The sequence below is a fragment of the Oncorhynchus mykiss genome, chromosome 19, assembly GCF_013265735.2.
Source record: "Oncorhynchus mykiss isolate Arlee chromosome 19, USDA_OmykA_1.1, whole genome shotgun sequence".
Taxonomy (NCBI): domain Eukaryota; kingdom Metazoa; phylum Chordata; class Actinopteri; order Salmoniformes; family Salmonidae; genus Oncorhynchus; species Oncorhynchus mykiss.
Genome location: NC_048583.1, coordinates 35,609,238 through 35,753,416, shown reverse-complemented (window position 1 = coordinate 35,753,416; position 144,179 = coordinate 35,609,238). Strand labels below are relative to the sequence as shown.

The 144,179-nt window shown below is 43.2% G+C and overlaps 3 protein-coding genes and 1 pseudogene across 6 annotated transcripts; 2 read left to right on the top strand and 2 right to left on the bottom strand.

Annotated features, from left to right (window-relative positions):
* Positions 1 to 49,698: 49,698 nt before the first annotated feature.
* LOC110497733 (26S proteasome regulatory subunit 4) lies at positions 49,699 to 63,948 on the top strand. The gene is made up of 11 exons (XM_021574056.2): positions 49,699 to 49,804; positions 50,088 to 50,141; positions 50,346 to 50,442; positions 50,630 to 50,754; positions 50,989 to 51,174; positions 51,310 to 51,438; positions 51,692 to 51,788; positions 52,366 to 52,555; positions 62,073 to 62,224; positions 63,237 to 63,391; positions 63,524 to 63,948. The coding sequence occupies exons 1-11, from the start codon at positions 49,802 to 49,804 to the stop codon at positions 63,656 to 63,658; spliced, it is 1,323 nt and encodes a 440-aa protein (XP_021429731.1). The 5' UTR covers positions 49,699 to 49,801; the 3' UTR covers positions 63,659 to 63,948.
* LOC110497736 lies at positions 52,555 to 56,329 on the bottom strand (annotated as a pseudogene).
* Positions 63,949 to 64,076: 128 nt separating the features above from the next.
* Positions 64,077 to 90,317, bottom strand: LOC110497734 (epithelial cell adhesion molecule). Of its 4 annotated transcripts, XM_021574057.2 has the most exons (12): positions 89,667 to 90,317; positions 87,941 to 88,084; positions 78,296 to 78,425; positions 67,328 to 67,470; positions 67,144 to 67,202; positions 65,878 to 67,027; positions 65,411 to 65,651; positions 65,228 to 65,299; positions 65,063 to 65,126; positions 64,848 to 64,961; positions 64,308 to 64,642; positions 64,163 to 64,224 (listed from the first exon to the last, which is right to left on the bottom strand). In XM_021574057.2, exons 6-12 carry the CDS (start codon positions 66,074 to 66,076, stop codon positions 64,179 to 64,181), a joined length of 1,071 nt encoding a protein of 356 aa, XP_021429732.1. In that variant the 5' UTR covers positions 66,077 to 67,027; positions 67,144 to 67,202; positions 67,328 to 67,470; positions 78,296 to 78,425; positions 87,941 to 88,084; positions 89,667 to 90,317; the 3' UTR covers positions 64,163 to 64,178. The 4 variants fall into 4 exon arrangements, with proteins under 4 accessions (XP_021429734.1, XP_021429735.1, XP_021429732.1 ...); XM_021574059.2 differs by lacking the exons at positions 78,296 to 78,425; positions 87,941 to 88,084; positions 89,667 to 90,317 and having other exon boundaries at positions 64,077 to 64,224; positions 64,308 to 64,364; positions 64,460 to 64,642; positions 67,328 to 68,338; XM_021574060.2 differs by lacking the exons at positions 78,296 to 78,425; positions 87,941 to 88,084; positions 89,667 to 90,317 and having other exon boundaries at positions 64,077 to 64,224; positions 64,308 to 64,364; positions 64,460 to 64,642; positions 64,860 to 64,961; positions 67,328 to 68,338.
* Positions 90,318 to 91,571: 1,254 nt separating this feature from the next.
* Positions 91,572 to 105,713, top strand: LOC110497737 (calmodulin-1). Its single transcript, XM_021574062.2, has 6 exons — positions 91,572 to 91,798; positions 96,141 to 96,171; positions 96,652 to 96,795; positions 99,238 to 99,344; positions 103,897 to 104,032; positions 104,701 to 105,713. The coding sequence occupies exons 1-6, from the start codon at positions 91,796 to 91,798 to the stop codon at positions 104,727 to 104,729; spliced, it is 450 nt and encodes a 149-aa protein (XP_021429737.1). The 5' UTR covers positions 91,572 to 91,795; the 3' UTR covers positions 104,730 to 105,713.
* The last annotated feature ends 38,466 nt before the right edge of the window (positions 105,714 to 144,179 follow it).

Below are 144,179 nucleotides of genomic sequence, written 5' to 3'. Positions count from 1 at the left end.
TACTTTTCCTTCCAATAAATCTTAAGTATAAGCTGAGTCAACAACATTATTTGGGTATGAGTTAACAGAATATTAACTTCGATTTTCAAAGAACAGTTACTTTTAACACTGAAAGGGAGGAGGAGTGCGGTCAGAAACAAAGGAGAGAAAGGAGAGAGAAACATAAAAGAGAGCGAGAGAGAGAGTGAGAGAGAGTATGAAAGACTGAATAAACAGGCTTCAGGGAAGAGCACTTGTCTCCTATGACAATCGCTAGCCAGCAGAGTGGAAGGGCATGTCAGGTCGATCAACCTCTCAGGCTGTCTGTCTGTCTATCCAGCAAGACGAGCTGTGCGACGTGTGAAAACAGATCAGAAGGGTCATAACGGTTGTTAGCCATTAGTGCAGCCTCAGCCTCTCCTCCAGTCTGGGTCTAGGAGGGGGTCTAGGAGACAGGGACGGATCAAAGGTGTCTGTCCGATGTGACAGGGAGAGGGGAGTGTGTTGTCGCTTGTGAAATCATCCGGACAGAGGCTGAGGCGCATTGTTGAACCTTGGAAGAGTAGCCCTACTCCTCTCAGAGTGGAGACAGACGCATGGTCAAGAGAAGGTTGAGTTTTCTATTTCTTAATATATCAAGTAGTGCCCAGTGAATTTATTTGCTTTTCTGTAGGTGTATGCAATTCATTCAGAAATGTTTATAATTTTCCCATGGGAAATTTGAGATTGGATGCTAAGCTCTGATAGCCTACAGTGGATCCTCTCTTGATGTGTCACTCATTCTGGGTTTGACTGGGGAGGTGGTGTGCACAGGCAAAGCTCTCTATCCAATCCATTTGTTAGGGCGGGTTGGATGGAGTTCCAGTTAAGAGTGAAAGCTCTCCTATCCAATCCACTTATCTCCTTTTAGGCTCCACTCCCAGCTTGTTACCTGCACCTATCTGGAGTTGCCAAGAGGAATCAACACACTGACTCCCCTCCCTGAGGACTGTGCGTGTGTGTGTGTGTGTGCGCGCGCGTGTGTGTGTGTGTGTGTGTCCGTCCTCCTCACTTTATTTCGACAGACACATTAACCTGGTATTGAGAGAGGACAAAGTCACCCCCTGGCTGGTTGTGTGTGCTTGCGTGCATCCGGAAAGGTCCCAGCCAGACAGGACAGGACAGGGCTCAGCACCAGCTCCGCCACGCACCCAGCGGAGCAGAGGCAAAAAACACCCTGTTTGTTGGGGGGGGAGACAGGCTCTGATGAATCTATTCATTATCTCACTTATCTGAAGGTGCTCTTGTGTTAATTGACCACAGTAAATCTCAATGCAGCCGACAAGCAAACTGGGTCAATTTATTTATATGGTGACTAGGGGCTGGCTGGCTGTCTGGTGGTGAAAGAAAAGGAAAATGGCAGATTTTTTTTTCTGTCTGGTTACATGGCTATTGAGAATAAAGTGGAGGCTCTCTTAACTGACCAAGTTAGTATTCTCCCTTCAAACAAATTGATAAGCATAAAACAGCAGATAACAGCTAAATCAGGAATAATAGATTACGAACCTACAGAAGCAAATTGCTTGGGAAGATTTTGACAGTTTTCCGCTCATGAGCAATGAGTGCATACCTATGGTTGTGTCACGTTCTGACCTCAGGTCCTTTATTTTGTCTTTGTGTTAGTTTGGTCAGGGCGTGAGTTGGGGTGGGTAGTCTGTGCTAATTCAGGTAGGAGACCTGAGCCAACTCCCCGTGCTTACCGTGGAGAGAGGTGGACCGGGCAGGCACCATGTTATACTGTGAGGCGCACGGTGTCCCCAGTGCGCAGGCATAGCCCGGTGCGCTACATCGCAGCGCCTCGTATCGGCCGGGCTAGAGTGGTCATCGAGCCAGGTGCTATGAAGCCGGCTCAGCGCATCTGGTCTCCAGTCCGTCTCTTCGGTTCGGGGTATATCCGGGGTATATGGCACTACGCACAGTGTCCCCGGTTCGCCAGCACAGCCCAGTGCGGTCTGTTCCACCCCGCCGCACTGGCCGGGCTACTGGCACTGGCCGGGCTACTGGGAGTATCCAGCCAGGACAGGTTGTGCAGGCTCGGTGCTCGAGACCTCCAGTGCACCTCCACGGTCCGGTCCATCCGGTGCCGCCTCCACGCACCAGGCCTCCGGTGGCAGCCCCACGCACAAGGCTGTCTCCGTCTCCTCCCTCCGTCTCCTCCCTCCTGTCCGGCGCCGCCAGAGCCTCCCTCCTGTCCGGCGCCGCCAGAGCCTCCCTCCTGTCCGGCGCCGCCAGAGCCTCCCTCCTGTCTGGCGCCGCCAGAGCCTCCCTCCTGTCCGGCGCCGCCAGAGCCGGCCTCCTGTCCTGAGCCGCCAGAGCCGCCCTCCTGTCCTGAGCCGCCAGAGCCGCCCTCCTGTTCTGAGCCGCCAGAGCCGCCCTCCTGTCCTGAGCCGCCAGAGCCGCCCTCCTGTCCTGAGCCGCCAGAGCAGTCTTTCATTCCGGCGCTGCCGGAGTCTCCCATCTATTCGGGACCCGCCACTCTAAAAGGCGCCACTGAAGCGGGCAAAGAAGCGGGCAAAGACTATGGTGGAGTGGGGTCCATGTCCCGTGCCAGTGCCACCACCGTGGACAGATGCCCCCCCCCCCCCCCCCCCCAATAGGTTCAGGTTTTGCCGCCTCTTTGGGGGGGGGGGGGGGGGTACTGTTACGTTCTGACCTTAGTTTCTTTATTTTGTCTTTGTTAGTTTGGTCAGGGCGTGAGTTGGGGTGGGTAGTCTGTTCTTTTTTTCTATGTAGTAGTTCTGTGTTTGGCCTGGTATGGTTCTCAATCAGAGGCAGCTGTCGATCGTTGTCTCTGATTCTCAATCATACTTAGGTAGCCTGTTTTCCCCCATTTTAGTTGTGGGTGATTATTTTCTGTTTAGTGTTTTTCGTCACCTTACAGGACTGTTTGTTTGTCGTTTTTGTTGTTTTGTTCAGTATTCAGTTGTTTTATTAAAAATAATGGACACTTACCACGCTGCCCATTGGTCCTCCTCTCTTTCTCCAGACGACAACCGTTACAGGTTGGTTTGATAAATTAGTTCCTCTGAGAGTTGGCCAAAGAAGACACTGAACAGGAAAGAGCTCATTAAATCCATAAATTCTGAACAAAAACATTATTGTCATGGTTGGTAGGACTGTGGAGAGGTTTGTGGCCTGCAACATTGTAGGTTAGACTCAATTGATGAACTGCCATACAGTTAAACCAGACAAAATCAAATCTGGATCTTGAAGCCAATTCCACTGCTTATTTCCGTTCTGAAAGGAAAGGTTGCACAATATATTTTCCGCAAATCTAACAACGTAGATTGGTTATATTCCATCTAAACTGTCTTCATGCAAAAATGTATAAAAGTAAAATAAATTATACACTTCTATTGTTGCACTTTTCACATTTATCAAATACCCGTATACCAACAATACATTGCAGACGTGAAATCAAAAAAGGAACAGCCTTCTAGTGGCATCAGTGATGGAGGTGAATCGGGTATGTAGGTACTAAAGTCCCCAAAGAGTTTTGTCATGTGATGCTGCTAGCAATGATAATAAACAAAGGTAGCCAGCAATGTACAGTAAGTGCACCGAACTGGCTCACTCAGATCTTGCATGGTGTTTGGGTATGGAATGAGAAAGCAATCAAGCTAGAAAGCAAGCGACAACTCCATCAACACTACATGTTTTGCAGAAATTAATGGTCAAATACCAATTGGATTCATTTCATTGTTTATTTCAAGGTATGTCTTTAGATTTTCTGAAATGCCTGATCTTTATTGACCAATATAACTTGCAGAATATTATGGTAGCCAATGTTTGTGTTAGCCATTATACCCAAATGTACTGTTACTGCTGCTAGCTATTAACGTAAGTAACGTTAGCACTCAGGTTAGCATGTGGTTGGCTTTAACTACCATTGGCCAACAACAGATTTTTTGCCAGTTTGGTTATAGGCGTTCAATGTTTACTATGGTGGTAAAGGTTTATCTTGATTTTGTGTATCAGTACGAGAAATGCTGATGTGCTGAACTGTTATAAGTGATGTGTTTTTCAAGGCTGTTAGTGGTTAGCTAGTAGGGGTAAGCTAACAGGAGTGTAAAGGGGCTATGCTAAAAGTCTGTGCGCTGAATAAGTGATAAAAAATGTTTTTAGCTGATACAGAATAAAGACTTCACAGGTATATGGTCAGATGATAAGTTGGCTTTATTCAGAATGCCAAAATAAAACAAATTAAACAATGAGGACTCATTGGTATGATGTGGGTCTTTACTATCTTACGTGGGTAGTATATTATCTCCTGCTGTTTATTCAATCTTGTGTTCTTCTCTTGGCGTCACATTCCCGAACTCTTCTATTTTACTATTTTACTACTATTTTCTACATTATAGAATAATAGTGAAGACATCACAACTATGAAATAACACATATGGAATCATGTAGTAACCAAAAAAGTGTTAAACAAATCAAAATATATTTTATATTTCAGCACTTCTTGGCTGCTTTTCCTTCACTCTGCGGTCCAACTCATCCCAAACCATCTCAATTGGGTTGAGGTTGAGGGATTGTGGAGGCCAGGTCATCTGATGCAGCACTCCATTACTCTCCATCTTGGTCAAATAGCCCTTATAATATAGCCCTTGTATTGGGTCATTGTCCAGAATGCTGTGGTAGCCATGCTGGTTAAGTGTGTCTTAAATTCTAAATAAATCCCTGACAGTATCACCAGCAAAGCACCCCCACACCATCACACCACCTCCTCCATGCTTCACGGTGGGAACCACACATGCGGAGATCATCTGTTTACCACTCTGCATCTCACAAAGACACAGCAGTTGGAATCAAAAATCGCAAATTTGTACTCATCAGACCAAAGGACAGATTTCCACTGGTCTAATGTCCATTGCTAGTGTTTCTTGGCTCAAGCAAGTGTCTTCTTGTTATTGATGTCCTCTAGTAGGGGTTTCTTTGCAGAAATTCGGCCATGAAGGCCTGATTCATGCAGTCTCCTCTGAACAGCTGATGTTGAGATGTGTCTGTTACTTGAAATCTGTCAAGCATTTACTTGGGCTGCAATTTTCGAGGCTGATAACTCTAATGAACTTATCCTCTGCAGCAGAGGTAACTCTGGGTCTTCCTTTCCTGTGGCGTTACTCATGAGAGCCAGTTTCATCATAGCGCTTGATGGTTTTTGCGACTAATTGAAGAAACATTGAACATTTTCCAGATTGACTGACCTTCATGTCATAAAGTAATGGACTGATGTTTCTCTTTGCTTATTTGAGCTGTTCTTACCATAGTATGGACTTGGTCTTTTACCAAATAGGGCTATCTTCTGTATACCACCCCTACCTTGTCACAACACAACTGACAACTGAACGCATAAAGACGGAAAAAAAATCCACAAATTACCTTTTAACAAGGCACACGTTAATTTAAATGTGTTCCAGGTGCCTACCTCATGTAGCTGGCTGAGAGAATGCCAAGAGAGTGCAAAGCTGTCATCAAGGCAAAGGTTGGCTACATTGAAGAATCGCAAATATAAAATATTTTGAGATTTGTTTAACACTTTTTTTGGTTACTACATGATTCCATACGTGTCATTTCATAGTTTTGATTCTACAATGTAGAAAATAGTGAAAATAAAGAAAAACCCTTGAATGAGTAGGTGTGTCCAAACTTTTGACTGGTACTGTATTTTTTCCCAAAATATAAATGTAAAATGATATGTCGTATTGGGACTTTTAGTTGGAAGGATGGAACCAAATTCTGCAATCTTCCCTTTAAGGACTGAGATCGAAAACCAGCAGTACTCCAGATCCTCCAGGCTTAAGAGTATGGAGTATCAGAATGATATCAACATAAGATATGTCAGATTCTGCTCCTCCATCTCCAAATCATTTAAACTCATTTCCCCAGTGGTCCTGTATCTGCCAAATTGCAAGTCTGCAAATTCAAACTGTGAAATTTTGACTGAAGTGCCACATTGTGGATGTGTTTGGTGGGAAATCATCTTAAATAGCTACTAAACAAAAAACACTCAAGATAAATTAGCTTTCTTCACCTGAGCACATAATGCAAATCACTCTGTAACCCAATGTAATCATACAAGGGTCATTCCACAAAATGAGTGCTCTTGCTATTTTAAGTAGAAATTGTGAAGTTGCGCGAGCAAAACTTGTGCGACCAACTGACGCGATGTTATCTTTCTGGCTAATTTTTCAAAATAAAAGCCGGAAACTATGTCTGAAGACTGACACCTTGAGGAAGCGATAGGAAAAGAATCTGGTTGATATCCCTTTAAAGGGAGGCTATGGAACATGGAGTTTTCAAAATAGAAGCCACTTCCTGGTTTGATTTTCCTCGGGTTTTGCCTGCAATATCAGTTCTGTTATACTCACAGACAATATTTTGACAGTTTTGGAAACTTTAGAGTGTTTTCTATCCAATACTAATAATACTATGCATATATTATCAACTGAGACTAAGGAGCTGGCCGTTTACAATGGGCACCTTTTTCATCCAAGCTACTCAATACTGCCCCTGCAGCCATAAGAAGTTAACTTGGCTTTCAAAGATTTTAGAAAAGCAGGGCAGGATAGATATACAGTTGAAGTCGGAAGTCACTTAACCTCTAGCGATGAGCAATCCCGTATCCGGGAGCGTAATCATAGCCTCATGCACATTACCATAACGCAACGTGTCCTATGGGGCGGCAGGGTAGCCTAGTGGTTAGAGTGTTGGACTAGTAACCGGAAGGTTGCGAGTTCAAACCCCCGAGCTGACAAGGTACAAATCTGTCGTTCTGCCCCTGAACAGGCAGTTAACCCACTGTTCCCAGGCCGTCATTGAAAATAAGAATTTGTTCTTAACTGACTTGCCTGGTTAAATAAAGGTAAAATAAATAAAAAAAATTCATGAAAATCGCAAATTAAATGAAATAAATATATTCAAACACAAGCTTAGCCTTTTGTTAACAACACTGTCATCTCAGATTTTCAAAATATGCGTTACAGCCAACGCTAGACAAGCATTTGTGTAAATTTAGCATGGCATAATGCTATGCTAGGCTGTGCTGGCAGCAGGCAACATTTTCACAAAAATAAGAAAAGCAACCAAATTAAATAATTTACCTTTGAAGAACTTCAAATGCTTTCACTCAGGAGACTCCCAGTTAGATAGCAAATGTTCCTTTTTTCCAAAAAATAATATTTCTCTGCTTAGCTAAGAAATCGTCCGAAAATACTATAACGGCAAACTTTTTTCAGAATTTGCTCCATAATATCGACAGAAACACGGCAAACGTTGTTTAGGATCCATCCTCAAGGTGTTTTTAACATATGTATTCGATAATATATCTGTGGAGGCAGTTGGTTTCTCATAAGAAACGATTGGAAAAATGGCTACCTCAGTATTTTACGCAAGGTTTTCTCCCGGAGACACCATGCGTCCACTCGCCCTATATGGTCTCTTACAGCCATTCTCCAATGGAAATGCCTAAAAAGACGTCACAATGCTGCAGACACCTTGGGGAAAACGTGGAAAACGTAAGCTGACTCCTAGTTCCTCCACAGCCATATAAGGAGTCATTGCCATGAGGCGGTTTCAAAAAATGCGGCACTTCCTGATTGGATTTTTATCTGGGTTTCGCCTGTAACATCAGTTCTGTGGCACTCACAGACAATATCTTTGCAGTTTTGGAAACTTCAGAGTGTTTTCTTTCCAAGCTGTCAATTATATGCATAGTCGAGCATCTTTTCGTGACAAAATATCTTGTTTAAAACGGGAACGTTTTTCATCCAAAAATTAAAATAGAGCCCCCTATATCCAAGAAGTTAAACTCGTTTTTCAACCACTCCACAAATTTATTTTTAACAAAATATAGTTTTGGTAAGTCGGTTAGGAAATCTACTTTGTGCATGACACAAGTCATTTTTCCAACAATTGTTTACAGACAGATTATTTCACTCATAATTCACTGTATCACAATTCCAGTGGGTCAGAAGTTTACATATACTAAGTTAACTGTGCCATTAAACAGCTTGGAAAATTCCAGAAAATGTTATGGCTTTAGAAGCTTCTGATTGCTAATTGGCATAATTTGAGTCAATTGGAGGTGTACCTGTGGATGTATTTGAAGGCCTACCTTCAAACTCAGTGCCTCTTTGCTTGACATTATTGAAAAATCTAAAGAAATTAGCCAAGACCTCAGAAAAACAATTGTAGACCTCCACAAATCTGGTTCATCCCTGGAAGCAATTTCCAAACTCCTGAAGGTACCACGTTAATCTGTACAAACAGTAGTACGCAAGTATAAATACCATGGGACCACGCAGCTGTCATACCACTCAGGAAGTAGATGCGTTCTGTCTCCTAGAATGAACATCCTCTGGTGCGGAAAGTGAAAATCAATCCCATAACAACAGCAAAGGATATTGTGAAGATGCTGGAGGAAACAGGTACAAAAGTATCTATGTCCACAGTAAAACGAGTCCTATATCGACAACCTGAAAGGCCGCTCGGCAAGGAAGAAGCCACTGCTCCAAAACCGCCATAAAAAAGCCAGACTGCGGTTTGCAACTGCACATGGAGAAATGTCCTCTCGTCTGATGAAACAAATATAGAACTGTTTGACCATAATTATCATCGTTATGTTTCTAGGAAAAAGGGGAACGCTTGCAAGACGAAGAACACCATCCCAACCGTGAAGCAAGGTGGTGGCAGCATGCTGTGGCGGTGCTTTGCTGCAGGAGGGACTGGTGCACTTCATAAAATAGATGGCTGCATGAGGAGGAAAAATTATGTGGATATATTGAAGCAACATCTCAAGACATCAGTCAGGAAGTTAAAGCTTGGTCGCAAATGGACAATGACCCCAAGCATACTGTAAGACATGATATTCTATAAAATAATTTATCTGTAATTAATATCACCTGATTGAGCTAATCATGTAAATGTAATTAACTAGAGAGTCGGGCACCACAAAATAATATTTATAGAGCTGTTATCTTGCGAGTAAACTCTTAAAGACCTAGTAATATTTTACATCAATAGCAGTCAATATCAATCGTCATCTTACTTCAGTCTCATAATCTGAAAGTTGTACATTCTTGGTTATCTGCAAGAACCCTGGCTAACAATTTGAATCAGCAATCCAAAATTGGGTTGAATTATTTATTTACTAAATACCTAACTAATCACACAGAATTCACATACACAGAATTAATCATAACTGGATTAAAAATGACGTCATAAAGGAAAACGTCCCTAGCGGGCGGAACAGATATGACAGCTTGTTACACAAAGGAAAAGGGGCTGGGTTGGAGTGAAAGAGTGGGGAGACTGAGGAACAAAGGAAAAAAGCTGTGCTATCGTAAATACAGTATCTTATGCATTCTAAATTACCGCCCATTTGGAAAAGGAAAATGCAATAAATATTTACTCTGAGCTGCGCTTCAGTAGTTTGGTGGTAGATGGAAGGCCATGTTGCCAAACCGAGTCCTCTGTCCTTTGAAGAATGTCTCTGGTTATCAATTGGATACGTTATAGTAACGTCGTTGTGTGATAGACGGGATACTCTGTCTGTTCCTTCCTAACCTGCATTTGCAGCTGCAGTCACTAACTCAACAGCTAGGAGGTATCCCTTCTGTAGTGAATAAGAGTTCAAAAGTTCATACCATTTGCAACCAAAGCTCATGCTGATGTTGGCTTCGTTCTGTAGTTATTATCTGAACCATTCTGACATAGGACCGTCAGTCACCCTCATATCCTCAGAACAGGAAGTTATGTTGTCGTCAAGGGCTTATATTGGAAGGGGAAAAAGGGGTGTGTTTCATAGTTTACAACCTCTGTCTCTTCACATGGGCGGGCCACTGAGTGAGCAGCCCTAACTTATGAAAACCCACATCCCTCATTTTAGAAGCTAAAATCACATTTCATCCCATCACAAATAATTTAATGTACAAACATTTAAATTGAACAACAATTCCATGTGAATCCGATAACTCTGATGTGTAGACTTTCCACTGTAGAGTTCATGTCATCTTATCATTGATGAGAATGTCTCAGATGACAACCAGACTGACATATTCATTAAGTACCACAGCATATGTTCAATTGTTCGGATTACCCAAATATAGTTCATCCCCCCCCCCCCCCCCCCCCCCACCTACTGATGTTCCCAGAATCTCTATGTTAACCAAGGGTTGTTTAAATGTAACCTCAGTAGGTTAGAGAGGAAAAAGGGGGGAAGAGGTATTTATGACTGTCATAAACCTATCTCCCCAGGCCAACGTCATGACATACCACATACTAATTGAGTGTATGTAAACTTCTGACCTACTGGGAATGTGATGAAAGAAATCAAATCTGAAATAAATCATTCTCTATACTAATATTCTGACATATCACATTCTTAAAAGAAAGTGGGGATCCTAACTGACCTAAGACAGGTGATTTTACAAGGATTAAATGTCTGGCATTGTGAAATATTGAGTTTAAATGTATTTGGCTAAGGTGTATGTAAACTTCCGACTTCAACTGTATATATACATGGGATGGGACGGGACAAGACAAACAGACGTCCGACTGTTACGCCCTCTTGGATGTTTCTAATAGCCAAATCATAATGTAACAGTAGGGGAGCTGATTCTACTCTTTTTGGCCATTTTGTGGAGGAAAACTGAGCGCGTCAAGCATAACACGTCAACCCTGTTACTCATAGATAGGCTAGAAATGTTTAACAATTTTAATTGTACTTTTTCTTTTAAGTTACACAACCCAAAAGGTACTCAATTGGCAGAACGACCCACACAACAAGCAAAATTCCTAAACATGCATGCATACGAATGTGTGTGTTTCTGTGTGATCCCTGTGCATTCTAATGATGGCAGCCTTATTTGGTTTGTGTGCAGCTACTGTATGTTCTCTAAGCCCCAGAATCCACCGCAGGCTGGGTGTGTGTTAGCCTCTTTTAGAATCCAAGAGTAAAATACTTACACACTCGTCTCTAACATGTAGGCTCAGCATTCCCGAACAGTAAAAATACATGTTGAATGTTGAACAAACTTAATTCCAATTTTCTTTACCTGTTGTCTGTCAACTTTGTCCCTCTGTCTGAGATAATCTGTTACAAAATATCCACAGGGAAGTTTAATCAACCCGACCTTCAGTACACTGGTCTGTTTTTCGGTTTGGATTTCCGTTTTTTATTTTCAATACTGATTCAATTCGCTAGTGACAAACACTTCCACAATATGAACAACCCAAACCACAGACCGAACGGCAAACACTTCCACAATATGAACGACTCTAACCAAACCACAGACCGAACGGCAAACACTTCCACAGTATGAACGACCCTAACCAAACCACAGACTGAACGGCAATCACTTCCACAATATGAACTACCCTAACCAAACCACAGACCGAACGGCAAACACTTCCACAGTATGAACGACCCTAACCAAACCACGGACCGAACGGCAAACACTTCCACAATATGAACGACTCTAACCAAACCACAGACTGAACGGCAAACACTTCCACAGTATGAACAACCCTAACCAAACCACAGACCGAACGGCAAACACTTCCACAGTATGAACGACCCTAACCAAACCACAGACCGAACGGCAATCACTTCCACAATATGAACTACCCTAACCAAACCACAGACCAAACGGCAAACATTTCCAGCTGATTGCTAGGAAACATGCTTCAGTCGTCGATTCGGCTGTTGTTTACATATTGTGCATCAACTGCAATGAGTCAAGAGATTGAAAATACAAGCGACAGAACCTACCGTTGCCACAAATATGTGGATACGATATCTCCACCTCCTACCACCAAACAGCAAGGACCAACAGCATGTACAACCGGTAAAGTGTAAATACCATTTTATTCAACATTCTGGCTTGTAAAGACTATTTCGTCTTTTTTATGGCGACATTGGTCAGACTGAAAATATATGGAGTAACCATAGTAACAGTGTGATGTTTAGGCAGTGTGTGTGTGTGTGTGTGTGCATGTGTGCGTGCGTGCGCGCGAGTATGTTGGCGATTAAATGCCAGGTGAGACAGATCAATGGAGGTTTCTGATCAATACCATTGACACCCTGCCTCCCTCTATCCCACAGTATAATTGCATACTGTATAGAGTTGAGCTGAAGGATAACGCTTACTGACAGAATCTTGTGTTGTTGTGGGCCACACGCTCACGAAGCAAATATATGCGCTTCAATACGCCATTAACATCAAAACGCAACAGACACTAGTGTTAATCAAAGCTAATACAAGTCAACAATTATCATGTTCTCTTAGGTAATTTGTTCCACTCAGCGTGCATTGATGGCTGTTTTTAGAGCCATGGTGTGCTTGAATGACAATTGTATGAGTTTATTATTAGTTAGCTTTCAGTCATACCAATACAAATCCTTTAGTGAGAAGACTGACAGTTATTTGGTTGCCTCAAATGATCTGAATTGAACGGATGATGTCTCCCAAAGTGGAGCTGAGTAATGAATAGAGAGCAGCCTGATGAGACCAAACATTGCATGTCTTATCTAATACCTTGCTCACAGTTGAGATGTTGGCTAGGCCAACACTAAGAAGGCTAAAGTGCAGTCAAAAACATGGTTTTCCTGTGTTTTATATACATTGAGCATACAAAACATTAGGAACACCGTCCTAATATTGAGTTGCACCCCTTTTGCCCTCAGAACAGCCTCAAATTGTGTGGGGATGGACTCCACAAGGTATCTAAAGCGTTCCCAAGGGATGCTGGCCCATGTTGACTCCAATGCTTCCCACAGTTGTGTCAAGTTAGCTGGATGACCTTTGAGTGGTGGACCATTCTTGATACACACAGTAAATTGTTGAGCATGAAAGACCCAGCAGCGTTGCAATTCTTGACACACTCAAACTGCCACACCCCATTCAAAGGCACTTAAATATTGTGTCTTGCCCATTCCCCCTCTGAATGGCACACATACGCAATCCATTTCTCAATTGTCTGAAGGCGTAAAAATCCTTCTTTAACCTGCCTTCTTCCCTTCATCTCCACTGACTAAAGTGGATTCAACAGGTGACATCAATGAGGGATCCTAGCTTTCACCCGTATTCACATCAGTCTATCTCATGTTCCTAATGTTTTGCACTCTCAATGTATATTTCCACATATTTCAAATACTAATCTGCACTATGCTGCATTTGCACTATGTACACGTCCACACAACACTGTATATCCACTGGATATATTTGCCATGGCAGCATCCCTCCCTCTGCTTATATAGATACATCCCCTCTGTAAATGGTATATTCCCCCTGCAATCAGCCTATACTCTAGAGTTATGTTGAATGTTTACTGTACAGATATTGCATAGTCTGTTTGACATCTATGTGGACTTGTCTGTATTCTGCTTGTATATTGTCTACTGCTAGCAGCACCTACAGTACAGTACAGTACACACTAAAGCAAATTCTGGGTATTTGTAAATGTGACCGACCACCTGTATTCGGTCTTATGTTGCAACATTTTAAATGGTGTTTTTATTTACATTTGAAAAAAGTAAAGGATTAGAACTACGAAATGGTATGTCATACATTGCAGTTGAGGTACAATGGGAAAGTAATCCTTCTTTGAAAGTTGATAAACTTGTAACCCCACTTTTGAAAACGGCCTCGAATATTTTGGTACACCGACTGGAGAGGTCCTCTTTGTCTACACGTAATTCAGCATTGTTCACACCCTATTATGCCGTAGCGCCACCCATCTCTTTTTAAGGATTCACATGTGAGACCATACGCTAAACAGAGTGAGTAAGGTAAAGTAGTGAACAACCAAAGATTTAAAGACTAAAAGTAGTAATCTAGGAAAAAGTTCAGGTGAAAATACACTCTTGTCCTTGGCCTATATCATATTATATCAAATGTTATTTGTTACATGTGCCGAATACAATGAATACCGTGAAATGCTCACTTACAAACCCTTAACCAGCAATTCAGTTCAAGAAATAGAGTTAAGAAAATATTTGATAAATAAACTAAAGTAAATAATAAAATAAAAAGTAACACAAGAAAATGACATAACAATAACGAGGCTATATACAGGGGGTACCAAGTCAATGTGCGGGGGGTACAGGTTGGTCGAGGTAATTTGTACATGTAGGCAGGGGTAATGTCACGGCTGTTTGAAGGAGAGGACCAAGGTGCAGCGTAGTGAGAGTACATTTTCTTTAATTCATCAAAATGACTCCGACAAAACAATAAACAATACAAAACAAACCGTGAATCTTAAGGCTATGTGCCATCAAACAAAGTTAACTTCTCACAAACACAGATGGGAAAAAGGGTACCCTAAGTTTGGTTCCCAATCAGAGACCACGATAGACAGCTGTCCCTGATTGAGAACCATACCCGGCCAAAACCTAGAAATAGAAAATCATAGAAACACAAACAGAATGCCCATCCCAAATCACACCCTGACCTAACCAAAATAGAGACATAAAACGCTCTAAGGTCAGGGCGTGACAGTTAGTGACTATGCATAGATAATAAACAGCAAGTAGCAGCAGTGTAAAAACAAAGGGGGGGTGTCAATGTAAATAGTCCGGGTGGCCATTTGATTAATTGTTTACCAGTAATATGGCTTGGTGGTAAAAGCCTTTTGGACCTAGACTTGGCGCTCCGGTACTGCTTGCCGTGCGATAGTAGAGAGAACCGTCTATGACTTCCTCTGACACCGCCTAGTAAGTTCTGGATGGCAGGAAGCTTGGCCACAGTGATGTACTGGGCCGTACGCATTACCCTCTGTAGCGTCTTGCGGTCAGATGCCGAGCAGTTGCCATACCAGGCGCTGATGCAACCGGTCAAGAGGCTCTCGATGGGGCAGTCATAGAACTTTTTGAGGATCTTGAGACCCATACCAAATAATTTCAGTCTCCTGAGGGGGGAAGAGGTATTGTCGTGCCCTCTTCACAACTGTCTTGGTGTGTTTGGACCATGATAGTTTGTTGGTGATGTGGACACCAAGGAACATGAAACTCTTGCTTGTTTAGCCCTCCGTTTACTATCGTCCACAATCAGCTCCTTTGTCTTGCTCGCATTGAGGGAGAAGGTGTTGTTCTGGCACCAAACTGCCAGGTCTCTGACCTCCTCCAAATAGGCTGTCTCATCATTGTCGGTGATCAGGATTACCACTGTTGTGTCGTCAGCAAATGTAATGATGGTTTTGGAGTCGTGCTTGGCCACGCAGTCGTTAGTGAACAGGGAGTACAGGAGGGGACTAAACACACACCCTCGGACACAGTCGTCCGGAACAGCTTGTATTCTCATGCTTGCTTCAGCGATGCTTGCCTCAAAGCGAGCATAAAAGGCATTTAGCTTGACTGGTAGTCTTGCATCACTGGGCAGCTCATGGCTGGGTTTCCTTTTGTAGTCCGTAATAGTTTGCAAGCCCTGCCACATCTGATGAGCGTCAGAGCAGGTGTAGTAGGATTCAATCTTAGTCCTGTATTGACGCTTTGCCTGTTTGATGGTTCATCTGAGAGCATAGCAGGATTTCTTGTAAGCGTCCGGATTAGTGTCCCGCTCCTTGAAAGCGGCAGCTCTAGCCTTTAGCTCGGTCCGGATGTTGCCTGTAATCCATGGCTTCTGGTTGGGATATGTCACTGTGGGGACGACCTCGTTGATGCACTTATTGATGAAGCCAGTGACTGATGTGGTATACTCCTCAATGCCTTTGGCTGAATCCCAGAACATATTCCAATCTATGCTAGCAAAACAGTCCTGTATTGAACAAGTCACTTGTACTTCCTGCTTTAGTTTTTGCTAGCAAGCAGGAATCAGGAGGATAGAATTATGGTCAGATTTGCCAAATGGAGAGCGAGGGAGAGCTTTGTATGCCTCTCTGTTTATGGAGTAAAGGTGGTCTATAGTTTCTTTCCTCTGGTTGCACATGTGTCATGCTGGTAGAAATGAGGTAAAATAGATTTAAGTTTGCCTGCATTAAAGTCCCCAGCCGCTAGGAGCACCATGTCTGGATGAGCATTTTCTTGTTTGCTTATGGCCTTATACAGCTTGTTGAGTGCGGTCTAAGTGCCAGCATCGGTTTGTGGTGGAAAATGGAGGCTACGAATAATATAGATAGTGTTATCTACAGCTTGTCATGAGGTACACCACCTCAGGTGAGCAATACCTCAAGACTACTTTAATATAGACGCACACACCCCGCCCCACGTCTTACCAGACAGAGCTGCTCTGTCCTGCTAATGCCCGGGAAAACCCAGCCAGCTCTATGTTATCCATGTCATCATTCAGTCACGAATCAGTGAAACATAACATATTCGTTTTTAAAGATACATTGGTAGGATAGTCTTAATCGTAGATCGTCCAGTTTATTTTCCAGTGATTGCACGTTGGCCAATAGTACGGAAGGTAGTGGTGGTTTACCTAATTCTTACAAGGAACACCGCCCTCCTTCCCATTTTTCTCCATCTTTTCTTCACGCAAATGACAGGGATTTAAGCCTGGTCTCCAGAAAGCAGTATATCCTTTACGTCAGACTCATTACATAAATAATCTTCTTCCAGTTCAAGGTGAGTAATCGCTGTTCTGATGTCCAGAAGCTCTTTTCGGTCATAAGAGATGGTAGCAGAAACACTATGTACAAACAATGTGAAAAAACTAACTGAAGAGCAGAGTTTGTTAGGAGCCCAGTTACGGGGAGTCAAACATTTAATCGGAACAGACATGGAACAAGACCGGAACAGCGTCAGCACACGGGTATACAAGAACATATGACAATCAATGCTGAAGTGGGGAACAGACAGATATAGGGGACATAATGATAGCGGTGATTGAGTCCAGGTGAGTCTAATAATCACTGATGCACGTGACGGGGGAAGGCATATGTGCGTAATGATGGTGGCAGGAGTGCGTAATGCTGGGGAACCTGACACCCTCGAGCGCCAGGGGGGACGATCGGGAGCAGGCGTGACACTGACTTTGGTGCAGGTCATGTCATTCTTCACATTACCATCTCTGGTAAACACACACTATATCAAATCAAATCTAAGTGTATTTGTCACATGCACAGGATACAGAAGGTGGTAGTGGCACAGTGAAATGGTTTCTTGCATATTTGCATAGTAGCAATATCAAAAAGTATTGTATAAATATTTTAGAATGATTAGATGATGCTTAACCAGACAGACTTGTCTAAATTGATGGGTAGTAATGTGAAAGAAATGCTATAACCACCCCCCAGCCACATCTAGCTAAATGGATGGTTCACTATTTTCGAGACATATACACATGTTTCGTGAAATACAATAGATGGCCGTAATCACCCCCAAACACACCTGTCTAACTTGATGGGTCATGTAATCAACTGGCGAAGTGGAGTCTTTTGTTTAGATACGTAGCTAGCTAGCTAAACAATGAACCATAATCCCAACCCATACAGTACTAGCTGGCAATACAAACAGATTTTCATAGCTAGCCTCCATGCATGAAATGCTGTAGTATGAATCTGCAGGTAGCTAAAGCTAACCAACTAGCTTTAATGCTAGCTAACATTAGGCTATAACTGGCAATGGAAATCGCTTTCCGTTATTCAAATAATATTACTAGACAGATCATACACGTAACGTTAGCTAGAGAGCTATATACCCGTATACTTAGAAGAACACTTCACGGCAGACTAGAAGTAAGACGTCCTGTGTCATTTCTGTGTTTGTAGCTACAGCTTGTTTGTTCCGATCTGTCAAGTCAGTCTGGTTCACACTGAACGTGTGCAGAAAGTAGTCATTCACAACTTTTTCACACTGATCTTTGTCGATAGCACCTGATAAATTCAGGGCAGCAACGTTGGGGACAGCAGCAACGCGTTTGCAGTTCTCCATGGCTAACGTTATCTTTTTTTTAAAGCAGCGGTAGCAAGGATTACCTACACATACTGAGCAGCTAATGTTATAAACAGAAGCATGCTACATGGCAAACCAATGCAATCTCATCTCTCGGAATGTCTAGCCCATCCATTATCTCAGCCAATCATGGCTGGCAGTTCCTGTCTTTTTCCATGGCTAGACCAACTAGGCTTGTAATTTTACAATTTTATTCGTATTTACAGATGACATACAAGTTTGTTATTAGGCATACTGTATGAAAGGTCACATGTTCCAGAAGGCATTTCTGCCACACATAAAAACCAGTTCTTGATAAATAAATAAAAAATGATGTAGTGACGTGTGACAACTGCCTGGCTTCTTGAAACGGGTCACCAATGTACTTGGCGAAAAAAGTGATTCTGATAGTTGTAACACTTGAAAATATCTCCAATCAAGCTAGAATCATGTGACTCACTGCGCAAATGCTCAGTTTAGTCCGTAACCCTTGAAAAAGCAAGATCCTTTGATAGATACTGCAAATTTTATATTTGTTATATTTGATGTAAGTTAACTTTAGTATTGCTAACATGTTGTAACGGTTTTGACTTGAGATTATTTATAGGGGTGCCAGGTAGGTTGTGCCTACCAGAGAAAACATTGGTTTCTTCTTTTGGTTTGGGAGGGAATGAGTCCCATCTGGTCCGTCAAGTCTACACCAATACAAAGGACTCATGTTAAAGTCAGGAAGGAAATAAACTTTTCATAAACCCTTAAAACATTGGAAAGAACTTCAAAAATGATTATTTTGCGTGGGTTGTATTACCAACATAAATGATTACACACACACATACAATAATATAACACAATGAGTTCTGGTTCCTCCAGAAATGTCCTGTACCTCGGGCCTAAAAAGAGTCCAGCTCGGTAAAGGAGTTCAGGGAACTCAAGTGACCTTAGTCACTCAATGTTTGTCCATTCATACAAGTGTAGCGTACACCCAGTATTAATCATACAATTATTTTACCACACAACTTTAAAGCTTATCAACTCTTACTAAGTCCTCAACTACAACTAACTACATAAATCATCACAGTATACATCACATCAAAACAAATTAAATACCGTATACAAAAAGGTTGTAGTCAGTCAGTCAGACAATCCAATCCGCTAACAGATCACCAGCAGAGAAAAGTCATGAAGAACAGAGAGGTGTAGTCCACGACTGACTGACTGACGCAAAGAGTGGACCAGATCCTAGCACTGAGATGGTTCAGAAAAATTCAGGGCCGTCACAATGTAGCTAAAACTGAAGTTAGCTAATGGCTGAAAGGGTCATGGTTAGTTAGTTGTAACAAGCCTAATGAGGCCTGGGTGCAATGTTGGGAAATGATGGGTCCACCAAGTCTGTAACCCGGGGCCTTCATACCACAGTCACAACTGTGACTCTGATTGAGTGAACATGTCCAACAACATTCCCTCATACATACACACCTCTCTCTCACACACACACCGCTCACACACCACACACAGACACACACACTGCTCTCTCGCTCTTAAACTCTCTGTTAAACACACAGACCACAAACGTTCCGTTTTTTAGTTCAGATGTTGAGTTGAAATGGGACAGTTAATGGAGTGTAAAAATAATAAACATTTTATGATTTGTATTAATATTTTATTATTTCTGCCACACAAAATGTTAATCATGGCAATGTTGTTATCATGTTCTCAATAAAGGCTTTCAATATTTTGTTGCATTTTATGATTTATGACCAGGGAGGTGGGATAAATTGTAGCATTTGACTCCTTGTATTTGAGACAAAGTCACACCTTGTCTGATTTAGAGATAATACCTTTACCAATTTGTAGCAGACAGGTGGAAGTTGTTCCTATCACATTTTCAATGTAGTAGCTAAATAAATCTCTGAGAAAATGACAAAAAATAAATTGAGAAAATGATGATAATGCCCTTTTAGTGTAAGAGCTGTAGACTGCCTGCAATGTCAGCCTGTTTTGGTGGGGTGGAGTTTTGGCCTGCCTAAGTTAATAGACCAATAAGAAAGAGAGTTAAGAAAGAGAGTTCCAAACCTCTCAATAACCATTTGTTTTCAGTTTCCCCTCCCAATTCAGACCACTCCCAGACAGTCCTAGCAAAAGTATTTCTTTTTGACCATTTTAATTGAAAACAATCACAGTAAGGTACTTAATTGTTAACCAAAACACTTTATTTGGATAGTCCAGATATATGCTCTACAGATGGTCATACTATCAACAAACTCTGTTGATGAACAACTGTTTGTAAGGTTAGGGTTAGGTTTAGAATAAGGGTTAGGGTTAGGATAAGGGTTAGGGGTTAGGGTAAGGGTTAGGGTACAGGTTAAGTTTAAGGTTAGGATAAGGGTTAGGGTTAGGGTACAGGTTAAATTTACGGTAAGGGTTAGGGTTAAGTTTAGGGTTAGGGTTAGGGTTAGGGGTACAGGTTAAGTTTAAAGTTAGGGTACAGGTTAAGTTTAGGGTTAGAATAAGGGTTGGGGTTAGGGTACAGGTTAAGTTTAGGGTTAGGATAAGGGTTGGGGTTAGGGTACAGGTTAAGTTTAGGGTTAGGATAAGGGTTGGGGTTAGGGTTAGGGTACAGGTTAAGGTTAAGGTTAGGATAAGGGTTAGAAGATAGTTAGTTGAAATGTAAGTGATAGTCTGCAGTAAAGCTCCATAACCAACAACAACGGGGTGCATATTCACAGAGAAATGATCCTCCATTTATAACTATCTCGCCCAGATAAACAAAGCAGTAGCAATAGAAGCATTAGATTGGGCATGAAGTGTGTTTTGTTTGGCAGAGAGACTGTAATTAAGGCTTGATAAAATACTTCAAATAAAGGGTGTAATTACTAACAATTTTTTGAAGTGTGAGTACTGCTTTCATTGGGTGGTTTTATGCAGTGAAATTAAGCGTGGGAAAGATGAATGGCAGTTTCCTGCCGTCAAACTGCATTTACTCTGATGCGTAAGTGTGTGTGTATCTGTGTGTTAGGGAGCAAGGGACTGCGGCGGGGAGTGGGATTGGGGGGATTGTCCCGCTGTCTCTCACTGGGCTTCAGTTCTTTATTACACTTTGTGTTTTACTACAAAATGAAGGCACAACAAAAATTATAATAACCCCTCCTCTGTCTGTGTCTCTGTCTCTGTCTCTGTCTCTCTCTCTCTCTCTCTCTCTCTCTCTCTCTCTCTCTCTCTCTCTTTCTCTCTCTCTGTGTAGTTTGGAAACATCTTCAAGCAAACAGAGAGAGGGGGGGGGGGGGGGGGGGGTTATAATAATTTTGTGCCTTCATGGCAAGACATTCAAAAGAGGGCATCCTCTGAGAGGGAAAATACATGGAGGAGAGAGGACAAAATACAGAGGAGAGAATACAAGGAGGTGAGAAAAAATAATACAAGGAGGTGAGAAGAAAGAATGCAAGGAGGAGAGGGGAGAGAATAGAGGGATGAGGGAGGGAGAATACAGAGATGAGAGAGGGAGAATACAGGGAGGAGGGAGAATACCGGGAGGAGAGAGGAGAATACAAGGAGGAGAGAGCAGAGATTACACGGAAGAGAGAGGAGAAAATTCCAGGAGGAGAGAGGAGAGAATACAGGGAGTGGCGAGGAGAGAATACAGGGGAGGAGAGAATACAAGGAAGAGAGAAGAGAGAATTCAATGAGGAAAGAGGAGAGAATACAAGGCAGAGAGAAGAGAGAATATAGGGAGTTTAGAGGAGAGAATACATGGAGGAGAGAGGAAAATACAGGGGAGAGAGAGGAAAATACAGGGAGGAGAGAGGAAAATACAGGGAGGAGAGAGGGAAATACAGGGAGGAGAGAGTTAAATACAGGGAGGAGAGAGGAAAGAATACAGAATTCAGGGAGGAGAGAGGAGACAATAGAAGGAGGAGAGAGGGAGTATACAGGGAGGAAAAAGGGAGAATACCAGGAGGAGGAGGAGAGAATACCGGGAGGAGAGGAAGTATACAGGGAGGAGGGAGGGAGAATACAGGGAGGAGAGAATACAGGGAGGAGAGAGGAGAGAATACAGGGAGGAGGGAGGAGAGAATGCAGGGAGGAGAGAGGAGAGAATGCAGGGAGGCAGGAGGAGAGAATACAGGGAGGAAAAAGGGAGAATACCGGGAGGAGGAGGAGAGAATACCGGGAAGAGGAGGAGAGAATACCGGGAGGAGAGAGGAAGTATACAGGGAGGAGGGAGGGAGAATACAGGGAGGAGAGAATACAGGGAGGAGCGAATACAGGGAGGAGGGAGGAGAGAATGCAGGGAGGCAGGAGAAGAGAATACAGGGAGGAGGGAGGAGAGAATACAGGGAGGAGTGAGGAGAGAATACAGGGAGGAGAGAGGAGAGAATACAGGGAGGAGATTTGAGAGAGAATACAGGGAGGAGAGAGGGGAGAATACAGAGAGGGGAGAATACAGAGAGGTGAGAATTCAGAGAGGGAGGAGAGAATACAGTGAGGAGGGAGGAGAGAATACAGGGAGGAAAGGAGAGAATACAGGGAGGGATGAGAGAATAGAGGGAGGAGATTTGAGGGAGAATACATTGAGGAGAGAGGAGAGAATACAGGGAGGAGAGAATACAATGTGGAGAGAAGAGAGAATAGAGGGAGGAGAAGAGAGAATACAGGGAGGAGAGAAGAGAGAATACAGGGAGGAGAGAGGAGAGAATACAAAGTGGAGAGAAGAGAGAATACAGGGAGGAGAGAAGAGAATACAAAGTGGAGAGAAGAGATAATACATGGAAGAGAGAGGAGGGGATACAGTGTGGAGAGAAGAGCGAATACAGGGAGTAGAAGAGAGAAAACAGGGAGGAGAGAGGAGGGAATACAGTGTGGAGGGAGGGAGCATATAGGGAGGAGGGAGGGAGAGTACAGGGAGGAGGGTGGGAGATGGAGCCTTGTAATGGTGCACGGAGGAGATGGACGCCAGAGAGAATACAAGGAGAAGAGGAGAGAGAATACAAGGATGAGAGGAGAGAGAATACAGGGAGGAGAGGAGAGAGAATACAATGAGGAGAGGGGAGAGAATACAGGGAGGAGAGGAGAGCGAATACAGGGAGGAGTGGAGCGATTACAGGGAGCTGTCAAGCGAGGCAGCAGTCCCAGCCAGAGAGACAGCGGATGAGTTGATCCTTCATGCTTGGTTGACCCTTTACAATACATAAAATACAATTCAAACCTGACACCCAGCCCTGCACCATCACCTGCTGTTCTACCTAGTGTCCCCCACCACCACCTCCTCTGTAGCGCTGCATGCTATCCCACCTAGTGGGGCCTTGGCCCCTGTTAACTGTGCCATCTATTGGGGTCTTGCCCCCCCGTTTGCTGTTCCACCTTTAGCGATTCTCCCCCCATCTGCCTCCCATCACTCTCCCTGCACCCGCAGTACATCACATAGCACACTGCAACCAGCCATCTCTTGCCAGGGGTCAGTGCACTGTACTGATTCACACAAACCAACTCACACACACCTACACACACACTTATGTACAGACACACACTCAAACATACACCTTCTCTCCCACACGCCTACTCACACCCCCATGTATTATCTCCCCTCTCCTGCTCCTGACCTTCCACAGCAGGAGGGGAAAGAAGAAGATCAAAAGGAGGAGGCGAGCAGGTACATGTAAACTCATCATGTCACTCAGTGACATCTCAGTCAGGGGTGCTTTTACCTCTCTCTCTCGCTTTCTCTCTCTCTCTCTCCTTCCCTCTTTCTCTCTCTCTCTCTCCTTCCCTCTTTCTCTCTCTCTCTCGCCTTCCCTCTTTCTCTCTCTCTCTCTCCTTCCCTCTTTCTCTCTCTCCTTCCCTCTCGCTCTCAATTCTTTCTCTGCCCTCCTCTTTCTCTCCCTTTCTCTCTTTCATTCACAGGTGCCTGCTGCACTGAGTTGGCACTCTCAAACGGTGGAAGTCTGACTTGTCATGCCGATGCTGTGTCTCCAAGCTGAGAAAGTCCTGACTTGATAGAGAGCATATAAGATCAAGCATTCTGTGGTGTCTCGTTTTGCTCTTGGGGGTACAGTAGCTCTAACTCAGTGTGGGGAAAGAGAGAGAGAGACATAGAGAGACACAGCGAGAGATACAGAGAGAGACATAACCAAGTCATGAGACAACAAAAAGATAATTACTTGACACATTGGAAAGAATTATACAAAAAAAACTGAGCAAACTACAGTAGAATGCTATTTGGCCCTTAACAGAATACATACTGGCAGAATACCTGTACAGACTCAGCGAGCATAGCCTTGCTGTTGAGAAAGGCCGCCGTAGGCAGACCTGCCTCTCAAGAGAAGACAGGCTATGTGCACACTGCCCACAAAATGAGGTGGAAACTGAACTGCACTTCCTAACCTCCTGCCAAATATATGAACATATTAGAGACACATATTTCCCTCAGATTTCACAGACCCACAAAGAATCCGAAAATAAATCACATTTTGATCAATTCCAATATCTACTGGGTGAAATACCACTGTGTGCCATCACAGCTGCAAGACTTGTGACCTGTTGTCACAAGAAAAGTGCAACCAGTGAAGAACAAACACCATTGTAAATACAACCCATATTTGTGTTTATTTTTTTCTCCCTTTTGTACTTTAACTAATTGCACATAATTATAACACTGCATATAGCCATAATATAACATTTGAAATGTCTATATTCTATAATGTTTATTATTGTTTATTTCACTTTTGTTTATTATCTATTTCACTTGATTTGGTAATGTAAAAATATGTTTCCAATGCCAATAAAGCCTGTTGAGAGCAAGGGAGAGATCAAGTATTCACACCCCATGTGAAAACATGTAGTTAGAAATTTTAGCAAATGTATTGAAAATGAAATACAGAAATATCTAATTTACATAAGCATTCACACCCATGTTAAAATCACATTTGGCGATTTACAGGATTTAACAATATTTAAATTCCAGTGTAGATTTGGCCTTGTGTTTATTGTCCTTCTGAAAGGTGAATTCATCTCCCAGTGTCAAAGCAGACTGAACCAGGCTTTCCTCTATTTTGCCCATGCTTAGCGCCATTCCATTTATTTTTATCCTGAAAAATATCCTTAATGATTACAAGCATACCCATAACATGATGCAGCTACCACTATGCTTGAAAATATGGAGAGTGGTCCTCGTTAATATTGGATTTACTGCAGACTTAACACTTTGTATTCAGCACAAAAAGTGAATTGCTTCGCCACATTCAAAGCACATAGTGGATGCAGGATGTACATACAGGATGTATGTTAAGGAATATATTCTGTACAAGCTTTCTTCTTTTCACTCTATCAATTAGGTTAGTATTGTGGAGTAACTATGCTGTTGATCCATCATCAGTTTTCTCCTGTCACATCCATTTACTCTGTAACTGTTTTAAAGTCACTATTTACCTCATTGTGAAATACCTGAGCGGTTTCCTTCCTCTCCGGCAACTGAGTTAGGAAGGACACCTGTATCTTTGTAGTGACTGGGTGTTCCATCCAAAGTGTAATTAATAACCTCACCATGCTCAAAGGGATATTCAATGTCTGCTTTTTTTACCCATCAACCAATAGGTGTCGTTCTTTGCAAGGCATTGGGAAACCTCCCTGGTCTTTGTGGTTGAATCTGTGTTTGAAATTCACTGCTTGACGTAGGGATCTTACAGATAATGTCACACCCTGACCATAGTTTACTTTGTATATTTCTATGTTGTGGTTGGTCAGGGTGTGATCTGAGTGGGCATTCTATGTTACATGTCTAGTTTGTCTAGTTCTATGTTCGGCCTGATATGGTTCTCAATCAGAGGCAGGTGTTCGTCATTGTCTCTGATTGGGAACCATATTTAGGTAGCCTGGGTTTCACTGTCTGTTTGTGGGTGATTGTTCCTGTCTATGTGTTTTCACCAGATAGGCTGTTTAGGTTTTCGTTACGTTCATTACGTCCTTTATTTTTGTAGTGTTTTATTGATTCGTGTTTTACGTTTGTTCATTAAAACATGGATCGAAATCTACACGCTGCATTTTGGTCCGACTCTCCTTCTCACCAAGAAAACCGTTACAGAATCACCCACCACCAACGGACCAAGCAGCGTGTCAACAGGCAGCAACAGCAGCGAAAAGAGGAGATACATAGTAAGGATTTCTGGACGTGGGAGGAAATCCTCGACGGGAGAGGACCCTGGGCTAAACCAGGGGAGTGTAGCCGCACCAAGGTGCAGCAGGAGAAGGAACAGAGGCAGCAGGAGCAGCTGCAGTGGGAGAGGCTGCACCACCTGGAGAAATGGACATGGGAGGAAGAACTGGACGGTAAAGGACCCTGGGCTCAGCCTGGAGAATATCGCCGCCCCAAGGAAGAACTGGAGGCGGCGAAAGCTGAGAGGCACAGATATGAGGAGGCAGCACGACGTAGCGGATGGAAGCCTGAGAGGCAGCCCCAAAAATGTATTGGGGGGGGCTGACAGGGAGTATGGCTACGCCAGGTAGGAGACCTGGGCAGACTCCCTGTGCTTACCGGGGGGCTAGAGAGACCGGACAGGCACCGTGTTATGCAGTGGTGCGCACGGTGTCTCCAGTGCGGGTGCATAGCCCGGTGCGGTATATTCCAGCTCCGCGTGTCGGCCGGGCTAGATTGAGCGTCGAGCCTAATGCCATGAAGCCGGCTCTACGCAGCTGGTCCCCAGTGCGTCTCCTTGGGCCGGCTTACATGGCACCAGCCTTGCGCTCGGTGTCTCCGGTTCGCCTGCATAGCCCAGTGCGGGCTATTCCACCTCGCAGCACTGGCAGGGCGACCGTGTGCATTCAACCAGGTAAGGTTGGGCAGGCTCGGTGCTCAAGAGCTCCAGTGCGCCTGCACGGTCCGGTTTTTCCAGTACCACCTCCACACCCCAGCCCTCCGGTAGCAGCTACCCGCACCAGGCTTCCTGTGCGTGTCCTCGGCCCAGTACCACCAGTGCCAGCACCACGCATCAGGCCTACAGTGCGTCTCGCCTGTCCAGCGCTGCCAGAGCCTTCCTCCTTTTCAGCGCTGTCGGAGTCTCCCGCCTGTTTAGCGCTGTCAGCCTCTACAGCGCTACCGTAGTCTCCCGCCTGTTCGGAACTGCCAGTCTGCGAGGAGCTGCCAGTCTGCGAGGAGCTGCCAGTCTGCGAGGAGCTGCCAGTCTGCAAGGAGCTGCCAGTCTGCAAGGAGCTGCCAGTCTGCAAGGAGCTGCCAGTCTGCGAGGAGCTGCCAGTCTGCAAGGAGCTGCCAGTCTGCAAGGAGCTGCCAGTCTGCAGGATGCCGCCAAAGCTGCCAGTCTGCAAGGAGCCGCCAGAGCTGCCAGTCTGCAAGGAGCCGCCAGAGCTGCCAGTCTGCAAGGAGCCGCCAGAGCTGCCAATTAGCATGGAGCAGCCAGAGCCGCCAGTCAGCATGGAGCAGCCAGGGCCGACAGTCAGCATGGAGCAGCCAGGGCCGACAGTCAGCATGGAGCAGCCAGGGCCGTCAGTCAGCATGGAGCAGCCAGGGCTGCCAGTCAGCATGGAGCAGCCAGAGCAGCCAGTCAGCATGGAGCAGCCAGTCAGCATGGAGCAGCCAGAGCTGCCAGTCAGCATGGAGCAGCCAGAGCTGCCAGTCAGCATGGAGCAGCCAGTCAGCATGGAGCAGCCAGTCAGCATGGAGCAGCCAGAGCTGCCAGTCAGCATGGGGCAGCCAGTCAGCATGGAGCAGCCAGAGCTGCCAGTCGACCAGACTCTTCCAGATCTGCCAGTCGACCAGACTCTTCCAGATCTGCCAGTCGACCAGACTCTTCCAGATCTGCCAGTCGACCAGACTCTTCCAAATCTGCCAGTCGACCAGACTCTTCCAGATTCTCCAGTCAGCCAGGATCTGCTAGATCCAACTACCTGCCTGGGCTTCCTCTCAGTGCTGAGCTTCCTCTCAGTGCTGAGCTTCCTCTCAGTGCTGAGCTTCCTCTCAGTGCTGAGCTACCCATCAGTCCCGAGCTACCTCTGTCCCGAGCTGTCCCTCTGTCCCGAGCGGTCATTAAGGAGGGTAACCTATCTAGGGACGCTAAGGAGGTGGACTAAAACGATTATGGAGTGGGGTCCACGTCCAGCGCCAGAGCCGCCACCACGGACAGATGCCCACCCAGACCCTCCCCTATAGGTTCAGGTTTTGCGGCCGGAGTCCGCACCTTTGGGGGGGGGGGGTACTGTCACACCCTGACCATAGTTTACTTTGTATATTTCTATGTTGTGGTTGGTCAGGGTGTGATCTGAGTGGGCATTCTATGTTACATGTCTAGTTTGTCTAGTTCTATGTTCGGCCTGATATGGTTCTCAATCAGAGGCAGGTGTTCGTCATTGTCTCTGATTGGGAACCATATTTAGGTAGCCTGGGTTTCACTGTGTGTTTGTGGGTGATTGTTCCTGTCTATGTGTTTTCACCAGATAGGCTGTTTAGGTTTTCGTTACGTTCATTACGTCCTTTATTTTTGTAGTGTTTGTATTGATTCGTGTTTTACGTTTGTTCATTAAAACATGGATCGAAATCTACACGCTGCATTTTGGTCCGACTCTCCTTCTCACCAAGAAAACCGTTACAGATAATTGTATATGTCAGGTACAGAGACGAGGTAGTCATTCAAAAAGCATGTTAAACACAATTATTGCACACAGAGTGAGTCCATGCAACTTATTACAGTGGGGCAAAAAGTATTTAGTCAGCCACCAATTGTGCAAGTTCTCCCACTTAAAAAGATGTGAGAGGCCTGTAATTTTCATCATAGGTACAATTCAACTATGACATACAAAATGAGAAAAAAAATCCAGAAAATCACATTGTATGATTTTTAATGAATTCATTTGCAAATTATGGTGGGAAATAAGCATTTGGTCACCTACAAACATGCAATATTTCTGGCTCTCACAGACCAGTAACTTCTATAAGAGGCTCCTCTGTCCCCCACTCATTACCTGTATTAATGGCACCTGTTTGAACTTGTTATCAGTATAAAAGACACCTGTCTTTTGGTAAAAATTCAACTCGTCGTGTTTGGAGGACAATTAATTCTGAGTTGCATCTAAAGAACACCATACCTACTGTGAAGCATGGGGGTGGAAACATCATGCTTTTGGGCTGTTTTTCTGCAAAGGGACCAGGACGACTGATCTGTGTAAAGGAAAGAATGAATGGGGCCATGTATCGTGAGATTTTGAGTGAAAACCTCCTTCCATCAGCAAGGGCATTGAAGATGAAACATGGCTGGGTCTTTCAGCATAACCATGATCCCAAACACACCGCCCGGGCAATGAAGGAGTGGCTTCGTAAGAAGCATTTCAAGGTCCTGGAGTGGCCTAGCCAGTCTCCAGATCTCAACCCCATAGAAAATCTTTGAAGGGAGTTGAAAGTCCAGCCTCAAAACATCACTGCTCTAGAGGAGATCTGCATGGAGGAATGGGCCAAAATACCAGCAACAGTGTGTGAAAACCTTGTGAAGACTTACAGAAAACGTTTGACCTCTGTCATTGCCAACAAAGGGTATATCACAAAGTATTGAGATAAACTTTTGTTATTGACCAAATACTTATTTTCCACCATAATTTGCAAATAAATTCATTAAAAATCCTACAATGTGATTTTCTGGATTTTTTTCTCATTTTGTCTGTCATAGTTGAAGTGTACCTATGATGAAAATAAATTACAGGCCTCTCATCTTTTTAAGTGGGAGAACTTGCACAATTGGTGGCTGACTAAATACTTTTTTTGCCCCACTGTATGTGACTTGTTAAAACTTCAGGATTGGTGGGTCCCCTTCGGGACGGTTGAGCTAACGTGGGCTAATGCGATTAGCATAAGGTTGTAAGTAACAAGCAAATTTCCCAGGACATAGACATATCTGATATTGGCATAAAGCTTAAATTCTTGTTAATCTAACTGAACTGTCCAATTTACAGTAGCTATTACAGTGAAAGAAAACCATGTTATTGTTTGAGAAGAGTGCACAGTTATGTACTTGAAGTTATTCATAAAAAAAATTGCGACATTAGGGCAGTCTTGATACAAAATGTTCAACAGATATGCAAAACAATGTTGTTTGATGAAGTCATTGTCGTATAGTTTTTTTGCCTTTTCCCCCAGCATTGTCCCAACCATATCCGAGACATCAGGAATAATTAAGTCCTCCACAATAGTACGGGGCTTGTCTGTCCTAGTCACTCGGTAGCTCACCATATAAGACGCTTCTAGCCCCTTCTTATTAATGGTTTCTATTGCTTTTATATACTGTATATGTCATACTACTTGAAAGTCATCTTAATTCTCGCTCAAAACACTCCCGTGGCTTATTTTTCAAATTGGCATGTTTTGTTTCTAAATGTCTGCGCAAGAGTGAAGGTTTCATCGAGTTGTGAGGTAGTACTTTTGCACATATAACACACTGTGGCTGAGGAAAGGCACTACTCCCAATATAAGTGAACAACAAATGTAGAATTACTGATAATAGCATTGGATGTGCTCGTGTAAGCAGAACAACTTGTGTTGTCGACAGGTCCAGTACTGCTGGTAGTAGCAGTACTACCAGTAGAGCTGGTATCTGTCTATGGACGCAGGACTTATTTATTTATTTTTTGACCGTTAGTGGAATTCCTGCGAGAGAGTAATGGTTAATGTGATTGGATGTTAATTATTTGACTAGGCTACCTGTATTTGACACTGTGTTGTTATTTCGCTGAACACTAGATGGTTTAATTTTTTGGGGGGAAGTAAAATGAGGCTACTCAGGTGAGAAAATAACCAAATGAATAGCCCCGTTGGGGAAAATATAAATGGACATAAATGTGAATCACATTTTTATTTGGCGTACCCCCGACGGCATTGCACCCCAGTTTGGGAATACCTGCTCTACAGGATTGGTGTTTACAGTATCTGTTACAGTGAAAGAAAACCATGATATTGTTTGAGAGTGCACAGTTTTGAACATGAAGTTATTAATAAACAAATTAGGCACATTTGGGCAGTCTTGATACAACATTTTGAACAGAAATGCAATGGTGCATTGAATCAGTCTAAAACTTTGCACATACACTGCTGCCATCTAGTGGACAACATCAACGGCACCTGGGCTGGAATAATACATTATGGCCTTTCTCTTGCATTTCAAAGTTGATGGTACAAAAGGATTGTTGTTTTCTTTCTTTGTATAATCTTTGACCAGATCTAATGTGTTATATTCTCCTACATTGCTTTCACATTTCCACAAACTTAAGTGTTTCCTTTCAAATGTTACCAAGAATATGCATATCCTTGCTTCAGCTACAGCTACAGCTACAGGCTGTTATATTTGGGTATCAGCCATTAAGAAGATAAAGAAGACTCTGACAACTGCATGGAGCTCTATGGTGGCACACTGAGTTTCTTCATGACCTTTACCTGCAGTGTGTGAATATAGAGAGGTGAATCACGATGCTCAGAGAAGTTATGAGAAAAGAAATAGAGAGGCAGTGAGCAGAACAATATACAGTAGAGAGGCAGAGAGCAGAAAGAAAGAGAGAGGCAGAGAGCAGTGGAGAGAGAAAGACAGGTGGGGAGAGAGAGGTGGAGAGCCAGGGAAAGTGAAGGAGAGAGAGATAAAGAGAGAGAGACTATGTGTGTTGTGGGTGGTTGTGTGATTGAGTGCATCCTGGTGCAGCTAACTCCCCGAGGTACCATGGGCTGGATCCATTCCTAATAGGATGATGTCACAGTGGACTCTCCAAAGCAGCTCTCAAAAACAACGTCCCCGGACAGCTCTTTAATCATCTCCAGCTCGGCCACCGAACAGACCACCAGCTCTCACAGTCTCACATCAGAATTAGAAGTTCATCCATGTTTCTCAAATTTCGAAGTTGTTCCAAACGTCCAATTTCGAGGTGTTTTGAGGTTAGATTTAGTTATTAACTCCGAATCATTTTTAAGGTTAGGGTTAAGTTCAGGCATTAACTCCAAATGTTAAGGTAAGGGTTAAGTTTTGGGATAGGCTTAAAACAAAAATATGAAAAACAACTTTCTATCACTGGATTTGATCTTACAACCTTTGGAATCAGAAGCAGAGGCAGATGCTTATACCCATCTGCCATCCGCATCCTAGCAAAACCAAAGCCTACCTGAAGCTAATCACACTCACTGTTGCCCCTGTGGCCGGTTTCCACAGCATCTCCTGACATCCTCGGACATGGATGGACGTCAAATACTGACTTGTATAATGGGTGACCTCATTGGAATAGACAGCAGAATCCATTTACTGACTCTGTATGAATAGAAGACTCTACACACACGCTGGCATACACACACAAAAATACATATACACACATGTACGAACACATACACTTTCAGTCATTCTGTACATACGTGCATGAACATTCACTTGCTATTCATTCAACAGGTATATAACCACAATGACCTGCGAAATATAAATACGTTCTGTTCCCTATACTTATGCACGCTCACTGTACGTAGCTCCAGAACTACTCAAATACATTCTTTATTGTTTATCCATAATCCAGTGCAGTATTATCTCCAGTCAGAAATCTCCTCGTCATGGCTCTGTAATTGATTAAGCTGTCTTCATATCTTTATCGGGAGCAAAAGGTTGCACTTAAACACATTACATGTGATTAAAGCAGTCGCTCAATCAAATGGAAGTCAAAAATCCCCCTTGATGAAAATCGTATTAAGGGAAACAATGGACTGAATATAGCACTTCTTTCGTCTTTTTCTGGCATGATGAAGGGATGAAGAAAAGAAGCACTAGTCTCCCCCGAAAGGCAATCAGTCTGCCTGTCTACCACCACAGCTGGGTGAATCAGACCCTGAGGACACACTCTGGAGAAGAAAGACAGCTCCTCCTCCTCTAAGTAGGCAGCATGAACACAAGAGATTAAAATGGAAGGCAAGAAGAAGGAAGTTTAAAGCATTACTGCAGAAGAATAACAACAACAAATAATCCAGGTGGCTAAACTAAACTTGAGGTGGTGCAATGCATGCTGGGATTGGGTGGGGAAACCTGTGGGTTAGAAATAGATTGAAGGTTGAAAGGAAGAATGGCAGGAAATATTCAAGCTGCCGTGTTGAGAGGTGGATGGAGGGGTTCTCTCTGCATGACGAAGGTAATCTCTCTCCTCCACATTTAAATAAAACAGCAGTAAATGACTGCCAGGCTTGTCAGTTATTAAATCTCTCCTTCACGCTCTCTCAGTGTGCGCTGTAGGCTTATATTTGTTTGAAGGATTGGTCAGACTTAAGGCAGTGGCACCACTAGACGCTAACTAATTTCCTTCCTTGGCTCTAACTCAACACAGTGTGAGGTGCTGTTCCCCCACTAAACCATTCGGTGTCAAGATAAACGTGAGTTGGTAATGATATAACAACCTCTGTAACTGCCAGATCTTTTGTGTATTGTAGCCAGCAGCATCAAAGACACAACAACACTATCCCCTTCCTATCCCCTCCCCATCCCATCCCCTCCCCATCCCCATCCCCATCCCCATCCCCTCCCCATCCCCTCCCCTCCCCTCCCCATCCCCTCCCTATCCCCTCCCCTTCCCATCCCCTTCCTATCCCCTCCCCATCCCCTCCCCATCCCATCCCCTCCTTATCCCCTCCCCTTCCCCTCCCTTATCCCCTCCCCATCCCCTCCCCATCCCCTGCATCCTAACCTTATTTTCCTCCTGTAGATGGGGGCTTTAGATAGTCTCTTATTCCCAGCCTGTTTGTTATTAGGAGCCCCAATATCCCTGCAGGCACGCAGCCAGAGAGATCCCCCACTGTGGAGTAGTTGCTTGATATCCTTGGCATGTACATATGTACATGGGCTCTCTGAAACATCCAGAAAGATTATCCTGTCGCTCAAGGAAAAACAGATTGTTATTGAGCACCCATGGTCTGTTGTGGTCTGTATGTCTGGGTGTTTGGTTTGATTGATAAATGTAAAGCTGGCATTTCTCTCCAGTGGGATTGAGGTGTTCCCTGTGGATTTATGCGAGAAAGGTACAGTATGTGTGTATATGAGGGAGGGGTGCGGTTTGATAATTGCAACGTTTATCATTATTCGGCTGTGAAAATACATGTTTTGCTTTGTTTATTTATTTATTTATTTATTTATAGGGGACAATGCACATTAATCAACATCAATATTACAATAATGCAACAGCCATGTAAATGTGCCGGGGTTAGCCAAAAGCTCATTTGCACCCGTAGTCCCCGGACAGGTAAGGGCCTTTACACAGCCACTACACAAATACTCACTAAAACAATACAAAATACAAATACATTACACCCAATAGTGTATCATTCTAACAACAACAACACTATCATCAACTGTCGTCTTACATGTGAGAAACCACAGATAAGTCATGTGTAGTCATGGATAGATCTGATACCTGTTTTCAATAAATAAATACAAATACAATAATCAGTGCAGCTTCTCAAGTCCATGGGCTTCGCCTTCCAGTATATTGTAGCTCTAACAGAGAAGGCCGATTGGCCGATTTTACTGTGTCGAAAGGGACAACAATCCCCTCTAGTTACTGCCCTGTTATCCTGGAGGTGCTTTCCTCGAGCATGATATGCCGGCATAGGGGTGGAGGGGCAAGACCATGCAGCATCTTAAAGACAAGGCTTGCATCTACATTCTGTTTAAAGCTATCAATACTATATAAATTATGTTTGCACATTATATGACAATGGTGGTAACAGTTTAGTTTGTTATCAAAAATCTTAAGTGTTTGTTTTTAGAGTGAATCAATTGGTTTCAAAATAGTAGCTCCTAATTGTGACCAGCCTGTGAGGCAATATCTCAGATGTGAGAAGATCATAGCATGCATATATAGTTTGGCGTCCTCCAAAGGAAGGAAAGGTCTTATAAACCTAAAGTTTGATAATCCAAACATAACCGTCTTAACCACCTTCTTCACATGTTTCTTAAATGTCAAGTTGGAGTCCGAAATGACACCGAGATATCTGAAGTTAGACCCAACTTTCAGATTCTCCCCATTAACAAGAACAGCTCGTTGGGAAGAATCAATGGAGAAGTACATACAAACAGTCTTGTCGATATTTAAATGCAGGCAAGAATTAGTCATTCATTTAGAAACATGTACCATAGCTTCGGTTAACTTGTTAACAACTAGATGTCTATTTTTTGAGTGTACATAGAGAGCTGTATCGTCTGCATACATCTGCATGTTAACTTGTGGGCAAGCAAGTGGGAGATCATTTATTTAGATGGTAAACAGAAGGGGGCCTAATATTGACCCTTGTGGGACCCCAATGTTATAGTAAAGAGAGTCCTAATGAGTGTCCCCCAAACAAACCATTTGACTTCTGTTTGTTAGGTAGGAATACATCCAACTAATAGCTTCAGTGGATACATTAAGGGAGGATAGTTTGAATAGGAGGCTGCACTTCAGCCAACTGCTCTGTGAGAGTTCCTTGAAGTGTGCGAGTCTAATGTGGCTATCTCTCTATCATTTTTATTGACATTAACAAAGGTACAACAGTAAGACACGCTCAATAAGGATGGAATCATAAATTCAGTCAGAATAGCTAGCAGTTTGCCAGTGTTGCCAAGCTGTACAAACATCAAGGACACTTTGCCTCTCTCTCTCATACACTCTTCCTCTCACTCTTCCTCTCTGTCTTTTTCTCATCCTTTTTCATCTGCCATTTTCATCTTGTAAAATAGATCAATGCATGCAGAAGAAATCACCTTGGCTATTGTAATATGTGGCTCTCGGGCTCATCTCACACAGAAGGACTGGATTGTCAGCTGTCTATAATGATAATTGCATTCTGGCCTCAAAACTCTACCTTGTAACTCCCCATTCCCTCCACATGAAAACAATAAACCACGATTGCGTATTCAACAGTCTAAGAACACAGGGATGAAATAGTCATTGGTATTAATAAGGGAAGTACAGGCCTAACACACTAATCAATGCAACAGTACTGTAAATAATATCGATAGAGATGACATGGAGGAAAGAGAGGACAGAGAGGAAAATGAAGACCATAAAAACTGATTTAAAGTCTCCTCTTGAAATCACCTGTGGACCGTTTCTACAGCAATGCACATGTCTAACACGGTGTTGGCGTTACCATTGGAAGATTTAATACTAAGATGTTCTTGCTTTATGGTATCATGTCAATAAACAATAATACTGGATAAGGGTTGACCGCCAGGGATCCACTCAATATTGACCTTTACCGTGAAATTCAGACTGTAAATCACTCTGGATAAGAGTGTCTGCTAAAATACTCAAATGTAAATATACAATGCAAGTAAGTACCAGAAATCTCCTTTCAACAACCACCTTCTAATTTCACCAATTCTCATTCCAACGACCACCGTTCCAAACTATCCAAACGAATAAATACCCATGTATTTGTTCTGCATCATCAGCCCACGGTCTTACAACCAATCATTTTTTCCCTTTCATATTTGGATATTAATGGATTCAGCAGGTTGTGTTCTGACGGAGCCCCCTGTTCCCAATGTACAGCTGGAATTAGACTATTAGAGCCTCCTGCTTTTGACAAGGTAACGCTTCAACTGGAATGAATCCAGTACTAACGGCCGCACTGCAGCCCCAATCCCCTGAACACCAGGCTGCCACGTACAAGACAGGGAAACAGTGTTACTAGTCACGAGGATGATTAATGCAACCTGACAGTGTGGCTCAGAAAGGAAGAGCGGCACTGGCAGAGCCAAGGTCATGGGTTCAAGTCCCGCAGGGATCACATACACATACTGAATATGCATGCACTCACTGTTCTGTAAGGATACAAGTGGCATATCTCATTATATTAGATATAGTAGCAGTGGTTGTGGGGGTGGTAAAAGTAGTAAGTGGGTTCCAGTAGAAGACATACAAATTCCTATTGATTAACTGAGAAGATCATGCGGTTTGTTGTTGCACACAGGTGTTCATGCCAAAGCTGTGGCCATTTCCAAAGATTACTGTTCTCTCCCTTGTGTCAGATTGCCCTCTGCTCACTTGTCATTCCTTCCTGGCTGGGTGATCCACTTTCCCCTCATCACAACCCTCCCACGGTAGCGTGATCTACTGACGCGTGGGATGAGGAGAAAAAAACACCTGGGTAGAGTGCAGACAGGTGGCACAGTCAGCTCCTTGGCAGTGACCTGACACAGCCAACTTTACTGATCTGAAACCAGAGGAAAAGAGAGTTCTGGGGGTGTTCTCTCCTCTGTAAAGGGTAATGCCTAATGGACTTCAATGCCTGTCAGACATACCATACAGGTGACACTTGATTTACTGTACTGAAATGACCAGGTATTTACAAAGAAATTATATTGTAAAATGCTAATTATTTAGTAATAACTTCAGTAGGTTTTCAAACATAAAAGAGTTGAAAGAATATATGCCTATTAAGTTATCAGAAAATGTAGGCTTATATTTGCATAGCTCTATACCAAATCTTAGATTGACAATTGAAAAAGATTATCCGGGCGTACATTAGGCTCTGTTCTTATGCCCTTTTAGTTTTCCTTTAATGAAGAGAAAGCAGATCAAGCGAAATAAGATGCAATAAATTAGGCTGCCGCTGTCATTGATGAATATGAGGCAATGGAGTAAGTAATGTCTATCATGTGCGATGACTTCGTACCCCACATAGAATTAGCAGAGAAAACGTATGTGTCAACCCATCGGCTGGTTAATGGGGGTGAGAGGAAGGCAGGCAGCTCAACACATAGCCGTTTAGAGATACTGTTTTGATTTACTATGAATTATGTATAAAAGCTTTTGTCTCTAAATCTCTAAAGTATTTTCAGTGTGGAAAAAATGTGTTGATTATATTTTGTGGCAAAGTGACAAACTGTAACTGAATTTCACAATGTTTTTTTACTGTAAGTATATTTAATTCCGCCTCTGTGGATTTTCATTTATGAAAAATGTGCTGAAATGTTGAAAAACATCACAATATAACCTCAAGGTTATGTTTTTAGTTTCCAGCGCCCTTTTTAGCCGAAAACTATTGTATGTTTCTGTTTGTGAAAGTGAATGATAAATACTGAGCATCCATGATCCACTATTTAATCTGTCTCTGAGAATGTAAATATGAAAAACTGCATTTCCAGTATACAATTTAAACAATGTTCTACAAATAGGCAATCTAACTGTACTATTTTACAGCATATGAGGACTTGATGAAGAAGGAGAGTGGCTCCATTTCCCCTGACCCCCAGGGCAGTGGTATTACCCATAACCCATCTCTTTTGATGACTCTAATAAACTGCCAGGGTCCAGCTTCCTCCCATCAAAGATAGATCTCAGCTCGTCCAGCTGTCATTGGCAAAGGCTGTTCAAATCCATGAAACTCTCCAGCTCCTGACTGTACATAGTGGACATCCAAGGACATCCCACATTTTAAAAAAATACTACAGTTAACTATGATGTAAGTGCTATAGTATTCACTGTAGTGTTTTTGCGGACTTTACTGTATTATTTACGGCAGCGTACTGTAGTATACTGTAGTAGGTACGTTAAGTATAGTATAAATACTGTAGTAAAAGAAAACTATTGTAAATGCTATAGCGATTAATGTAGTTATTTTGCAGACTGTAGTATTTACTGTAGTGTTTACTATAGTGTTTTTATTGGATTATTTTTGACATACTGGAGAAATATTAAAAGAGCAGATTTTCTAAAACATGTAGGTAGATAGTACTGGGGTCTGAACGGATAGTTCAGAGCTTCTGCTCTTATGTATGACCTTTAGGGAACACAATATATGGTCTATACTTGGCGTGTAGGTTTCTCTCTTATTGGTGCACAAATTATGATATGGGGGAAGGGAATGGCAGGGTATATGACAATGAAATACTGTAGTATTTACTGTCGTTAAAAAAAGTGTATTTACTATGGTATTCTACAGTATACTACAACATTCAATAGTAAGTACTAAACAGGATCGAGGGATACTACAGTGTGCAGTATACTATTCTACAGTATACTACATTTTGCTATACAATTTAAGTTTACTATATAATTCTACAGTAAACTGTAGTATTTTTTCATGTGGGATAGTTATGTTAAGAGGACAATGGTGTTGCCCATGCTAAAACAGGCATTGTGGTAGGTGTGCCCTCCGTCGCATTTATACAGAGTGAGAGTAACTAGATTCATGTAAATAATTGAGCTGTTGGGAATTTCTAAAAGGTTATTAACCCATATCAGGTGCAGTAGTTTTAATAGGATAAGTCAGGTCCTCTCTGCCCTCTATTTGAGGAGTTTGGGTATGGGATCCTTAGTAATTGCAGAGTAGGGTGGCATAGGTGAAGAGTTAATGCCAGTGACAAGCACAGTGTCAGTAGGATTCAAGCCTCATACATCTTACATGATCTCTCCAGGTTTCTCCCCCAAAGTCTGTGGTTTAGAATGTAAGTACTGTAGTCTGGAGTACTAGGTCGCTGATTCGCTGCATTAATAGAATCGTAGGAGTAAGACACATAATGACAGGCAGGAGACCAACTGTGAAAGATTGGGAAAGCTGCTAGATAACTGCTACAGTATGTGTCTACTGTCTAGCTACTTCATTGATGATGCATGTATTAAAGATACCCATGCAAATGGATAACTAACACAATCCAAAGAAGAGTATATATGCATGTAAAACTAAAGCGCTATTCCAGTGACAGCCAACCACATGAACTGCGCTCCTTCTCATTCTTGGCACGCTTAGTAAATAGGTGAAACCTTGAGAGAGGAAAAAAAACAAAAATTTCAATGCAGAGAAAGACTCTATTCTGAAGGGAACAGCACCGTCCAAGTAGTCTACATTTCTGGAGGCTGACTTGGCAAAGGCTAGTGAAATCCCCATAGCTGCAGGTAATAGGGCTGAGGCTGAGGATGCCAACATGGGGCTGAGGAAGGTATGCTGTGTCAAAAGCGGTGGTGTAAGTAAGTAAAAAATACTTTAATGCACTACTGAAGTAGTTTTTGGGGATATCTGTACTTTACTTTAATATTTATTTTCTTGACAACTTTTACTTTTACTTCCTAAAGAAAATTGTTTTTTTTACTCCATACATTTTCCATGACACTCAAAAGTACTCGTTACATTTTGAATGTTTAGCAGGACAGAAAACGGTCCAATTCGCACACTTTTCAAGAGATCATCCCTGGTCATCCCTGCTACCTCTGATCTGGCGGACTCACTAAACGCAAATGCTTCGTTTTTAAATGATGTCTGAGTGTTGGAGTGTGCCCCTGGCTATCCGTAAATAAACAAAAAACAAGAAAATTGTGCCGTCTGGTTAGCTTAATATGAGTTTTTTTTTGTTATTATTCGTACTTTTACATTTACTTTTGACACTTAAGTATATTGAAAACCAAATACTTTTAGACTTTTAATCAAGTAGTATTTTACTTGGTGAATTTCACTTTTACTTGAGTCATTTTCTATTAAGGTATCTTTACTTTTACTCAAGTATGACGATTGAGTACTTTTTTTCCATCACTGATGAAAGTGCTCCAAATAGGCTGCCTTGTCCTCTGCCCTCCGCCCCTGTTGGCATCCGGACCACCAGACAGAAAAGGACTGTAAGAAAAACCAAAAGATCCTCTCACGGTCATGAAAAAGTCATTTTCTTTCAAAGATATGAAACAGTGAGACTCTATGCCCGATCAAAGGCGCCGATCAAATGAATTTCATTTTACTAGGTGATTCTGCAATACTGTGTTACTATGTTTGACACTGAAGTGTTGAACTACCGATACAATGAAATAAGAGGCCTCAGCACAATGTGATCGGGAATGGAGTGACAATGAAAGGTGTAGGACATCCTTTCCCAATTGTAATTCTTCTGTCTGCTAACCGACTACGCTAACCTTCCCACAAAAGTTATTGTCATTTCACAGGTCTTGCTATGGCTTGCTAAATTCCCCAGTCAGAGGAGGATATCAGGCATAAGGGAGTTGTTAGGTATTTCCAGGTAGCAGTGTTGTCTTCTATTAACATTTTATTAGTCACACACACACAGTTTACAGCAGGTATAAAAGTTGCCGCGAAGTGGTCATGCGCCAACTCTCACAACATTGCAGTACAATAATCAATATCAATAATAAGAAGTCAAATAAAAAATAACTAGTAATAGAATGCATAGTATGCATAGTAATAGTCTGATATGTACACAATAGGATACACAGTCTAGGTAATCAATGTGCTAAGTCAAGTAGGACTGTATTAACAAATATAAAGTGGGTAGTGTCTTGATCGCGCGAGTAGTAGATGTGCCTTTATGGGGTGAGTGTTCAAGGAGCTGACTGACCTTCAGAATGTTGTCTGGCCTTGGAATGCCACTGCAGGATACTTTAAATAGCTGTGTTCTAGAATGGAAAAATACCAACCAGTGAGTCGTGTACAGATGGGAATTGCTATCTGGGATCATTGGGACGTCCATACCCTAAACACTAACCCTAACCTTAACTCCTGCCCTTACCCTTACCCTAACCCTAACCTTAACCCTTACCGTAACCATTTAAAATGTCCCTTACCTAACCCTAACCGTAACATTAACCCTTACAATTACCATTTATATTGTCAACTCCAAAGGGGTAGGGACGTCCCAAGGACCCAAGATAACACATACTGTGTATAGACGGGCTATTTGTCCACAGTAACACATCCCCATCTACTGGAGAAATGATTGAGCACAATGTGTTAGTTCCTCATGTCTAATCTGTGTATGACAATGGAGAGGAATATATAAACCAAACCATGACATTTATAGATATCTGTCCCCCGTTGCTGACTTGACCTAAATTCTCAGATGAGTACATGTTGACAAGAAGCTCTCTGCCCGACATACTGTATTTCCTCATTCCGTACTTTGCTCCAAGCTGCAGGACAAGACAGCAGAAAGACAGGTGTGCGAATGTCTTCCAGTTAATTAGTTACTCCCCGATGAGAATATGACAAAGTGCATCTGTCCAGACCAATTCTTTCCCTAGCAGGAGATGGATGACAAGACAATTATGGTGCTAAGATTGATATACACTGATCTCATTCATTACAACTGTCAATTACAGATCTGACATGTAATTATGGAACGACTTGTACTCTATAATGTGCCCTTAAAGAGAGTCTGCTAAGGCAGTGAAGTCTTTGTAAACAAATAACTAATCATTAGAGTCATTTTCAAAGAAACAACTACTTGATGGTCCATAGTCCATTGAAATAATGTGTCTGGAACAAATGCTGTTCGTCAACGAGTTTCACCTCAAGTTGTGGTGGTTCAGCTATCGAATGTTCTGCTGAAAGACTCAATTAGTAAACAATCATTCTTTTTGCATCTGCATCTTAATGTAATCAAATATAATGTGTTATAATGTTATATGTTATAATGTTATAATGTGTGGGTGGATTACATATACGGTGCATTCGGAAAGTATTATGCCCGCTGACTTTTTCCACATTTTGCTACGTTACAGCCTAATTCTAACATGGATTACATTGTCCCCCCCTATCAATCTACACATGATACCCCATAATGACAAAGCAAAACAGGTTAAGACATGTTTGCACATTTATTCAAAATAAAAACCTAAAATATCACATTTACCTAAGTATTCAGGCCCTTTACTCAGTACTTTGTTGAAGCACCTTTGGCAGCGATCACAGCCTTGAGTCTTCTTGGGTATGACGCTACAAGCTTGGCACACCTGTATTTGGGGGAGTTTCTCCCATTCTTCTCTGCAGGTCCTCTCAAGCTTGGTCAAGTAGGATGGGGAGCATCGCTGCACAGCTATTTTCAGGTCTCTCCAGAGATGTTAGATCGGGTTCAAGTCCAAGCTCTGGCTGGGCCACTCAAGGACATTCAGAGACTAGTCCCGAAGCCACACCTGCGTTGTCTTGGCTGTGTGCTTAGGGTTGTTGTCTTGCTTTCATTAAGGATCTCTCTATACTTTGCCTTTTGGCAAACTCCTAGCAGACTGTCATGTGCCTTTTACTGAGGAGTGGTTTCCATCTGGCCACTCTACCATAAAGGCCTAATTGGTAGAGTGCTGCAGAGACAGATGTCCTTCTGGAAGTTTCTCCCATCTCCACAGAGGAACTCTGAGGAGCTCTGTCTGAGTGACCATCGGGTTCTTGGTCACCTCCCTGACCAAGGCCCTTCTCCCCCGATTTCTCAGTTTGTCTGTGCGGCCAGCTCTAGGAAGAGTCTTGCTTGTTCCAAAATTATTCTATTTAATAATGATGGAGGCCACTGTGTTCCTGGGGACCTTCATTTTGTGGTACCCTTCCCCAGATCTGTGCTTCTACTCAATCCTGTCTCTGAGTTTTACGGACAATTCCTTCGACCTCATGGTTTGGTTTTTGCTCTGACATGCACTGTCAACGGTGGGACCTTATATAGACAGGTGTGTGCCTTTCCAAATCAATTGAATTTACCACAGGGGGACTCGATCAAGTTGCAGAAACATCTCAAGGATGATCAATGTAAACATGATGCACCTGAACTCAATTTCGAGTCACATAGCAAAGGGTCTGAATACTTATGTTTTATATTGTTAATACATTTGCAACAATTTCTGGTTTTGTCATTATGGGGTACTGTGTGTAGATTGGTGAGGAATTTTTTTTATTTAGTCCATTTTAGAATAAGGCTGGAACGTAACAAAATGTAGAAAAAGTCAAGGGGTCTGAATACTTTCTGAATGCACTGTACAGAGTTCAGCATCTGCATGTCCTCATTCAAGCATAAGAGTGGGTTGCATAAAAGTTATATGACACACAGGAAGCTTATTTCTGTTCCACAGTAGTTTTCATTTGAAATGTCCCTCAAATTAATAGGCTTACCGTGGCTTTATGTTTGGAAATGTCAGCAGCAAATGCAGACCTCACTGAACAAACAAGAGTCATTTCCATGTTTCATCAGTCTGGAGGTGTACTTACTTCCCGTATCATAGAGCATTATTAGGTTATATCTCTCTCTGGCTTTTGAAAAGATAAATGTGATGCTGTCGCGTCTCACTGCCAGACTCTCATTATGAACAATGCTAATGCTTTCAAATGATCTCCCAGGTCTCACAAGGTGGAGAGGCACTTGTATTAAGATATTTTTTTATAAGTGCATCTGCCATGGGTATTAAAATACGAAGCTGCGGGAAGTAGGGCTGCTGAGGCTGCTGAGGGCTGCCGAGGGATCCTGAGGGCTCCTGAGGGTGTTGAGAGCTGCTGAGGATGCTGAGGGTGCCAATGGGTGCTGAGAGCTGCTGAGGCTGCTTAGGGCTGCTGAGGGCTGCTGAGGGTGTTGAGAGCTGCTGAGGATGCTGAGGGTGCTGAGCGCTCCTGAGGCTACATAGGGCTGCTGAGGGCTGCTGGAGGCTGCTAGCAGTGCTGAGGGGTGCTGAGTGCCTCTGAGGGTGCTGAGAGCTGCTGATGGCTGCTAAGGTCGCTGAGGGTTGCTGATGGCTGCTGAGGAATGCTTATGGGTGCTGAAGGCTGCTTATGGGTGCTGAAGGCTGCTGAGGCCTGCTGATGGGTGCTGAGGGCTGCTGAGGCCTCCTGAGGGTGCCGATGACTGATGAGGGCTGCTAAGACATGCTGAGAGATGCTGAGGGCTGCTGAGGGATGCTGAGGGTGCTGAGGCTGCTGAGGGATGCTGTGGCTGCTTTAACCTGCTGAGGGTGCTGAGGGCTGCTGGATGCTGCCGAGGGCGCTGATGGCTGCTGAGGGCTGCTGAGGGATGCTCAGGGTGCTGAGGAGGGTGCCAACGGCTGCTGAGGGCTGCTGGAGGCTGCTAGGGGTGCTGAGGGGTCCTTAGGGCTCCTGAGGGTGCTGAGAGCTGCTCATGGCGCTGAGGGTTGCTGATGGGTGCTGAGGGTTGCTGATGGGTGCTGAGGGCTGCTGAGGCCTGCTGATGGGTGCTGAGGGATCCTGAGGGCGTTGAGAGCTGCTGAGGATGCCAAGGGGTGCTGAGAGCTGCTCAGGGTGCTGAGGGCTGCTGAGGGCTGCTGTGTGTTGCTGATGGGTTTCTGATGGGTGCTGAGGCCATCTGATGGCTGCTGAGGGTGCTGAGGGCTGCTTAGAGCACTGAGGGCTGCTGAGGGCTTCAATGGCTGCTGAGGTTTGCTGAAGACTCCTGTGGGTGCTGAGGGTTGCTGAGGGCAGCTGAGGTTGCTCAGGGTGCTGAGGCCTGCTGAGGGCTGCTGGAGGTTGCTGAGGGTGCTGAGGAATAATGAGGGCTAATGAGGCCAGTGAGGGCTGCTTAGGGTGTTGATGGCTGCTGAGGTTTGCTGATGGCTCCTGTGGGTGCTGAAGGGTGCTGAGGGTGCTGAAGCTACTATGGGTGCTGAGAATGCTGATGGCTGCCAAAGATGCTGACGGCTGTTGAGGCTGTTGACGGCTGCTGAGTGTGCTGAGGGCTGCTGAGGGCTGTTGAGGCTGCTGGCGGCTGCTGAGGGCTGCTGAGGGTGCTGCAGCACCCCCTGATAAAATCGAAATTGACAAAAAATAATAATAATAATAAGTGAACTACACCTTTATTACTCCTTTAGGAGAGGAGAAAAATAAATCTAGGCTGCGTTTACACAGGAAGCCCAGTTGTGATCTTTTGTCCAGTTATTGGCAAAATATCTGATCTGATTGGTCAAAATATAAATAATGGAGTAAGTTCAAATTACATTTTATTCAACATTAGTAATAGACAGGGGACGTACAGTATATATGTATATATATTTATATACACATACATATAGTGCATTCGGAAAATATTCAGACCCGTTTCCTTTTTCCACATTTATTTATGTTACAGCCTTATTCTTAAATAGATTACATCTACACACGGTACCCCATAATGAAAGTGAAAACAGGTTTTTAGAAATGTTTGCAAATGTATTCAAAATTAAAAACAGAATAACCTTATTTACATAAGTATTCAGACCCTTTGCTATGAGACTTGAAATTGAGCTCAGGTGAATCCTGTTTCCATCCTAGAGATGTTTATTCAACATGATTGGAGTCCATCTGGGGTAAATTCAATTGATTGGACATTATTTGGAAAGGCACACCTGTCTGTATAAGGTCCCACAGTTCAGATTGCATGTCAGAGAAAAAAACAAGCCATGCGGTTGAAGGAATTGTCCGAAGAGCTCAGAGACAGGATTGTGTTGAGGTACAGACATTGTTTTGCCAAAAATGTCTGCAGCATTGATGGTCCACGAAAACACAGTATTCTCCTTCATTCTTAAATGGAAGAGGTTTGGAACCACCAAGACTAGTACAAGGTCCCTAGTACAAGGTCACAGGGCTTGACCCAGATGCAGACACGGGAGGCAGATGGTTCAAGTCTCTGATATCTTTCATAATCCAAGGGGCAGGCAAGAGAATGGTCGTGGACAGGCAAAAGATCCTAAAGTCAGAGTCCAGGAGGTACTAGGTGGCAGGCAGGTTCGAGGTTAGGGCAGGCAGTATGGTCAAGCAGGTGGTTTCAGAGTCAAGGCAGGCAAGGGTCAAAACCGGGAGGACTAGCAAAAACAGAGAAAAGGAACAAACAGGAGCACGGAAATAACACGCTGGTTGACTTGACAAAACGAACTGGCAACAGACAAACAGGGAACACTTGAATAAGTACCCAGGGACTAATGAGGGAAACAGGTGACACCTGGAAGTGGGTGGAGACAATCACAAAGACAGGTGTAACAGATCAGGGCATGACACCTAAGAGCTGGCAGCCCAGCCAAACTGAGCAATTGGGGGAGAAGGGCCACTCCACCGTAAAAGGCACATTACAGCCTGCTTGGAGTTTGCCAAAAGGCACCTAAAGGATTCTCAGATCATGAGAAACAAGATTCTCTGGTCTGATGAAACCAAAATTGAACTCTTTGTCCTGAATGCCAAGCGCCACGTCTGGAGGAAACCTGGCACCATCCCTACGGTGAAGCATGGTGGTGGTAGCATCATGCTGTGGGAAGGTTTTCAGCGGCAGGGACTGGAGACTAGTCAGGATCGAGGGAATGATGAACGGAGCAAAGTACAGAGAGTTCCTTGATGAAAACCTGCTCCAGAGTGCTCAGGATCTTAGACTGGGGTGAAGGTTCACGTTCCAACATGACAACAACCCTAAGCACACAGCCAAGACAACACAGGAGTGGCATTGGGACAAGTCTCTGAATGTCCTTAAGTGTCCCAGCCAGAGCCTGGACTTGATCCCGATCTAACATCTCTGGAGAAACCTAAAAACCAACCTGACCGAGCTTGAGAGGATCTGCAGAGAAGAATGGGAGAAACTCCCCAAATACAAGTGTGCCACGCTTGTAGCGTCATACCCAAGATGACTTGAAGCTGTAATCGCTACCAAAGGTGCTTACGCAAAGTACTGAGTAGAGGGTCTGAATACTTATGTAAATGTGATATTTAAGTTATATTTTGTTTAATGCATTTTTTCAAGAAGACATTTTTATTATCCATTTTTTTCATCATTTTTAGAATAAGGCTGTAATGTCACAATGTGGAAAAAAATTATATATATATATATATATATATATATATATATATCATTGTAACCAGCAGACTTAAGGAATACTTACCTCTTACCTAACTAGAGTGTAAAAGGTAACTTTTTATGTAATACACCACTTTGAAAGTGAGAATATACAAATCTGACTGTGATTTCTGATGGCTTTTCATCATTGTTTCAATCATCAAGGTAAAAGCAAGGACCATATGGTTTTGGTTGTTGATTCAATGTGTTCCCCAAACCAATATAAACATTTAACGCTATTTTGGGGCCATGTTGACACAACACAAGGGAAGCCATGATCCAAAACGTAAAAAATCAGGCAAATGCATTTTCACCATTGAACTATAGGGTGCGCTACAGGCCGACCCGAGACTTCGCTGAAATAGCACAATATCAGGTTTTGTTGAAAGCAAAAAATTATACAAGTGTGCCAATTTTCACGCTTCTATACCAAATTCAACAATATGGTCATTTTGGGGATCTCTCCTGGACTATTTTGGCAACCAGATTTTATACTGCAATCTTCAGTTCACTCCATTATTCAATTTGAATTTGAATACAATTTTTTGAATGTGATATAATGCTTTCTTCATTGACATGTAGATATAAGTGAATGTATACTGTTGAAATTTGGCCATAGAAACAATGACCAAAAAATGACATATTTTCAACATCCGTAAAAGACCTCTTCTGTAGAAGATTTTTTATTTTATTTTTATTTCACTTTTATTTAACCAGGAAGGCCAGTTGAGAACAAGTTCTCATTTACAACTGTCACCTGGCCAAGATAAAGCAAAGCAGTGCGACAAAAACAACAACACAGAGCTACACATGGGATAAACAAACGTACAGTCAATAACACAATAGAAAAATATACGGTGTGTGCAAATGTAGTAAAATTAGGGAGGTAAGGCAATAAATAGGCAATAGTGGCGAAATAATTACAATTTAGAAATTTGATAGATGTGCAGATGCTGATGTGCAAGAAGAGATACAAAAGAGCAAAAATAAATAACAATATTGGTATGAGGTAGTTGGGTGGGCTATTTACAGATGGGCTATGTACAGGTGCAGTGATCGGTAAGCTGCTCTGACAGCTGATGCTTAAAGTTAGTGAGGGAGATATAAGTCTCCAGCTTCAGTGATTTTTGCAATTCGTTCCAGTCATTGGCAGCAGAGAACTGGAAGGAAAGGCGGCCAAAGCAGGAGTTGGCTTTGGGGATGATGAGTGAAATATACCTGCTGGAGCGTGCGCTACGGGTGGGTGTTGATATGGTGACCAGTGAGCTGAAATAAGGCAGGGCTTTACCTAGCAAAGACTTGTAGATGACCTGGAGCCAGTGGGTCTGGACGAGAGCATACAGGTTGCAGTGGTGGGAAGTATATGGGGCTTTGGTGACAAAACGGATGGCACTGTGATAGACTACATCTACTTTGCTGAGTAGAGTGTTGGAGGCTATTTTGGAAAGGACATCGCTGAAGTCAAGGATCGGTAAGATAGTCAGTTTTACGAGGGCATGTTTAGCAGCATGAGTGAAGGAGGCTTTGTTGTGAAATAGGAAGCCGATTCTAGATTTAATTTTGGATTGGAGATCCTTAATGTGAGTCTGGAAGGAGAGTTTACAGTCTAACCAGACACCTAGGTATTTGTAGTTGTCCACATATTCTAAGTCAGAACTGTCCAGAGTAGTGATGCTAGTCGGGCAGGCGGGTGCGGGTGCGGGCAGCGATCGGTTGAAGAGCATGCATTTAGAAATGCAAGATGTCTTCACAATGTCTGGAAAATACATTTTTCAACGTCTGGAAAAAAATATTTTAAACATCTGGAAAATATGTATTTTCAACTTTAATTCAGAACCGTTTCCCTAATTTCAACATCTGGATGAGATTTTCATGGGTTTGACTAGATGGGACACAGATTATGTCAGATTTGACTTTTCGTAGCAGGTTAGGAGAATGTACCCAGCAGGTAAGGAGAGTTAACATATCAGGTTAGGATAATTAAGTTAAGTTTAGGAAAAGGGTTGGGTTAGTGTTAGCCAAAATACTAAACAAAATCTACTTTTGATCTCAATTTGACCAAAGCTACACTCCTTCTAGCCAGGACCCATTTGCAGAGCATGATAGGCTTCATGTGCCGATTGAATGTACTTAAATGCTTAAAGGCCTGGTTGGATTGTTGGGAATTGGTTCAAAATGCAAATTACTCACCATGAATATTAATTTATTGATAACTATGTATGTCCTGGCGACAGCGTCTTCGCCATTGATTTGGTTCTCACAAAACAGCCATCATTTTCCATCAGTTTTCATCATGTCGATTTTTCTTCATTTTGATATGCTTCGCTTGCCATACTTTGACGTATTACGTAAACGACGCTGACAGACCGGATAGCAAGCTATGGTGAGCCAGCAGTTTCTCCAAATCAATATTTATAGTGTTTTAAAGGATTTCATCACTTTTTAACTTAATTTATGATCACATTCTAAACTATCATTTTGTTGAACGTGTTTGCTGCATTTTAATTCCAATCTGCTATTTGCAGCCAGTGGAAACATGTTAGCTAGGTAGATTATGGCTAGCAACTTGTTATAGTTTTGAAGTAACGTTACAGCTAACTTACTGTTACTAGCTAAGTGCTTTTGACTATCTTCACTGTGTGTCCGATATGTGATTTATTTGACAGGGTCAAAGTCAGAGTGGAGGACATGGACCCGGGGGAGGAAAAAAAGACGACAAGGTAAATAATCCATACTAGTAGCTAGCTAGCTAGCTAACGTTACTCTGTCTCAAAATGTAGTAACGTTAGCGATCTAATGTTGCTAATAACACTAAAGCCAATCTTGTGAAAACTTAAATATTCATATAACCAGTTTGCTACACATCGACTCTTTATGTCTGATAACTGGTCACACTCTTCTGTAACTTTTGCTGGACTGTTCAGGATAAGAAAAAGAAATATGAACCACCAATCCCCACCAGGGTTGGGAAGAGGAAGAAAAAGAGCAAGGGACCTGATGCTGCCAGCAAGCTACCTCTTGGTAAGTTAGTTGGGCTACATTTAACTTTAACTTTATACTTTTCATTGTCACGGCAGAGATCCTTTCTACTTACTGATTGTGAATTGTAAACTGCAACAGACTGCTGTTTACAATGTTACAACGGCTGTTTTTCCAGACAATTTTACCCGTTCCATACAGCTGAATGATCTCTCTCTCTCTCTCTCAGTAACTCCACATACACACTGCAGGCTGAAGCTGCTGAAGCAGGAGCGGATCAAAGACTACCTGCTGATGGAGGAGGAGTTCATCAGGAACCAGGAACAGATGAAGCCCCTTGAGGAGAAACAAGAGGTAGTGTTCTAGAAAATCTATTAAAAAGTCTTGATCTTTATTGTTCCCGACGGACATTTAATGTGCAGGCCGCATATAAAACGCAGGCTACATACTGTTCATATGGTCCTATCAGTAAAATATGTATCAGTCGATCTCTTTGCATCCCTATAAAACATAACACTATAAAGCCTTCACACTGCACCTTTTTTATCTAAATATTAATGAATTCATCCATCCTCTGTTGTCCTGCAGGAGGAGAGGTCTAAGGTAGATGATCTGAGAGGAACCCCCATGTCAGTGGGGAACCTGGAAGAGATCATCGATGACAACCACGCCATCGTTTCTACGTCTGTGGGCTCTGAGCACTATGTCAGCATCCTCTCCTTTGTAGACAAGGACCTGCTGGAGCCGGGCTGTTCCGTCCTTCTCAACCACAAGGTACTGACTGAGTCTGCCATTACTGACGGAGTCTGCCACTAAGGTGTGTTTGGCTGTTGCCCTGACTCAGGCAAAGCATTCATTGAAAGCTGATATTTACTGTACACTGCCATTGAGTGACGTGTGTGTTCACAGGTCCATGCCGTCATTGGGGTCCTAATGGATGACACTGATCCTCTTGTGACAGTGATGAAGGTGGAGAAGGCCCCACAGGAGACGTACGCTGACATTGGTGGACTGGATAACCAGATCCAGGAAATTAAGGTAGAGCAGTAGAGTACAATACAACAGTTCATGTTAATGCTCTACTCAGTCATAGCGTTTCAATGCATAAAACTCCCAAGATTTTTCCAAACAAACTATTCTGTATGCTTAATGTAAATGGTTACAGCTGAGTCCTTGGAGGCTAGTGTCACTTTAAATTGGAGGTACAGGGTCATTGTAATGACTTATATGGAACGATATCAAACACATGGTAACCATTTTTCCTCCTTGTGGTTCCCTGTGTTCCTTTCAGGAGTCTGTGGAGCTCCCTCTGACCCATCCGGAGTACTATGAAGAGATGGGCATCAAACCTCCTAAAGGAGTCATTTTGTATGGCGCACCAGGGACCGGTAAAACAATTAACACAATTGACTAAAATTTAAGACAGAACAGCATTTGGATAGGTCTTTTCTCTGGTAATACTTAAAGGGGTGTTTTCCTGTGCACAGATTTAAAGGGCAATCTGCAGTTGCTACATTTGATTTCAGAGTTATTCATTAATTATATTTTCCCATTGATTCTTCAAGAATATAACTTATAAATGTCTCATGGACTTAGTTCAACTGTCATATCCCATCAGAACCCAAAATATGAGCTTTTTCTACTCCAATGTTTGTAAACAAATAAATGTAAACAAACACAGGTATAGCCTCAACATGGTTAAAGCTATAATTTTGAAATCATGGATGGTTAGTCCATCGCTCAGTCTATGAATTTAAGATGGGTTACATCTTGCTCCATCCTTCAGCTTTTTACTGAAACACTTTGTTATAGTTTTAACTGCTGATTGCACCTTTAAGCCTAATCCTGGACTAAAAAGCATTTAAAGGGGAGATTCTCCATTGAACTTGCTTTGTAGTCCAAACCTACATCTAGAAACCGCCTCTAAAAGTGGCATAGTTTGACACCGTTCTTATGATGCGTTAGGGAAAACCCTACTGGCCAAGGCGGTGGCTAACCAGACGTCCGCAACTTTCCTGCGTGTGGTGGGCTCTGAGCTGATCCAGAAGTACCTGGGGGATGGGCCTAAGCTGGTCCGAGAGCTGTTCAGGGTGGCCGAGGAACACGCACCCTCCATTGTCTTCATCGATGAGATCGATGCCATCGGGACTAAAAGGCAAGGCTAGCGGGGTTTTCAGACCGTGGTCATTGAGGTTCTGTGCAGAGTATGTATAGGCTCATTTCATGTTCACAAATCTATAGACTACTTTATTGTTACGTTATTGCACAGTGGGGGAAAAAGTACAAACGGGCACAAACAAACCCACTTTCCTACTGCCATCCCAGTAGTTGTCATTAAGTGTTTTACATTATCTTGGGCTGGCCTAGAGCAAATCACAATATCAGCAACTTAAAGATTATATAAGGCACACGTCTTCACATGTGATGGTACTGAATAGTTATTGTTTTATAGCAGGGGTCTCCAACAGGTCGATCGCAAGCTGCCAGTAGCTTGCAGCCCACCCATAAGTAGCTCGTCAAACAATTCCACCTGTCATAAACGATGTGATAACCATCTTGTGGGTTGAAAGAAATACTTTCCCCATAACCTTCTCAATTAAATGCTAACTGCAAAGTAGGCTTACCTGGCAGAAGTATATCATGAGTAAGTATATCATTTGTATCTCTGCCTTGAAATTATGTGTAACTTTGCCATGAAATTAGCAGCAACAGTACAGAACCATCGCTAAACTGGCACTTTAGACGGGACATTTCTGACTCGATAGATGCGCAATTAAAGGGGAACTCAAATCTAAATGTGTATTTTTTTTAAGTCTGGAAAAAGTTCTTATTTAAGCGTTAACGTGGATTCAGAACATCCCATTTTGTTGTTTCTTTATGAACAATTGTCATTTTTTTCTAAAACCAGAAAATTAATGAGCTAGAAAAACATTAGTATTGACAAGTAAAAAAAATGTATATAGCTCATTCTATAAGTAGCTCATGCTCGGAAAAGTTGGAGCCCACTGTTTTATAGTATTGCTTTAGTTTACAGTAATATAATTAACAAAATTACTGTAATAAAGTAAAATGGCCTGGCCGTCAGCGTTAGAAGAGTAACACAGCTGCCTCAAGCATGTCTTGCTTTGGACCCAGCTTTTGTGGGTCCCATAGCCATTCCAGGCAAAGGAGGTGAAGTCCCCACACTGTTTTGGGGCCGCCTCAGGGAAATGTCCACCACCACCAATACAGAATGCATCAACCTGTCCGCCTTTGGGTTTGGTCCCAGAGCAAATAGCCATGGCTGCCCGTTCCCAATTAATTGCTCTGAAACTGATGAAGCCTGGTTCAAACTCCCTTTGAGCGTAAGGGCCGTAAAATGCTTTGGTGGTCTGTTTGTCCCCATGGTGATAAACTATGGGAATCGAGGGTCCATTGTTGATCAAAGGTGCCCCAGCGTTGTACTTCACTGGGTACCTGTGGAAGAGTTCATACAGGTTTCCCCCGTATTGGCTCAGGAAGCGTGTCTCGGTGTGGTAGTGCAGGATGGCAGTGGGGTTCCAGTCTTTCATCGGTTTATTGTTGGGAATGTGCCACACCGACATGTCTTGTGCCTTGATGTCATAGTAGCCAGGATTCTTGTAATCGTCAGCAGTGGCGCCTTCAACTTTTCCCGAAAGTGTTCATGTTGACCCAGTTGCCATCCCCTTCTGGCCGAAAGGGGTTGCTGCCCTGCTGGCTTGTCCAACGGTCACCCAGCATTCACTTCCCATAGATGTTGTTCTCGTGTACGCTCGCCACCAACGTCCAGCCGCCACCGTCTGTGGTCATATCGCAGAAGGTTTGGTACACCACCCCGTTCTCTGTGGTCAGGTAATACAGCCCGTCTTCAAATTCAAAATCGTGCGCCCTTATTTCCTGGCAGCTTCTGGCAATATAAAGGCACCTATCTCTTAGTAACTTCTCTCTCTTGGGAACTTCTGGAGCCTTACCCAGAAGTGAAGGGTTTGTATATGACGTGTGTTGCGCCATCAGCAGAAGAGAACAGTACATCATGTCTGCTGAAGGCTGGACCGGACTCCGAGATGACACTAGGCAGGGCTTCAAGTAGGGAAGGTTTATATAGCCGTTCTTCGTCAACACAGCAGTTACTTTGTCAATTCCAATACTTTGTCAATAGTTCGTCAGCTTGTTTGTCAGCTTCTGGAGACACTCGAGAGGCACACTCAGCTTGTGAGCCAATATTTATACTCTGGGTTCAGGGATGAGTTGTACTTGTTGCACACTAATAGGTCTGTTTCGTTAACCACAAACTCATTTACATAAACCGGGTGCGAAGCCGTCTGCATCGTTAACATAGGTGACAGATATAGAGTGAAAAGGCAATATTGTAGCTTGCAAAACAGGAACCATGCCCTCCCCACCCTCGTCTGTTGACCCATGTTCTTGTTTTCACTTCTGTTAATAAGCAATTACAATACCAAGTTTTTCATGAGTAAGACCTTGAAGTTGAGCACCCCTCCTAGTTTCCTGGTTGCTGAATTACGGAGACCCACCAACACCCACATTTCCATGGTATTTGATTAGGTTAGCAACAAACAAAAAATGTATTAAGCAGTAAGTCCCGAGGGGGAAGTCGTATATGGCCAATATATCACTGCTAAGGGCTGTTCTTAGGCACAAGTTGAAATCTGGGACGAAAGGTACTACTTAGGTTCTATGTTTACCTATGCCAAAATAACAAGGAAATTATGCTTACTCAACCAATATTTGCCTGTTGGCAAATATGTTATTGTGCTTTGCACAAACTCAGTGTCCTTATTGGTGTCCACCTTAAGTTTGGGAGGTTGGGGGTTCAATCCCTGGTGGAGTCATACCAAAGACTCCAATGCCTCTGTATAGCACTCAGCATTAGCGTCCTGTCCAGGGAGTGTACTGGTAGGCCGACATTAAGTTGCCTCTCGCTACTGAAACGGGAGATAGGGCAGGAGCCTAAAGCCGTACTGGCCTGGACAAGACTTGCTTTACTATTGCTTAATGATTGAATTAGCAGTACAGTGGACACAATGTGATTTACATGACTATGTTTTGTATACCTCAATGTGTCATTGCTACGATAGTCTGCATCATTTACATAGGTGACCGTTATAGAGAGAAGCCACAGCTTGCAAAACAGAATCCGCAAAAGACCGTTGTCCTTGTGTTCACCTCGTTATTTAGCAATAACAAGTACATATGTGTTCTGCTAATAGGGCCCACCCTCGGCCTAGTCCTCTCCCTGTTCCCTTCACTGTTGTACCAAGGTTTCAATGCATATCGGTTGGAAAAAATTGCTCAGAGAAAGAATTTTGTTTTAACAGCAAAGAAAAATCTAAAACACATAGGGGTCAAAATTATTGCCACCCCTGTTTTCAATACTCCGGCGCCCTCCCCTTGTGACGATAATGACACTGAGCCTTTTTCTAAAGTGTTTTATGAGATTGGAGAACACACTGGGCAAATCTTAGACCATTCCTCCATCACTAATCTTTCCAGATCCTTGATATCCTTTGTGTGCGCTTATGTACCTCCCTCTTCAATGTACCTCCCTCCACAGGTTTTAATTTGGGATTCAAGTCTGGAGACTGAGACGGCCATTGCAAAATGTTGATTTTTGTGGTCAATGAACCATTTCTTTGTGGATGTTGATGTGTGCTTGGGGTTATTGTCTTGCTGGAAGATCCACTTGCGGACAAGTGCCAGCCTCCTGGCAGAGGCAACCAGGTTTTTGACTAAAATGTCCCAGTACTTGATAAAGTTCAGGATGCTGTTGACCTAAAAAGCAACAGGACCAGTGGAGGCGTTTGAAAATTGTTTTATTACTTGTTAAATCAAACTCTTTCTCTGTGCAATTGTTTTAGTATAAAATAGAATTTCCCAATTTTAGGGGAGCATACAATATAGTTCAGTATTTGTGTTTATTTTATACAGTATTTTATTTGCTCATCTTCATCAAGGGTTTCAATAATTTTGCCGTTTTTCTTAAATACAAAAAAAAGGTATGTTGTGATGAGCACTCCTTATTTTCCTGGTTGCTTAATCACGGAGACCTACAGTGCCTTCAGAAAGTATTCACATCCCTTGAATTTTTCCACATGTTGCGTTCTAGCCTCAATTTAAAATTGATACAGTTTAGATTTTGTGTCCCTGATCTACACACAATACCCCATAAAGTCAAAGTGGAGTTATGTTTTCAAATTAATAAAAAATGAAAATCAACGACCAAGTATGTTAACGCAACCCTTTTGTTAACGCAAGCCTAAATAAGTTCAGGAGTAAAAATGTGCTTAACAAGTCACATAATACGTTGCATGGACTCACTCTGTGCAATAATAGTGTTTTAACATGATTTTTTGAATGACTACCCCATCTCTGTACCCCACATATACAATTTGATGTAATGTCCCTCATTCAACCACAAAGACCAGGGAGGTTTTCCAATGGTTCACAAAGAATTGCACCTTTTGGTAGATGGCAATGTGGCAAAGAATTCACTTTTTATCCCGAATACAAAGTGTTGTTTTGGGCAAATCCAAGACAAGACATCACTAAGTACCACGTATTTTCAAGCATGGTGGTGGCTGCATCATGTTATGGGTATCCTTGTCATCGGCAAGGACTAGGGAGTTTTTTTAATGATAAAAATAAACTAAATAGAGTTAAGCACAGGCAAAATCCTAGAGGAAAACTTGGTTCTGTCTGCTTTCCAACAGACCTTGGGAGACAAATTCACCTTTCCAGCAGGACAATTAAAAAATAAAAATAAAATTGTACCTTTTATTTAACTAGGCAAGTCAGTTAGGAACAAATTACCTAAAACACAAGGCCACATATACACTGGAGTTGCTTACCAAGACGACATTGAATGTTCCCGAGTGGAGTAGTTAGTTTTGACTTAAATCGGCTTAAATCTATGGCAAGTCTTGAAAATGGCTGTCTAGCAATGATCAACAACCAACTTGAGAGTTTGAAGAATTTTAGAAAGATTAATGGGCAAATATTATACAATCCAGGTGTTCAAAGCTCTTAGATTCCCAGAAAGACTCTGTAATCAGTGCAGAGAGCTGTAATCGCTGCAAATGGTGATTCTAGCATGTATTGACTCAGGGGGAGGAATACTCATCTAATCAAGATGTATTAGTGTTTTTTTTTTCCTTTTCTTTTGACTTTACAAAGTATTTTGTGTAAATCATTGACTGAATGTGTAACCCACAATGTGGAAAAGGTCAAGGGGTGTGAATATTTTCTGAAGGCATTGTATGTGAACTCTGATAAATAGTCATCACCCAACTTTCTATTGGTCGCCCAATATATGCCATAGTGTCTACCTTGGGATTGGAAGGTTGGGGGTTCCATCCCCGGTCGGGTCATACAAAAACTTTCATGCATCTCTGTATGTCCAGGGAGTGTATTGGTAGGCCGACATTAAGTTGCCTCTCGCTACAGAAACTAGATAGGTGCCTGCCCTAAGGGCCGTTCTGGCTCGTACAAAGCTTATTTGCTTTACTATTGCTAAGTGATTGAATTAGCAGTACAGTGGACACAATGTGATTACAGCAGTGGAGTAAGGGGAGGACCATCCTCAGTGAATTTCATAAAACTAAAAATAGTGAAACATTTAAAGTTATCCTTTTTAGATCAAACAATGCTAAATATATTCATGTCACCAAATAATTGATTAAAACACTGTTTTCCACTCTGTAGAGTAGCACCATGGTGTAGCCGGAGGACAGCTTGCTTCCGTCCTCCTCTGGGTACATTGACTTCAATACAAAACCTAGGAGTCTCGTGGTTCTCACCTCCTTCCATAGACTTACACTGTAATTAGGACAACTTCTGGAGGATGTCCTCCAACCTATAGGAGCTCTTGATGTCCACCCAATCAAATGATCAGATAATCTAGTATAAGGTACAGCTAGCTAGCACTGCAGTACATAAAATGTGGTGAGTAGTTGACTCGGAGAGAGAAAGACAATAGTTATGAACAAATTCATTTATTCGAAAAATGAAGAAGCAAGAGAGAGCGAGAGTGCTCTACATATATACATATATATATATATATATATATATATATATATAACACAAATTAATTTACTTAGCTAGCAAATGCAGCTAGCTAGTTTAGCCTTCTCAAACACCCCAGAGGGATGCTATGTTAGCTAGCTGGCTATGACTATCCAACACTGGAACTCTTCCAAGTCGAGGTACGATTTTGGTTTTATTAATTTATTGCCGCCGGGACCCGCTAGTGTAACTGCTAAGCTGTTTGCTGCTGACTGTACTCTGTACAGCATGATTGTAGCAGGTTTACTAACGCGTTAATTCTAGTAGCTATGACGTTAATATGGTGACAACGATGTAGGCTGTGTGGCAGTTAGCAGTTATGATATGAAGGTTTGGCTTAAAAATATTGTTTTGCCTGGTCACAGACAGCTGAAGTCCACAAGCGAAGGGAAAAGGTGAGAGGAGGAGAGCGCATAGATGCGAGAAGGAATTGTACAACGATCAAAGGATTGTGGCTCAGTTGGTAGAGCATGGCACTTGTAATGCCAGGGTTGTGAGTTTGATTCCATAGGGGTACCAGTATGAAAAATGTATTTGACTCACTAGTGGTGCAACGGATCTCTAAACTCACAGTTTTGAGTCACGATCAGATCATTTTTTCTGATCAGCAAAAAAAAAAGAGACATAACTTTGCTTTCCATTTATTACTTAAAACAAGGACCTTGTCAATGTTTAAATCAAATCTTAAAATATATTCAATACTCATTTGTTAAATTAAGGTGCAATATGAGCCGTGCTACCTTTGAACAATAGTGAATGAATGTCCACGTCATCAAAAAGAAGGAAAGCAAAGCAGACCTGAGCTCATAACTTCCTCATCTTTTTGAAAAACTATTTGAAGTCTACATTGTCTGGGGAGAGGGGAGACCTCTTTGCAGTCACTATGTCCCCTGCTTTGGAGAACACCCTCTCGCTAGGGACTGAAATGCCAGGCACAGCCAGGTAGTGTCATGCCATCATGGCAATGTGAGGGTATTTACACTCATTGCTTTTCCACCATGCCAGTAGATCACCATCCACTGGAACGCCACTTGCTGCCTTGTAGGATGCCGCCACCTCTTTGATGGTGTTGGCAAACGTCTTGCCTGTGTCCTTGCTCACAAAGCTCTCCCCGAAAAGCTCCTTCATGGCCAAAATAATTTTGTGGAGAAGATGCCTCAGTCGGCTCTGTGGCTTGACCCTGCAGAAAAAATTACTTGATCTATAAAACAAATTATATATTTTCATATAACTATAATTGTGGCATTAACATTTAATAAAAGCCATTATTATTCCAGATCAATAATGGATGATTCTATAATAGCATTAGCATAGACTAACATTAGACTGCAGTATATTTATTATTTAGGCAATTCACTCTTTTATTTTTTACCTCTTCAGTGGCCACAATCTCAGTGGTGAGCTCACTGTGTCTTCCGACGAAGGGCAGGGTCTAGGTGAGACAGGGACTTTAACCTTGGATCCAGTGCAGTAGATCTATGACAGTAGTCGTCTACGTTAGGGAGGTATCTGAGGTTCAGGTCCTCTCTAATGGCAGCCTTGACATCTCTAGTGATGGTGCTGTCTTCCTCACTTGGGGCCATGGATTGTAGAATCCTTGTTTTCAGAGGTAGGATCATGGACACAGACAGTGCAGTTTCAGTGCTCAGCCGGGTTTAACTGTTTTGAGGCGTTTGAGCACCTGGAGGACCTCCTCTGTCACTTTTCACGTCATCATCAGACAAGGTGACGGTGTCTTTATTTTTTCAGGGTCTTGTCTGTCAGTGCAGAGTATTCAGCTGCCTGCTGCTCAAGATAGCTCTCCAACATGTCATAAGTGGAGTTCCATGTTGTTGTGACATGGTCTATGAGCTTGTGGGTCGGTAGCTGTAACATTTCTTTCTTGGTCTTAAGCACATGAGTGGCTGTTGTGCTTCGGTGGAAAAAGGAAACCACCTTCCTGATCCTCCCAAGGAGGCGGTCCATCTGGTTACCTGAGATTCCCCTTTGAGATGCTAAATTGATCACATGTGCAAAGCAAGCTATCTGTGGCCCCAGTCCAGCCTCTATCACTGCATTTACTTGGTTCTTGGCATTAGCTGTGGTGGTTGGGTTATTGCTATTGGGCCTCTCTAGCTTCCACTCTGCTACTGCTCCTAGCAGTACCTGTGCCAGATTTGTGCCTGTGTGACTCATAGAGGGGGCGTGTCTGTAGCACCGGACTTCGCATCTCCCACTCCTCTGTGGTGTAGTGAGCAGTCAGTCACTTAGCTTTCTGTTACCCTGGAGGTCCACTCCTCTGTGGTGTAGTGAGCAGTCACGTAGCTTTCCGTTACCCTGGAGGTCCACCAGTCTGTGGTGAGGGCAACAGAGGATGCCTTGGATAATCCATTGACAATTTTGATCTTTTCCTATTCATAAAAATCTGGCACGATCTTCATACTGAAGTGGGTGCGAGAGGGGATTTCGTAGCGTGGCTCCACCGTATTTCTGAACCCTTTGTTGTGATAAACATCCCAATAGATTTGGTGATTGCTTCAACCCGGTCTGATTCGTCAGCAAAGGGCTTAAATACCGCGGTGAGAAGTTGTTGTCTCTTGGCTGAGTTGGCTCCCGTCACTGACACACCAGGGTGATGACACTTTAAATGTGTGGCCACGCTCAATGTATTTCCATGATCATACGACTTTCTGGTGGTACACACCGTAATGGTGTTGTCCACCACCCTTCTTCCGTCATCATATTTGACAGGGAAACCAAAATGCTCCCATACATGAGACTTAAATGAAGCGAGAGGCTTTTCCAGTTCTTCAGCTTCTCCGCTAGTCATGGCTGTCACTGCTCTTTTTTCTTATTTGCTTTTTGCAATGTGAGCATCCAGGATTGATTCGTTGGGATTCAACATGCCAAAATAATGGAATCAGGCTTCAGAGTGAAACACAGCATCTGTCTTAATCTTTTCACTGCAACTCTGTACTGAGATGTAGGGAATTATTACTTTATAAAGTAACAGCGGCAGTAAAACTGCATTTCACACTGTGTTGGTTAAACTTGAATTGATCCGTGGTTAACATGCGTGCTGAACCGTGGGGGGGGTGATCCGTGGTTCACATGCGTGCTGAACCGTGGGGGAGGGGGGGGGGGGGTGATCCGTGGTTCACATGCGTGCTGAACCGTGGGGGGGGGGGGGGGGACGATCCGTGGTTCACATGCGTGCTGAACTGTGTGGGGGGGGGGTGGGTGATCCGTGGTTCACATGCGGATCTGTACGGATCACAGATCAACTGCAGTCCGTTACGCCACTAGCACTCGCTGTTGTAAGTCGCTCTTATCTAGAGTGTCTGCTAAATGACTCAAATGTAAATGCTGTTTACATTGAGCTGGGTGAATGGAATATGATTGACAATCATCCAATATGCTGTAATAGAAATAAGGCCATGCTCAAAAAAAATAAAACTGTCCTCCCTCATCTTAAACGGTACCGACCGCCACTGGATTACAGTACTATGTTTTGTATACTTCAATGAACCTCCATGTATAGGAGGTAATCGCTACAATTTTATGGTGTGTCTCAGTGGTTGAGGTTGTGGGCTGACTACTGTCCTCTGCAGGTATGACTCTAACTCAGGAGGAGAGCGGGAGATCCAGAGGACTTTGCTGGAGCTGCTTAACCAGCTGGATGGCTTTGATTCCAGAGGCGATGTCAAGGTCATTATGGCCACCAACAGGATAGAGACCCTGGACCCCGCACTCATCAGACCAGGTACACGATAACATTATTATACGACTATGAATCTTCAATTGAAATTACAATGCAGGCTATGTCAACCTAAATTAATACTGACTTTTAGCAAGTAATGATTGGAGATGCAGTATCAAATTGATTTGTAAAACCCTTTTTACATCAGCCGATGTGACAAAGTGCTGTACTGAAACCCAGCCTAAAACCCCAAACAGCAAGCAATGCAGCTCTAGAAGCACAGTGGCTAGGAAAAACTCCCTAGAAAGGCCGGAACCTAGAGAGGAACCAGGCTCTGAGGTGTGGCCAGTCCTCTTCTGGCTGTGCTTGGTGGAGATTATAACAGAACATGGCCAAGATGTTCAAACGTTCGTAGATGACCAGCAGGGTTGAATAATAACAGTGGTTGTAGAGGGTGCAACAGGTCAGCACCTCAGGAGTAAATGTCAGTTGGCTTTTCATAGCCGATCATTGAGTTCGAGGCAGCAGGTGTGGGAGAGAGAGAGAGAGTCGAAAACATCAGGTCCAGGACAAGGTAGCACGTCCGGTGAACAGGTCAGGGTTCCATAGCAGCAGGCAGAACAGTTGAAACTGGAGCAGCAGCAGGTGGACTGGGGACAGCAAGGAGTCATCAGGCCAGGTAGTCCCGAGGCATGGTCCTAGGGCTCAGGTCCTCCGAGAGAAAAGAGTTAGGGGGAGCATACTTAAATTCACACAGGACAAGACAGGAGAAATAAGACTGATCCTAGCACCCTGACACAAACTATTGCAGCATAAATACGAGACGGGAGGGGTCGGGTCCTGCCATCCAGGCAGGATATAACCCCACCCACTTTGCCAAAGCACAGCCCCCACACCACTAGAGGGATATCTTCAAACCACCAATTTACTACCCTGAGACAAGGCCGGGTATAGCCCATGAAGATCTCACCCACTGCATGAACCCAATCCAGACAGGAAGATCACGTATCTTATGTGATTGCCCCAAGGAGCATGTCCTCTGATTTGGTATAACTTTTTGTCCCCCACTCCTCAGGCCGTATTGACCGTAAAATAGAGTTCCCCCTGCCGGATGAGAAGACCAAACGAAGGATCTTCCAGATCCACACCAGCAGGATGACTGTGGCAGACGATGTGACCCTGGACGAACTGATCCTGGCCAAGGATGACCTCTCCGGAGCTGACATCAAGGTGCAGTAACAAGCTGGGAGACAGAAAGACTGTATGCCCTTCTATTTAACTTTTACCTTCTGGTTTTGCTGCCATCCTGTGGCACCTCAAAGAATTTTCACTGAAGTGTTGAACTTATTTCTCTCACTTCAGGCCATTTGTACAGAGGCAGGGCTGATGGCTCTGAGAGAGCGCAGGATGAAGGTGACGAACGAGGACTTTAAGAAGTCGAAGGAGAACGTGTTGTATAAGAAACAGGAAGGGACACCAGAGGGACTATACCTCTAACAGGGGCGGAACGCACTTCAGAAATGTCCTGTTCTTTCACTTACTGCTTCAAAACTGTTATTACCTAGTAAAACCTTTCATACATGTTCATTGTATAGTTTGGACTAGATGTAGCCAGCTGTTTGGTATTCAATTCTGCAGCTGTTAAAGTAAGTTGGCTTTCTGAACAAATGAACAATCTTAGGTTATGGTAATAGACCATAATACAAGTATCACCTCTTGAAGTAAATAAACAATTTGAAACAATTCAGATTTTTATTTCAAATAAAGTACGTATTGATTTTTTTTTTTCAACCATGGTCAATTCTTGTTTAATATTTCATTAAAGCAACAGGTTAGAATCCATGTTAAGAAATCAACCAATTACAATATTTCCATAATGTGCAGCTGACTATTGTTTCAGTCAGGGAAAGAGAGAACTGGACAACAACTTTGCATATAAATGAACTGAGTGACAACTAAAAAATGAACAAATCTACTATAACCAACAAAGATAAAGTATGTCACATGACAAAGTAGGTCATGGTAGCTTCTTGCTGTTCCAGGTGGTTGTTCTGCCCTTGAACCTGCGTTTAAAAAGGGAGAGTAAAACACAGGACAATACATTTGAGTTCAGATTAATGCCGCAATTTGCTGTATCAGACTATACCTCAATGACTTCAAACTGGAATCTCCTCTCCAGCAGAGCTTTCCTTTGTACCACCACCTGACAATAGTGATGGACAAAGAGAGAGAGAAGTTGTGAGGATGGCAGTGGTATTGTACTAAATCTAGTGTACAATTAGTTTTGCTCTTACTCACAGACACAGAAACACCAATGATAATGGCCAGGGCAATGATGAGGATGAGGGCAGCAAAGCCTGGATTGATGGTCATCATGTCCATGTGTTGGTGGTCATAGTGAAAGAATAGGACCTTGACGGAGTCCCTCGCCACCTCTAGTCTCCGGCCGTCCACCTCAAACCCAAACCTGTTGCTTTTCAACTAGACAGGATGGCAAAACAGTTAAATTTCACTGCATAGTTAAAGCAAAATATTAGCACCAGGCATGCCAGATTGAACAGACCTTTATACAAAAAAATGATTATTTCTTAAAATATGGAGCCCCTGTCGACTGTCAAAAATATTCAATGACTTTACAAGCAAACAGAGCCTTTTTGAAAGGTCTGAAAGCAGATACAGCTCTTACAAAATGTCTCACATCTCTCTCAATGTAGTAGGCCACAGTTGCTATGTCCACTGGCTCCTTGTCTGTCCTGTCGTCAGTCAGCCGGATGGACACTACTTGGTACAGTTCCCGCACCTGAGGACGTGGCCGACCGGCACAAATAACACATTCATAAAGACAGAGCTCACTCACAATCTCAAACGATAATCTATGAGGAAACATGCCTGCTTACTCACAGTTATGTCTAGGATCTGTGTTTTATCCAGCGTATATTCCCTGTCCAGCTTTAATACCAACTGCCTGAAACAACAATGGTGCCGTGACAACATAACTTTTCAATAAAAAATGTATTTAATAAAAAACTGCATATCAATGGGTTACTACAGAGGAAGGAAACAAACCTTCGTATCTCATCCATGGTTTTTGCAACAGGTGTGAACTCCACTTTAAATGTGAATTGAATATCAATGACACTACAAATGAAAGACAGAACACAATTATTGATCACTTATCATGTATTTTAGAAACAATATATAATACATATTAATAATAAAATATATCGTTTTCTTCATGATTTCACTCACTGGACTGTGACCAGCCTGTCACATTTGAGGGGGTCATGTGTCTTGTCCGAGACTGGGACTCCAGCGTTGTTAACACACCAGCATAGTTTGGTGTCCTCCTCTCTGCACTGTTTAGGTCTGAACATACCAGCTCCATCACAGTTTGGATGGTACTTTGTCCCTAAACTCCCCCCAGTTAACATGGTTCCTGTCCTGTGCTTACTCAACATCTCCAGGTGTATTAGACGACACTTGGGAGTCACTGATGAAGAGTTCAATAACATGAGATATTTCCAATTTCATATATCATTCCAAATGTACTCAGATATCAGATAGACATAGACGACAGAGTAATGTGTGTGAATTTATACAAAGGAAGCAATTGAACCACTTCATTTATGTCCAAGCCTAAATGTCTAAAATCATACTGATATACAAGGCAAATCCCACTGCAGATAAGAGATATAAGCCACAGAAGATGGTCTTACACTGGGTACAGTTGACAGTGATGTTGTCATAGCCTCGGAACACAGGTTCACAGGTGCCACAGCGGTTGACATGGCAGGTGACATACTGGTTGTGATGACATATAGCTTCTCCACACACTGTGTCAACTTCACAGTCTTCCCGGACAGGAAATGCATCATCATTACATTCTTTATCTGTGATCAGAATATAGATCATCATGAATGGAAGTAATTTTCAAATATATAAGGTACAAGTTATGTTGATCTGATTTCAAGAAAAAGCAAATACAGCTATGAAGTGAGAAGCTATGAAGACTACATGATATCCATGTTACCATATATTTCACTAATGGAATTCTACATCACCATAGCACAGCCTGAGTAGTTGGTAGTCAAGTAGAAATGTAGCATTTAGTTAGTAGCATGTAAAGGCAGAGGCCAATCCAGTAAACTCATAGAGGCACATTATAATAGGTTAAAGGTCATCAAAAGTGTCAGACTCACCTGAGACAGCCAGAGTGGATGCTCTACTACTCTGAAGGATAAGCAGTAATGAGACTATATAAAGCTTCTCTACCCTCATGTCTGTGTTTCCTCTCTCCTTCCCTCCTGACTCTAAAGTGTACACTCCGGTGTGCTCCGTTCCACACCATTTAGCTGTGATGTCGTTATCCCGCAGGAAATGCACACTAGCATCCCTCAGGATTCACAATGCGTGAAAGGATTAGAGCTTATTTTTAAATAAGGGTTGGCAGACCAGTGTTGGGAAACAAAACATTCATTTTAAATTATCAGAGTAATCTATTTTTTTTATCAGTTTAAACTCAAGTCCTTGATATAAAAATAGATGTTGAATCCATCAAAATATGGACATTTTTGAATTAACACATAATACAGCGTATGTGTAAAATCATTTATTCACACTGTTTGAAAAGTAAAATGCTATTTTTTCCTGAGGACACTGTTCTATTGGTCAGTGCACGACGTCTGGGTGTCCACAGTAGTGTCTGAGGAAGCCAGGCTCCTGTTGCACTGAGTTTTAGAGCCTCAGTCCTCCAGCAGTATGTCCACCTCCTCCATGGGAACTCTGTCTGAGCTCCTTCTCTGTCATCAGGTCCAGGAACTCCTGCACGTGCTCAGGAAAGAGCTGCACCGTGTCCATGTATAAACCCTGTGGATGAACACACGCACACACACGTCAGAAACAAGTTCATTTATTCTTACTAAAACACACCAAAGAGCTACTAATTATCACTGTTTCATCATTTCATCTGTCACTGTGCTCACCTTGGCCCATGGGACATCCTGGAGAGCACTCTTCCCTTCTCCACTTCCCCTTCTGACACCTATAGTACACAACAAAACACCTGACGTCAGCTTCAGCCATACTTCCAATGCTCCTTCATCATTCGGCTATTGGAACTGATAACTGGATAATGATACAGGGGTATGTTTTAAAGAGGTGTCTTACCAGGAAGTTCATGTACATCCTCCACAGCAACGGACAGTGGGACCCCGTGCTCTGTTGCTATGGCGTTCTCAAACAGTGAGCGAATACGTTTGCTTAGGCCGTTCTCTGGAAGGTTGGAGAAGGTGTCGCCATAGCAACCAGACCTGCCAAGAAAGCAATAACAACTCCGAAAAATCATCCAGTTAGCTAACCCAATGAACTTCAATCTAAATGTGAGCTACTGCAGACTAGTACTATCTGTGTGTGTGTTCTGTTATCAACATTATTTGATTAAATTGATACTGATTAAAGTCTTCCATCCTCAGTGTTCCCACGTCTGTAGAGTCTACTAGCTGCTTCCTCTGCACTGATGGCGAACAGGCGCTAGCCTTGGTCACGCTGTGGAAGAAGCGGCATGCCCTGCCGCCGCTGTGGTAGGCACATAGAGCTGCCACGGGGGGGCACTCGAGGCAGAGCAGGCTTGCGCCGAGGTCAGCTCCAGTCTGAGATGGCTGACTGGGTACACGCGGGTGCTGCTGTGTTAGCACAGCAGTGCCGCCTGCTGGACAGCCAGGGCATCTCCCTCTGAGGCAGTAGAGCTCTGTGTCTGTGTGTCGCTCGCTGCTAGCTGACCCCTGGGCTGACATACTGGGGTGTTGCTCCAGCCTCTCCCTGGCCAGGCTGTAGACTGCATCTGCAGCATCAACCCCCACAGTCAGGAACAGGGCATACCACCCCACTAGTCCTTTGACCTGCCTGGCAGGGAGCTCACCACCGGCTGCTCATATGCCTTCCTGGGCTTCAGAACGGCCACTGGAGCCACCTGTCCAGTGAAGGGGGCATACGAACTACCCTCTGTTAGCTTGGTGAGGATAGAGACCGCTCATGAAGACACTGCGGTAGTGGTATTTGGTATTTTATTAGGATCCCCATTAGTTGTTGCAAAAGCAGCAGCTACTCTTCCTGGGGTCCACACAAAACATGAAACATAATACAGAATGACATAATACAGAACATCACTAGACAAGAACAGCTCAAGGACAGAACTACATAAAGGCACACGTAGCCTACATATCAATGCATACAGACCAACTATCTAGGTCAAATAGGGGAGCGGAGTTGTGCCGTGAGGTGTCGCTTTATTTGTTTTTTGAAACCAGGTTTGCTGTTTATTTGAGCAATATGAGATGGAAGAAAGTTCCATGCATTAAAGGCTCTATATAATAGTGTAAGCTTTCTTTAACTTTTTCTGTATTTGTGGACTGTGAAAAGACCCCTGGTGGCATGTCTGGTGGGATAAGTGTGTGTGTCAGAGCTGTGTGTAACTTGACTATGCAAACAATTTGGGATTTTAAACAGATTAATGTGATACAGTCAGTCTCTCCTCAACTCTTAGCCAAGAGAGACTGGCATGCAAAGTATTTATATCAGCCCTCTGATTACAATGAAGAGCAGAACGTGCCACTCTGTTCTGGGCCAGCTGTAGCTTAACTAGGTCTTTCCTTGCAGAACTGCACCACACGACTGGACAATAATCAAGATTAGACTAAACTAGAGCCTACTTAACCTAGTGACAGTCTTCCCTGCCACTGCTCTGCCCGTACCCCCTCGCCAGGCCTCCTCCACCTCCACTTACAATTACTTTTAATTCCTTCACGATTAGAAAAAGCCTTTCAAACCAAAGGAATTGCCCTTGGCTGAGCATATGGTTGCCTGACTCTAAAGCTTGTAGCTAGGGTAACCTGGCGTTACCTTGAGCTTCTCATACTGGATCCAGTGCAGTGAGAAGACGGATCTCTCCTGAGTAGAGAACAGAAACTCCTCCCCCTGCTTGCACAGCCAAGCCCCCCTCCTGGTGCCCTGCAGCGAAGTCATGTGACCCACGGGGCTGACGGGAAGGTCATCAGAGGTGAGTCAGGATCATGAACGTCTTCCAGCAGAGCCAGGTCATCCAGCAGCAGGAAGTGTCAGCAGGATTTAATAAATGTTTTCATCATCAATCTACACACAATACCCCCTAATGACAAAGCCAAAACAGGTTTTTAGACATTTTTGCAAATGTATTAAAAATAAAAATAAAAATAATTTACATAAGGATTCAGACTCTTTGCGATAAGACTCATAATTGATATCAGGTGCATCCTGTTCCCATTGATCATCCTTCTACAACTTGATTGGAGTCCACCTGTGGTAAATTATCTATATCTATATAAAGTCCCACAGTTGACAGTGTATGTCAGAGCAAAATCCAAGCCATGAGGTCGAAAAAAAACATTTAAGGTCCCCAAGAACACAGTGGCCTCCATCATTCTTAAATGAAAGAAGTTTGAAACCACCAAGACTCTTCCTAGAGCTGGCCGCCCGGTCAAACTGAGCAAACGGGGGAGAAGGGCCTTAGTCAGGGAGGTAACCTAGAAATAGATGGTCACTCTGACAGAGCTCCAGAGTTCCTCTGTGGAGATGGCAGAACCTTCCAGAAGGACAACCATCTCAGCAGCACTCCACCAATCAGGCCTTTATGGTAGAGTGGCGAGGCGGAAGCCACTCCTCAGTAAACGGCACATGACAGCCTGCTTGGAGTTTGCCAAGAGGCACCTAAAGGACTCTCAGATCATGACAAACAAGATTCTCTGGACTGATGAAACCAAGATTAAACCCTTTCGCCTGAATTCCAAGCTTCAGGTCTGGAGGAAATCTGGCACCATCGCTACGGTGAAGCATGGTGGTGGCAGCATCATGCTGTGGAGATGTATTTCAGCGGCAGGGACTGGGAGACTAGTCAAGATCGAGGGAAAGATGAACGGAGAAAAGTATAGAGACCCTTGATTAAAACCTGCTCAGGACTTCGGACGGGGGTTGAAGGTTCACCTTCCAACAGGACAACGACCCTAAGCCCATAGCCAAGACAACACAGTAGTGGCTTCTGGTCTCTGAATGTCCTTGAGTGGCCCAGCCAGAGCCTGGGCTTGAACCCGATCGAACATCTCTGGACAGAACTGAAAAAAGAGGTGCAGCGACGCTCCCCATCCAACCTGACAGAGCTTGAGAGGATCTGCAGAAAATAATGGGATGAACTCCCCAAATCGAGGCTGTAATTGCTGCCAAAGGTGCTTCAACAAAGTAGTGAGTAAAGGGTCTAAATACTTATGTAAATATGATATTTCAGTTTAATTTATTTTTATACATTTCTAAAAACCGGTTTTTGCTTTTCCATTATGGGGTATTGTGTGTAAATTTATGAGGGGAAATAACTATTTAATACATTTTAGAATAAGGCTGTGATGTAACAAAATGTGGAAAAAGTCAAGGGGTCTGAATACTTTCCGAATGCACTGTAAATAGCAACGCTAGGACCCATTTTTAATGGTAGATATATCCCAGGATTGGCACCACTATCACTAGTGATTACAGCCAAAACCTGTAAGTCCGGGTCCTCCACCGATTGGCCTTTGGTTTTGTCTGCCCTCCACGGCAGACAATAGATGGCCTCATGTAACGTCTCCGCGTCCAACCAGATCCTCCACTTGGGCCAGGTCTTATCCTTCACCTCTGATTCCTCCTGATCTTTATCATCTTCATCATCTGTCACACAGAGGTTCTAAAGGTTAAAGGGATACCATTTGTATGTCTCTGTGTCCAGTATGAAGAAAGTTATAGGTCGTTTTGTGAGCCAAGGCTAACTAGCATTAGCAGACACCCAACGCCAGTTAGCAATTGCACTAAGGCTAGTTAGCAACTTCCTTCAAATCCTATGCAGACATAAAAATGGTATCCACGAGTTCATCTGACTCTGGGGAAGTTGATAAAGGGCCTCATTGCCAAAATCCTGAAGTATTCCTTTAACATTACGACTTATTTCGCCAACATTTCATTACGCTATGATGTTACTAGTGTAATTAGTTATACAACACAGGAAGGTTAAAGGGACACTTGTGGATACCATTTGTATGTCTCTGTGTCCAGTATGAAGGAGGTTAGAAGTCGTTTTGTGAGCAAACTTCATGTAACGTGTTACCACGTATATATTTATATTAAACATATATTTATATCAATCAATTCCTAAATAACACAGTAATTAACACTAAGCACAATCACAGAGTGGGTGGAGGAGTGGGAATGTCGGTTATTTCAACAATGTAATAATTTTATGGGTTGAGGGCAGTTGTCTCTGTCTGCGCTGAGGTCAGCAGTTCTCCTGACAGGAAGAACATTAGGCTACACTGCAGGACAGCCTGCAGGACAGTAACAGGACCATGGCAGGACAGCATGTGTCTCTCTGCCATCAACATAATGCTGCCAGTGCACGTTTCTGGCTGCCATCAACAGAGTGCTGCAGTGATTAGCAAACCAGACCTCCATGGAGAACAGCAGAAACTCATTAGTGTAGAATTTAAGGTGGTACTGTTTAATACTGCTCTAATTTCTGGACAAATTGCTCAGATCATTTTCTAATAATCTGATGATTACAGAGTAAAGCCACAGGGAGTCTCTCTCTTCCTCATTAAAGGGGAACTGCACCCGCTGACTTGGCATAGTTTTTTGGCTCGCTCCTCAAGAAAGGCTGGCAGAAGCCAAATGTGAGTTGATTTGGGGGTGTGGTTTGATGTTGGTGTTTCTTGGGTGTGTCCTTGCCACCACCAACAAAACCCAGAAGCTTGTCAGAACCTTGCCCACAGCTGTTCACCAGTCCCAACGTCAACAGTGAGGAGGCGACTCCGGGATGCTGGCAAAAAAAAAAGACAAATCTCAAACTGGCCAATAAAAATAAAAGATTAAGATGGGAAAAAGAACACAGACACTGGATAGAGTAACTCTGCCTAGAAGGCCAGCATCCCGGACCTCTTCACTGTTGACGTTGAGACTGGTGTTTTGCGGGTACTATTTAATAAAGCTGCCAGTTGAGGACTTGTGAGGCATCTGTTTCTCAAACTAGACACTCTAATGTACTTGTCCTCTTGCTCAGTTGTGCACCGGGCCTCCCACTCCTCTTTCTATTCTGGTTAGCGCCAGTTTGCGCTGTTCTGTGAAGGGAGTAGTACACAGCGATGTACTCAACTAGTCTAAAGAAGGCCAGTTTTATTGCTTCTTCAATCAGGACAACAGATTTTAGCTGTGCTAACATAATTGCAAAAGGGTTTTCTAATGATCAATTATCCTTTTAAAATTATAAACTTGGATTAGCTAACACTGTGCCAATGAAACACGGGAGTGATGGTTGCTGATAATTGGCCTCTGTACGCCTATGTAGATATTCATTTTTTTTTTTATCTGCCGTTTCCAGTTACAATGGTCATTTACAACATGAACTATATCTACACTGTATTTCTGATCAATTTGATGTTATTTTAATGGACAAAAAAAATTATATATTTCAAAAACAAGGACATTTCTATGTGACCCCAAACTTTTGAATGGTAGTGTACAGTTGAAGTTGGAAGTTTACAAACGCTTAGGTTGGAGTCATTAAAACTCAGTTTTTCCACCACTCCACAAATTTCTTGTTAACAAAGTTTAGTTTTGGCAAGTCGGTTAGGACATCTACTTTGTGCATGACACAAGTAATTTGTCCAACAATTGTTTTGAGACAGATTATTTGATTTATAATTCACAATTCCAGTGGGTCAGAAGTTTACATACACTAAGTTGACTGTGCCTTTAAACAGCTTGGAAAATTCCAGAAAATTATGTAATGGCTTTAGAAGCTTCTGATAGGCTAATTTACATAATTTGAGTCAATTGGAGGTGTACCTATTTCAAAGACTAAAGTCAAACTCAATTCCTCTTTGCTTGACATCATGGGAAAATCAAAAGAAATCAGCCATGACCTCAGAAAAAAAATGTAGACCTCCACAAGTCTGGTTCATCCTTGGGAGCAATTTCCAAACGTTCATCTGTACAAACAATAGTACACAAGTATAAACACCATGGGACCACGTCATACCGCTCAGGAAGGAGATGCGTTCGGTCTCCTAGAGATTAACGTACTTTGGAGCGAAAGGTGCAAATCAATCCCAGAACAGCAAAGGACCTTGTGAAGATGCTGGAGGAAACAGGTACAAAAGTATCTATATCCACAGTAAAACGAGTCGTATATCGACATAACCTGAAAGGCTGCTCAGCAAGGAAGAAGCCACTGCTCCAAAACCGCCATAAAAAAGCCAGACTACGATTTGCAACTGCACATGGGGACAAAGATCATACTTTTTGGAGAAATGTCCTATGGTCTGATGAAACAAACATAGAACTGTTTGGTCATAATGACCATCATTATGTTTGGAGGAAAGGGGGGGGGGGGGGCTTGCAAGCCGAAGAACACCCTCCCAACCGCGAAGCACGGGAGTGGCAGCATCATGTTGTGTTGGTGCTTTGCTGCAGGAGGGACTGGTGCACTTCACAAAATAGATGGCGTCATGAGTAGTGAAAATGATGTGGATATATTGAAGCAACATCTCAAGACATCAGTCAGGAAGTTAAAGCTTGGTCGCAAACGGGTCTTCCAAATGGACAATGTTTGCAAATGTATAGAAAAAAACATTTTAATATCACATTTACATCACTTTAAGTATTCAGACCCTTTACTGAGTACTTTGTTACAAGCTTGGCACACCTGTATTTGGGGAGTTTCTCCCATTCTTATCTGCAGATCAAGCTCTGTCAGGTTGGATGGAGAGCGTCGCTGCACAACTATTTTCAGGTCTCTCCAGAGATGTTCGATCAGGTTCAAGTCTGGGCTCTGACTGAGCCACTCAAGGACATTCAGAGACCCGAAGCCACTACTGCGTTGTCTTCGCTGTGTGCTTTGGGTCGTTGTCTAGTTGGAAGGTGAACCTTCGCCCCAGTCTGAAGTCCTGAGCACTCTAGAGCAGGTTTTCACCAAGGATCTCTCTGCTCCGTTCATCTTTCCCTCGAGCCTGACTAGTCTCCCAGTCTCTGCCACTGAAAAACATCCCCACAGCATGATGCTGCCACCACCATGCTGCACCGTAGGGATGGTACCAGGTTTCCTCCAGACGTGACACTTGGCATTCAGGCAAGAGTTCAATCTTGGTTTCATCAGACCAGAGAATCTTGTTTCTCATGGTCTGAGAGTCCTTTAGGTGCCTTTTGGCAAACTCCAAGTGGGATGTCATGTGCCATTTACTGAGGAGTGATTTCCATCTGGCCACTCTACCATAAAGACCTTATTGGTGGAGTGCTGCAAAGATGGTTGTCCTTCTGGAAGGTTCTGCCATCTCCACAGAGGAATTCAGGAGCTCTGTAAGACTGACCCTCGGGTTCTTGTTCACCTCCCTGACCAAGGCCCTTCTCCCAGTGGTGGAAAAACTACTAAATTGTCATACTTGAGTAAAAGTAAAGATACCTTAGTAGAACAGAACTCAAGCAAAAGTGAAAGTCACCGTAAAATACTACTTGAGTAGACATCATTTTCAAATGAAGCAGTCTGCCAGATCAGAGGCAGTAGGGATGACCAGGGATGTTCTCTTGATAAGTGTGTGAATTGGACCATTTTCCTGTCAAAATGTAACGAGTACTTTTGGTGTGAGGGAAAATGTATGGAGTAAAAAGTACATTATTTTCTTCAGGAATGTAGTGAAGTAAAAGATGGCAAAATATAAAGAGTAAAGTGAAGTACAGATACAGTGCCTTGCGAAAGTATTCGGCCCCCTTGAACTTTGCGACCTTTTGCCACATTTCAGGCTTCAAACATAAAGATATGAAACTGTATTTTTTTGTGAAGAATCAACAACAAGTGGGACACAATCATGAAGTGGAACGACATTTATTGGATATTTCAATTTTTTTTAACAAATCAAAAACTGAAAAATTGGGCGTGCAAAATTATTCAGCCCCTTTACTTTCAGTGCAGCAAACTCTCTCCAGAAGTTCAGTGAGGATCTCTGAATGATCCAATGTTGACCTAAATGACTAATGCTGATAAATACAATCCACCTGTGTGTAATCAAGTCTCCGTATAAATGCACCTGAACTGTGATAGTCTCAGAGGTCCGTTAAAAGCGCAGAGAGCATCATGAAGAACAAGGAACACACCAGGCAGGTCCGAGATACTGTTGTGAAGAAGTTTAAAGCCGGATTTGGATACAAAAAGATTTCCCAAGCTTTAAACATCCCAAGGAGCACTGTGCAAGCGATAATATTGAAATGGAAGGAGTATCAGACCACTGCAAATCTACCAAGACCTGGCCATCCCTCTAAACTTTCAGCTCATACAAGGAGAAGACTGATCAGAGATGCAGCCAAGAGGCCCATGATCACTCTGGATTAACTGCAGAGATCTACAGCTGAGGTGGGAGACTCTGTCCATAGGACAACAATCAGTCGTATATTGCACAAATCTGGCCTTTATGGAAGAGTGGCAAGAAGAAAGCCATTTCTTAAAGATATCCATAAAAAGTGTTGTTTAAAGTTTGCCACAAGCCACCTGGGAGACACACCAAACATGTGGAAGAAGGTGCTCTGGTCAGATGAAACCAAAATTGAACTTTTTGGCAACAATGCAAAACGCTATGTTTGGCGTAAAAGCAACACAGCTCATCACCCTGAACACACCATCCCCACTGTCAAACATGGTGGTGGCAGCATCATGGTTTGGGCCTGCTTTTCTTCAGCAGGGACAGGGAAGATGGTTAAAATTCATGGGAAGATGGATGGAGCCAAATACAGGACCATTCTGGAAGAAAACCTGATGGAGTCTGCAAAAGACCTGAGACTGGGACGGAGATTTGTCTTCCAACAAGACAATGATCCAAAACATAAAGCAAAATCTACAATGGAATGGTTCAAAAATAAACATATCCAGGTGTTAGAATGGCCAAGTCAAAGTCCAGACCTAAATCCAATCGAGAATCTGTGGAAAGAACTGAAAACTGCTGTTCACAAATGCTCTCCATCCAACCTCACTGAGCTCGAGCTGTTTTGCAAGGAGGAATGGGAAAAAATTTCAGTCTCTCGATGTGCAAAACTGATAGAGACATACCCCAAGCGACTTACAGCTGTAATCGCAGCAAAAGGTGGCGCTACAAAGTATTAACTTAAGGGGGCTGAATAATTTTGCACGCCCAATTTTTCAGTTTTTGATTTGTTAAAAAAGTTTGAAATATCCAATAAATGTCGTTCCACTTCATGATTGTGTCCCAACTTGTTGATTCTTCACAAAAAAATACAGTTTTACATCTTTATGTTTGAAGCCTGAAATGTGGCAAAAGGTCGCAAAGTTCAAGGGGGCCGAATACTTTCGCAAGGCACTGTACCTATAAAAACAACTTAACATGTAATTGAAAGTATTTTTACTTAAGTACTTTACACCACTGCCTTCTCCCCCGATTACTCAATTTGGCCGGGCAGCCAGCTCTAGGATGAGTCTTGGTGGTTCCAAACTTTTTACAATTAAGAATGATGGAGGCCAATGTATTCTTGGGGACCATCTATGCTTCAGAAATGTACCCTTCCCCAGATCTGTGCCTCGACACAATCCTGCCTCAGAGCCCTACGGACAATTCCTTCAACCTCATGGCTTGGTTTTTGCTCTGACATGCACAGTCATGCACAGTCATGTGGGACAGGTGTGTGCCTTTCCAAATAATGCCCAATCAATTGAATTTACCACAGGTGGACTCCAATCAAGTTGTAGAAACATCAAGGATGATCAATGGAAACAGGACGGACCTGAGCTCAATTTCAAGTATCATAGCAAAAGGTCTAAATACTTATGTAAGGTATTTCTGTTTTGTTTATAAATTTGTAACAATTTCTAAAAACCTTTTTACGCTTTGTCATTATAGTGTATTGTGTGTAGATTGATGAGGAAAAAAAATATTTAATAAATCTTAGAATAAGGCTGTAACGTAACAAAATGTGGAAAAAGTCAAGGTGTCTGAATATTTTCCAAATGCACTGTAGCCATCTTACATTTGGCTGCAGAGTTGGGATCCAACCCATTCATATTCTTATTAAATCTCAGTGAATCTGAGACAAAAGACAGGCGGGCCCTGAACATGGGGCTTTGGGTATAAGTAATTCCAAATCTGGTTGAGAAATATCACTAAATCCTATATGGTGTTACATTTTAACTATACAAAGCTCAATTGACCTAGACTATGTTCCAATATCCACTAAAGAATCTCTGATCAATTAAAACAGTTAATGCTGTGTTTTCCATGCAGACACACACAGCAACATGTCCTGGGGGGAGAGCGAGCTGTGAGCCACCGCAAACAGGCCATTATTAGTTCTTTCTCACACACACACACACACACACCACACACACACACACACACACACACACACACACACACACACACACAGAGCGGAAGCTTAGCCCCCAGACACATCCTTCGGAGGATCGCAAGCAACATTGTTCATAATTCAGCAGTTATTATAGCTAAGTTACTAAACACTCATTCGTATTCCATGCTTGAATATTTCATGAATATGAAACCTCTCAAAATGTTTTCTATTGTACCTCTCTATTTGGCCAGCTAGTTGTCAGTATAAACTCACAGAGGAAAGGGAGACCTCTCTCTCTTCCAGTACTTGATAAGGGTAATATTCCTCTACCTTTCTCTCAGCAGAAAGGGATTGGGCTGAGAAGGCCAGGGCTCAGTTGGATAGGAATTAGAATGCACCACTGCTGGTAAAAAGCCTCTATTAAAAGCTGGTCATGCATTTTAAATGCCCCGTTAGCAAAGTTTCCATGTAGAGATTAAAGTAAAGTGACAAGGCCCAGACCATAGCCTGAAGGGCACTCTCTGGATGGGTCCCCAGCACTGCTTTAATGCCTGTGACGGAAAACACACAGCCCTAGTCTAAGGTAAACACATCCCACTGGTGCACTGACTCTGGATAAACAGCCAATACGGTAACACAGACCCCCAATTCATCATGAGTCTATTCTGGAGAGAGCAACCAGCCAGATGCATATGTGTTCTTTGCAGAGGTACATGGGGAATGACTGTGTGTGTGTCTGTCTACCTGTTGTCTGGTGGATAGGTCCTTGACAGTGTCTTGAAGAAGGTCAAGTCCAGCAGGCACTGGAACAGGCGCACAGCCTTTTCTGAGTGGCCTGCATGCCTGAGGAAATGACACTGCTGGAGGAAGATGGCTGCAGATATAAAGACAGAGACAGAGAGAACATTCAATACCACATCATTAATCAGGCCATCTAATCTAGGCTTGGTTTTCTGTATTGTCATCGCTCCTCTGCCAAACTAACCCTGAATCAAATGTTAGATTATGGAGATGTTATTCTCAGATCGGCAGGTAAGGGTGCACTTGAGCGGCTAGATGTTCTGTACTTTTCTGCCATTGCAAATCGGAACGGCAGAATGGTACAGAACATTTAGCCGATCAAGTGCACCCTTACCTGCCGATCTGAGAATGACATCCTTATTGTACTCCTCTGTAAACTGGCCATCTCTTTATACTAGACGCAAAATCCACTGGTTGATACTCATTAACAAAGCCCTCTTGGGCCTCACTCCCCCCTACCCGAGATACCTATTGCAACCATCCTCCTCTATATACAGTAACCGATCTGCCACATTCTGTTAAAAGTCCCCAAAGCAAACACATCCCTGGGTCGTTCCTCTTTTCAGTTCGCTGCAGATAGCGACTGGAACACATCTGCAAAAAATGATAAAGCTGGAAAGTTTTGTCACCATCTCAGCTTTCAAGGACTCAATGGTGGACATTCTCACTGACAGCTGTAGCTGTTATGCGAGCCAATAACCTATACTGTTGATTGTGGTGTCTGTTTTCTGTCTGTCCGCTTGCGCTGCCATTATTTGTTGGTGCGGTCTGTCTATTTGTCTGCTCAGTAGGGCTATGTTGCTTGTACTGTGACAGTCTTTTTCCCTCGTGCTGTTGTCTGGCCTTAAAGTTGTTTGTGCCATGTATATTTTTGTTGTCATAGGTTTCCCTTCATGTAGTGTGATGATGTCTCTTGTAGTGAAGTGCTGTTTCCACTGTCTGTCTGCTGAGGCATCTGTGCTGTTGCCAAGTGTCTTCCGTCTGTGTTGTCCGTCTTGTCTTACTTTTTTTGTATTCCTGCACCCTGCCCCACAGGAGGCCTTTTGACTCTTGCCGTGACACGAAGCACCCACTTCAATCCCACCTATTAGAACCAGCACAGGTCCATTCATTTAGTACGAGCTTTTAAAGATGAATATATCCTCAGACTTTGAGTGAAGAAAAAACTGAGTAGGATGAGGAAAATAAAGTGAGAGATGGCAGGAAAAAAGGTTTGAAAAGTAATAACAGATAGCTAATCTTTCCTGAATGAAAAATTCAGCAGGCGAATTAAAGGCACACATCCCTGAGGTCACATGAAATGGCAGCTTCTCAAAAGCGGCCTTCATTATTCATGAAATCCTTATCGAGTTATAATTAATGCTGCCGTCTCCTTCTCTACAAGTTGGGGTTTGCATTGCCCTGCCTTGTAGCCTGGTCCCAAATCTGTTTGCACTGTCTTGCCCAACACCTACAATCATTGGCATGACACTGACCATAGGAGTTGGCAAGACAGCACAAACAGATCTGGTACCAGGCTACCTGCCGTCAGCATTTTTCTAAAAGGAAACAAACAGTCAAAGATACTGACAGTCTCCCTCAGCGGAATGCAAGGAGCCCGGTGTAGATATATGACCAGCATTCTCATGTAGGCTATGGTCCAGTTTTAGCACATGCTGCTTATTCCATGCTTAGATCTCCCACACTGTTTGATCTGTCAACAGTGCAGCTGCAGAAACGCTCAAATATGTACTATCCAACCACAAGAGGGAGTCTGTGACCATCATATTATAACAAGAGAATCACTCAAATAAAAGCTTTCTGTACCTATCAAGTCGAGTTGAGAATACCAAAGATTCCACAAGTGATTACATGCATGTGTTGAACCTGAAACAGCTAGCCTGTTTTCTGAGTTGCAGCAGGTGATCTGTGAACCCAAATAGTTACAGTATGTTAAACAAAATTCCAGGTGACTTGAATAAGCGAGGCATCACTGGATAACATCAAAAGTATATCATGTTATTCCACCCTTAGACAACCAGTCATTGTTGTAATAACAGTAAGCTGTGGTAGACAGACAAATTGTTCCAGTAGGCTAATGAATGCCGAGTACTGGCTTCTGTTTGTCTAAATCTTATTATTTAGACGGGGGGGAAAAGGATTGAATTGTTCCTGGAGTGCGTCCCATCCTTATCATTGCTCAACAGGCTAAAGCCCTGACAGGATAGTTCCAGGATCAGCCCAGTGGCAGCCCTACCCAGACTGACCGATGGCCAGCCAGTCTAACTAGATAATAGTTTCATTAGACAAATTGAGGGGCAGCTGCCAGAGGGCCAGGAGGCTAAGCCATCGCTGCAGTATTCATATCATGGATCAGCAGCGTGGACACTGGATATCCATTATCCTCCCTCTTTCTGCCTCTCCCACTCCCTCTCTCGTCTCTCCTTCTCCCGGGTCCTTTTCTCCTGTCAGTGGTCAGAAACATGACACAGCACAAACCTGTTTAGGGGTCTTCTCAGGAAGGTGAAAGATGTTACAGAAAGTTGCAGATATAACTGTCATTGTAGAAGGAATCATGCCAGTTCTATTTACGACATCTATCTGCACCATTCCACAACTTTCGCCTGCTGAGGCTCTGGTACTATGGCTCTGCTGCACCCATAGACATCTGGCAATGACATCATGATATAACCACAATAATGTAACTAGCTTTCTTCTTTTTTTTCTTACCTTTATTTAACTAGGCAAGTCAGTTAAGAACAAATTCTTATTTTACAATCACGGCCTACACTGGACAACGTTGGGCCAATTGTGCGCCGCCCTATGGGACTCCCAACCACGGCCGGTTGTGATACAGCCTGGATCCGAACCAGGGTGTCTGTAGTGACTCCTCAAGCACTGAGATGCAGTGCCTTAGACCGCTGAGCCACTCGGGAGCCCAGCTAGCCAGCTAACTCAATTTAGTCTATCACAAGAGATTACAAGCTCATCAAATCCATACCAAAGGCTTCTGAAAGGAGTTGAAAGATATATAAACATATATATATATATATATAAACACACACACACACGTCATCTATTAGCTGACCCCAGTAGAAGAATGACATAGCTCTCAATCACTCCCTCCATGTCTAGACCATCGAAACAATCCCTACAACATGATAGAGACAACGGCACCTTTCTCTTCCACCAAAATGACGACTCATCAACTCTTCTCTTCCACTCTCACGGTAACAGTGCAAACATGCAGAATGAACCACAAACAGTTCAATACAGCAGCAGCACATAACATACTGACGAGGAGAAACTTGAACCATAATTCTCGCTCTCTGTGTCAGCCCCTCTACAGGACGGCCCCTCTACAGGACGGCCCCTCTACAGGACGGCCCCTCTACAGGACGACCCTGTGCAAACGAAGGATGAGAACAAAAAATCAGAACAGGCTTGAATGTACAGTATTATGTCCACAGAGCAGGCAGTGAGTGAGAAATTATGTTGCCACGAGCAGCAGGGCAGACATTGAGATGAATAAGATGCAAGACTTCGCTCTCACACAGGATCTGTACGTGAAACGGGTTCGCTACGCACTGTTCACAGTGTGGTAGCTAGAGCACCAAAACAGCGGAGAAATTGAGCGTCACGCGTCAACGCTCTTAGTTGCTGCGGAAATTGCCCCACTATGCCGTTTACTTTCTGCATCGACGCCATATCGCTGAGTCTACCTTAAATAAGTTATTCGTGCTAAATTGAATTTAAAACATAATAATATGTAGTGTATATTGCATGTGGCATGTTTTTCATCAGTGCCCGGCAGCACCCGGTGAGACAACATGCTCCCATCCTGCACTACCGCCAGTGTGCTCAGACACTTCCCGTACACCGTATTGACCTTTGACACATAGAAGGTGCTGAATGGCTTTGCACAAACAGCAGGTACTTCCTCCACAGTGGGGGGGGGGGGCTGTTGGGGTGCAGGAACACCAGTTTCTTCCACTCCTTCAACAGAGCTGCTAACTCCCACAGCTCCCTGCACAGACGCAGTAGTTCCAGCTTTAACTCCACACAGATGGGGTTACTGTCCACCGCTCGATCCAAAATGCGTGGCCTCGCTGACCTCTTCTGGCGCTCTGTCTCATTCTCAGAGATGTCACCAAACACCTGTAATACAGATCGGGAAGTTATTATAATTTAAAAGTAATGATAGTAGCTAGTACATAATCATGTGAATTTTTTTGTATCACGACACATTTCCTGTTCTAGTGAAAAGGCCAGCAAAAACTATTTTGAATCCTAGTGAAATCTAATGTGATGTGATGACACTGATTGGTGTGGTGTGTAATTGTGGGGTTTTAACGTTGAATACCGAACCTGGAAGTGGACAAACTGCAGCCAGGTGTGTGTTTGGAGGTTTCCCTCAGCCTCCTGTTAAAGTCCTCCAACTTTTCAGCCAGCAGGGTGGTAGCATTGTCTCTGGGAGTAGAGGGTTTTTCCTCTGCCTTGCCCTGCTCCGCCTTCCCCTGAAGCCACAGGGAGGTGGAGAAGTCATACACCCCCAGCGGGTTGACCCAGGGGGCCTGGCCCAGGGCAGAACCACCCCCCTCAGCCTCACCTTCCAGGCAAGGGGGCACAGGGATGAAGGGTACGGTGGTAGTGACCTCTGGTGGTGGTCTAGGCAGTGTGGATTTGACCTCAGCAATCCTGTCTTGGAGCGCTACAGACAAATCCTTCAACCTCATGGCTTGGTTTCTCCTCCTCCATGCTTCACGGTGGGAACCACACATGTGGAGATCATCTGTTCACCTACTCTGCCGACACAGCGGTTGGAACCAAAAATCTCAAATTTGGACTCATCAGAAGAAACGACAGATTTCCGTGTTTCTTGCCCCAAGCTAGTCTCTTGTTCTTATTGGTGTCCTTTAGTAATGGTTTCTTTGCAGCAATTCGACCCTGAAGGCCTGATTCATGCAGTCTCCTCTGAACAGTTGATGTTTAGATGTGTCTGTTGTTTGAACTCTGTGAAGCATTTCTTTGGGCTGCAATTTCTGAGGCTGGTAACTCTAATGAACTTATCCTCTGCAGCAGAGGTAACTCTGGGTCTTCCTTTCCTGTGGCGGTCCTCATGAGAGCCAGTTTCATCATAATGCTTGATGATTTTTGCGACTGCACTTGAAGAAAGTTTCAAAGTTCTTGAAATGTTCCGCGTTGACTGACCTTCATGTCTTAAAGTGATGTCGCTTCACTTTGCTTATTTGAACTGTTCCTGACATAATATGGACTAGGTATTTTGCCAAATGGGATATCTTCTGTTTACCAACCCTACCTTGTCACAACACAACTGATTAGCTCAAACCGTCATACAGTATGACGGTATTTGACTGTATTTTCTGTTTTTGATTAATAAAAGTTCGAAATTTGCTTTATGAGTAGTGCATGACAACACATATATTGTAAATTATTTGAATTGGTCCTTCTCCATTCTGATTGTTTTATACTGTTCAATTCAACTTCAACCTAAAATAATTTCCTGCATTTTCATCAATTTCTGCATTTCCTGCACTCATTTGAGATAATTTCCACACTGCCACGATATGGGGAAAAATACAGGATAGGAACCAAAGTGATTTTCAGTGTTTCCTCGGGGACCCTACAATCTTTGGCTACATTAAATCTTTATTCATATAGCCAACATATTCATGCGTCGCCTATTCCTCTTTGATTTAGAACAGGTGTGGGGGGCGTCCGGCCTCTGTGCCGTATACGGCCTACGAGATCGTTTGATCAGGCCCCCGAGCCAATTCATAAATACATTTGTTATAAAATTAATTTTAAAAAGCTCTAGACATTGTTTTTCTACAATTTTTATGTATTTTTTAAATCCCTCACCCCTGATTTAGAAGATACTGTTGCACAAACAACAAGCTGATTTTAAGCCTCCACCAGAACTGGTATCAGGATGTATTAGCTAGCTACATTTGCTCTGACTCAGTACTTTATTAGCTAGTTAGTTAGACAGCTAACTAATGATTAGCATTAGTGGCTAACACAATTTAGCTTAACTTGCTAAGAAAATACAAATTAGCTGTTTGCAGGTGTAAGAAACACAAACTAATATTGTAATTATAGAATTCTTGTGGATTTATATTAAGATCAAAGTGGAAACAACACCGTTGTCATCAACATTGTTGCATGTGCTGCATTGACCATGCAGACTGAACAAAAGTGTCTCGTGGTCAAGCAACAACAAATGCGCTCCTTGAGTGACAGGGGGTGGGACTAGATCTGTGTGGAAAGCAGCATGGAGAGAGAGAGAGAGAGAAAGAGAGGGATGACTCAAGTTCGCTGACCCTCAACACTGGGGCCCCACAAGAGTGCGTGCTCAGCCCTCTCCGTACTCCCTGTTCACCTATGACTGTGTGGCCATGCACGCCTCCAACTCAATCATCAAGTTTGCAGACGACACAATAGTAGTGGGCTTGATCACCAAGAACGACGAGACAACCTACAGGGAGGAGGTGAGGGCACTCAGTGTGGTGTCAGGAAAACAACCTCTCACTCAACGTCAACAAAACAAAGGAGGTGATCGTGGACTTCAGGAAACAGCAGAGGGAGCACCACCCCCATCCACATTGAAGGGAACAGCAGTGGAAAAGGTGGAAAGTTTTAAGTTCCTGGGCGTACACATCACATAGAAACTGAAATGGTCCACCCACACAGGCAACCTCAGGAGGCTGAAGAAATTTGGCTTGTCACCCAAACCCCTGACAAACTTTTACTGATGCACAATCGAGAGCATCCTGTCGGGCTGTATCACAGCCTGGTAAGGCAACTGCACCGTCCTCAACAGCAAGGTTCTCCAGAGGGTGATGCACAAAGCATCACCGGGGGCAAACTACCTGCCATCCAGAACACCTACAACACCCGATGTCACAGGAAGGCCAAAAAGATCATTAAGGACAAGAACCACCCGAGCCACTGCCTGTTCACACCGCTATTATCCAGAAGGCGAGGTGCATCAAAGCTGGGACCAAGAGATTGAGAAACAGCTTCTATCTCAAGGCCATCAGACTGCTAAACAGCAATCACTAACTCAGAGAGGCTGCTGCCTACGTTGAGACTCAATCACTGGACACTTTAATAAATGGATCATTGGTCACTTTAAACAATGCCACTCTAAATAATGTCTACATATCTTAAATTACTCATATCACATGTATATACTGTATTGAGACCCAATCACTGGACACTTTAATAAATGGATCACTAGTCACTTTAAACAATGCCACTTTAAATAATGACACTTTAGTAATGTTTACATATCTTACATTACTCATATCACATGTATATACTGTATTTTATACCATCTACTGCACGTTGCCTATGCCGAACGGCCATCGCTCATCCTTATACTTATATGTACATATTCTCATTCCCCCTTTATATTTGTGTGTTTTAGGTAGTTGTTGGGGAATTGTTAGATTACTTGTTAGATATTAGTGCACTGTTGGAACTAGAAGCAAAAGCATTTCGCTACACTCGCATTAACATCTGCTCACCATGTGTATTTTACCAATAAAATTTGATTTGATGCAGCGGGTTAAAATATAAAAACAGATGTTACATATGGCGTATCACATTTGACAAACCAAACATTAAAATTCCGTTATAGAAGGTAAAGTAAAAACCCAAACCGTTCCGTGCATAAATACCGGTATATAGTAAAATACGGTATACCGCCCAGCCCTAGCTCAAACGCATTAAGAAATTCCACAAATTAACTTTTAACCAGGCACACCTGTTAATTGAAATGCATTCCAGGTGACTACCACATGAAGCTGGTTGAGAGAATGCCAATGTTGTGCAAAGCTGTCATCAAGTCAAAGGGTGGCTACTTTGAAGAATCTTAAATATAAAATAGATTTTGATTTGTTTAACACTTTATTGGTTACTACATGATTCCATATGTGTTATTTCATAGTATTGATGTCTTCACTATTATTCTACAATGTAGAAAATAGTACAAATAAAGAAAAACCCTGGAATGAGTAGGTGTGTCCAAACTTTTGACTGGTACTGTATGTAAATATGATATTTCTGTATTTAATTTTTCAAAACATTTGCAAAAATAAAAACATGGGGTATTGTGTGTAGTGTAGATGGTTCAGAAACAAATCTATTTTAAATTCAGGGTGTAACAACAAACCGTGGAATAAGTCAAGGGGTATGAATCTTTTCTGAAGGCACTGTATATTTGTATTCTTCTTTCCACTCTGTCATGTAGGTCATTATTGTGGAGTCACTACAATGTTGTTGATCCATCCTCAGTTTTCTACTATCAAAGCCAATGAACTCTGTAGCTATTAAAATCTCCAATGGTCCCATGCTTATTAAAGATATATTCAATGTCGGATTTGTTATTGTTACCCATCTACCAATCACTGCCCTTCTTTATGAGGCTTTCAAAAAGCTCCCTGGTCTTTGCAGTTGAATTTGTGCTTGAAATTCAATACTTTACTGACGTACCTTACAGATAGATGTTGAATGTTTAGTGGACAGAAGAAGGGTAAGTCGTTCAAAAATCATGTCAACCCCTATTATTTCACACAGAGTCCATATAACTTATGTGATTTGTTAAGCCAAATTTTACTTCTGAACTAATTTATGCTTGCCTAAACAGAAGGAATGAATACTTACAGTATGCAACAATTATATTTTAGTTAATACATTTGTATTAATTTGTAAAGATTTGTATCATTGTCTTTTCACTTTGACATTATGGAGTATGTTGTGTAGCTCAATGACAAGATATTACAATTAAATCTTTTATTTTAATCCCAATTTCTAACGCAACAAAATGTGAAAAAAGTTCAAGGGGGTGTAGACTTTCCACAAGCACTTTCTATATACCCCTCCACAAGCACTTTCTATATACCCCTCCACAAGCACTTTCTATATACCCCTCCACAAGCACAAGCACTTTCTATATACCCCTCCACAAGCATACATCCTATTATTAAACTCACTAGGGCATATGGCTTATATCTAAGAAGCGCTCTGACAGGAAGGAAGGTATTTACAGCAGGTGAACTCTTTCACTTCCGCACCCTGACTGTGGGCTGCAGGCAGGCAGAGGGCTGAAGTAGTAAAACCACCTGTGAGATATGGATTACTGCAGGGCTGCAGACCCAAAACTCTCAGTGCAGCATTTATTATCAACCCCCCCCCCCCCCCCCCCCCGTGATGATGCGTACTGTAATGAAGGCTCTGGCACCTGCAGCTGGAGCTGACTGACTCCCACTCTGACTGACCTTGAGTTGGGAGCAGAACCAGGCTGCTGGCCAACAGATACCCTTTCCACACTATTGTGCCAACCTGAACCAGACTGTGCTGGCTCAGATATTTTATTTGCCAGGCTAGTGCAGTATCGTTTAGCTTGGCTCAGCTCTGTTCAGCTCACTAGCATGGACAGGGTAAGAGTGGGCAGATGATGGCTGATGAGCGGCTACACAAGAGCTGATATGGCTGTAGTGGTGCAGAGATGAGGGGGGAGTGAAGGGGAGAGACGGAGAGTGGAATGTGCTGCAGTGGTGCAGTGGAAGGGAGGTTACCTACCTAGCGATGTCTTCTCTGTAGAGCGATTTGTACTCCAAGTTGGAAAGGTCTGCTCTTCTGTCCACGCAGAAGGGCCAATCAGTGGGGGTCTAGAGGTCGTCCAGCCACACAAAAGACCCCTCCAGCAGACACTGCACCTCCTCACTATAGACAGAAAGAACAACACCGTTAGGATCAATGCAGAGTATACACCTCTAAAGAAGAGTTGGCTGACATGTAACAAGTTAGTGTTTTCATGATTGTATAAAAATACAATACAAATACAATAAGAGTAGAGTACATAGCTCAAATATAATGGTGTACTTTAAGTCAGAAAACATTGATAGTAAAGCACAGATTAGTTGTAAAACATTGGTAGTACAGTACAGAACAGATCCAAAACATAATCCTAACATTAGGCTAATTTAACTGTAGCTTCAAAGATGAGTTACACAAGTCTCCTGTTTAGGAGTCAGTCCCTGAAAGAGAGGCATAGAGACGTGTGTGTGTGTCGTAGTTAGTTCAGAGTCTGTCAAAAAGAGCTCCTTCAACTGGCAGTCCGCCTAGACACCCAGAGTAGACCTCCTGTAACGTACTGAGCCACAGACACTGAATCTCAGTCCTACCCAGCAACAACTAGTACAGTATTACCAGTCATGGGCAAGTATTTAAAAAGCATCCTAGGGTAGGAGTGCTGGTCTAGGAACAGTTCACCCCTTGTCCAACTGATCCTATATCAGCACTCCTACTCTGATGCTTTATACATTTGAGCCCAGTCCTGAAATCCCTACCAGAGCATGTAGACCTGAGTGACTGGGTCTCACTGGGAACAAAGGAAGTGAGGTCATACGTGTGAGGAGTACTCTCAGCCTTTTTCAGGAGATCACTGGGGTAGATAGTATTTGAATGTGAGCCACTGCTTGCTGTAGAGGGTTCTCCATTCTTCTTCTTGTGCTTCTTCTTTTTATTATTTTTATTCTTCTTGGATGGGTAGCCATTCTTATCCTCCCTATCTGTTGTCTGTTCAGAAATGTTAGGAGTAAACATTTAAGTACAAATACCACAAGCTATTGACTTTTGGGTGAAACTCAACAACGGTCAATGCTCAGATCATATCATCCCACATCCCAACATTCAAAGCCACTCGATAAAACCTCCAGTGCTTCTCAAAGAGGGCAGAATGCCTTATCCTGTCTCCTGTACAATGGAGCATGAAATACTATTCTGTCCCAGAGGTAGGGAAATAACTGAATAACGATTAAAGAATTTTATGATAATAACACAACATCTTGTTTCTGCTGGTTGTGTCTCATTGGCTTTCTCAGTGGCTCGCTGGTGGACAGAAAGAACATCGTCGGTGCAGAAACTTTGATTGCTCAGCCATTCTAGTTCCGAGGAGAGAGAGGAGGCATGTCTAATCAATCGCAATTAGTTCTCGCACTGTGTCCATGGGTTAGGGTTTTGCATTTTGGGGGGACGTTAGCTATGTTACGAGCAGACTGTGTTACCGATGGCAAAGACACTTAGCTAGCTATAGTAAAATTGTGTTGGGAGCTATTTAGCTAACAAACTAGAGAAACTGTCAAGCTGACACTGACAGCTCTTTTAATACGTTCTGTCAAAGGCTGAAACGTCGCACTTGCGTTTACTTTCACTAGATCTCTCTTTCAAAGTCCTGGGCCGTCACAGAAAGAGGGTTAGCTGGTTCACACATCCACTAAACATAAATAAACATTTTTGGTATTACCTTTAGGTGCATTCTCAGGTTTTGTATTTGATAATCTTACAAAAGCTGGAAATAGAGCCATGTGTTGTTCTCCTCTGCATGTAAACAGTCGGATAAATATGACGTCATCTCGGACGCGACTGTGGTTTGTTGGATGGGTAGTAGCTATAATTTTAGGCTAAATCATGTTATCTTTAATGCACATTTTATGATTTAGTTTAGCCTATTCATCTTTGAGCATGAATCAATCAGTCACTTCCATAGACTGATTAAAGCGTGAATGTTGTTGGGATTCATCGTTAATGCAATGGTTTGCCAGTCCATTGATTGTTGCAGGCTGCGAGATAATTGTCTAAAATCAATCAGCATTACTATTAAACAGTTTGTTTAGCCATAGTAAATTAGTAAAGCTTGATTTTTGTATCCAGTACTGGTCTAATTTACAAAATAGACTTCGAATCAGCACAAGCTTTCTAATATTGTAATTCTATATTCCTTCATCGAAACCCGTCATTTAAAATTCCGCGACTACATGTTCCGTGTATGTTTGCGGTGACCAATCGCCAATCACCACCACTCCTCCCGAAAAACTCAAATCGAGCCCTTGCCAGGTGAGGAGGAAACATTTTGATAAACTACAAAGACTGAAAGAAACGTCTTGTCGTAAGCAATTATTACAGTATTGCAAAAATACTCTGTGTTACAATGTAGACTGTCCGGTTACACCATTTTCCAAAACCACTGAGGTAACATTAGGCGCCATTGCTTGACGCATTGCAGATCCAACGTAGCCAATCTTAGGCGCTCGTACAGTGAACAGAATATTGCAGGTCCACAGTAGCCAATGAGGAGCGCCGTCTCAAAAATAACCGCAATTTCTCCAGCGTCAACAAAGAGACAGGCCCGTGTGTTCTAAAGTATTCTTCCGCAGAGATAAAACTGCGTTGCAAAAAGTAGAGCGCCCGTGTTCCAGCTCGAGCTCATCAGAAACCTGCCAATTCATAGGCACGGGTTGCATTGAGTACTTTACAGTGCACAGACATACATTTGTCGAAGTAAACTACAATCTGTACTGTTTGCCATATGACCAAAGCCGCTGCCACAACCTATTCTCTGCCTATGTCAACAATTGACTGTTTTTTTGCAACTGTTTTTTTGTAAATATGACACCTTATGGGTTTTTTATTATCACAAACAGCATGCAGAATTGAGATACACAACCTCGTAATTATTTGCATACACCGATCAAAATACAAAATGCATGAACTGAATATATGCTTTTCACTTTATTTGAGAATAACAAAGAATAGGCTATAGATATTGAATATGGACCCCCTACTAAGGCATGCTCTCTATAATTTCATTATTAGAAGAAATTACAGATTTAGGATATTATGACATCTTCTGGAAACAAGTTGGTTCTGAGTTTGCAGAACATTGGAAATAAATATTTTATTTTCACCAGTTGTATTACCAAGGAGTCCAACTATAAAACTCCATTATTGGTACATTTGTCAATGACTGATATTGGGGAATTAATATGAATTCAATATTAATACGCTTGCCTACTTCTGTTGCAGAAGTTTAAATGGTTAATTTGTCATGAAAACTTTGAACCACTATATGTTTTTACTTTCCCAGCTCTATCATCTGTTGAAATAAATCTATATTATTCTCAGATTATCATTATTGCCATATGCACCAATAAAATAATGTAATGCATATGTGTGCCTTTTCCTTTGAAATATAAATCTCTATCTGGTGCTGCTCATCTACAATGCAAAAATAAAGGAATGGCTTGTCAAATGTAGATGTATGAATAGTTGAGTGTGTAAGTAGCCTACTTTCACCATGTAAGTGTCACTGTTGTGTGCTGTGTGTGGTCAATAGCTTTTTTTTAGTGCCAATGAATCTCTGCTAGGCAAGTTGATGCTGAGTGAGGGATCCAGGCTGCCTGTCCTGCAGTGGGAAAATGCGGAAGTGAGTGAGGACGGTTTTCAGCGGCGGAGGAATACACCAAGCTATATAGACACAGATCGCGAGAGCTACACAACTTCAGCCCATCATTAGAGGTCCACGGGAGCTGGTCAGTCTCGTAGTCTAGTTTTAGAAAACAAACAAACAAACCAACCAATCCAGCGCCGTCAGACATGGTAAGTATAATATTTTGTGATGCATTCGAAATATTATCCTTTTTAGGTAAAATATAATGAAAGACAGGAATGCAAAGTTTGCCTGCAGAGGAGGATTCGCGTGAAACGTTGAACGGTTCGAGTGATCATGCGTCGATGCTGGCTTGTCAGATTGTTGGGTGTCATATCTTTGAGTATTGGAGGTTACAATTCATATTGGTCGGATATAAGACGCATGATAACTCTTTAAGAAGTTTATTTTAGGCTGATAATCGAGGCAATGGCTTTCATCATGTCAGCGAGCCATACCTAACTATACGCGTCCGTGAATCAGGCGCAGTTTGATTTTAATGTTTAACAAAATCGGTGTTATGAGCCGGTAATGTTACGTGTTAAGATCATGTAACAGAAAATGTGAGCTACTCAATTTTGATCAAACGGAAGCTGTGAAACCCTTGAGATTTCTGTCATTTCCACATGCACAGGCAGACGAACGAATGTAGCGATCTGTTGATGCTGTTCGAGGGACCAGTGCATGCTGCTGTGCCTATCCCCGCCCCCCAGACAATCACTATCATTCAGAATTATATAAATGATTAAATACTTTTGACTCGATGTTGCATTTTTTTTAAAAATTAGGCTACTTTGATCTGATTCAGCAATGCACTTGATCATATCATTTGATATATTATCAATATTTTTCAGGTTCTGTTACTAGTCTGAACGATGTAAATGTGTCGTTTCATGTATCTTTTGGCCTCTGGAGACATCAGGGGAACCCCATCTATGGAACTATAGGCTACTTGGTGGAATATTAATGGCGTATGATTCAATCTGCTTATCCCACTTTTCAATGCTTACAAATCATTTATGGACTTGTTATTTTTATCACGGTTTCCGGTCATTTATGGACTCTATTTAATCGAAAATGTAATCTGCGCCATTGTGGTGTGTGTGTGTGTGAGATCGAAAGTGATGATATAGTCTCCATGGTAATACTTTTAGAATAGCTGCCCTATCTCTGACCGGACATGCAGATGCTTGACTTGTGCCTTGGTCTTATCACATTTTATACACGGATGGAGAACAATGTATTGAATATCATGTGGTTTTCCCGTTAGTAATTCACTTTACGGTTGTCACAGGAGGATCAACGTCCATGAGATGTCTTTCGCCTGCCTAAATTGGAGGGCTTAATTGTGCTGTATAAGCAGCGGGAGGACAGCGTGAAAACATTAATCTCTAAGTAAATTATGTTATTGTGCTCAATGCACACATTGTTTCTCCGACAGCATGGAAGGAATGTCTCCACCAAAGTGGTGATAACAAAGCTACTGATTGTAGACTGAATCAAGCCTTTCATATGGACACACACATCAGTGTGCCCACTGGCCTGGGTACACTGGGTCCACTGTTTTGGCCCTTGCTCGGATGTTTGATTGGGTGTGGTGGGCAATCAGAAAATCTTTTTAGATGTGTGTTTGTTTGTGTGCTGTGAAGGCGTGAACGGAAAGATTGTGGGTGCTCTCTGCTGTAGTTGTGGAGTCATTGACCCTTACACAGCGTCCTGTTGTGTGCCATGACCAGGAAATGAATGTGTGTTTCCATGCAGAAATGACTAAAAGACGGACTCTGAGATTATCTGCTCTATTAGTTAGTATTTTGACACAATGTAGGGAAAAATGCCATTACACTGTGACTGGACTTTTTCTCTCTCGCTTTACTGGCATTGAATGGCCACAGGCTTTGTTAGTATACATGCAGGGTGACTGACTGTCTTAGCAGAGCCTCCCAACTCAGAGTGCGGACAACCAGCTCAAATTATATTATTTATCCAAAGTAGGGTGATTCTAATGCATGAAAAAAGCCTTGGCTATATACCATTCTGTGATGAAAAGTTGCACATTTACCATGTTTGTGCCATTCAACAATAAGTAGCAATAACCAATGTGTTGAATATTTCTGCAAGCGATTGATGAGCAAGGGTGGGTTTGGTGTATGATCATATAGCCTAGAGGATTACTATGCCCCGTGGTATCACTGCACATTATATCACACGCTCATACGATGTGGTAGTGTCTGATTAACTCCATCCCTCTGCTACAGGCCTTTGTGATGTGTTCAGGAGGAAAATGGAGCTTTAGTCATGTGGGCAGATGCACAAACTGGACATGGCAGTGACAAGAAGCCTATCACTCACAAACGTTTTTCTCTGTGGCACTACTCTACTGCCACATGGCCCTCGGGGACCACTTGTCAATGTGTGAAAGTGGCAATACCACGCTGATCAGCAGCTATGCTGTTTTTAGTTCTCATATGGAGGCCAGATTCCTGGGGAGGTTGTGTGGCGCTTGTGAATCCAGGTCAGATTCCTGGCAGATGGGTGTGTGGCTGTGCGTATAGTGGCGTGAGTGTGTGTGTGTTAGGGGGGATGTTCCTGGCTGGGGTCCTGTAGGCTGGGGCTGTACTGGGCTACCCCTGAGGAGCCAGCAGGGGTAAGGAGGAGGACCTCCCCTCTGGGGACACTGCCAAACAATACTGCTGATGGTTCAGAGAAACAAAGCCAAGGTATAGCTTAGATGAAAGCGAATATATCAGAGGGGTTAGGTTGACAGTGACTGTACAATAGACCTGACACCTTGATGTGACAGTCAGCCACTGCCAGGCTCTGGGTGTTGTGTGGGGGGGGGGCTGCCAGACAGGGAGCCATCAGCATCTAGCCTCTGAACCTGGATGCTCTCTCTGTCCAACCAACCTGGTGGGGGGGCCCTAAGCACCACGTGACTGGGCTTTAATCATGGAAATGATCCTTCAGGGCCCCTTGTTGGTTTCTGTAACCATACCACCACGCTGACAGCCCAGATTGCGAGGTGGCGAAAAGCACGACACGATACATCAACCCCAGAGCTTGTTGAAACGACCCATGGGGCTGCTGTCTGTATTTGGATATCCTAACTTCCATATGTTTGTTAGGCTGCCACTACAGTGGGAGGTAGCCAGTCAGTCACATCACTGCCACAGTAGCCTGCTTCAGGTCAGGTAAACCCTGTTTCACTATCGGTCAGTCTAGTCCTCCTTCTGTCTGGTGCTAAGTTCAGCCAGCTGAGCCCCACTCCCGGAGACTTGACACAGCTTGACACCGCTCCCCACGTCTAGGAGCCAGAGACCTGACCTACATAGCTCCAGACAGGCAGGCTGAGGAGACGTGAGAGAACCATGTTGCCCAAGAAGACACACTGCTACCAGGATGATGACTTGGTTTCCCTGTCCATGGTGTATGAGCTTCTGGACCAGCAGCAGTTCTTCTACAAGGAGCTGATTGAGCAGCAGGAGAGGAACTTCAAGACCTTCTTACAGATGCTGGTGGACTCCCTCAACAGTCGCATCGACAACGTGGTCAAAGAGGTCCAGGACATGAAGAACGGCCTGCATGTTACCAAGACTGAACTGGTGGACGTCAGGCGCCAAGGCAACATAAATGCCAAGCGGGCAGAGTGCCTGGCTGAGGGGCTGGTGATTGTGCGGGAGGCCATGAATGCCCTCTCCTCCAAGGCTGGGGTGTTCGATGGAAAGCCGAAGAAGGGTAATCTATGTCTGGGCGGCAAGCCAGACGCGAGGAAGGCGGACACCTGGCAGGACCAGCCTAAGGCAAAGAAGCTGGTGGCTGACCTCACCGACCTGCACTTTGGCGAGTTTCAGGTCCCCAAACTCTACTATGCCCTCTGTATGAATGATAGGGGAGCTGAAACTGGTTGTGTGATGAGGGGGGACGCCGGTGGTGTGCAGAAAAACGGGCTCTAGTCTAGATTAACCAGTTAGCCTGCCCTTCTGTTGCTTTCTTATTGTCGGTCATTTTGGTCAGTACACCTGTGTAGTTGCATGAGTGATATCACATTTTGTGGGAAACGTGGCTGGTTTGGCTTGAAGTGTATAGGAGTCTGTGTAGGTGACTGTCAGTGTCTTAACTGTACTCCTGCATTGTGTGTATGTAGGCCAGGACTATGTTAAATTCAAGTGGGAAATGTCTGGCCTTTCCTCCGTGGCATTAATGTGCAATGTAGCTCAGCAGTCACAGAGTAGACAGGCAGCCTGACCGTGTGTTTTCAACATCAGGTTACTGTATTCTCTGCTCTGCATTAGATGGATCATTGCCTAGACTATGTAGTCTTGTATCTGTTGCTCAGAGATCACTGTGTACATACTGTTGCTCAGAGGTGGACTGGGAAGGAAAAAGGAAGAAATGGGTCAATTTTTCTGTGGTGCTGCTTGTGTTCAGTCTTCAGTCACAATACCAAGCCATTGATCTTTTTTGCATTTTTTATTCCTCTCCCTCTCTTTCTGCCCCCCCCCCCCTCCCTCTCAGGCCGACCAACTAACAGAGGAGCAGATTGCCGGTAAACAGTTCAACGCACATGCACGCACACATTTCAGTTGTGTATGAATATTTTATTTGCGTGAGGCATGTCGGCTAGCTAGCTCCAGACAGCTGCTTGACATTCCTGCTCTGGATGTAATGGCAGACTGAGACCTGGCAGACATGCCTGTTGTTGACGAGACTTTTTAGCCACCCACCTTCATAATAAACAAATGTAATCCTTTCAAGCCGTCACCATATCATAGCCCATGAGGTCAAACTGAGGTGTGATTTTATTATTGCTTGAAAATGTAACTCAATCCAATTAACAAATGTAACCTAGATGAGATGGCCCATACGTAAATTCTATGCACCCATGACTAAGTCGCTTTGGATAAGTGTCTGCTAAATGGCATACATTATGAGAAGTCAGTGACTGTCTAATCAAGTTGTTTAATGTAGCTCAGCTGTGATTTTTCCTTATTTTGGACACAACTAACTGTTGCTGTCTTCTCTGCAGAGTTCAAGGAGGCGTTCTCCTTGTTCGATAAAGACGGCGATGGCACCATCACAACCAAAGAGCTGGGCACCGTCATGAGGTCGCTCGGACAGAACCCCACCGAGGCAGAGCTGCAGGACATGATCAACGAGGTCGACGCTGATGGTGAGTTAGTTCCACCTGCTACGGTGTAGGGTGAAGTTGCACCAGAACGTGTATTTTTCTCACTAATAGTTAAGGTTAGAGAAGAGGAAGCTGATCCTAGATATGTACCTATGGGGAAACATCCCTGTGGAGTGGATCCTACTAGGGTTGTAAGGTTCCCAGGTTTTCCAGAAATCCCCGTGTGGTGGATTCCTGGAGGGAATAAGCAAGAAGGGAATTTCTGTAAAAGCTGGGAATTTTAAGCAAGACCGAAGTACTACTCCATCTCCTTGGGCTATGTTATAATGCAGATGTGGGTGTGTTCAGTCACTTCCCTGCTCTCCCTTCTGGAAGTGAACCCAACAGTGATGAACATTGATTCTTATTGATAGAGTTATGGACATGTTTATCCACGGCCTAACTTGTCTTAGTGCTGGGACTGGGAGTACTTGCATTGATTATAATGACTGACTGTCACTATTTAGGTCAGTCAGACCTAGCGACTGCCTGCAACAAAGCCAGTTGAATAATGGCAGCAGGTAATAATGGCCTAGTGAAATCCATGACATAATCCACTCTGAGCTCTGCTCTGCTGGGATGCACATTCTCTGAGGGCCCAGGGAAGGAGCTCGGCGCAGCCGTGGTACACCCTGTTTACACACACGGTAGTACCCGTCCATTCACTCAATGGGGAAGTTGAAACACCCAGTCTGTGCGTTATACATAAGGAGGGACTCGGCCCGCCCTCTCTATAGAATGCAACAGTAACACACACACACACACTGGGGAACAGTCAGTCTGTACTACACTGCCCTGTATACGTAATGGAATGAGGTGTGTGTGTGTATATATCTCATGCATACAGTTGAAGTCGGAAGTTTACATACACTTAGGTTGGAGTCATTAAAACTAGTTTCAACCACGCCAAAACTATAGTTTGTTAACCAACTTTCCACAAATTTCTTGTTATCTACTTTGTGAATGACACAAGTAAATTTTCCAACAGTTGTTTACAGACCGATTTATTTCACTTAATTCACTATCACAATTCCAGTAGGTCAGAAGTTTCCATACACTAAGTTGACTGTGCCTTTTTACACCGCTTGGAAAATTCCAGAAAATTATGTCATGGCTTCAGAAGATTCTGATTGGCTAATTGACATAATTTGAGTCAATTGGAGGTGTACCTCTGGATATATTTCAAGGCCTACCTTCAAACTCAGTGCCTCTTTGCAAACTGAAGAACATCATCCCAGCCGTGAAGCACAGATGTGGCAGCTTCATGTTGTGGGGGTGCTTTGCTGCAGGAGGGACTAATGCTCTTCACAAAGTAGATGACATCATGAGCATGGAAAATTATGTGGATATATTGACGCAACATCTCAAGACCTCAATCAGGAAGTTAAAGCTTGGTCGCAAATGGGTCTTCCAGATGGACAATGACCCTAAGCATACTTCCAAAGTTGTGGCAAAATGGCTTAAGAACAACAAAGTCAAGGTATTGGAGTGGCCGTCACAAAGCCCTGACCTCAATCCTATCGACAATTTGTGGGCAGAACTGAAAGTCTGTGCGAGCAAGGAGGCCAACAAACCTGACTCAGTTACACCAGCTATGTCAGGGGGAATGGGAGAAAATTCACCCAACGTATTGTGGGAAGCTTGTGGAAGGCTACCTGACACGTTTGACCCAAGTTCAACAATTTAAATGCAATGCTACCAAATACTAATTCAGTGTATGTAAACTTCTGACCCACTGGGAATGTGATAAAAGAAATAAAAGCTGAAATAAATCACTCTCTACTATTCTGACATTTCACATTCTTAAAATAAAGTGGTGATCCTAACTGACCTAATCATTTTTACAATGATTAAATGTCAGGAATTGTGAAAATGAGTTTAAATGTATTTGGCTAAGGTGTATGTGAACTTCCGACTTCAACTGTATATATCATACACACAGACCGAACGAACAAGGACATGTGGAGTGGAGAACAGAACAGACATGCATTAATTCACTGGGGAACTGTATGTCAGGAAAGGGAACAGCTCTGCTCAGAGGAATGGTCTTAACCAGGAATCACACACATGATCTCACACAAACTCACTCCGCTGTACCTGGAGCCCCCCCCCCCCTCCCACACACACACACACACCCTTGACGAGCCAAGACTAATCCAGGTTAAATGTGATCAGTGTTGGTGTGAGTGTCTGCTCCAAAGGGTTTAGCCAGACCCCCTGAAGTTCTGATCCAGTGACCTTCACTGCTCTCTGTGATCCTGTCATGGCTCCCTTTTGCTTTGCATTAGAGGCAGCTCAACCCCTTCCAGAGCCTGTTGTAGTGGTACTCAGCCCACTCTGGACCACGCATGGCCCACTGCGACAGGGGCTTAAATCCCTGATAAGCAACTTTCAATTCTTTCTGTTTAAAGCTTAAAAAAATAAAGCTTCTCTTACCCCCCCCAGGCAACGGCACCATTGATTTCCCAGAGTTCCTCACTATGATGGCCAGGAAAATGAAGGACACAGACAGCGAGGAGGAGATTCGTGAGGCGTTCAGGGTATTCGACAAGGTAAGGATAGTGCCAGCCGTGTGGTGTGTGTGTTAGGGCTGGGCGACATGGCCAAAATATGGTTTTAATTGACAGTATTTTTAGTTTTTGAATAGTAAGTTGTACATTTGCTCTATGAGTAGTGAGTGATCCTAGGCTGGCAACATACATTCTAAGTGATTTTCAATGAGTCTTCATTCTGATTTTTATACTGTTCAATTCAACTTTGACCAAAACAAATTTCAGCACTTATCATTTCTGCATTTCCTGCACTCCAATTGCAGTGGTGGAAAAAGTACCGAATTGTCTTACTTGAGAATAATTTAAATATAAGTTCATAGAAAATTACTCAAGTAAAAGTCACCCAGTAAAACACTAGAGTAAAAGTATTTGGTTTTAAATGTACTTAAGTATCAAAAGTATAACTAATTTCAAATTCCTTAAATTAAGAGAACCAATGGCACAATTGTGTTTTTATTTACGGATAGCCAGGGGCACACCAACACTCAGACATGATTTACAAACAAAGCATTTGTGTTTAGTGAGTCCTCCAGATCAGAGACAGTAGATGGGGCGGCAGGGTAGGGCAAATAATCTAGGACTTATTTTTAACCAAATATTGCGATTTGACTTGCGAATTAGAGAATGTTGGAATCATGGAAATAGAATGACTATTCTATAGTTAGAATAAACTAGTGGGCACTTTGAATACAGTGTTTGAGATGACAACGAATGAAGTTGACAGGGTAGGAACTAAAGTGTTGATACTCGTTTCCTAGGGGACCCTAAGCTTTTGCTACATTGCATGTTTTCTCTTAGCTACTTCATGTAGCTAACATTCTTGCTTTGCATATTCCTCTGATTTAGAAGATACTGTTGCACAAACAACATGCTGATTTAAGTCTACACCATCACTGGTATTATCAGGCTGTATTAGCTAGCTACGTTTGCAATTACTCAGTACATTTATTAGCATTAGTGGTTAACAATTAGTCTCAAGATTTAGTTAGGGCAACTTGTTAAGAAAATACTATCTGGTTGCTGATATAAGAAACACTAGCTAATAGTGCCATTATAGAATGCTGGTGGGTTTATATTAAGAGTGCAAGTGAAAACAACATTGTTGCATGTGCTATATTGACCAAGCAGACTGAACGCAAGTGTCTCGTGGTTGAGGAACATCAAATGTGCTCCTTGAGTGACAGGGGGCGTGGCTAGGTCTGTGTGGAAATTAGCAGAGAGAGAGTGGACAGAGATGAGTCAAGTAGCAAAGTAAAAATTAACATTACAGATGGCATATCACATTTAACAAACCAAACATTAAATTACTGGTATAGAAGGTAAAGTAAAAACCAAACCGGTCCCTGCATCAATACCGGTATATCATAAAATACGGTATACCAGCCCTAGTGTGTGTAGCCTTTACTGTACTTGTGGGAGGGATTACATGTTTACATAGTTGATATTGTATGAGATTAAGCTTTGTACAGTGCACTTGACTTTTTCCACATTTTGTTAATGTTACAGCTTTATTCTAAAATGGGGGGGGGGGGGGACCTTCCAGAAGGACAACCATCTCTGCAGCACACCACCAATCAGGCCTTTATGGTAGATTGGCACGACGGAAGCCACTCCTCAGTAAAAGGCACATGACAGCCTGCTTGGAGTTTGCCAAAAGGCACCTAAAGGACTCTGCTCATGAGAAACAAGATTCTCTGGTCGGATGAAACCAAGATTGAACTCAAGCATTTCTACAAACCTGTTTTTGCTTTCACATTATGGGGTGTTGTGTGCAAATTGGGGGGGGACTATTTAATCCATTTCAGAATAAGGCTGTGGGAAAAGTCAATGGGTCTGAATACTTTCCAAATGTACTGTTTTATTTTTGTTATCTATTTCTCCACTGTTTGTCAAGCAGTGTATGGTCGGTAGGGCTGTCCCCAACTAAATAAAAAATCTTGGTCGACCAAGACTTCTTTCCATCAATCAATTGGTTAAAATGTGTTTTCCATATTGACACATCCTGCGTGTTTTTAATTAACTATATGCACTGCGCTTGTCTGATGCTTTAAGTGAACTGTTTGAAATAATTAAGACGCACACAAATGCCAAGAGGGGGTCTGACCAGCAATTGATTTGATTATGCCGGGCTCTTCTTTTTTTTATTATATATTTAAGGCAGAGTTACTGTGTGACTAGCACCCTTTGTTACCTAAATCCCTAATTTGTTAAGGGAAAAACACTCTTTTCCCTCAACCCTTGCTCCCTCTCTATGTGATACATGTATCTCATGCATGTCACCAGTGGGGCTTGTCCTATAGCGTATCATCACATTAATACATTGGTTATAACGAACTTTGAACTGTAACACGTGACAGCAAAATGGACATGAAATATACATTTGAAACGGCAGAATGTTTACTGGTTGCTCAGGAGGTAAAGGGGAAGTCAGGTGTGTAACTTGACTAGTTGTGGAAAATACTGGAGGTCAAGAGAATGGTAAGGAGCAACCGCTGCGTGCATATTATGTGTGCCAAACAGATACTGTATAGGTGACAATATAACTTCTGACTGGTTGGAACAATGTAAACAGCACTACATAAATTATAAGCTTACCAGAGAGTCTAACGGTTTTTTGTTAAGCCTACTGTTAGAGCAAAGACTAAACGATTGAATGCAATTTCCGAAATGGAACTGTTTGTATACGCTTATTATTCAAGGCTCGCTTTATTTTAACTAAAATGCTTGATTGCATTTCAAATCATGAAAGCTGTGTCGTGTCTTTGGCTATGCCGGATTAAGTGACATGCTATTCTATAAAATAATCTCTCTGTAATTAATATTACCTGATTGAGCTAATAATGTAAATGTAATTAACTGGAGTCGGGCACCACAAAATAATATTTATAGAGCTGTTATCTTCCGAATAAATTCTTAAAGACCAAGTAATATTTTACATCAATAGCAGTTAATATTAATCGGTATCTGCACGAACCCTGGCTAACAAGTTGAGTCAGCAATACAAAATTGGGTTAATTTATTTACTAAATACCTAACTAATCACACAGAAGATGGAAGGCCGTGTTGCCCAACCGAGTTCTTTGAAGAATGTCTCTGCTGGTAAATTGAATATGTAGTAATGTCGTTGTGTGGTAGACGGGATACTCGGTCTGTTCCTTCCTAACCTGCGTTTGCAGCGGCTGTTGCTAACTCAACGGCTAGGAGGTATCACTTCTGTAGTGAATAAGAGTTCAAAGTTCATACCATTTGCAACCAAAGTTCACGCTGATGTTGGCTTCATTCTGTAGTTATTATCTGAACCATTCTGACATCGGACCGTCGTCAAGGGCTTATATAGGAAGGGAGAGGAGGGCGTGTTTGAAAAGTTTTATAGCCCATGTCCCTTCACTGATTGAGCAGTGAAAACCCAACTCTCACATTTTAGAAGCTAAAATCACATTTCATCTCATCACGAATAATTTCATATTCAAACATTTAAATTGAACAACAATTCCATGTGAATCCGATAACTCTGTGTAGACTTTCCACTGTAGTTTGTAATCTTATCATCGATGAGAATGTCTCGGATGACAACCGAACTGACATCATATTCATTAAGTAGCACCGCATATGTTCCATTGGTCGGATTACCAGAATATAGTTAATTTCCCCCCCACCTACTGATGTTCCCAGAATCTGTTAACCAAGGGTTTTGCAAATGTAACATCAGTAGGGTAGAGAGAGGAAAAGGGGGGGGGGAAGAGGTATTTGACTGTCATAAACCTACCCACCCCCCCAGGCCAACGTCCTCACACAGCTGTCATGACATGAACAAATGAATGATTGATACAGTAGCCTGTATAGGCCTAAGTTACAGTATTTATAGTAAACAGGATGCACTCTTAGGCCTACAGCTCAATGGTGGTTATACAAGGCTGCTATACTAAGCCAGGCACATTTAATAACAGTCAGGCTATTGACTAGTCCTAATACATTTTCTTTGACAATTATTGCAAGGGCTGTTTTCTCGTCTCAACTCTGCTGCCTCCGCCGCATTGTTCTCAACACCAATATGCTGGTTAACTTTACTATTATGCTCTTAGCAACATGGGCTAGGAAAAGGGGCCAATCCAACAGCGCACTGGTGTGCTTCAGAACCGTGGACAGTGGCCCCTATCCAAAGCAGGAGAAAATGCGTTTGTTATAAAAAAAAATATATATTTTTAAATTTGTTGCACCATTGTTCTTATGTGTGTGTGTGTGTGTGTGTGTGAAATCTTGTGCGACCAACGGCCTAAACACCAGTATACTAAATGGGGTTAGCCCTAATGATCAGTGATATCCTGTATGGTTGCTCTTCCTGCATACGCAGTTACAAGGTAGTCCCTTTGTAAAACGACTACCATGGCTTTGTTCCAATATCCACACTAGTGTACCGTGACACGTAGCATGCATGCCTGTCGTAAAGTGAGCGTACTGCAAGCATACATTAAATTAGTATGGTAAAGTCCCTTTGGAAAAGGCAGGTGTGTTTGCCGTGAGATGTCACACGCTCACCACCTCTCCCTTGCAGGATGGGAATGGCTACATCAGTGCAGCAGAGCTCCGTCACGTCATGACAAACCTGGGAGAAAAGTTAACAGACGAGGAGGTCGACGAGATGATCAGAGAAGCCGACATTGACGGAGACGGACAGGTCAACTATGAAGGTAAGAGGACAGTGCTTCGTTCTGCTGTGTAGGAGTGTACAGTAGATCTCAGCAGTGTCCCTATGGGGGACTAGTCAGTAGAGCTGTCACCCACAAACTCCTACTGTACAGCCAGTCTTGGTTTTCTGCCACTCCCCTCATCCCTTTCTACAGCTCCAATTCCTCTCATCCCTTTCTACTACCTGATCCCACTCTACCACTCTCATCCCCCTCTTCTCACTTTCTTACGCCCTGATTCCTTTTTACAATCCCTATTATTTTCCCCCTTCTCCTCATCCCTTTTCTATTGCCCTGATCCTCTTCTAATTGTCTGATGCCTGATCCCCCTCTTCACTCTCATTCCCCTCTTCTCTCCTTTTTACCATCCTGATCCCCCTCTCTTCACTCTACTGCGATCATCCTATTACTGCCCGATCCACCTGTTCTGTCATCCTGATCCCTTTTATTTTCTCATCCTTTTCTTATAGAATTAGTCCATCTCTCTCTAATAGGATATTTGGCTTACGTAAACAGTCTTCATAAGATTGAATTGTATTATGATTTGTCTTTAACATACTTTTTTTTTTTGATTGTCTGGATCTGACATGTAATTGCTGCCTTGATCAGTGGTTGGTTGTTTTCTCTTCATTCTCCTAATGTCTGATTTTGTTTTGTTCTTTTGTTCACAGAGTTTGTACAAATGATGACAGCAAAATGAAGCTCCCCTACCCTTCTCCTGACCTTAGAAGACAAAAAAAATCAGTCAAATGTTTTACTTACCTCTTGCAAAAATATAAATTTATTCATACTGTTTCTGTATAGAAAACATAACTGAATGTTGAAAAATGAAAAAATCAGTCCACATAAAAGTAAAAATAAATACAATTTAAAAAAACATCTGCATGTACTGGTTAGTGGTCCTGTCCCCAAAGATGAGTTAGACATCAGTAATAACAGAAATAATACCTGTAAACAAAACCGTAAACAAAACCGTCAACAACTAAAGAAAGCACTTGGCAAACTGCTTATTGGTTCCAGTTGCTAATGGTAACGTTTGGGCTGGCCAATCGTCTTTTCTTTTCCTGTTTCTGTTCTTCATGCATGCAGCTTGAGACTGGTGACGCAGTCCAGCCAATGGGCTCACTCTGATTCCACAGCGGTGTCGAGGGTACCGCCGTGGGGTTTTGGTACAGTCTATGTTGAGAGAAAGAGATAAGAGCTCGGATGGGGGATGGGGGGGGGGGGTCATACTAAACTCGCATAGAGATGAAATGAATGGGACCTTTGCAGTTTGCTTAATTACAAAAAATATATTTTTAAGAAAATTATCATTTAAAAAAAATCATTTTAGAACTGTTTGGCATGTTGGGAATATTTGGACTTCTGTTTCCTTGTTATGCGTTGAACTTTGGGTATGATTCGAGGGGGTGGGAGGTGAGCTGAAGAGTCTGGTTTTTCCGGACTCTTTACCTGCTAGGGGAGGTCTTTTTGGCAAGGAAACGCGGTTATATCGTCAATGTTTTATCTTCTGTTTCTCGACTCTGATCATGGTTGAGTGTGGGTTTTGATCGATCTACAGCGCATCTAGGGTCTTCAACACCTGAGTCTTCTCTAGACTGTTCATCTTGTTCAGTTTAGTTCATTCCAAGTTGTACATGCTAGTCTTTTAATTTTTTTTTCCAATAAAAGACCATGAACTTAACCTTAACTCCTTTCCTTTGTGTGTGTGTGCGGATCTGTCTGTTGTGAAGGAATTGTATTACATTAGAATAGGACTGGTTTGATAACCCAAATATCTCATTCTGTCCTTCAATTTATTAATGCACACCCTCACCCTGCTTCTACACTGACATTAATTACCCATTCTGATAATTACCTGACCTATGATTTGATGACTGGCATCTAATTTTAGATAAAAAGATACAGCCCACGTTTCTTTTTATTCTATCAGAAACCTGAAGGAGATCACTATCCAGGAAGTTATTAAGTGGCTGAATGGATTGGTGCGAACCCCCCCCCCCCCCCCCCCCCCCTACTCCCTATCTATACCAGATGTTGACCCGTTAGCTTGAAACGAATGGCTGTCTTAAAAGTCTAGCAACGATCCGGAGCTGAGCCTGCTTCCCTTCCAAGGCAACCAAATCTACCGCTCACTGCTGCCCATACTCTAGGAACCACTTACAGCAGAGAATGAGTTAGACGGGGATCACCATAGCAACACGTATCTTTTTTGGGCGCTGTGTTACTCAATATGATTACGTGTTGTGTTTCATGAGGACTTCACTTTTCCGAGCAGAGCGGTCGGATGTCGAGAGCGTCTTCCTTCACAGAAAGAGAGCGAGACCGTGGGTTGCCAAGCAACAGCAGCGGAGGGCGCATGCTGGGGCTGGGATGACGGATTTGAAAAGGCACGTGGGAGTTTGTAAAGGGAGAGAGAGGGAGAAATAGATAATATTTATCTGCTATTGTATAGGGCCCTCGGCACGTAAAGCCACAGAATCAATCGAGTTTCCCACCCCTCCCAGTGATTTAGGGAAGCATATGTGTCTCCCTGCTTCCAGTGATGTAATCAGACCGGTTTATTAACGTCCTCCTTTTCAGAAGTACTGCTGGTAATCTCCCCTGCGTACTGCTCAACCCCAGTCATCGTTCCTCAACATGTAGCTGAGAGCGGCAAAGGCTTGAAGACCGCTACAAACAGTTGGCCAATTAGGAAAGATGAAGACAACCATGGATGGCCATTTCTCGGCCTTGTGTCAGTGTTCACGAGCAGTGCTGTAGCGTGTGTACTGGCTGCTGCTGTGCTGTTCAGTGGTGGGGAACGGAGCGCAATGACAGGAGGAGGGGGGGGGGGGGGGGGGGGGGGGGGGGTTCTCACCGTGGCGTGCCGGCGGCCCACACCTCTTGGCCCCTCTGTCAAGCAGCACGTGACTCACCGTTTGTCTGTGTTTCAGCTTCCCTGTCTGAGGCAAACCCAGGGAGAGAATTCAGACCTGTAAAGCAGATATGATGAGAGGTTATGATGGCATTAACAATGTCTTCCTCTGAACACACACACACTACAGCCTTGCTGTGGGCCCTAATGAGCTCCACCATGGCTGTTTGACAGACTGGAAACATTTATTTTCTGAAAGGTCAAAAGGAGTGTACTAGCCATTCTTTTCCCAGAAAAGCACAAAACAGGTCCATTAATCTGTTTGGGTCAAGCTGGATCAGATCCTCCTATGGAAGATGACTTGAAGACAACACTCTCTCACTAGGTTTGGTCCTAACACAAATATAGAGAACGCACATCCAATAACTTGCAGGTGCTGGGTACAAAGAATAAATGAAATTAAGATTGAGACCAATACACTGATGAGCGCTCCTGTTTATTGTAAAATGTTTGGAACTAAGCTAAACCTAACATGCTGACCAGACCGGCTCCGCGCATGCGCCATCGTGCCCAGATGTGTTCATGACACGCCGGTTAAAATATCAAAACTGTGAACCAACTATATTAGTTTGGGGACAGGTTGAAACACACAAGCATTCATGGGCATTTAGCTTGCTTGCTGTTGCTAGCTAATTTGTTCTTGATCATAATACAGTGGGGCAAAAAAGTATTTAGTCTGCCACCAATTGTGCAAGTTCTCCCACTTAAAAATATGAGAGGCCTGTAATTTTCATCATAGGTACACTTCAACTATGACAGACAAAATTAGAAAAATCCAGAAAATCACATTGTAGGATTTTTAATGAATTTATTTGCAAATTATGGTGGAAAATAAGTATTTGGTCACCTACAAACAAGCAAGAGTTCTGGGTCTCACAGACCTGTAACTTCTTCTTTAAGAGGCTCCTCTGTCCTCCACTCGTTACCTGTATTCATGGCACCTGTTTGAACTTGTTATCAGTATAAAAGACACCTGTCCACAACCTCAAACAGTCACACTCCAAGCTCCACTATGGCCAAGACCAAAGAGCTGTCAAAGGACACCAGAAACAAAATTGTAGACCTGCACCAGGCTGGGAAGACTGAATCTGCAATAGGTAAGCAGCTTGGTTTGAAGAAATCAAATGTGGGAGCAATTATTAGCAAATGGAAGACATACAAGACCACTGACAATCTCCCTCGATCTGGGGCTCCACGCAAGATCCCACCCCGTGGGGTCAAAATGATCACAAGAACGGTGAGCAAAAATCCCAGAACCACACGGGGGGACCTAGTGAATGACCTGCAGAGAGCTGGGACCAAAGTAACAAAGCCTACCTACCATCAGTAACACACTACGCCGCCAGGGACTCAAATCCTGCCAGTGCCAGACGTGTCCCCCTGCTTAAGCCAGTACATGTCCAGGCCCGTCTGAAGTTTGCTAGAGAGCATTTGGATGATCCAGAAGAAGATTGGGAGAATGTCATATGGTCAGATGAAACCAAAATATAACTTTTTGGTAAAACCTTACTCGTCGTGTTTGGAGGACAAAGAATGCTGAGTTGCATCCAAAGAACACCATACCTACTGTGAAGCATGGGGGTGGAAACATCATGCTTTGGGGCTGTTTTTCTGCAAAGGGACCAGGACGACTGATCCGTGTAAAGGAAAGAATGAATGGGGCCATGTATCGTGAGATTTTGAGTGAAAACCTCCTTCCATCAGCAAGGGCATTGGAGATGAAACGTGGCTGGGTCTTTCAGCATGACAATGATCCCAAACACACCGCCCGGGCAACGAAGGAGTGGCTTCGTAAGAAGCATTTCAAGGTCCTGGAGTGGCCTAGCCAGTCTCCAGATCTCAACCCCATAGAAAATATTTGGAGGGAGTTGAAAGTCCGTGTTGCCCAGCAACAGCCCCAAAACATCACTGCTCTAGAGGAGATCTGCATGGAGGAATGGGCCAAAATACCAGCAACAGTGTGTGAAAACCTTGTGAAGACTTACAGAAAACGTTTGACCTCTGTCATTGCCAACAAAGGGTATATAACAAAGTATTGAGATAAACTTTTGTTATTGACCAAATACTTATTTTCCACCATAATTTGCAAATTAATTAATTAAAAATCTGTCAAAGTCTGTCAAAGTTGAAGTGTACCTATGATGAAATTACAGGCTTCTCTCATCTTTTTAAGTGTGAGAAATGGCACAATTGGTGGCTGACTAAATACTTTTTTGCCCCACTGTATATATACTCTACCAGTCAAAAGTTTGGGGTCACTTAGAAATGTCCTTGTTTTCCATGAAAACATACATGAAATGAGTTGCAAAATGAATAGAAAATATAGTCTAGATGTTGACAAGGTTATAAATAATGATTATTTTACTTTGCTTTCGACAAATAATCCTCCATTTACCGCAATTACAGCCTTGCAGAGCTTTGGCATTCTAGTTGTCAATTTGTTTAGGTAATCTGAAGAGATTTCACCCCATGCTTCCTGAAGCACCTACCCCAAATTGGATTGGCTTGATGGGCACTTCTTATGTACCATACTGTCAAGCTGCTCTCACAAAAGCTCAATAGGGTTGAGATCCGATGACTGTGCTGGCCACTTCATTATAGACAGAATACCAGCTGACTGCTTCTTCCCTAAATAGTTATTGCATAGTTTGGATCATTGTCTGTTGTAGGAGGAAATTTGCTCCAATTAAGAGCCGTCAACAGGATATGGCATGGCGTTGCAAAAGGGAGAGAGAGTCTTCCTTCAAGATCCATTTTACCATGTACAAATCTCCCACTTTACCACCACCAAAGCACCCACAGACCTTCACATTGCCTACACCATGCTTGACAGATGGCGTCAAGCACTCCTCCAGCATCTTTTAATATTTTCTGCGTCTCACGAATGTTCCTCTTTGTGATCCAAACAACTCAAACTTAGATTCATCTGTCCATAACACTTTTTTCCAATCTTCCTCTGTCCAGTGTCTGTGTTCTTTGGCCCATCTTAATCTTTTCTTTTTATTGTCCAGTCTGAGATATGGCTTTTTCTTTGCAACTCTGCCTAGAAGGCCAGCATCCCGGAGTCGCCTCTTCACTGTTGATGTTGAGACTGGTGTTTTGCGGGTACTATTTAATGAAGCTGCCAGTTGAGGACTTGTGAGGCATCTGTTTCTCAAACTACACACTCTAATGTACTTGTCCTCTTGCTCAGTTGTGCACCAGGGCCTCCCACTCCTCTTTCTATTCTGTTTAAATCCAGTTTGTGCTGTTCTGTGAAGGGGGTAGTACACAGCATTGTATGAGATCTTCAGTTTCTTGGCAATTTCTCGCATGGAATAGCCTTCATTTCTCAGAACAAGAATAGACTGATGAGTTTCAGAAGGGTGTTCTTTGTTTCTGTCCATTTTGAGCCTGTAATTGAACCCACAAATGCTGATGCTCCAGATACTCAACTAGTCTAAAGAAGGCCAGTTGTATTGCTTCTTTAAAATCAGCACAACATTTTTCAGCTTGCTAACAGAACTGCAAAAGGGTTTTCTAATGATGAATTAGCCTTTTAAAATGATCAATTTGGATTAGCTAACACAATGTGCCATTGGAACACAGGAGTGATGGTTGCTGATAATGGGCCTCTGTACACCTATCAGCCGTTTCCAGCTACAATACTAATTTACAACATTAACAATGTCTACACTGTATTTCTGATCAATTTGATGCTATTTTAATGGACAAAAAAAAGTGCTTTTCTTTCAAAAACAAGGACATTTCTAAGTACCTCAAACGTTTGAACGGTATACATACTTTTTAAAATCTTTTTTTTAAACTATTTTCTATATTGTAGAATAAGAGTGAAGACATCAAAACTATGAAACCTTTGAACGGTGGTGTATATGTTTTTTTAGGGGGTAGATTATCTTTAACATTACTGATAGATTGTAGTTTCAATCAATGTAATTGTCTGCATTTCCAATCCCCCATTATATATTTTTTGTAAATATATATTCCTTTATTATTTTCACCTAACCCTACCTCCCCTAATTAGAGTAAACTAATAGACAACAACACATAGGCTTCTACTTCCAGCTTATGCATACTATATACATTTTACAGACAGTGTATTTTATAATTGGGTTGTTATTTTACCTGAAATGCATATGGTCCTTTTTTTTGTGGTTCTTTGTAGAATTTTGACCCATGTTGAGTCATACAAAATCGTGTGTTCTCTACTCCGACAATTAATACACACATAAAAAGGGGAAATCTAATTTGTTTTTAGTTTGTTTTCTTTCAGAAATCTCTCCTCGTTCATCTTCATCTTCTGTGGATTTTATTGCGCTTGGCAACCAACTTTAAGGTGCATTACCTTCACCAACTGGGCAGGTGTGGACCTCGTTCCTCTTTCAATCAACCAGTGGTGTGTATTCATGGATGCCAAGGGAAGCCAGGCTTCCAGGAGGCAGCTCCTGTTTTCTTTGCGACTTGCGGCAACTCTCTGTGGTTCTAAATCAATAGTTTAGAACAGAAACATTACCATGCTTGACCATGCTGTAGGTCATGTAACTGTTTGTTACATGCAATATGCTTTGTGGACTTCACCAGACAGATGTTGCTCTCTGGTTTTGTAATGAATGAAATGTGTCGTTGAGTTTATTATGCCACTGTCTTCTTATTGTCTAGGCCTAAGGCCTATATATCACGGTGTTAAGGCATATGAACTAACAGGTTATAGAGCAAACAATGCAATTATCACAACACATATGTTGTAATATATTTTGTTTTTTTGCTTGGCTTCCCCAGTTATTTTGACACACGCACTGCTACTGCAATCACCACCTTGGGCACATGCTCGTAAAAAACAATGTGTAGATGGGAGAGGCAGGACTTGCAGTGTGTCAAGCGTCTAAAATACAACCAAGTTCTATTTTAGCCCCTGGCTATGCACAGGCCCATTGACGATTGAAAGGATTGATTAACATATGTGTACAGTACATTTATTTTACCACGCTTAGCGCACGCAACCTGCTCCATTTCCTTTACTGGGGAGCTAGGATGGAACCTGTTCCATTTCCTTTACTGGGGGGCTAAGAGGGAACCTGGTCCATTTCCTTTACTGGGGGGCTAAGATGGAACCTGTTCTATTTCCTTTACTGGGGGGCTAAGATGGAACCTGTTCCATTTCCTTTACTGGGGGGCTAAGAGGGAACCTGTTTCATTTACTTTACTGGGGGGCTAAGATGGAACCTGTTCCATTTCCTTTACTGGGGGGCTAAGATGGAACCTGCTCCATTTCCTTTACTCGGGGGCTAAGAGGGAACCTGCTACATTTCCTTTACTGGGGAGCTAGGATGGAACCTGTTCCATTTCCTTTACTGGGGGGCTAAGATTCCATTTCCCGGGACCTGCAGGCCTCACTACTATCCTAACACTCAATCCCACACGCTTTAATCCCACAAACCCAGACAGTTTATGATGCTTGGCTGACAGCATGCTCAGAAGACAGCTCAGCCCTGCGCTGGGCCCTGCGCTGAGACTGACTGTGATTGCACCAATCGGTTGCACCCGATTTGGCATTCAGCGCTGGAGGTTCATTGCCTACTATCTCCTTCATTTGCCTTCCTCCCTCTGCCTACCTCTATTCCCCTCTCTCCTTGTGCATCCATCACTCACTCCCTCCCTCATTTGCCCAGTGCTAACCCGGCCAAGGAAAATAAACAGTAATCCCCAATGACAGAGGCACTTTGTGAACAAAACAACACAAGTAGGCACCAAAAACACAGTGAAAGATGTAGTCAGGGAAATTAAAGGGTTGAGAGGGTTTAGTTCTTGTTCTGGCCTGGGAGACGTAGAGGTAGTGTAAAGCATACTGTTGACCGGACCTCCCTAGGACCTGGGCAGTGTCTTAAATTGCAACCTAATCCCTATATAGTGCACTACATTTGACCAGAGCCCTGAAAAGTAGTCCACTATATAGGGAATAGTGTTCCATTTGGTATGCAGCTCTGGTCACCCTGGTATGTCACCTCTCTGTGGTTGTGGGTGAATAACTCTGTCACTCAACATCTCCCTCCCTTTCTAACACCACAGTGCTGAAATATAGCACCTGATACCGTTGACTCCTGAATGAACTCTGCGCTGTGTGTGTGTGTGTGTGTGTGTGTGTGTGCGTGCACAGTGTGCTTCCAGGGCATATTTAATTCAGAAATGATTGAAGGTTGCGAACCCTTAACTCCCCTCTCGTATTCGAGCCGCTGGAGCGCACTGGACAATTAAAGCACTCTCTCCCGTCTCTCCTGGATGCAAGGCGCAGGCAGCGGCCCATGCAAAATCATTATTTAAAGATCTCTGTGTGTTGGTGTCCAGTAGAGCAGAAGAGCATGGTGCATGATGGGGGGGGGGGGGGGGGGGAAGATGGAGTAACAGTCTTTCTGCTGCTTGAAACTCTGCCAATTCCTGTTGAAGAGGCATATACACTGAGTGTACAAAACATTAAGAACACCTTCCTAATATTGAGATGTGCTGAGGTATGATTCAATTCATTGAGGTATGACTCTACAAGGTGTCGAAAGCATTCCACAGGGATGCTGGTTCATATGGGCGCCAATGCTTCCCACAGTTGTGTAAAATTGGATGGATGTCCTTTAGGTGGTGAACCATTCTTGATCCACATAGGAAACTGTTGAGCGTGAAAAACCCAGCAGCGTTGCAGTCCTTGACACAACATACTACCATACCCCGTTCAAAGGCACTTAAATATTTTGTCTTGCACATTCACCCTCTGAATGGAAAGCATACACAATACATGTCTCAATTGTCTCAAGGCTTAACAATCCTTCTTAAATCTGTTTCCTCCCCTTCATCTACACTGATGGAAGTTGATTTAGCAAGTGACATAAATAAAGGATCATTGGATTCACCTGGTCAGTCTATGTCATAGAAAGAGCATGTGTCCTTAATGTTTTGTACACTCAGTGTGCACTAGGCCTATACTATATATATTGTGTGTGTGTGTGTGTGCGCGTGTGCTTATGGTAGGAGGGTTCATTTTGTCGAAATGGGACCAAACAAGCTAAATGCCTTTTATGCTCGCTTCGTGGCAAGCAACACGGAACCATACATGAGAGCACCAGCTGTTTCCGATGACTGTGTGCTCTCTCTCTCCCCATAGCCAATGTGAGGAAGACCTTCAAACAGGTTAATATTCACAAGGCCACAGGGCGGCAGGTAGCCTTGTGGTTTGAGCGTTGGACTAGTAACCGAAAGGTTGCAAGATCGAATCCCTGATCTGACAAGGTAAAAAATACTGTCGTTCTGCCCCTGAACAAGTCAGTTAACCCACTGTTCCTAGGCTGTCATTGAAAATAATAATTTGTTCATAACTGACTTGCCTAGTTAAATAAAGGTCAAATAAAATAAAAAAATACAATTACCAGGACGTGTACTCAGAGCAGTCGTGACCAGCTTGCAAGTGCTGACATTTTCAACCGCTCCCTGACCCAGTCTGTAATACCTACATGATTCAAACAAACTACCATAGTCCCTGTGCCCAAGAACGCCAAGGTAACCTGTCTAAATGACTGTAGGCCCGTAGCATTCACATCTGTAGCCTGAAATGCTTTGAAATGCTGGTATTGGCTCACATCAACACTATCATCCCAGACACCCTGGACCCACTCCAATTCCCACACCAACCCAAACAGATCGACAGATGATGCAATCTCTATTGCACTCCACACCGCCCTCTCCCACTAGGACAAGAGGAACACCTATGTGAGAATGCTCTTCATTGACTACAGCTCAGCATTCAACATCATAGTGCCCTCCAAGCTCATCACTAAGCTCAGAACCCTGGGACTGACCACCAGATGGCCACCCCCAGATGGTCAGGGTAGGCAAAAACACATTTGTCACGCTGACCCTCAACATGAGTACTATAAGTACTGTACTCCCTGTTCACCCATGACTACAACACCATCATTAAGTGCTGATGACACGATGGTGGTAGGCCTCATCACTGACGACAATGAGACGGCCTATAGGGAGTTCAGTGACCTGGCATTGTGGTGCCAGGACAACAACTTCTCCCTCAATGTCAGCAAGACAAAGGAGCTGATCGTGGACTATAGGAAACGGAGGGCCGAGCACACTCCCATCCACATCGATGGGGCTGTAGTGGAGCTGATCGATAGCTTCAAGTTCCTCTGTTTCCAGATCACTAAGGAATTAACATGGTCCACACACACCTACACGGTCGTGAAGATGGCACGACAACGCCTCTTCACCCTCAAGAGGCTGAATAGATTTAGCATGGGCCCTCAGATCCTCAAAAAGTTATACAGCAGCACCACTGAAAGCATCTTGACTGGCTGCATCGCTCCTTGGTATGGCATCCGACCGCAAGGTGCCAAAGAGGGTAGTGTGAATGGCCCAGTACATCACTATACCAGGCGGTGTCAGAGGAAGGCCCTAAATATTGTCAAAGACTCTAGCCACCCAAGTCATAGATTGTTTTCTCTGCTACCGCACAGCAAACTGTACCAACGCATCAAGTCTGGAACCAAGAGGATCCTGAACAGCTTCTACCCCAAGCCATAAGACTGCTATATAGTTAACCAACTAGCTGCCTGGACTATCTGCATTGATCCCTTTTGACTCATCACATACACTGCTGCTAATTAATGTTTCATTATCTATCATGTTGCCTAGTCACTTTACCCCTAACTATGTGTGCATAACTACCTTATTTCGTACCCCTATACATGGATTTGGTACTGTTACCCCGTGTATATTGCCAAATTATCATTACTCATTTTTCTCTCTGCATTGTTGGGAACACCTGTTGTTTACAAAGCATGATGTCTAGTGACTATTCTTGTGAAATTTACACATTTCCAGCATTTATGGATAAATGTACAGTCATGGCCAAAAGTTTTGAGAATGACACAAATATAAATTTTCACAAAGTCTGCTGGCTCAGTTTGTATGATGGCAATTTGCACATACTCCAGAATGTTATGAAGAGTGATCAGATGAATTGCAATTAATTGCGAAGTCCCTCTTTGCCATGCAAATGAGCTGAATCCCCCCAAAAAACATTTCCACTGCATTTCAGCCCTGCCACAAAAGGACCAGCTGACATCATGTCAGTGATTCTCTCGTTAACACAGGTGTGAGTGTTGATGAGGACAAGGCTGGAGATCACTCTGTCATGCTGATTGAGTTCGAATAACAGACTGGAAGATTCAAAAGGAGGGTGGTGCTTGGAATCATTGTTCTTCCTCTGTCAATCATGGTTACCTGCAAGAGAACACGTGCCGTCATCATTGCTTTGGACAAAAAGGGCTAAGACTTTTGGAGGATTTCCTGGTGTCAAGAAGAGCAGCAAAGAAGCCACTTCTCTCCAGGAAAAACATCAGAGACAGACTGATATTATGCAAAAGGTACAGGGAATTGACTGCTGATGACTGGCGTAAAGTCATTTTCTCTGATGAATCCCCTTTCCGATTGTTTGGGGCATCCAGAAAAAAGCTTGTCCGGAGAAGACAAGGTGAGCGCTACAATCAGTCCTGTGTCATGCCAACAGTAAAGCATCCTGAGACCATTCATGTGTGGGGTTGCTTCTCAGCCAAGGGAGTGGGCTCACTAACAAATTTGCCTAAGAACACAGCCATGAATAAAGAATGGTACCAACACATCCTCCAAGAACAACTTCTCCCAACCATCCAGGAACAGTTTGGTGATGAACAATGCCTTTTCCAGCATGATGGAGCACCTTGCCATAAGGCAAAAGTGATAACTAAGTGGCTCGGGGAACAAAACATCGATATTTTGGGTCCATGGCCAGGAAACTCCCCAGACCTTAATCCCATTGAGAACTTCAATCCTCAAGAGGCGGGTGGACAAACAAAACCCACAAATTCTGACAAACTCCAAGCATTGATTATGCAAGAATGGGCTGCCATCAGTCAGGATCTGGCCCAGAAGTTAATTGACAGCATGCCAGGGCGGATTGCAGAGGTCTTGAAAAAGAAGGGTCAACATTGCAAATATTGACTCTTTGCATCAATTTCATGTAATTGTCAATAAAAGCCTTTGACACTTATGAAATGCTTGTAATTATACTTCAGTATTCCATAGTAATATCTGACAAAAATATCTAGAAACACTGAAGCAGCAAACTTTGTGGAAATGAATATTTGTGTCATTCTCAAAACTTTTGGCCACGACTGTACATAACTCAACAAAAATCCACAGTGACATTGTTTCCATTGACACAGCAGTACCACTAGGCTTAATGTTAGTGAAAGGGAAAACAGTCAATCGAAGCATCCAGGTGGTCATACGTACACAACACAAATACATGTTCTTCATTATTGATCACCTTTAACTGATCAATTATTTATCAGCAGTTTACAGTCTAGCTGGAGACTACATCCTCTCACAAACCACCTTGATCAATCAGTATCGCCCATACAGAGCAAGACCTCAGAATAGTATAACCATCCTCACACACACACACACACACACACACACACACACACACACACACACACACACACACACACACACACACACACACACACACACACACACACACACACACACACACACACACACACACACACGAACGCTCCTCAGTTCCACTATAAGCTCTAGGAGTCAGGCTGAGTTCAGATTCCTTAAGGAGCATCCTCACCTTATTTTCCATGGTGGAAGAAACCATCCCTACTGGATTATTCAAAGAAACTGGGATAAATATTGTAGGGAGCCAGCCAATTTAAATGTTTGAAAAAATATTTATTTAACCTTTATTTAACTAGCAAGTCAGTTAAGAACAAATTCTTATTTACAATGACGGCCTACCGGAAAACAGTGTGTTAACTGCCTTGTTCAGGGGCAAAACAGCAGATTTTTACCTTGTCAGCCCGGGGATTCGATCCAGCAACCTTTCAGTTACTGGCCCAACACTCTAACTACTAGGCTACTGCCACCCCACTTAATTCACACCATATGACCAAGCTGGAAAGCTCAGACCACACACACACAATAACACCCAATGTGGGAAGAGGGAAACAATGGTTGTTGTTTACAGCAATGGCCAAGTAATTATAACCGACAGAGACAGAGGCAGAGTATTTACAGATACTCTAATCCAGCTGGCCAGTAACCTGTCCATTTCTTGGTGTTATGTCTAGAGAGAGTCAGTCCGGGAAAGGTTGCTGCTCCGATTCCAGGAGAGGGGAGGTGGGAGGGGTCTGTTGGATGAGTAACAACCCACCTTCCTCCCAGGGTTAAATTAAGCCTGGTGGATAGACATCAATATTTTACATGTAGGGCAGCCGTGCTCAGCGCAGTGGGGGCAGTAAGCGGAGATGTGTGTGTGTGTGTGTGTGTGTGTGTGTGTGTGTGTGTGTGTGTGTGTGTGTGTGTGTGTGTGTGTGTGTGTGTGTGTGTGTGTGTGTGTGTGTGTGTGTGTGTGTGTGTGTGTGTGTGTGTGTGTGTGTGTGTGTATGTATGTAGCGGTGCACAGCAGGGGCAGTATGGGAAGAGGGATTACTCTCATGTCACAGCTGCAGGAGATGTTGTAGGAGCTACAACACACAGAGCAATGTCAGCAACCAACACACACACCAAAGACACAAAATGGGAGATACAATCCCATTGCTAAAATGGTGGTGGCAGGCAGCCTAGCGGTTGGAGCGTTGGGTTGCTAGTTTGAATCCCAGAGTCAACAAGGTGAAAAATCAGTTAATGTGCCCTTGAGCAAGGCACTTTAGCCTAATTCCTCCAGGGTCACCATTGATAATGGCAGGCTGTGGCCCCACTCTCACGGAGAGTTGGGATATGCAAAAAAACGAATTTCCAATTCACACAGCTGTATAAATACATACGTGTGAAATAGGACAAGTATAAGCACCCCCAAAATTACTCTAAATGCCAGCTGTCGGCCGAACATTTCACACTGCAAACCACAGCAAGCTTTTACTGTAATAAAACAAAACACCTGCAGGCTGTTTTATACAAGCCATTTACTACATACACTTTGCCAAAAGTATATGGACACCTGATCGTCGAAAATCTCATTCCAAAATCATGGACATTAATATGGAGTTGGTCCCCCCCCTTTGTTGCTACAACAGCCTCCACTCTTCTGGTAAGGCTTTTCACTAGATGTTGGAACATTCCTGCGGGGACTTGCTTCCATTCAGTCAAAAGAGTATTAGTGAGGTCGGGTACTGATGTTGGGAGATTAGGCCAGTCGGTGTTCCAATTCATCCCAAAGGTGTTCTATGGGGATGAGGTCAGGGCTCTGTGCAGGCCTGTCAAGTTCTTCCACACTGATCTCGACAGACCATTTATTTTTTAAACATTTTTTTTACCACGTTTTCTCCCCAATTTTGTGGTATCCAATTGGTAGTTACAGTCTTGTCTCATCGCTGCAACTCCTGTACGGACTCGGGAGAGGTGCAGGTCAAGAGCCGTGCGTCCTCCGAAACACAACCCAACCAAGCCACACTGCTTCTTGACACAATGCCCACTTAACCCGGAAGCCAGCCACGCCAATGTGTCGGCGGAAACACCGCACACCTGGCGACCGTGTCATGCTGAAACAGGAAAGGGCCTTCCCCAAACTGTTGCCACAAAGAATAATCTAGAATGTCATTGTATGCTGTAGAGTTAAGATTTCCCTTCATTGGAACTAAGGGGCCTAGCCCGATCCATGGAAACAGCCCCAGACCATTATTCCTCCTCCACCCAACTTTACAGTTGGCACTATGCATTCGGGCAGGTAACATTCTGCTGGCATCCACCAAACCCAGATTCGTCCATCGAACTGCCAGATGGTGAAGCATGATTCATCACTCCAGAGGTGTCTCTTCTGCTCTGGAGTCCAATGGCGACGTGCTTTACACCACTCAAGCCGACGCTTGGCATTGCGCATGGTTATCTTAGGCTTGTGTGCAGTTCACGGGTGTGGCTGAAATAGACAAATCCAATTTTTTTTGTGGCTAACAACTGCGAGCTATTTTACAGACACAGCATATTGATTATGCAGCTTCAGTTCATACATTGGCCACGAGAAAATAACTGCACGCTATCATCAAATATGGTAGAACAAAACACCTTAGCCTTACTGTAAATCCCTTAAGCCATACACCAGGCCTAGTTGTATGTATCATACATTATTTACACCATGTAAACTGGGACACAAAGTGTAAACTCAGTCTTTCTTTTCTAGTTCATCAACTCACACATACTGTATATCTGATAAACAAATTGCATGTAGCTAGCCTGAGCTGAACTCCTAGGGCACAATGGGTAAATCTCTTTTTCCAGTTCCATAAACACCCTTAAAACACTTTTTCCATAAACACCCTTGTTGAAAGTCTCCCTCGTACTGTATATCTGATAAACAAATGAGCTACCATGAGCCGACCTGAGAGGGAGCATGACTTTGCTTGGGTTGCAGAGGACGTTACGTTAGTGATCAGTGGAGAATAGCATATTAATTATTTATTTTCTCTCTCCTCACAATAAGAATGATTGAAGAGGCTCAAGGGAAATTAAATGGTTCCTACTCCAGAGACAGAGAAGACAGAGGTTACAGTTCCATCCTATTTCCCTGTTCTCGTAACTGTCCCCTAGCTCTGCAGTCTATCTGTCGGTCTGTTTCTGACACCGCCCAACTCTTTGACCTCTGACCCCTCAACACGGGTTCTATATCTTGTCAGCCAACAAACACCAACACCGCACCGCATGACTTCATGTCCTGAAATGAGGATGTTGGAAGGGAGGGAGCACACCCATGTAGACTAACTGATCATAGATGAGAGGGTGAATTTCAGGAATGCCAGCTGACAGCTTTATTTAACTCCAGCTGCCACGCCTCTCCCCCCTGCACTTAGCCCCTCCTTAAAACACCCCTGCACCCTGCTGCCCCCAACCCCCTACTACCACACCAAAATGGGTCAACTCGATAAGGGAAACTAAGGCTGTTAGCTAAGGGATAGGGTTAAGCCAGGGTGTGGACATGAGAGCTCAGAGGGGTCACCTGCAACGGTTCAATGACAGGGAAACAACAATAAGAGGAAGACCAGGGTTAAATAAGTGCTGAGGGGGAAACAAGTAGAAACAAATAAATAATAGTAAAGCATGCAAGATGGATCAATAAATTAATGAATAAATTATTTAATAAGTAAATAGTTTAATGAAAAATCATACCAAGGGAAAAAGGGATTAAGTGCTGCAAAAGTAAGTGCTATGTTAAAGTGCTTAATATAAGAAAAGAAAATCAGGGAGTGAACTTTATTTATAATAAGGAGAAGAAAAACAGACTTCTATAAACCCTCCCTGGACGCTTAAAAACAAATAAGTGACCAATCTCTATTCTCAAAATAATAATTAAAACAACGTGGACAGCAGAGAACATGTCTACTGTTTATCCACACTTCTTGGACAGACCAGAAGGACTTTTGTTGTTGTGGGCACTGTGGACAAAAGTAGGGGTGGAAAGATCTCCTTTATAGTAAAAAGCATTGCATGAATCTATCATCGTATTTGCAGGTCGTATTGTGCCTTTAATAAACACTTCATGCAATTCTACTTAATTTAACATATTAGCAGAATCATTTTTGATAGCACACGAATTACCGCAATTCCAGGCTAAGAATGGACAAGAGAGATAGGCCTATGTGTTCGTCTATTCATATTTCTCCAATGACACATCAGTGTGTCTTGTTTGCGATGAAACTGTCCCTGTTTGCAAATAATTAAATCTGAGATGTCATTAAGAATCTGAGCATGGCCTCCTGAGTAGTGCAGCAGTCTAAGGCAGTGATAGATCCGGGTTTGATCCCAGGCTGTGTCACAGCTGGCCACGACCGGGAGACCCATGAGGAGGGGCACAGTTTGCCCAGAGTCGTCCAGGTTAGGGGAGGGTCTGGCTGGCCAGGACGTCCTTGTCCCATCGCGCTCTAGCGACTCCTGTGGTGGGCCGGGCGCAGGCAGTAAAATTTTAACTCCTTGGCTTAACCCAACGAGAGAAGGTCACAAGTGTTTCCCTAAAATATTTATGGGTTTAAACATATTCTATTGTATAGAAAGTGACTAGTTTAATCAATTAATAGTGATAAAATTAGATTACTTTCCAAGCAAAGTCTCCTCGGCTTTAGAAGGTTGTAGATCAGCCTTTGAATGTCAAAGAATCAAAACAATGACATTCCCTTATGCCTCAGAGTCACAGTTGAGAACAAGTTCTCATTTACAACTGCGACCTGGCCAAGATAAAGCAAAGCAGTGCAACAAAAAACAACAACACAGAGTTACACATGGGATAAACAAAAGTACAGTCAATAACACAATTGGAAAAATCTTTATACAGTGTGTGCAAATGGAGAAAGGAAGTAGGGCAATAAATAGGCCACAGTAGCGAAGTAATTACAATTTAGCAAATTAATACTGGAGTGATAAATGTGCAGATGATGACATGCAAGTAGAAGTACTGGTGTGCAAAAGAGCAAAACCGTTAATAAAAACAATATGGGGATGAGGTAGGTAGTTGGATGGGCTATTTACAGATGGGCTGTGTACAGCTACAGTGATCGGTAAGCTGCACAGATAGCTGATGCTTAAATTTAGTGAGGGAGATATAAGTCTCCAACTTATGTCTCCACGATTTTTGCAATTCGTTCCAGTCATTGGCATCAGAGAACTGGAAGGAAAGGCGGCCAAAGGAGGTGTTGTTATGGTGACCAGTGAGCTGAGATAAGGCGGAGCTTTACCTAGCAAAGACTTATAGATGACCTGGAGCCAGTGGGTCTGGCGACGAATATGTAGCGAGGGCCACCTGACGAGAGCATACAGGTCGCAGTGGTGGGTGGTGTATGGGGCTTTGGTGACAAAATGGATGGCACTGTGATAGACTGCATCCAGTTTGCTGAGTGTTGGAGGCTATTTTGTAAATGACATCGCTGAAGTCGAGGATTGGTAGGATAGTCAGTTTTACAAGGGTATGTTTGGCAGCGTGAGTGAAGGAGGCTTTGTTGAATACGAGAGGGGAGTTAAGTCAATTCAGACATTCACATGGAGGTAGGCTATTTAAAGAGTGCATGGTGGGTGGAGGAATTTACCTACAAATTTGGATATAGCAGCTTATAGCCAAAATCCATATTTTAAACAGGTAGGCCTATCTCTTATTTCTTAAAAAGGAAGAAATAGGCTCCAACACAAAGCCCTCGTTGTTACTAAAGTCAAATTAAAATGAAGACCGTTTATATGAATAATGACTACTCTCTTCTTTATCTCCAGCTCTGCTCTCCACTACTCTGCTAATCTGGGCTGTGCTCACTGCTCAGAGCCCTTCATCCTCTCTCTCCATTGTCTAGGCTCCCATAGGGTTCCCGTGCCCCTCCCCCTCCCTCCTCATATCCCTCCCTGTACTCCTCCCATCCCCCTACTCGTCCATCTGCTCATCCTCCTCCCCTGTCCCCCGGCGTCCTTCCGGGATAGGCATTAGGGCTTGCGTCGCTCCGCATCACCAAACCCACATATGCCTGGAAAGGGCAGTCCCAAACCCAGCACACCATAGCCCCCCAGGGAAGGGGGTTAGTTAAGGAGGGGAGACTGGGCTGTAACATACATGTGTGTCAGTGTCCTTAAAGGGTAGGTAGCATAAACGTAACCACATGTAACATATGGATTTGCATTAGTATACGCATCAAAAGTCCCAATGCAAAGTTCACTTCAATTTTCAAGTTATTACATACAATTCCAAAGAATGCCAAAGTCATGTCGGAAAATGTTTTCCCGGGTGTGATGTAATATAGAGGACAAGCCAGCGTATTCTCTATAATGTAAACTCCAACAGAAATAACTTCAAATGTATAACTTCAAATGAAACCAGATCGTTTGTCTCGATGACTCAATTACATTTTCAGCCCATTTACAAGAAAATACTTGATACATTTATTGTTACAAGCCCTACCAGTCTGCATGAGTCAGCCAGTTGCTATCAACATCTAGCTTATAGCTACAATTAAGTAAACCAAAGTTTTGGAAATACATAATGCCATCTAACCAGCTTTCAAAGAATGTTAGCTATATACAGTTATCTTGGCCAGCCAGCTAACGTTAGCTATTTAGACAACTAGCTATTAGCCTAGCCAACCACCACGGTTACGGTCGAGTCAGGGGTAACTGCATATGTGGGATGTGTCAACAGAAGTGGAATGATCAAAAGTAGAGGGTGTATGGAAAACTAATCAGCTAATTGGGCAGATTTGTTGCCACTCAAGACCGTTTTGCGTGGCTGCTGTGTTTTGCGGAGTGTGGTCTTGGTCAGCAGAGATGGAATTTCAGTTAGGCTAACATTTTTCCATTCACTTTGAGCTGTGTCTTTGGTGTAGCTACCTAAGTTATTCGTAGATATTCATAGTATACTAGCTTTTTTATTGCTGTCTATCATTGATATGGCTATAATCTACCAAGCTAAGGTTAGCTAACCTAGTCTGTTAAAGTAGTTATCATCACGAGGGTCATGTTTGCTGTGAGTGACTGTTAGCCAACATGATCAATTCATCTAACTAACTAGCTAACTAAACTATTTGTAATTCATGTGTGTGTTTGACAGCATATCACAATTGTTAAAGCTGCCTCTTGGCTGCATGAATTTCTCCCAGTGCCAGAAGTGCCGATTGTATAATTTCCCCATGATCAAGCCCCGAGACTATACCAGTTTGTGGGCACACATTGAGTCTCACATATTGAAGGCTGTGCTGCGTAGAGGTAAACACTTGTAGCTACAGTTATTGCGTCATCCTATAAAAAAAAATTGAATATGACAATTATGATTTCCCAGTGGGGGGGTGGATAACAATGTTACAGATAGTGTTACAGACACATAGGCCCTACTAGCTACATAAAGCCGACCATTAGACTAGGTCAGCAACCTGTCATCACATGATACCATGATTAATATAGGCTAGCCAGGCAATTTGCATCCCCTTCTATGAACACTTACTTAGTGTTTTTTTTCCATTTCAGAGGGATCTGTGGATGCTGGTGGCATTTCTGCATCTGAAGCTGTTCGACATGAGAGAGTGGTTGAACAGAGTCATACAGAGACCTGTCACACAGGGGGACAGGACCGGCCTTCAGAACCCACAAGCTCTGGTGAAGTGTATCACGCTGCATCGTACAAAGGCCAGCCGTGTGTGTGGGCAGCCTCTGGTCTCTCTGCCGGAGAAGAGCGTTGGTGTAGAAGAGGCGAAGCTGACAAAGAGAGGGAGGAATACGAGCTGGCACGCACAGAGGGATGCACCACCATCAGCAGGTATGTTGCAGAGGGGACCGTCATCAGGAACTGTGCGGAGGTTCTGGCTATCCTGATCAGGCTGAGACAGTTCTGCTGCCACCATGACCTGCTGGGCAAGACCACTACACACACAGGTGTGGTAGCTGTGACTCCTGCAGAGTTGAGAGAACGTCTGATAGAACTGAGGCTGGTGCTAGGCAGTGGCTCTGATGAGTGTGCTGTGTGTCTGGACAGTCTGCCTGCCCTTCATCACATCGCAGAGGTCTTATGTACCCGAGCTGGTGTGCCCTCTGTGCAGATTCCAGATCAAGTCCAGTGAGCTGGTGGAGTTTCCTCAGGAAGAGAAGGAGGAGAACAACCTCTCAGAGAACTGGAGGAGGAGCTCCAAGGTGGAGGCTCTAATGCAGGGCTTTCCAACCCTGTTCCTGGAGAGCGACCGTCCTGTAGGTTATCACTCCAACACTAATCTAGCACACCTGATTCTAATAATTATCTGGTTGATAAGCTGAATCAGGTTAGGTACAACTGGGGTTGTAGCAAAAACCTACAGGAGGGTAGCTCTCTAGGAACAGTGTAAGGACTGCACAAGACAAGTCCATCAAGAGTCTGGTTGTCTCTCAGTTCACACGCTTCCTCACTCTAATTGGAGGTCCCACTCAGGGAGGAGGGTTTCAAGTTTGTGAGTCTGGACGGCACTGAGCCAGAAGAGGCTGGCTCAGGTGATCCAGGAGTTCCAGAGCGATGCACCTGGCAGCCCATTGATCATGCTGCTGTCATTCGAACCCGGAAGGGTGGGGCTAAACCACACAGCCGCCTCGCGCGTCTTCCTCATGGACCACGCTTGGAACCCAGCAACAGAGGACTAGTGTGTCACTGCCTCGACCAGAAGAGAGACGTTGTCATCACTAAATTCATAGTGAAGGACTCCATAAAGGAGAACATGGTGAGGATTCTTTCGGCCTCACCAGCGAGAGGAAGACATCATGCATAGATTATATAATGGAGCTCTAGATGTCTGGCTAAAGACTGCTTAAAGACTGCTTAAAGACTGTTCTTTTGTACTTTAATATCCTTTAAGTTTAGAAGGAATGTTTTCCCATTTGTGGAACCAAACACACACACACACACACACACAACAATTCCCATATTTTAGAGCAGTTGTTTCTAAATATGTGTATGTGGGAATACAGTTTGTGACAAACCAGAAAAAAAGGGAGGGGGAAATCATGACATTCTTCTGGGAATCACCAGGGACCTCCAAATACCATATCACGACAGCCGACGCAATATGTATTCTATATGTATTGCGATTCAATACTGTGATTCGATGTTCTAAACATTTTGCACAATATACTGTACGTCTGCTGCAGAGGGACAAGAGAGACACACGAGGGAACAAGTGTTGATAAGTCATGGAAATACTATAAATATTGCACAGTAAAAAAAAAACCTCTTTCATTATTTATTTCTGGCGCTCATTATTGTCATGTTGCCAAGATAGAATTTGTACATTGTATTGTCAGAAATGTCAAGTGTATAAAAAAGAGGTCTGTGACGAGGGGTGGGTTTCTTTAGGATTCAGTTTAGGCATAGACGCTTGTAATCTCCAACTGGTTTAGTCATGATGATAACACTGACATAATAACATCATGACACCCCTCCAAGTCAAGACCTAGTACCTCCTCAAATATACTCTAAATGCCATTCTGTTGGGGCGGTACTTTATTTGATGAATATCTCCCATCTCCCCTCTTCCATAATTAAATTCTGTCTTTCATTATTGTCGTACATGATACGTTTGGATGCTGTTCACATGGGAAGCCATCAGACCAAGCTAAAAAATGTATGTGTGATTTTGAGAGTCCATCTATCTTTATTGCATGCAAAATCTGTGGTTCAGGATTGTCCAGCTTAAGCTGGATAGGCAATGTAAACATGACAACATTATGGACAAACAGACATTTAAAACCACAGACACAAGTTAACAACATTTCATTAGGTGTAAAGCTTATCTCAGTAGCTTATCTCAACCATCTCAATTGAGTTGAGGTCGGGTGATTGTGGATGCCAGTTCATCTGATGCAGCACTCCATCCCTCTCCTTGGTCATATAGCCCTTACACAGCCTGGAGGTCCATTGTGTCCACCTCGTGTTTCTTGGCCCAAGTAAGTCTCTTCTTATTATTGGTGTCCTTTAGTAGTGGTTTCTTTACAGCAATTTAACCATGATGGCCTGATTCATGCAGTCTCCTCTGAACAGTTGATGTTGAGATGTCTGTGACTTGAACTCTGTAAAGCATTTATTGGGGCTGCAATTTCTGAGGCCGGTAACTCTAATGAACTTATCCTCTGCAGCAGAGGTAACTCTGGGTCTTCCTTTCCTGTGGCGGTCCTCTCGAGAGACAGTTTCATCACAGCATTTGATGGTTTTTGCCACTGCACTTGAAGAAACTCAAAGTTCTTGAAATGTTCTGTAGTGACTGATCTTAAAGTAATGACGGACTGTCCTTTCTCTTTGCTTATTTGATGGACGTGTTTTTTTTTCTTTACCTAATAGGGTTATCTTCTGTATACCAACCCTACCTTGTCACAACACAACTGATTGGTTCAAACGCATTAAGGATAGAAATTAACAAGGCACACCTGTTAATTGAACCTCATGAAGCTGGTTGAGAGAATGCCAAGATTGTGCAAAGCTGTCATCAAGGCAACGGGTGGCTACTTTGAAGAATCTCAAATATAAAATATATTTTGATTTGTTTAACACTTTTTTGGTTACTACATGATTCCATATGTGCCATTTCATCGTATTGATGTCTTCAGTATTATTCTACAATGTAGAAAATAGTACAAATAAAGAAAAACCCTTTAGGTAGTAGGTGTGTCCAAACTTTTGACTGGTACCACAATATATACTGTATATATCACATTGCACATGGTCTCCCCCGACATACTGCTATGCAGGAGTTTGACTGGGGGATGAATGAGGGTTTATATCTGTTCAGCTTACACTGAGGAACCGTGTTCCGTCTGCCTGAGGGGAGAAGCTGAAACTCTAGGTGGAGTACACGGGAGGGGTCTATCATTATTTTCTTGTCCTGTCTCATGACTGTTTGTTCAAAGACAGTCTGCAGTGATGGGTGCTACCTCACACACGTCACCTTCATGGCTGTCTGGACCAGGCGAATCATTTGTGAATTTAAGGTAATAGACAAGTTGCCAAACCAGGCTGAAATGCCATAGAATAGAATGCACTCTATGACAGCCTGGTAGAATAGGAGAACGACCTTCTGTATGAAACCCTGAACCTACGCAGAAAATAAAGGCGTTGTTGGACCCTTGAGCATTTGTAAGAGTGGACCTGAGTAATGTCTACATTATAGACCACCACAATATTTGAGGTCAGAAACCATTTCCTCTGTTTGCTTGACATTTAGGATGAGGTGCTGGTCATCACAACACTGCACAAACCTCTGTATCTCTGACCTCTGACCTTTATACAGCAGTGTCAGGGTGGCACTACATTAGACCCAGAATGGCAGTATAATCAGAAAACATGACAATATAGTTATCAGTGTGTGTACTTGTACATTCATTTGTATACAGTGTGAATAGGATGGGTGAACTCAGCCTTTGGGGGGACCTTAATGAACTTGGGCTCAGACAAGGTCTCGTTCCCTCGGACCTGCTTGGTCCTGTTGAGTAAATGAGTAATACCACCTGATGGTATAAGGGTTCACTGACACCTGTCTGAGTTTACTGAGTAGGATGTGTGTCTTCAAGATGTTCAATGCTGAACTAAAATCCACAAATAGCAGTCGACCATAGGCCTTGGGGTTCTCCAGATGAGGAGCATGAGATGCACTATGCTGAGGATTGATACATCAGTGCCACATTTGTGTTTGTAAGCAAACTGATACAGGTCCAACAGCATGTTATGTATGTAGGAAGCTTGATTTTTTTTCAAGACACCACAATAACAGAGGTCAGAGCAACAGGCCTACAGTCTTTGTTTTCTTAGGGAGAAGGCTTCTGGGGAAGTGGGGTGATGATCGCCTTCTTCCACACAAGTGGAACTGTGTGGGAATGTGCAGACCTCTGAAAGACAGGGACCCAGGCTGGTGGAAGTTCCTCTGCACAAAGTAGAGACGCCAAGGGGGCCTGTTGACAGCTTAAAGACTCTTGTGGCCTCTCTAGGGTTAAATTCTAACTTTGGGGTCACAGCCATCAATAACAATGGTGTTGAGCATGTTAACACACTTGTCAGAGAAGTAATGTCAGTCAAACTTCATGTAAAAGTCATTAAGTTCATTTGTCTGTTTTCTGGTGGGAGTCATATTAGTAATAGATTTCATTGTTAACCCTCGTCTTTGAATACTTTTCATTCTAAGCTGGCTTGCTGCCCAATTCTACAATAGTAATTATATTAAGCCAAACACAATTTATTGTCATCATTTCATGACAGTCAAATAGATGCCATGAGTTATAATAATCAAACATACATTTATTGGTAAATAAAAACCCTGAAGGCTGTTTGCTGCCCAATTATACAAGAGTAATTATAATAAGCCTTATCCACAAAACACACATTTATTGTCATCATCATATGATAGCCGGACAGACGCCATAATGCGTTTTGGCCTAATACTTCAGATTTATTGGTAGTAAATGAAAAACTGGTAAATAAAGATATCATATTTAGGCTATAAGGGAGGTGTTTTTTTTGTTAGAGAATCATAATGTGCCATTTGAATGTTATCAAGAATAGAACGCCTTTTAGCTCTCCCAGTCTTGTGTCACACGGTAGGAGGAAGGAACGAAAAACAACATGCTCAATCAAAACCACTTAACCAATTACAGAGCGCATGTGTAATGTCTATCGCTGTTGATCCTCCCACTTATGCAGACATGCCCACTTTCAGACACACTCCACGAATGCAGTTACCCCTACTTGTTATGGTCGGCAAGCTGGAGCCCAACTATTGGAGACCAGCTAGAACACAACACAACCAAAACATAACTGCAGATTAAAATCAAAGAGAGAGCAGATTTACAGATTAAAAGAGTGTAGGCTGAGTAAGATACCAAAGTGAGGGGGAGGGCTGAGAGAGAGTCAGGGAGATCCAAAATAGACAGATTCCAGATGTCCATCAGCTAGTGCACTAGCACTAAGCCAAGGTGGAAAAAGTTACAAAACTCCTGTGGGTTTGGGGGATGCCAGGATTACGCTACCTGCCCGAATTCATTGTGCCAATTGTAGAGTTTGGTGGAGGAGGAATAAGGGTTAGTTCAACTGAAGGGAAATCTTAACATTACAGCATGCAATGACATTCTAGATGATTCTGTGCTTCCAACTTTGTGGCAGCAGTTTGGGGAAGGCCCTTTCCTGTTTCAGCATGACAATGCCCCCATGCACAAAGCAAGATCAATACAGAAATGGTTTGTCGAGATCAGTGTGGAAGAACTTGACTGGCCTGCACAGAGCCCTGACCTCAACCCCATCAAACACCTTTGGGATGAATTGGAATGCTGACGACAAGCCAAGCCTAGTTGCCCAACATCAGTGCCCGACCTCACTAATGCTCTTGTGGCTGAGTGGAAGCAAAACCCCTCAGCAATGTTCCAACAGCTAGTGGAAAGCCTTCCCAGCAGAGCGGAAGCAAAGGAGGGATCAACTCCATATTAATGCCCATGATTTTGGAATGAGATGTTCGAAGAGTAGATGTCCACCTACTTTTGGTCATGTAGTGTAGCATACGAACTCGGTAGCAAAGAGTAAATACTCCACATGACGTTGAGAAATAGTGCATTGTAATTAGTTTAGAAGATATACAGATGTAGATTAATAAATATGTAAAAAAAACACTGTTTGTACTTATAGGTAATAGATCGTGACTACAACTAAGTTACGAGTCTTTGACTACACTGGGTTGTTACATTGGTGATTAAAAACTCATGCTTCCTACCGTTTAACTCACATCTACCTTAATAAAACCTGGCTGTTGACATTTGACTGCAATATACAAGTGTTTGAAAACAATTGGCTTTTCGGTGTCTAAAAAGGGCCTAGTGTGAGTATGTCTGCGTGAGTGTGTGAGTGTGTGTGTGTAATGTATGCGTGTGTATTAAAGAGAGATAGAGAGATAGAGAGTGCTATACATGGGGCACACATCCATAGGGCTATAGACATAAAATGGTGGCAGCTTTACAGTAGCTTGTGGCTTTTCTTAAGTGTTATTGTACGACTCACTGGTCACTCTCTACAGGGCCGGGGGAAAGGGATAGTGAAAGGGTGATGCTGTTTTTAGTTTTATTTGAAGAGGGACCATAAGCGCAGACGAAGGATATCAAGGATCTGGAAAGATTGTGTAAGGAGGAATGGTCTAAGATTCCTCCCAATGTGTTCTCCAACTCATAAAACATTTAGGAAAAGGCTCAGTGCCATTATCCTTGCAAAGTGAGGTCTTAAAAGGAATTGAAAACCCCTATGTTTTTTTGGGAAAGCAAAATCTCTCTCTAAGCAATTATATTAGTATAAAATGTTATGATTTCCTCATTTGTTTTGCATACAAAATAACTCAGTATTTGTATTATTTATTTGATACTGTGTTTTTGCTCATCTTTATGAAGGGTGCCAATAATTTTTGACCTGACTGCACATATATCCAGTACACTTCAATCTGTCTGTAATCAGTCTCGAGAGGCGGGAGGGCAATTAAGGATGTGGCTCTAAGCGGATGCAGGGTAGGGTTGGTTGGTGTGAGAAGTTCATGGCCTCCAGGGCTGCAGTGTCACTGTGCTCAGGGGGAAATCTAAAACCTGGGCCTGGTGGTCAGGGCTGTGGCGCACACACACACACACACGCACGCAGGCACGCAGGCAGTGTGTGTGGCCCCAGCTTGACCCTGCCTCCCTGATGAGGCTGTATCCTAGGTGGTTTGTGAACCAGCCAATGTGGCTACAGTGGGTGCCGTCACAGCAATGGGCATCACACAATGGGCATCACGTCAGCACCGTCACAAACAACGTGCTAATCCACTGATGACAGCGGCAGCGACCGCCAGGGCCAGGTGCCATCCCTTGTCCATCCTCAGGTCGCGGGGTCATGAACTATGGGGTCTGGGGGGGGGATCTACTATACCTCATACACACAAACAGGCACGTGTGCGCGCACACACACACACACACACACACACACACACACACACACACACACACACACACACACACACACACACTGCAAGCATACTGTGTATCTTCTGCTGCTCATAAGACCCATGGGTCTAAACTAATGGAAACACACGTCACCAACTAGCACACATAAACACTGCTCTGTTGTCAACAGGGCACAATATCTATTATCACCCAAAACAACGGGCTGCCGACTCAGGTGGACATTTTCTAAATGAGATAATGGTACTTTACTGGTAATTAAGTTGGTGTAATAATGAACCTTCATGTTAACTTCCATTCTGAGAAAAATATATGTCTCCATCCGGAGGAATGTTGCTAGGCAGCCACTTTGTCAGATATCTTAGAAAGCAGCACTTACAGGAGGTGAGAGAGAGATAGAGAAAAAAGAAAGAGAAAGGTAGAGAGGCGTGAGAGAGAGGAGAAAAAGTGAGAGAATGTGAGCGAGAATAGAAAGAGAGCGACAAACAAGAGAGACACAGAGTAAATAGAGAGAGAATAGAGGTCTCTCCTGGATTCTCCTGGTTTTGCGGCTAGCTGCTCTGAAAAGCCCAGATAGAACAGCTCTATTAATACCTGGCTCAGCTCTATTCTTAGTTCACCTCTGGCTTCACACAGAGATTACATTAGAGCCTGGCTTTTATTCTCTCAAAAAGACACAAACTGCCCATCTGTCATTAGAGAAGCTCATCTTTAAACCACTTCACAGGCCAAAGATCATAATACACATTTGCTCTGAAGAAGTCTTTGACAATGATTTCTATGTGTATACTTGTATATCTCCAGTCTACATGCAAGAGTCTAAATGCTTGTTAGCGGTGTTATCCATATCACTTGTCTTGATGGCAGTAGTGAACTGTTGAGGCATCAGTACATGTGTGCATGTGCGCACACGCACACACACACAAACAAATACAAAACACACACCATTTTGAGACATTTACTAAAAAGGCGGTATGGGGTTCCCAGGAGAGAACATATTGATCATAAATTCCCTTTAAACACATTGATGGGATCTGAGCCGTAGGCTATCAGTGACACACAGTACTAGCACCACTATGGTTGAGCTCACATGCACGCACACACATACACACTCTCATGTACGCACGAACCCTGCCTTCTCAAAGATAAACTGTGCAGGGCCATTTCACTGTTGAACCATTTTGTAAAGACCGCTAACATTGCAAGGCCAAGATGACGTCCCTTTGATTGTCACTCAATTACAGTACATTGGGTACTTTGTAACCAAATAAAAGAGAAGTGAGAGGGAGGGAGGAGAGAGTAAGGAGAGAGGGAGAAGAGAGAGAGGGGGCAGCCTCTGACTGTGAGAATATTTCAGCAGCTTGAAGATTGATTCCATAATTGTGTCCATGATATATTCCCGGAGTGCCAGCCTAACAAACCAACATTTTTTCTGTAAAAGTTCCCAGAACATTCGTTATGTTGTGGCAAATGTCCTCATAACACAAAAGCTGTCCAGTTGTGCTGATTATTCTAGAATGTTTGCATTAGGTTGTGGGAACAGTCTGGTGAAAACACAAAAGATATGGTCTCAAAACATAAAAACTGTACAATTGTGTGGATGCCTTTATGTTTCTTATGTTGCCAATGTTTCTTTTCGTGTTCAAAAAACATTCACCTGATGTTACAATAATGTTCCCAGAACACATTTAATCTGTTTTTCAAATGTTCCCAAACTCAGTTGCTAGAGAGGAAGGAAACCGCTCAGGGATTTCACCATGAAGCCAATGGTGATTTTAAAACAGTTACAGAGTTGAATGGCTCTGAAAGGAGAAAACTTAGGATGGATCAACAACATTGTAGTTAATCCACAATACCAACCTAATTGACAGAGTGAAAAGAAGGAGGCCTGTACAGAATAAAAAATATTCCAAACCCTGCATCCTGTTTGCAACAGGGCGCTTAAGTAATACTGCTAAAATTGTGGCAAAGAAATTGTACTTTTTGTCCTGAAAAAAAAGTGTTATGTTTGCGGCAAATCTAATACAACACATTACGGAGTAACACTCTCGATATTTTCAAGCATAGTGATAGCTGCATCACGTTATGGGTATACTTGTAATCATTAAGGACTGGGGAGTTTTTCAGGATAAAACTAAACATAATGGAGCTAAGCACAGGCAAAATCCTAGAGGAAAACCTGGTTGTCTGCATTCCACCGGACACTGGGAGATTAATTCACCTTTCAGAAGGATAATAACCTTAAACACAAGGCCAAGTCTACAATGGAGATGCTTACCTAGAAGACAGTGATCCGGAGTAGCCGAGTAATTTTTTATTTAAATGATTTATTTAAGGGATGCTAATACTTTTTGAAGGCACTGTATAGGCCTCAATAGCATCACTGATGATATATGAGTGACAAATTATGGTTACATTTAATTTTCTCTGTTAAATCTACCCTTTGGAATGACTTGGATAGCAATAGTGACTCTATTTTGTTTTTAAATATCAAATATCATAGCTAATAAGGGCTGGGCTTGGTTAAAACCCTGTATGAGAGATCAAAGGGTACCTGTAGATCGATCAATTCTCTAGTAGGAGGTGCTGCCCAAACAAAAAAAATGTCTGATTGTGAATAAACGTTGAAGATCTGACGTTGTTTTAAAGGTAGAAAATTCAACATATTTTACACAAGGGTTGTCTACGTTGAAATTTGGTTACCATGATGACATAATCCTGTGGTTGAAATTTCACCCTCAAAACACAACACCCACAGAGGATCCAGGAATTAATAAATCATTACGATGTGTAGCTGTGACATTCCACAAAGATGATGAAAGGATATTCAGAGCCACATTTTTAGAGAGATTCAGTATATTATGACTGAGGATATACTGTGGGCCTGTGTGTGTCATATGTCAATGATATTTAAATAGTATTTTATTACAGAGTTCTCCATTCAGGCTAAGTGGTACCAACTTCTCTCTAAGTATACAGAACCAGACAAAAGTTTGGACACACTTACTCATTAAAGGGTTTTTCTCTATTTGACTATTTTCTACATTGTAGAATAATAATGAAGACATCAAAAATATGAAATAACACATGGAATCATGTAGTAGCCAATTTTTTTTAAACAAATCAAAACATATTTTAGATTTTAGATTCTTCAATGTAGCCACCCTTTGCCTTGATGACAGCTTTGCACACTCTAGGTGTTCTCTCAACCAGTTTCACCTGGAATGCTTTTCCAACAGTCTTGAAGGAGTTCCCACATATGCTGAGCTCTTGTTGGCTGCTTTTCCTTCACTCTGCGGTCAAACTCATCCCGAACCATCTCAATTGAGTTGAGGTCGGGCGATTGTGGATGCCAGGTCATCTGATGCAGCACTCCATCACTCTCTTTCTTGGTCAAATAGCCCTTACACAGCCTGGAGGTGTCCTGTTGAAAAACAAAATGATAGTCCCACTAAGCGCAAACCAGATGGGATGGCATATGGCTGCCGAATGCTGTGGTAGCCATGCTGGTTAAGTGTGCCTTGGATTCTAAATAAATCACAGTGTCAAAGGCAAAGCATCCCCCACACCATCACACCTCCTCCTCCATGCTTCTCGGTGGGAACCACACATGCAGAGATCATCCATTCACCTACTCTGCGTCTCACAAAGACATGGCGGTTGGAACCAAAAATCTCTAATTTGGACTCATCAGACTAAAGGACAGATTTCCACTGGTCTAATGTCCATTGCTCGTGTTTTTTGACCCAAGCAAGTATCTTCTTATTATTGGTGTCCTTTAGTATTGGTTTCTTTGCAGCAATTCGACCTTGAAGGCCTGACTCACGCAGTCTCATCTGAACAGTTGATGTTTAGATGTGTCTGTTACTTGAACTCAGTGAAGCGTTTCTTTGGGCTGCAATTTCTTAGGCTGGTAACTCTGCAGCAGAACTTATCCTCTGCAGCAAAGGTAACTCTGGGTCTTCCTTTCCTGTGGCGGTCCTCATGAGAGCCAGTTTCATCATAGCGCTTGATGGTTTTTGCGACTGCGCTTGAAGAAACTTTCAAAGTTCTTGAAATGTTCCGTATTGACTGACCTTCATGTCTTAAAGTAATGATGGACTGTCGTTTCTCTTTGCTTATTTGAGCTGTTCTTGCCATAAAATGGACATGTTTTATTTTTACCAAATAGGGCTATGTTCTGTGTGCCAACCATACCTTGTCACAACAAACGCATTAATAAAGAAATTCCACAAATTAACAAGGCCCACCTGTTAATTGAAATGCATTCCAAGTGACTAACTCATGAAACTGGTTGAGAGAATGCCAAGAGTGTGCAAAGCTGTCATCAAGGCAAAGGGTAGCTACTTTGAAGAATCTCAAATATATTTAGATTTGTTTAACACTTTTTTGGCTAGGACAGGATTCCATATGTTTGATGTCGTTACTATTATTCGACCGTGTAGAAAATAGTCAAAGTAAAGAAAAACCCTTGAATGAATAGGTGTCTCCAAACTTTTGACTGGTACTGTATGTAATGAACTTATGCCAGAGGGCTTGTACAGTGGCAAGAAAAAGTATGAACCCTTTGGAAATACCTGGATGTCTACATAAATTGATCAGATCAAATTTTATGACCCTCATCTAGGTCACAACAGACAAACAGTCTGCTTAAACTAATAACACAAAATATTACACGTTTTCATGTCTTTATTGAACACACCGTGTAAACATTCACAGTACAGGGTGGGAAAAGTATGTGAACCCTTGGATTTAATAACTGGTTGACCCTTCTTTGGCAGCAATAACCTCAACCAATTGTTTTCTGGAGTTGCAGATCAGACCTGCACAACGGCCAGAATACATTTTGGACATTCCTCTTTACAAAACTGTTTCAGTTCAGCAAAATTCTTGGGATGTCTGGTGTGAACTGCTCAAGGTCATGCCACAGCATCTCAATCGGATTGAGGTCAGGACTTGACTGGGCCACTCGAGGAAGGCCTATTTTCTTCTGTTGTTTATTTACTTCTGTGTTTTGGGTCGTTGTCCTGTTGCATAACCCAACTTCTGTTGAGCATCAATTGGCGGACAGATAGCCTAACATTCTCCTGCAAAATGTCTTGATAAACTTGGGAATTCATTTTCCCGTTGATGATAGCAAGCTGTCCAGGTCCTGAGGCAGGAAAGCAGCCCCAAACCATGATGCTCCCTCCACCGTACTTTACAGTTGGGATGAGGTTTTGTTCTCCACACATAGTGTTGTGTGTTCCTTCCAAACAACTCAACTGTAGTTTCATCTGTCCACAGAATATTTTGCCAGTAGCGCTGTCGAACATCCATGTGCACTTTGTAAACTTCAGACAGCAGTGGCTTCTTCCGTGGAGTCCTCCCATGAACACCATTCTTGTTTAGTGTTTTACGTACAGTGGGGAGAACAAGTATTTGATAACCTGCAAAATCGGCAGTGTTTCCTACTTACAAAGCGTATAGAGGTCTGTCATTTTTATCATAGGTATACTTCAACTGTGAGACGGAATCTAAAACAAAAATCCAGAAAATCCCCATGTATGATTAAGTAATTAATCTGCATTTTATTGCATGACATAAGTATTTGATCACCTACCAACCAGTAAGAATTCCGTCTCTCACAGACCTGTTAGTTTTTCTTTAAGAAGCCCTCCTGTGCTCCACTCATTACCTGTATTAACTGTACCTGTTTGAACTCATCACCTGTCTAAAAGACACCTGTCCACACACTCATTCAAAGACTCCAACCTCTCCACAATGGCCAAGACCAGAGAGCTGTGTAAGGACATCAGGGATAAAATTGTAGACCTGTACAACCCTGGGATGGGCTACAGGACAATAGGCAAGCAGCTTGGTGAGAAGGCAACAACTGTTAAAATCCTGCAGCGCACGCAAGGTCCCCCTGCTCAAGCCAGCGCATGTCCAGGCCCATCTGAAGTTTGCCAATGACCATCTGGATGATCCAGAGGAGGAATGGGAGAAGGTCATGTGGTCTGATGAGACACAAATATTGCTTTTTGGTCTAAACTCCACTCGCCGTGTTTGGAGGAAGAAGGATGAGTACAACCCTAAGAACACTATCCCAACTGAAGCATGGAGGTGGAAACATCATTCTTTGGGGCTGCTTTTCTGCAAAGGGGACAGGACGACTGCACCGTATTGAGGGGAGGATGGATGGGGCCATGTATCGCGAGATCTTGGCCAACAACCTCCTTCCCTCAATAAGAGCATTGAAGATGGGTTGTGGCTCGGTCTTCCAGCATGACAACGACCCGAAACACACAGCCAGGGCAACTAAGGAGTGGCACCGTAAGAAGCATCTCAAGGTCCTGGAGTGGCCTAGCCAGTCTCCAGACCTGAACCCAATAGAAAATCTTTGGAGGGAGCTGAAAGTCCGTGTTGCCCAGCGACAGCCCGAAACCTGAAGGATCTGGAGAAGGTCTGTATGGGGGAGTGGGCCAAAATCCCTGCTGCAGTGTGTGCAAACCTGGTCAAGAACTACAGGAAACGTAAGATCTCTGTAATCGCAAACAAAGGTTTCTGTACCAAATATTAAGTTCTGCTTTTCTGATGTATCAAATACTTATGTCATGCAATAAAATGAAAATTAATTACTTAAAAATCAGTGATTTTCTGGATTTTTGTTTTAGATTCCGTCTCACAGTTGAAGTGTACCTATGATAAAAATTACAGACCTCTACATGCTTTGTAAGTAGGAAACACTGCCGATTTTGCAGGTTATCAAATACTTGTTCTCCCCACTGTATTGTAGACTCATCAACAGATGTTAGCATGTTCTAGAGATTTCTTTAAGTCTTTAGCTGACACTAGGATTCTTCTTAACCTTATTGAGCATTCTGCGCTGTGCTCTTGCAGTCATCTTTGCAGGACGGCCAGAGTAGCAACAGTGCTGAACTTTCTCCATTTATAGACAATTTGTCTTACCGTGGACTGATGAACATCAAGACTTTTAGAGATACTTTTGTAACCCTTTCCAGCTTTATGAAAGTCAACAATTCTTAATCTTAGGTCGTCTGCGATCTCTTTTGTTCGAGGCATGGTTCACATTAGGCAATGCTTCTTGTGAATAGCAAACTCAAATTGTGTTTTTTATAGGGCAAGGCAGTTCTAACCAACATCTCCAATCTCGTCTCATTGATTGGACTCCAGGTTAGCTGACTCCAATTAACTTTTGGAGAGGTCATTGGCCTAGGGGTTCACATACTTTTTCCAACCTACGCTGTGAATGTTTAAATTATGTATTCAATATAGACAAGAGAAATACAATCATTTGTGTTCAGTTTAAGCACACTGTTTGTCTATTGTTGTGACTTGATGAAGATAAGCTCAAATTTGATGACCAATTTATGCAGAAATCCAGGTAATTCCAAAGGGTTCACATACTTTTTCTTGCCACTGTATGTAGAGCAGCCTGACACTACACTGCTAACCCAGCTTAGATTGCACTGTTGACTAATTTCAAATCCAATGTATTTTCCACATAGATTCCACGTCACAATACGTTGACAAATGACACTGTTTGTGCCTAGTGGGTTGTTTCTACAGACAGGATCTCAAATGTCTTTAAATGCAGCCTGACACAGAACATCACCATAAAAAAAAGTACATTCTCATCAGTGCTGTCAGTGTCAAGGGCAGGTTTCTCGTTTCTTTTCATCAGCCAGGATGCATTGTTGCTGTGATCTGATCATTTGTGTTTGAGGGGGTAGTGGAAACAGAACCAGGAACAGACTGCCACGGAGTGATCACAAGACAGCTGCCAAATCCTCTGAGCTGCCCACTCCGTATCCCAGGGTGCCCCTGGCACCTCCAACACAGCACCAGCCCCTGCCAAAAAAATACTAGGCCCGTCCAGCCCCTCTCTTCATACAGACCTGGCCCTCTGAGATAACTAACAAGCAAACAAAGGAGGAACCAACGTGGAGGACGAGTAGTGGTGAGTTGCTCCATACATACAGATGGGGTTTCCCAAGATGGTACACAAACAGAACCCACCACAGTTATATCCATCTCAATGCAAGACTCTGGTGCACACAGCACCCACAACGGATCCAGAAATGAATAAATCATGACATTCCACAAACATGATGAGAGGATATTAAGGGGATACCTATTCAGTTGCACAACTGAATGCATTCAACCGAAATGTCTTCCGCATTTAACCCACCTTGTCAGTCATAGAGATCCAGTACATTATGACTGAGGATATACCGTGGCCATTTGTGTGTCATATGTCAATGAGATTTAATCAGTCTTATTACAGAGTTCTCCATTCAGGGTAAGTGGTAGCGTCTTCTCTCTAAGTATATGTAATGAACTTATCCCAGAGGGCTTATATGTAGAGCAGCCTGTCACTGCACTGCTAACCCAGTTCAGATTCCACTGTGGAGCACTGTGATTGGGCAAGAGGATTTTAGTGTGCCAGAGTGTGGAACGCTGTGATTGGCTGGCAAACTCACGAGACTGAGCTGTGGTGTACCAGTAAACAGTCCAGGGCTACAGGCAATCACTGTGATTGGTCGGGACGTAACGCAGCAGAGTGTGAAAGAGCTGTGATTGGTGGGTAAGCAGTTCAGCTGTACATCTGAGAGAGGTAGTTGGCAGGTACCCAGGTCAGGGACGGACGATGGGGGTGTGGTGTGCGTGTTTGTGGGTGTGTGCGTGTGTAATTGGCTGTGTGGCTGGGGGAGACCGCCGTGCCGCATTAGCGTTGGTTCAGCGGGGAGGCAAGGAGGCAGGCAGGGAGGGAGGGAGGGAGTGGCAGCTGACAGAAAGGGATGAGCCAGCAGAAGTGATGTGGACTGGACTGCAGGGTGGGGAGAGGAGAGGTATGTGTGTGTTGCAGGGATGGGGGTCAGGGGGGAGGAGGAGAGTCCGGTCTACGTTTCACTCACCATTCCCTGTTAGCAGCAAAGACCTGTGGGGATAGGAGGGGGGACTGCAGCAGGGCCTCTCATTCAGTCAGTCTTTCTCTGTACCCCTTCCTCACCCTCTCCTTCCTTGTGTGTTTTTAGGTTGTTACCTCGGCATAAACCCAAGGTCACTACTCTTAGTTTCCCCTTTCCTTACAAATAAATGAACAGATGATTGTCCAGCTCAACTGCAGCTGCCTGTGTGAGCTACAGAGAAAGAGCCAGCCAACCCTGAACTGAACTGCTTTGCTACCCTTTCTGGTATGTAGAAGAATGAGGGAAAGGGAGGACGACAGGAGGAGGAGGGGGGTTACAGTGGAGGGAGGACTGAGTGTTGCTGTGACAGGCAGGGACATGGGTGCTTCTTCTCACCTAGCAAGAGCAGCCAGGGAGGAGAGGAGACAGACTCAGTGGCACAAAATGGGCTGTCTGTATGGTTGAGGCTGCTGCCGTCTTGAGCCGGCCCAATGAGTCTACAGTGTGAGTTGAGCTGTGAGGTGACTGAGTTTGAAGTCCTGGGTAACTCTGGGCAGACGAGAGTGCTGCAGTGCTCTGTGTGTGTGTATGTCGCCGTATCAGATTTGGAGCAAACAGCTAGGCAGTGGGGTCTCCCAGGGGCCTTGGCACTGTAATAACGCTGCTGTCCTCACCGCCACCGCACTCTCTCTCTCTCTCAATGTTCTTAATAACCTCCTGCTCAATCACTTCTATAAATTTTCAATTACAGAACACAGCCTGGCATTCCCCTGGAGATTTACTACACCGCGCCACGCCGCATGCTCCATCCCGAGCAGAGTCGAGCCAGGCAGGGAACTCTCATTTGTTTAAGGCAGGGCTAGTGTGCATTAAATCAACCCCTTCACACCCTTCCTCCCATTTCCTTCATTCCTCTACTCCCTCCTTTCTCCTATCAGCCCTTCTGGTTTTATAACCCTCCCTCATCCATTATGTTCCTCCTTTTTCTGGAAGCACTTCCTCGTCTTTCCCTTCGGTTTGTACTTATTTTTGAACTCCTGAAATGCCTACATCAATCTATGATATTTTTTTAGAACTTATAACAAGGTATGCGCAAACGTATAACAAGGTATGCGCACATACAGTACATCAGAACTCATCCAATATTCATGAATGGTGATGTTTCTCTTCTTGAAAGAGTAAAGATTAGGGGAAAATAAACAAGAGGCAACTCACTCTGCCATCACCATCTAACATGTAAGCCATTCCTTCCCTGTTGAGACGGACTGTTTGCTCTGGTCTTTCTAGTACAACAGAGACAACAGCGCAGACAGAACCTGGCTGCCACTAGATCCCCAAACACACACGTCCTACGTCTTCTTAGTCCAGCAACACACTACACTGAAGTCCTGGAAATGTCTCACATCACTAGAGGTTACCGTAACAACAGGCCCAAGTAGTGTCTTGCTCTCTGATGTATTTCAAAGGGCAAGGGATTCTCAACATGGATGATACACTGCATTTTTGTGTGTCAGATACACAACCATACCTGGTCACATTAGTGTATATTACATTACGTCACTGTATTTATTCCAATCACTTTTTTATTGACATCATTATAGTTTGTCCAGTTGTATCATATATGTGCTATAGGACCAGACAGACAGACATGCTGTCTCAATGCTGCTGTTGGTTGGACCAAATCAAACCAGAGGCCTGGGGCATACTGGACATTCACAACGGGACATGCCATGCAGGCTCCTATTGTGGTTGCTAGGTAGATTCTGCATTCAAAGAAGTACTACAGCAGACGAGAAACATTTACATATTTACCCTATAACTGAGCTGAAAACAGTCAGCTCCTCTCCGCTGTGTACTTCAAGTACAATCTACTCAAAGAAGCATATTGCAGTGTTTGTGACGCCTCTGTAATGTCATTCACTGTAAAATATAATTTAAAACGTCTAAAATAATGAACATCTAATAATTACCAGTCAGAAATAATAATAATCTGCACTTATAATCAAAGGTAATGTGAAAAAAAAGTCATTTGTTTTGGACAGAAAGAAACCATAGACAAGACATTAAGTGTTTTAGAATCACTGTTTTTGGCATTCACATCAGTGAGCTTGTGACCTATCTAACAAATTTAAGGTTACAGTAACTGAAATAACTACATCGGATGTAACCTAACGTAGCAGGCATAAAACACTTGCCTGAATGGGGTCCCCACATTCTGTTTCCAAGGGGAAACAGCTTAAGTAGAAGATACGGTAAATCAGATGTTTCCGGTTATACCAACCCGCTGAGGGTGCATCTGATGAAGTTCATCGAGGAGGAGGAGCTCATTTCAAATGCAGTAGCCTCACCTGTTTTTAAACTGTTGCATTCTGGGATGCAGAGGAACAGCAAAAGGACACAACCTCACGACACACGTCTGTGAGGCCTTCCACACTCAGAGTGTGGGATATCATGTAAACTATAGTTTCACCATAAAATATACATCTTTCAAGTGACAGTGTGTAACTTCTTTAACAGTTTTTTTCCCATGAACAAATAACGAAAAGCCTTTTGAACACGCAAATGTACAAACGCACATACAAACAGGTGCATATATACACACGCACAGACACGCATACCGTACATACATACAAGCATTGTCAGGTTAAACACAGTCAGCATCATTTGGGTTGAAAGCTACAACAATTCACCAGCACAGACATGGGGGGGGGGGTCTGGTGATGGTATGTACCACTGTAGCCAGCCATTGTCCGCTGCATAGCACTACATTGTCCATGTCATCTGGAATGCAAACCTCTGCAACTCTGTCTGCCTGAAAGTCTCTCTGCACCCTCCTTCTCCTCTCCCATCGATC

What these genes read in the sequence shown, in the direction of transcription:
- LOC110497734 (XM_021574057.2), bottom strand. Translation starts at nt 66,076, where the DNA reads ATGATGATCTATATTCTGATCACAGATAAAGAATGTAATGATGATGCA. An exon ending in ACCATGGATGAGATACGAAG is followed by an intron (nt 65,127 to 65,227) that starts GTTTGTTTCCTT and finishes TTGTTGTTTCAG; the next exon opens with GCAGTTGGTATTAAAGCTGG. An exon ending in AGAGAGATGTGAGACATTTT is followed by an intron (nt 64,643 to 64,847) that starts GTAAGAGCTGTA and finishes CATCCTGTCTAG; the next exon opens with TTGAAAAGCAACAGGTTTGG.
- LOC110497737 (XM_021574062.2), top strand. An exon ending in CGTTCAGGGTATTCGACAAG is followed by an intron (nt 99,345 to 103,896) that starts GTAAGGATAGTG and finishes TCTCCCTTGCAG; the next exon opens with GATGGGAATGGCTACATCAG. An exon ending in CGGACAGGTCAACTATGAAG is followed by an intron (nt 104,033 to 104,700) that starts GTAAGAGGACAG and finishes TTTTGTTCACAG; the next exon opens with AGTTTGTACAAATGATGACA.
- LOC110497733 (XM_021574056.2), top strand. An exon ending in CCGTCCTTCTCAACCACAAG is followed by an intron (nt 51,175 to 51,309) that starts GTACTGACTGAG and finishes GTGTGTTCACAG; the next exon opens with GTCCATGCCGTCATTGGGGT. An exon ending in CCCCGCACTCATCAGACCAG is followed by an intron (nt 62,225 to 63,236) that starts GTACACGATAAC and finishes CCCACTCCTCAG; the next exon opens with GCCGTATTGACCGTAAAATA.